At 42.8% G+C, this 142,212-nt stretch overlaps 4 protein-coding genes and 1 pseudogene across 4 annotated transcripts; 3 read left to right on the top strand and 2 right to left on the bottom strand.

Moving 5' to 3' along the window:
* Positions 1-21,829: 21,829 nt before the first annotated feature.
* Positions 21,830-27,537, bottom strand: qrsl1 (glutaminyl-tRNA amidotransferase subunit QRSL1). The gene is made up of 10 exons (XM_064954036.1): positions 27,414-27,537; positions 26,887-27,046; positions 26,674-26,772; positions 26,485-26,581; positions 26,200-26,361; positions 25,799-26,090; positions 25,496-25,688; positions 23,187-23,304; positions 22,791-22,996; positions 21,830-22,495 (listed from the first exon to the last, which is right to left on the bottom strand). The coding sequence occupies exons 1-10, from the start codon at positions 27,435-27,437 to the stop codon at positions 22,278-22,280; spliced, it is 1,569 nt and encodes a 522-aa protein (XP_064810108.1). The 5' UTR covers positions 27,438-27,537; the 3' UTR covers positions 21,830-22,277.
* A 56-nt stretch (positions 27,538-27,593) lies between these two features.
* rtn4ip1 (reticulon 4 interacting protein 1) lies at positions 27,594-54,304 on the top strand. Its single transcript, XM_064954037.1, has 9 exons — positions 27,594-28,114; positions 28,856-29,013; positions 31,741-31,809; positions 34,607-34,731; positions 35,666-35,714; positions 36,199-36,335; positions 36,641-36,824; positions 40,762-40,854; positions 54,067-54,304. The coding sequence occupies exons 1-9, from the start codon at positions 27,835-27,837 to the stop codon at positions 54,193-54,195; spliced, it is 1,224 nt and encodes a 407-aa protein (XP_064810109.1). The 5' UTR covers positions 27,594-27,834; the 3' UTR covers positions 54,196-54,304.
* LOC135526013 (beta/gamma crystallin domain-containing protein 1-like) lies at positions 52,125-75,799 on the bottom strand. The gene is made up of 19 exons (XM_064954031.1): positions 74,988-75,799; positions 72,042-74,728; positions 69,183-69,221; positions 67,943-68,061; positions 67,399-67,713; positions 65,036-65,162; positions 64,887-64,922; positions 63,880-64,058; positions 63,556-63,682; positions 63,213-63,358; positions 59,588-59,714; positions 59,389-59,418; positions 57,712-57,824; positions 57,413-57,545; positions 57,100-57,239; positions 56,548-56,671; positions 56,091-56,249; positions 55,673-55,838; positions 52,125-55,255 (listed from the first exon to the last, which is right to left on the bottom strand). The coding sequence occupies exons 1-19, from the start codon at positions 75,706-75,708 to the stop codon at positions 55,167-55,169; spliced, it is 5,577 nt and encodes a 1,858-aa protein (XP_064810103.1). The 5' UTR covers positions 75,709-75,799; the 3' UTR covers positions 52,125-55,166.
* Positions 75,800-111,749: 35,950 nt separating this feature from the next.
* LOC135526017 (C-C chemokine receptor type 6-like) lies at positions 111,750-119,106 on the top strand. Its single transcript, XM_064954038.1, has 4 exons — positions 111,750-112,064; positions 116,770-117,126; positions 117,251-117,661; positions 117,777-119,106. The coding sequence occupies exons 2-4, from the start codon at positions 116,779-116,781 to the stop codon at positions 118,149-118,151; spliced, it is 1,134 nt and encodes a 377-aa protein (XP_064810110.1). The 5' UTR covers positions 111,750-112,064; positions 116,770-116,778; the 3' UTR covers positions 118,152-119,106.
* Positions 119,107-126,946: 7,840 nt separating this feature from the next.
* The window catches only part of LOC135527200 (C-C chemokine receptor type 7-like), a 27,026-nt pseudogene continuing 11,760 nt past the window's right edge, over positions 126,947-142,212 (top strand).

Here is a 142,212-nt window from a genome sequence, read left to right as displayed (position 1 = left end):
GGAATGGCATAGATCCTCTTCCCGACGTTGTCAATGGAACAAAAGAACGTTAGTAGAGTGCAGGATGCACCTGCCAGGCAGACTCCGACAGGATAGGACAAGGTGGAAGCAAACGAGACGATAGCTTGCTTCTGGCATGAAAAACACAAACAAGAATCTGACACCGAAAGTAGCAGGAACAGAGAGAGAAATAGAGACCTAATCAGAGGGAAAAGAGGGAACAGGTGGGGAAAGGGTGAATGAGCTAGTTAGGGGAGATGTGGAACAGCTGGAGAAGGAGAGAAAGAGAAGGTAACCTAATAAGACCAGCAGAGAGAGACAGAGTGAAGAGAAAGGACAGGAACAGACATAATAAGACATGACAGTACCCCCCCACCACCGAGCACCTCCTGGCGCACTCGAGGAGGAAACCTGGCGGCAACGGAGGAAATCATTGATCAGCGAACGGTCCAGCACGTCCCGAGAGGGAACCCAACTCCTCTCCTCAGGACCGTACCCCTCCCAATCCACTAGGTACTGATGACCACGGCCCCGAGGACGCATGTCCAAAATCTTACGAACCCTGTAGATAGGTGCGCCTCGACAAGGATGGGGGGAGGGACGAGCGGGGCGCGAAGAACGGGCTTAACACAGGAGACATGGAAGACCGGGTGAACGCGATGAAGATAGCGCTGGAGAAGAAGTCGCACTGCGACAGGATTAATGACTTGAGAAATACGGAACGGACCAATGAACCACGGGGTCAACTTGCGAGAAGCTGTCTTAAGGGGAAGGTTCTGAGTGGAGAGCCATACTCTCTGACCGCAACAATATCTAGGACTCTTGGTCCTACGCTTATTAGCGGCCCTCACAGTCTGCGCCCTATTACGGGGCAAAGTGCCGACCTGACCCCTTCCAGGTGCGCTCGCAACGCTGGACAAAAGCCTGAGCGGAGGGGACGCAGGACTCGGCGAGCTGAGATGAGAACAGCGGAGGCTGGTACCCGAGGCTACTCTGAAAAGGAGATAGACCGGTAGCAGACGAAGGAAGCGAGTTGTGGGCGTACTCTGCCCAGGGAGCTGTTCTGACCAAGACGCAGGGTTACGAAAAGAAAGACTGCGTAAATGCGACCAACAGTCTGATTGGCCCGTTCGGCTTGACCGTTAGACTGGGGATGAAAGCCGGACGAGAGACTGACGGAAGCCCCAATCAAACGGCAAAACTCCCTCCAAAATTGAGACGTGGAACTGCGGGCCTCTGTCTGAAACGACGTCTGACGGAAGGCCATGAATTCGGAAAACATTCTCGATAATGATCTGAGCCGTCTCCTTAGCAGAAGGGAGCTTAGCGAGAGGAATGAAATGAGCCGCCTTAGAGAATCTATCGATAACCGTAAGAATAACTGTCTTCCCGCTGATGAAGGCAGTCCGGTGATAAAATCTAAAGCGATGTGAGACCACGGTCGAGAGGGAATGGGAAGCGGTCTGAGACGGCCGGCAGGAGGAGAGTTCCCAGATTTAGTCTGCGCGCAGACCGAACAAGCAGCGACAAATCGACGCGTCACGTTCCCGAGTGGGCCACCAGAAACGCTGGCGAATGGAAGCGAGCGCACCCCGAACGCCGGGGTGGCCGGCTAACTTGGCAGAGTGGGCCCACTGAAGAACGGCCGGACGAGTAGGAACGGGAACGAACAGAAGGTTCCTAGGACAAGCTCGCGGCGACGGAGTGTGAGCGAGTGCTTGCTTTACCTGCCTCTCAATTCCCAGACAGTCAACTCGACAACACGCCCCTCAGGGAGAATCCCCTCGGGGTCGGTGGAGACCTCAGAAGAACTGAAGAGACGAGATAAAGCATCAGGCTTGGTGTTTTTTGAGCCCGGACGATAAGAAATAACAAACTCGAAACGAGCGAAAAACAGAGCCCAACGAGCCTGACGCGCATTAAGTCGCTTGGCTGAACGGATGTACTCAAGGTTCCTATGGTCAGTCCAAACGACAAAAGGAACGGTCGCCCTCCAACCACTGTCCCCATTCGCCTAGGGCTAAGCGGATGGCGAGCAGTTCGCGATTACCAACATCATAATTACGTTCTGACGGCGATAAGCGATGAGAGAAAAACGCGCAAGGATGGACCTTGCCGTCAGAGAGGGAGCGCTGAGAAAGAATGGCTCCCACGCCCACCTCTGACGCGTCAACCTCAACAACAAACTGTCTAGAGATGTCAGGTGTAACAAGAATAGGTGCGGATGTAAAACGATTCTTGAGAAGATCAAAAGCTCCCTGGGCGGAAACGGACCACTTAAAGCACGTCTTAACAGAAGTAAGGGCTGTGAGAGGAGCTGCCACCTGACCGAAATTACGGATGAAACGACGATAGAAATTCGCGAAGCCAAGAAAGCGCTGCAGCTCGACGCGTGACTTAGGAACGGGCCAATCAATGACAGCCTGGACCTTAGCGGGATCCATCTTAATGCCCTCAGCGGAAATAACGGAACCGAGAAAAGGGACAGAGGAGGCATGAAAAGTGCACTTCTCAGCCTTCACATAAAGACAGTTCTCCAAAAGGCGCTGGAGGACGCGCCGCACGTGCTGAACATGAATCGGGAGAGACGGTGAAAAAATCAGGATATCGTCCATGTAAACGAAAACAAAAATGTTCAGCATGTCTCTCAGGACGTCGTTAACTAGTGCCTGAAAGACAGCTGGAGCGTTAACGAGGCCGAAAGGAAGAACCCGGTATTCAAAGTGCCCTAACGGAGTGTTAAACGCCGTCTTCCACTCGTCCCCTCCCTGATGCGCACGAGATGGTAGGCGTTACGAAGGTCCAATTTGGTGAAAAACCTGGCTCCCTGCAGGATCTCGAAGGCTGAAGACATAAGAGGAAGCGGATAACGATTCTTAACTGTTATGTCATTCAGCCCTCGATAATCCACGCATGGGCGCAGGGACCCGTCCTTCTTCTGAACAAAAAACCCCGCTCCGGCGGGAGAGGAGGAGGAGACTATGGTACCGGCGTCGAGCGATACAGACAAATAATCCTCGAGAGCCTTACGTTCGGGAGCCGACAGAGAGTATAATCTACCCCGGGGGAGTAGTTCCCGGAAGGAGATCAATACTACAGTCATACGACCGGTGTGGAGGGAGAGAAGTGGCCTTGGAACGACTGAACACCGTGCGCAGATCGTGATACTCCTCCGGCACCCCTGTCAAATCACCAGGCTCCTCCTGTGAAGAAGAGACAGAGGAAACAGGAGGGATAGCAGACATTAAACAGGTCACATGACAAGAAACATTCCAGGATAGGATAGTATTACTAGACCAATTAATAGAAGGGTTATGGCGCACTAGCCAGGGATGACCCAAAACAACAGGTGTAAAAGGTGAACGAAAAATTAAAAAAGAAATGGTTTCGCTATGATTACCAGAGACAGTGAGGGTTAAAGGCAGCGTCTCACGCTGAATCTTGGGGAGAGAACTACCATCTAAAGCGAACAAGGCCGTGGGATCCCTTAACTGTCTGAGAGGAATGTCATGTTCCCGAGCCCAGGTCTCGTCCATAAAACAGCCCTCCGCCCCAGAGTCTATCAAGGCACTGCAGGAAGCAGATGAACCGGGCCAGCGGAGATGGACCGGAAAGGTAGTGCAGGATCTTGAAGGAGAGACCTGAGTAGTTGCGCTCACCAGTAGCCCTCCTCTTACTGATGAGCTCTGGCTTTTACTGGGCATGAGGTGACAAAATGACCAGCGGAGCCGCAGTAGAGACAGAGGCGGTTGGTGATTCTCCGTTCCTTCTCCTTGGCCGAGATGCGGATACCCCCAGCTGCATAGGCTCAGCATCCGAGCCGGCGGAGGAGGGTGGCAGTGATGCGGCAGGTGGCAGTGATGTGGAGAGGGGGCAACGGAGAACGCGAACTCCTTTCCACGAGCTCGGCGACGAAGATCAAACCGTCGCTCTATGCGAATAGCGAGAGCTATTAAGGAGTCCAGACTGGAAGGAACCTCCCGGGAGAGGATCTCATCCTTAACCTCGGCGAGGAGACCCTCCAGAAAACGAGCGAGCAAAGCCGGCTCGTTCCAGTCACTAGAGGCAGCGAGAGTGCGAAACTCAATAGAATAATCCGTTATGGATCGATTCCCTGACATAGGGAAGACAGGGCCCTGGAAGCCTCCTCCCCAAAAACAGAACGGTCAAAAACCCGTATCATCTCCTCCTTAAAGTCCTGATACTGGTTAATACACTCAGCCCTCGCCTCCCAGATTGCCGTGCCCCACTCACGCGCCCGTCCGGTAAGGAGAGAAATGACGTAGGCGATGCGGGCTGTGCTCCTGGAGTAAGTGTTGGGCTGGAGAGAGAACACCACATCACACTGAGTGAGGAATGAGCGGCACTCAGTGGGCTCCCCAGAGTAACACGGCGGGTTATTGATCCTGGGCTCCGGAGACTCGGAAACCCTGGAAGTGGGCGGTGGATCGAGGTGGAGTTGGTGAACCTGTCTTGTGAGGTCGGAGACTTGGACGGCCAGGGTCTCAACGGCATGTCGAGCAGCAGACAATTCCTCCTCGTGTCTGCCTAGCATCGCTCCCTGGATCTCGACGGCGGAGTGAAAAGGGTCCGGAGCCGCTGGGTCCATTCTTGGTCAGATTCTTCTGTTATGTACTTGAGTGAAGACCCAAAAGCGGTTTTAACAGAAAACAGAGTTCTTTTAATGAAAAAACAGGAATGGCATAGATCCTCTTCCGACGTTGTCAATGGAACAAAAGAACGTTAGTAGAGTGCAGGATGCACCTGCCAGGCAGACTCCGACAGGATAGGACAAGGTGGAAGCAAACGAGACGATAGCTTGCTTCTGGCATGAAAAACACAAACAAGAATCTGACACCGAAAGTAGCAGGAACAGAGAGAGAAATAGAGACCTAATCAGAGGGAAAAGAGGGAACAGGTGGGGAAAGGGTGAATGAGCTAGTTAGGGGAGATGTGGAACAGCTGGAGAAGGAGAAAGAGAAGGTAACCTAATAAGACCAGCAGAGAGAGACAGAGTGAAGAGAAAGGACAGGAACAGACATAATAAGACATGACAAGAATACTGTAAGGCCCATGTTCTGAATTCTGGGAAACCCAGACGCGAGCTGCCCAGTGACTCGAGCCTACCAGATGAGCTAAATGCCTTTTATGCTCGCTTCGAGGCAAGCAACCCTAAAGAATGCATGCGAGCACCAGCTGTTCTGGATGACTGTGTGATAACACTCTCTGTAGCCAATGTGAACAAAACCTTTAAGCAGGTCAACATTCACAAAGCCGCTGGGCCAGACAGATTACCAGGACGTGTACTCAAAGCATGCGCGGACCAACTGTCAAGTGTCCTCACTGACATTTTCAACCTCTCCCTGACCGAGTTGGGAATATCTACATATTTCAAGCAGACCACCATAGTCCCTGTGCCCAAGGAAGCAAAGGTAACCTGCCTAAATGATTACAGCCCCATGGCACTCACATTGGTAGCCAAGAAGTGCTTTGAAAGGCTGGGCATGGCTCACATCAACAGCATCCTCCGGACACCCTAGACCCACTCCAATTTGCATACCGCCCCAACAGATCCACAGACGATGCAATCTCTATTGCAATCCACACTGCCCTTTCTCACCTGGACAAAAGGAACACCTATGTGAGAATGCTGTTCATTGACTACAGCTCAGCGTTCAACACCATAGTGCCCATGAAGCTCATCACTAAGCTAAGGACCCTGGGACTAAACACCTCCCTATGCTACTGGATCCTGGACTTCCTGACGGGCGCCCCCAGATGGTAAGAGTAGGCAATAACACTTCTGCCACACAAAAGGGAGGAGGTCAGAGATCTGGCATTGCAGTGCCCGGGCAACAACCTCTCCCTCAATGTGAGCCAGAGAGAGGAGCTGATCGTGGACCACAAGAAAAGGAGGGCCAAACAGGCCCCCATTAACATCGACGGGGCTGTAGTGGTGCGGGTCGAGAGTTTCAAGTTCCTTGGTCACCACATCACCAACAAACTATCATGGTCCAAATATACCAAGACAGTCATAAAGAAGGCACGACAAAACCTTTTCCCCCTTAGGAGACTGAATAGATTTGGTATGGGTCCCCAGATCCTCAAATGGTTCTACAGCTGCACCATCGAGAGCATCCTGACTGGTTGCATCACTGCCTGGTATGGCAACTGCTCGCCATCTGACCATAATGCGCTACAGAGGGTAGTGCCGAACGACCAAGTAAATCACTGGGGCCAAGCTTTCTGCCATCCAGGACCTATTTAATAGGCGGTGTCAGAGGAAAGCCCAGAAAATGATCAGAGACACCAGTCACCCAAGTTATAGACTGCTTTCTCTGCTACCGCACGGCAAGTGGTCCCGGAGCGCCAAGTCCAACCAAAAGGCTCCTCAGTCGCTTCTACCCCCGAGCCATTAGACTGATGAACAATTCATAAAAATCGTCACCGGACAATTTACATTGATCCCCCTTGTACACTGCTGCTACTCCTGTTTGTTTGTTACCACTGCATAGTCACTTTGCCCACACTTACATGTACAGATTACCTCAACTATCCTGTACCCCTGCACACTGACTCGGTACAGGTGCCCCCTTTATATAGCCTCGTTATTGTGTTACTTTTTATAACTTTTTAATTTAGCCTACTTAGTAAATATTTTCTTATTGAACTGCACTGTTAAGGGCTTGTAGGTAAGCATTTCATGGTAAAGTCTACACTTGTTGTATTCGGCACATGGGGCAAATAAAGTTTGATTTGATTTTACTTGGTGGTGCACATGTAGTCTTTAGCCTGTTCTAGAGAAAACCATAATTGAATATTGTAAGAACTTTCATTGTCTGCTTATATGCCCCCTTTATTTATCCCACGGTTCTGACTTGGTGTACAGGGATAATACTGTAAGAACAACCCATGTTCAGAATTCTGTCGCTGCACATTTAAAAAGTGCTGAACAAATAGTTATATTGACAACTTCCGTCTTAGGTTGCTCATGAATTGCTTAATTGAAATGATGGATTGCCTCTTATCCGCTTGTCGTCCCCTTATGCCATAGTTTGTACATCTCAATTATCATTAGAAACCACATTTGTTTAAGCAAGTCAGCCATATCAGTTACATTTTTACATTAAAGGTTACATTAAAGGCAGTAAACATTACATTAAAGGCAGTAAATGAGGCAGAATGCACTGTTTTGCTGCCAGGCAAGGTTCCACTGCTAGCCAGGTGTAGTAGTGGTAAGGTGTTGGGACTACTGTTCGGACTCTGCTGTTGGGACAGCTTTATGTAGGCCCTAACAGTTTTACATGCTTAACTCTCCACTGGTCATTATTAAATCAGGCAAAAAAACAAACATTTTAGAGCTTTAAACACATACTTTAGGCACAACGTCAGTGTGTTGCTGTGCACAGAGACCGCTCAGAGCCAATGTCAGCTGTTTTTCCCTTATGTTTTCCTGTTCTCATTCAATCCAGCTTCTACAAGGACAGAGACGACATTGAGGAGAGTTTTTAACTGATTAATGAGTGTTTAGGCCAATAACATGAAGGCCAGTGACATACAATACCTGTCAAGCAAAAGGGAGAGGTCATTTGTTTCTCAAATGCGCAGAGACTAGGGGTGTGGATATTCCCTTCTTAATAATTAACATCTCAATGAATTTTACATGATAGAATAACTAAACGATACACAGTAGGCATGTATTAGTCTGAATACAATCTGTGCCTTATCTTCTCCCAGTGTTCATTGTGTGTTTACTCATTAAACAGAGAGACAGCCGAAACTGAGATCAATCCTCCTAGAGACAACTTGTTGCTGGAGAGAGAGGGATGGGGGAGGGACAGCAGAGGAGAAAGGGAGAGAGAGATCAGAGAGTTTGAGAGAGAGATCGGAGGGGAGTATTCAAGGGGAACACCAGAACAATAGAGGTTTGTTATAGCTGAGCTGAAGTGGGCATTGACTAGAGTCAGCATACCTGAGCCACCTTGTTGATATATTGTACGTGGGACCATACAGTTGGCCTTCTCACAGTCCCTGGCTGAGAGAGGGTATCTGGTTTCAAAGCTTGCTGAGAGCTCCTCATGGCAGCATCAGTGCAAAAGGAACAGGGACATTATTCAAAGAGTATCCAAAGGTGTACTTTGTATTTGTTTTAAGCAGGTGTGGAATTCACATCAGTGGTGGATCAGGAATAGGAGAGCTTGGGTGCAGTCAAGTGATTTAGGCATAGATGTGTGCTTTATGAATGCCATCTGTTGTTGTGTGTATACTTTTCCTTTTATGATGGTGATTAGCAAGTTTATGATGTCTCTACTTTCGTTGATCTACTGCTTTCAGAAATGAACATAAGTATGTTGGCATACAGTACATTGAGTTTGAATAACACATTGACATAAGGTATTTTTATGGTTTTAAAATAGCATGTTTGCATGCATAGGTTATTTAATTATGGTGACATCTCTCCATGCATCACTGTGGAGAGATGATGCACAGATGTCAGCTGAGAACACATGATGTTTGTCATGCATGACATAACAAAAGTGTCCCATGTGAGATTTCCTATTCTTCCTCTTGAGTATGTTTCATATGATGTACTGTATGCACAGTACTCGTTCTTAACCCAGTGGTGGTTCTGCACAACTTTCTATTTAACACTCAGGATCCAAAGCGCGCAAGGGGTCAAATCAAGTCTTCCACTTTTGATTGGGTTCCCTGCTGGTAATGACAGAGAAATCATCCAATCGTCTGTACCTGAGCCTGTTTGTCAACGGCAACCATCTATGAGTCACCAAGGTGATCTAATAACGTCAGACATACCAGCCCTTTCTGTAATCCATCTATCTGACACAGTGGGCCTACTGCATCTCACCCTGATACGGGAAGGCGATAGTCTCAGAATTACCAGACTGATTACCGCTGCGCTATCATACGATATCCATGCAGCGGACATTCATGTAAACTCAGGAGATCAGGCGGCTTACGAGGCTAGGAAGGAGATAGGAGAATGTTATTGGATAATGATATGGCCATGTTATGTGTAGAATGACTATCAGGCACAGGTAAAGTTGTGTGTGTTCCAAATCTGTCTTGAAAGAGGACAGCAGCCTATAAACGAAGCTCCTACCCACGTCGTGTGTACAATCTCAGACACAGGCAATCGGAATCCATCTCGAAATGGGAAACTAAACCACCTCTCACCATACGATAGCAAAGCAGATACACTGCCTTCAGAAAGGATTCTGTTACATTGTTTGTTGATCATTGCTAGACAGCCATTTTCAAGTCTTGACATTAGATTTTCAAGTCGATTTAAGTCAAAACTGTAACTAGGCCATTCATTCAACATTTAATGTAATGTTGGTGAACAACTCCAGTGTAGATTTGGCCTTGTGTTTTTAGGTTATTGTCCTGCTGAAAGGTAAATTTGTCTCCTAGTTTCTGTTGGAAAGCAGACTGAGGCAGGTTTTTCTCTAGGATTTTGCCTGTGCTTAGCTCAAAAAAAAATCCCCAGTCCTTGCCTATGACATCTACCAATAGGTGCCCTTCTTTGCGAGGCATTGGAAAACCTCCCTGGTCTTTGTGCTTGAATCTGTGTTTGAAATTCACTGCTTGACTGAGGAACCTTACATATAATTGTATGTGTGGGGTACAGAGATGAGTTAGTCATTCCAAAAATCAAGTTAAACACTATTATTGCACAGTTACTCCATGCAACTTTTATGTGACTTATTATGTGAAACATTTTTACTCCTGAAGTTATTTAGGCTTGCCATAACAAATGGGTTGAATATTTATTGACACAAGACATTTCAGCTTTCATTTTTAATGAATGTGTAAAAAAACAAAATCATTTTAAATTCAGGCTGTAACACAACAAAATGTGGAAAAAGACAAGGCAGTGAATCCTTTCTGAAGGCATTGTATACAGAAAATCCCTCGGGACAATGGAGAGATCAAATGTCTGTCCAGCTATTGGCTAATTGCTGTAAGATAACCCAGCCTGCGCCCTTGCCATTTCTTGGCAAGGCTGTGTTGCATCACCACCACTCTAATAACACACACTATGTTGGTGTGTGTGTCCGTGTTTGTTTGTATGTACAGTACTAGTCAAAAGTTTGGACACACCTACTCATTCAAGGGTTTTTCTATATTTTTCCTATTTTCTACATTGTAGAATAATAGTGAAGACATCAAAACTATAAAATAACACATATGGAATCATGTAGTAACCAAAACAGTGTTAAACAAATCAAAATATATTTGATATTCTGCAAAGTAGCCAACCTATGCCTTGATGACAGCTTTGCACACTCTTGGCATTCTCTCAACCAGCTTAAGCAGGAATGCTTTTCCAACAGTCTTGAAGGAGTTCCCACATATGGTGAGCACCTGTTGGTTGCTTTTCCTTCACTCTGCAGTCCAACTCATCCCAAACTATCTCAATTGGGTTGAGGTCGGGTGATTGTGGAGGTCAGGTCATCTGATGCAGCACTCCATCACTCTCCTTGGTCAAATAGTAAAAATAAAGAAAAACCTTGAATGAGTAGGTGTCCAAGTGTCCAAACTTTTGACTGGTACTGGTACTATGTTAACATGGTTAAAATTGCAACAACTAAATTAATTTGCATTTGGGGAGCATCAGATATGCTCCTTGGAGATAGGCCTAACTGTGTATGCAACCCAAATGTATGTTTGTATTAAGAGTAGGAGAACCACATTCAGCATCCCATCACGTGGACAGTGCCCCACTGTGTCACTAATCCCCAGTTTAAACAGGACACACACACACACTTCCCTGCTCTGGTAATCATCCTCACTTGTTTTCCACTTGGATGAGCTGGAAGGAGACTAGTTCATCAGTTATTTTTGCAATGTAAAGTCCCCAACTTCACCATGTAGAGAGTGAGATTTGTTATATACATATGGGACTAAGTGGTCATTGTTTTTGTCCCTCCGTTCTCCTTGCAGTAAAAGTAGTCACCTCCCAGAACAGTCTAATGGCTATCATCTCATTTACTCAAACAATCAGGAATGTAATACAGTCAATAATGTTTTGTGGACAATGTAGACTCATTTATTGTGGTGTGTGGTCAATGATTCTAACATTAACAATCAAGTATCTTGCATGTGTGAGACTGAATGGGATTCGATTGTCCATGTGGGCTTTGAATCATGAGTGTGAGTGCTGTCAATCAAAATACCACATCTGAGAATGAAGAATGAATGTCAGAGAATGAAGTATGCATGTTATTGGGACCATTGTATGGTGACTGCGTTCACATAATTGGAATTCTGCGTTGAGCCAATGGTCACCCATTCTAATCTTTGGACAAGTGCAGAGTGGAGACTGCTCATTCGCAGTAGTTGTTGAAGAGGGCCCCTTGCTTGCTTGTCCCTCTCCCACCAGACCAGTAATGTCTGCCTTGCACACTTACGCCTTATTGTATCAGCTTACTGTGAGATACGTAGGTCCATTCTTCTCTTTCCCACAAAATTGTGCCATTTCCTCTCACCTTTTGGAAATGACTTTGTTCATCAATATCTAATTTGTGAGAATTCAAGACTTGGTTTCATTGCAGGATATAAAGTGAAAGCTGTTTTCTATCTATTCAAGTACATTGTGTCATAAACTCAGCAAAATAAGAAAGGTCCTCTCACTGTCAACTGCGTTTATTGACAGCAAACTTAACATGTGTAAATATTTGTATGAATGTAACAAGATTCAACAACTGAGACATACACTGAACAAGTTCCATAGACATGTGACTAACATAAATGGAATAATTTGTCCCTGAACAAAGGGGGAGTCTAAATCAAAAGTAACAGTCAGTATATGGTGAGGCCACCAGCTGCATTAAGTACTGCAGTGCATCTCCTCCTCATAGACTGCACCAGATTTCCCAGTTCTTGCTGTGAGATGTTACCCCACTCTTCCACCAAGGCTCCTGCAAGTTCCCGGACATTTCTGGGTGAATGGCCCTAGCCTTCACCTTCCGATCCAACAGGTCCCAGACGTGCTCAATGGGATTGAGATCCGGGCTCTTCGCTGGCCATGGCAGAACACTGGCATTCCTGTCTTGCAGGAAATCACGCAAAAGAATGAGCAGTATGGCTGGAGGCATTATCATGCTGGAGGGTCATGTCAGGATGAGCCTGCAGGAAGGGTACCACATGAGGGAGGAGGATGTCTTCCCTGTAGCGCGCAGCGTTGAGATTGCTTGCAATGACGACAAGCTCAGTCCGATAATGCTGTCACACACCGCCCCAGACCATGATGGTCCCTGCTCCTCCAAATCGATCCCGTTCCAGAGTACAGGCCTCGGTGTAACACTCATTCCTTCAATGATAAACGGGAATCCGACCATCACCCCTGGTGAGACAAAACCGCGACTTGTCAGCGAAGAGCACTTTTTGCCAATCCTGTCTGGTCCAGGCGACGGTGGGTTTGTGCCCATAAGCGACGTTGCTGCTAGTGATGTCTGGTGAGACCTGCCTTACAACAGGCCTACAAGCCCCTCAGTCCAGCCTCTCTCAGCCTATTGCGGACAGTCTGAACACTGATGGAGGGATTGTGCGTTCCTGGTGTAACTCAGGCAGTTGTTGTTGCCATCCTGTACCTGTCTCACAGGTGTGATGTTCGGATGTACCGATCCTGTGCAGGTGTTGTTACATGTGGTCAGCCACTGCGAAGATGATCAGCTGTCCGTCCTGTCTCCCTGTAGCGCTGTCTTAGACATCTCACAGTACGGATATTGCAATTTATTGCCCTGGCCACATCTGCAGTCCTCATGCCTCCTTGCAGCATGCCTAAGGCACATTCACGCAGATGAGCAGGGACCCTGGGCATCTTTCTTTTTGTGTTTTTCAGAGTCAGTAGAAAGGCCTCTTTAGTGTCCTAAGTTTTCAAAACTGTGACCTTAATTGCCTACAGTCTGTAAGCTGTGTCTTAATGACCGTTCCACAGGTGCATGTTCATTAATTGTTTATGGTTCATTGAACAAGCGTGGGAAACAGTGTTTATACCCTTTACAATGAAGATCTGTGAAGTTATTTGGATTTTTACGAATTATCTTTAAAAGACAGGGTCCTGAAAAAGGGACGTTTCTTTTTTTGCTGAGTTTATATTGTCTGTCATAGCATGCAAATCACATGGACAGGAGTGTTGGCAGGTCATTTGCACATGTAAAGTACATGATATTGAACAATCACTGTGGAAACAAGCCATAACATTGTGTCTACTGTTACGGAATAAATGTACCAATACAAACAGAACTTGGATATAATTAAATTATATGTCTTTGGATTGTCCTGGAGTACAAAGATGAGGGGATGTGATGGGGGAGTAGGTGTAGCCATCATTGTAAATAAGAATGTGTTCTTAACTGATTTGCCTAGTTAAATAAAGTTTAAATAAAAATATATAATAATCATTAATAAATAGGTGGATGTGTGTGTGTATTCATGTGTTTTCATGCCTGTCCTGTGGTGTGGGAGGGTTGTAGTGGTATTATTTTGTGTGGGAGGGTTGTAGTGATATTATTTTGTGTGGGAGGGTTGTAGTTGTATTATTTTGTGTGGGAGGGTTGTAGTGGTATTATTTTGTGTGGGAGGGTTGTAGTGGTATTATTTTGTGTGGGAGGGTTGTAGTGGTATTATTTTGTGTGGGAGGGTTGTAGTGGTATTATCCTTTGCACAGCGGTCTAAGGCAATGCATCTGTGTGACCCAAATCAAATCAAATCAAAATCAAAAATCAAATTTGTCACATACACATGGTTGATGTGTGTGTGTGTGTGTGACAATGTGTGTGTAAGGGGTGTGTGTGGTGCGAGCAGCATAGGCAAGATACAGTAGATGGTGTACAGTGTGTGTATTGTGTGTGTCAGGTGATATAAAACTGTATTTTTTTGTGTGGGAGAAGAAGACATTTATTGGATATTTCAAACTTTTTTAACAAATCAAAAACTGAAAAATTGGGAGCAAAATTAGAGTTAATAGAGAGATGGTATGTGCAGAAGAAGAGTCCTAGCTTTGTTGATATTTTGTCAGTCTGTCACTGCGGCAGAGTGCGAGTGACATTTGTGTAACGAGTAGTTATCCTCCCTAGTGGCACAGCGGTCTAAGGCAATGCATCTCAGCTCCTTGAGGCATCACTACAGACCCAAATCAAATCAAATCAAAATCAAAAATCAAATTTGTCACATACACATGGTTAGCAGATGTTAATGCGAGTGTAGCGAAATGCTTGTGCTTCCAGTTCCGACAATGCAGTAATAACCAACAAGTAATCTAACTAACAATTTCCAAAACTAATTTCTTATACACAGTGTAAGGGGATAAAGAATATGTACATAAAGATATGAATGAGTGATGGTACAGAGCAGCATAGGTTAAAAAAGATACAGTAGATGGTCTTCACAAAAAATACAGTTTTATATCTTTATGTTTGAACAGTATATACATATCGCAAGGCAGTACATATGAGATGAGTATGTAAACAAAGTGCCATAGTTAAAGTGGCTAGTGATACATGTATTACATAAGGATGCAGTCGATGATAGAGTACAGTATATACGTATGCATATGAGATGAATATGTAGGGTAAGTAACATTATATAAGGCAGCATTGTTTAAAGTGGCTAGTGATATATTTACATCATTTCCCATCAATTCCCATTATTAAAGTGGCTGGAGTTGAGTCAGTGTGTTGGCAGCAGCCACTCAATGTTAGTGGTTGCTGTTTAACAGTCTGATGGCCTTGAGATAGAAGCTGTTTTTCTGTCTCTTGGTCCCAGCTTTGATGCACCTGTACTGACCTCGCCTTCTGGATGATAGCGGGGTGATAGCGGGGTGAACAGGCAGTGGCTCGGGTGGGTGTTGTCCTTGATGATCTTTGTGGCCTTCCTGTAACATCGGGTGGTGTAGGTGTCCTGGAGGGCAGGTAGTTTGCCCCCGGTGATACGTTGTGCAGACCTCACTACCCTCTGGAAAGCCTTACGGTTGTGGGCCGAGCAGTTGCCGTACCAGGCGGTGATACAGCCCGCCAGGATGCTCTCGATTGTGCATCTGTAGAAGATTGTGAGTGCTTTTGGTGACCCTGGTTCGATTCCAGGCTGTATCACAACCAGCCGTGATTTGGAGTCCCGTAGTGTGGCGCACAATTGGCCCAGTGTCGTCCGGGTTAGGGTTGGCCGGGTTAGGCCGTCATTGTAAATAAGAATTTGTTCTTAACTGACTTGTCTAGTTAAATAAAGGTTAAATAAGAATAATAAATCCTCTGTGTGTGTTATGTGGATGTCGATTAAGGCCGCCCTCTGCACCTCTCTGATTCAAAGGGGTTGGGTTAAATGCTGAAGACACATTTCAGTTGAATGCATTCAGTTGTACAACTGACTAGGTATCCCCCATTCCCTTTTCTTTATGTGTCAGTGTGTGTGTGGGTGTCCTGCAGTGCAAAAACATCTACACAATGAAATGAGACTGATTTCATGTCACTAGTGATTTGACACTACAGCTCTGTAACTTCGAAGAAATGGGGGGAAATTCCGACCTCAATTATGTAATTCCCTTTTCATGCACTTTTCTCTTCATGTGTATTCTGACCGTGAATTTGTGCATGAGAATAGCATGCTATTCACCGGTTTTCTTTTGGTTTGAAGAAATAAGGTGTGTGGTAGAGGTGTGTCTACAGATACGCCATACTCTGAACTTGACTTAATTCCCTCATCATTTCACAACCTTTACGAGCAATGAAACAATGAATAAGGTTGAGCAAGCTGTGGAACAATATCTACTTTATTTTTTCCAATATAAATAAATAACACCATTCCTTGATTTTTTAACCTCTTTTTCTCCCCAATTTTGTGGTATCCAATTGGTAGTTAGTCTTGTCCCATCGCTGCAACTTCCGTACAGACTCGGGAGAAGCCCCTGGTGTTAAACCCCGTCAAACACCTTTGGGATGAATTGGAACACCAAATGCGAGCCAGGCCCTACATTAGTGCCCAACCTCACTAATGTTCTTGTGGCTGAATGGAAGCAAGTCCCTGCAGCAGTGTTTCAACATCTAGTAGACAGCATTCCCAGAATTGGGGAGGCTAATATAGCAGCAAAGGGGGGTCCAACTCCATATTAATGCCCATGATTTTGGGATGAGATGTTCAACGAGTATCCACATATGTCCACATACTTTTGATAATGTAGTGTATCACCTTTTCCACAGTGAAGTTTATTAAATGCAGGCCATAGAATTTGGGATGAAATTTGGAGGCCCAAGCTACAGTATAGGCTTCTCTAGCCATACGCAAAGGACAGTATAGCGCCAAACCTACAGAGTTAGGATTTATATAATGTTTATATAATGTTTTAATCATTTCCCAGGACTTTTCCCAGTATTTTATTAACTATTTGTATTGTGTTAAACATGGGCCACTATCGGTATCTAGGTCAGTTAAACCCACATACATTTAGAACTGTCACTGACTTTGTTTCCTTATATTTTGCATCATTCCGTTACGTCGCAAGTGTACCTTACCTCTGTCACGTTTGTGTGGTTGTTCCTGAGGATCGCTAGCAATAGTGGATCATATTATGCTAATTATTACAAATTGTGCAATAATTTGGGACATGTAGCCGCATGGACCATTGTTGAGTAAAACTCAATCCAAGGATCAGGGAGAGCTCATTATCCAGTTAATAATAGTTTATTCAAGAATTCCAAGGAAGATCCCATTCAAGATGAATCTGAGAGCAAACAAAACATTTCAGAGTCACACACAGTCACACAGAGGCAATTTTACATGAGAGAGAAGGGGTATTTTGCTCCACTTCCTTTTAAAGCATTGTACACCAGTCCTCACAGCCCACATGTCTAAGAGAGGGGAGTGGTGAGTTCTTTAAAGCCTGTGCAGCTGCAAGAAGATTTCAACCTTGAGCTAGGCCTCTGGTGCCCAGAGTGATAAGGAGTCAGCAGCACATCACTCCTTTGTGCGCTATGAGAAGAGGAACACAAGACAGTAATGGACAATTACCGGTTTGATGGCACTATACAACTAAAGCATATTCATAGCATTTTAGACTGTAACAAAACATTTTTTTGCACCCACACCATACATGCAGTTTAAACCTGTAGCCTGGCAAAGGTTTCACAACAACTGAACTGTAGTCATCACAGTTCCATGATTAGTGAGGGTTATTAGGATAGATTTATAGGACTATTGTTCAACCCCTATTGTACACTTTTCTCACCTTCCAATATTTCATGGATTGAAGAATGGAATACGCCAACTTTCAGGATGACTAAAACCAACCATTGTATTTTTTATTCACCAATATATTTTGTGCGTAAAGGCTCTCCAAACCTGTTTATTCAGAACTGCTCTCTCCATATATTCAGAACTTCTCTCCCCCATATATTCAGAACTACTCTCCCCCATATATTCAGAACTGCTCTCCCCATAACTTGTAATACGTTAGCCTAATATGATCCACTATTGCTAGAGATCCTCGGGAATATCCACACGGATGTGACAGAGGTAAGATAGGTAAATCAAATCAAATTTTATTTGTCACATAACACATGGTTAGCAGATGTTAATGCGAGTGTAGTGAAATGCTTGTGCTTCTAGTTCCGACAATGCAGTAATAACCAACGAGTAATCTAACCTAACAATTCCACAACTACTACCTTATACACACAAGTGTAAAGGGATAAAGAATATGTACATAAAGATATATGAATGAGTGACGGTACAGAACGGCATAGGAAAGATGCAGTAGATGGTATCGAGTACAGTATATACATATGAGATGAGTAATGTAGGGTATGTAAACATTATTTTAAGTGTCATTGTTTAAAGTGGCTAGTTTACATCAATTTCCATTATTGAAGTGAGCTGGAGTTGAGTCAGTCTGCACTTGACACCATCTAATTGACATCATTTGAGTCAACTGGAGGTGTACCTGTGGATGTATTTCAAACTCAGTCCCTCTTTGCTTGACATCATGGGAAAATCAAAAGAAATCAGCCAAGACCAGCAAAAATATTGTAGACGTCCACAAGTCTGGTTCATCCTTGAGAGCAATTCCCAAATGCCTGAAGGTTCATCTGTTCAAACAATAGTATGCAAGTATAAACACCATGGGACCACGCAGCCGTCATACTGCTAAAGGAGGAGATGCGTTCTGTCTCCTAGAGATGAACGTACTTTGGTGCGAAAAGTGTAAATCAATCCCAGAACAACAGCAAAGGACCTTGTGAAGATGCTGGAGGAAACAGGTACAAAAGTATCTATATCCACAGTAAACAAGTCCTATATCGACAAAACCTCGCTCAGCAAGGAAAAAGCCACCGCTCCAAAACTGCCATAAAAAAGCCAGACTATGGTTTACAACTGCACATGGGGACAAAGATCGTACTTTTTGTAGAAATGTCCTCTGGTCTGATGAAACAAAAAAATAAAAATAGAACTGCTTGTCCATAATGACCTTCATCATGTTTGGAAGAAAGAAGGGGATGCTTGCCAGCCGAAGAACACCATCCCAACCGTGAAGCACAGGGGTGGCAGCATCATGTTGTGGGGGTGCTTTGCTGCAGGAGTGACTGGTGCACTTCACAAAATAGATGGTATCATGAGGTAGGAAAAGTATGTGGACATATTGAAGAAACATCTGAAGACATCAGTCAGGAAGTTAAAGCTTGGTCACAAATGGGTTTTCCAAATGGACAATGACCCCAATCATACTTCCAAAGTTGTGGCAAAATGGCTTAAGGACAACAAAGTCAAGGTATTGGAGTGGCCATCACAAAGCCCTGACCTCAATCCTATAGAAAATGTGTGTGCAGAACTGAAAAAGTGTGTGCAAGCAAGGAGGCCTACAAACCCGACTTACACCAGCTTTTGTCAGGAGGAATGGGCCAAAATTCACCCAACTTATTGTGGGAAGCTTGTGAAAGACTACCCAAAACGTTTGACCCAAGTTAAACAATTTAACCAAATTAGAGGTCGACCGACTATGACGCCGATACCAATTATTGGAGACCATAAAAAGTTGATACCGATTAATTGCCCTATTTTTGTATTTTTAATTTATTTATTTGTAATAATGACAATTACAACAATACTGAAGAAACACTTATTTTAACCTAATATAATACATCAATCAAATCAATTTAGCCTCAAATAAATAATGAAACATGTTCAATTTGGTTTAAATAATGCAAAAACAAAGTGTTGGAGAAGAAAGTAAAAGTGCAATATGTGCCATGTAAAAAAGCTAACGTTTAAGTTCCTTGCTCAGAACATATGAAAGCTGGCTGTTCCTTTTAACATGAGTCTTCAATATTCCCAGGTAAGAAGTCTTAGGTTGAGGTTATTATAGGAATTATAGGACTATTTCTCTCTATACCATTTGTATTTCATATACCTTTGACTATTGGATGTTCTTATAGGCACTTTAGTATTGCCAGTGTAACAGTATAGCTTCCGTCCCTCTCCTCGCCCCTACCTGGGCTCGAGCCAGGTACACATCGACAACAGCCACCCTCGAAGCATCGTTACCCATGTAGAGCAAGGGGAACAACTACTCCAAGTCTCAGAGCGAGTGACGTTTGAAACGCTATAAGCACGCACCCCACTAACTAGCTAGTCATTTCACATTGGTTACACCAGCCTCATCTCAGTTGTTAGGCTTGAAGTCATAAACAGCTCAATGCCTGAAGCATTGCGAAGAGCTGCTGGCAAACGCATGAAATTGCTGTTTGAATGAATGCTTACGAGCCTGCTGCTGCCTACCACTGCTCAGTCAGACTGCTCTATCAAATATCAAATCATAGACTTAATTATAACATAATAACACACAGAAATATGAGCCGTAGGTCATTAATATGGCCAAATCCGGAAACTATCATTTCAAAAACAAAACGTTTATTCTTTCAGTGAAATACGGAACCGTTCCTTATTTTACGGGTGGCATCCCCAAGTCTAAATATTCCTGTTACATTGCACAACCTTCAATGTTATGTCATAATTATGTAAAATTCTGGCAAATTAGTTTGCAACGAGCCAGGCGGCCCAAACTGTTGCATATACCCTGACTCTGCCTGCAACTAACACAAGAGAAGTGACAGTTACCCCAGTTTAATATTGCCTGCTAACATTAATTTATTTTAACTAAGTATACAGGTTTAAAAATATATACTTCTGTGTATTATGTGTATTGATTTGAAGAAAGGCATTGATGTTTACGGTTAGGTACATTCTTGCAACGATTATGATTTTTTTTCTCGCAAATGCGTTTTTGTTAGATCATCCCCCTTTGACGAAGTTGGCTGTCTTTGTTTGGAAGAAATAGTCTTCACAGTTCGCAACGAGCCAGGCGGCCCAAACTGCTGTATATACACTGACTCTGTTGCACAGAACGCAAGAGAAGTGACAATTTCCCTAGTTAAAACAAATTCATGTTCGCAGGCAATTTTAACTAAATATGCAGGTTTAAAAATATATACTTTGGTATTGATTTTAAGAAAGGCATTGATGTTTATGGTTAGGTACACATTGGTGCAACGACAGTGCTTTTTTCGCGAATGCTCTTGTTAAATCACCCGTTTGTCGAAGTAGGATATGATTCAATGATAAATTAACAGGAACCGCATCGATTATATGCAAAGCAGGACAAGCTAGATAAACTAGTAATATCATCAACCATGTGTAATTTTAACTAGTGATTATGTTAAGATTGTTTTTATAAGATATGTTTAATGCTAGCTAGCACCTTACCTTGGCTCCTTGCTGCATTCGCATAATAGGTAGTCAGCCTGCCACGCAGTCTCCTAGTGGAGTGCAATGTAATCGGGCCATAATCGGTGTCCAAAATGCTGATTGTTAGGAAAACTTGAAATCTGCCCTATTTAAATCGGCCATTCCGATTAATCGGTAGACCTCTATACCAAATACTAATTAAGTGTATGTAAAACTTCTGATGCACTGGGAATGTGATGAAAGAAATAAAAGCTGAAATAAATCATTCTCTGCTATTATTCTGACATTTCACATTCTTAAAATAAAGTGGTGACCCTGACTGACCTAAGACAGGGAATTTTTACTAGGTTTAAATTTCAGGAATTGTGAAAAACTGAGTTTAAATGTTTATGGCTAAGGTGCATGTAAACTTCTGACTTCAACTGTTCCTACTCATCAATTAGTTAATTACAGTGCATGGAGAATTGTGTTATTTAAATGTTTTTCCACTAGAACGTAAAGGTGGTGGAATTATGAGGGAATTAAGTCAAGGTCAGAATTCAGAGTATCTGTAGACACATCTTCAAACGCAAACCTTGCTGCCACTGGCTTTTCCCCAAGCGTACATTCAAGGCCAGATACACTTAAAGAAAAGTGCATAAAAAGGAATACAGTTCAGGTCTGAATTCCCCCTAAAGATCTAATAGGCAAAACCAATCCTATATCATCACTCCTACACTGAGACTTGGTGAATACGGGCCTAGATTATCCTACACCCAATCCTAAACGTAACCTTTAGGGGATGAAATTAGCTATACCAGACTTTCTACTCCGTGTTTGTTGTGCCATGTGACTCACCGTGCCTCAGGATATGGTAAATCTAACTGAAGGCAAACTAGTGTCCTCACAACCCTCTCATGAGTGTTGCTTGGAACTGCACACATTAACAACCATTCTCAAAGTTATCAAAACATATTCTGATAAGGTAAACAGTATATAAGATTAAATTGCCTTGTAAAGTTTTACTATCTGCACTGTGTATGGAAAGTGGTTTGTGTTCTTTTGTTCCAAGTACAAATATTGACAAAAGCCTGAAAACTCTGCAGACACACAGTAGTTGCTTTTAAGTACACATTTCACAAGATAAAGTCTCATGTATAATGGCCATTATGATCAGACAGACGTGTAAACATGCTCCTAATGCAACATGTGAAAGGGTTCTCTGTACAAATCAAATACTACTGAAACAGTTTATCTTCAAACACAAGGGAGCAACATTTCAAGGTGTTCCTTTACTAAGATTACAAATTGAACTGTACTGTACGTGATGCAATGGATAGATTTTCCTTCAGGCTCGTAAGCGCTTTTGAAAAACTACTGGCTGAAATTATACAAAAGTTCTGGAGCATCACTTTAAGTGGGTTCATTCGGTGGTAGTACCCTGGAAAAGTAACCAGAAAAGGCCTTTTTCTGTGTATGTCCTTTCCTTGACCATCATACATCTGAGTAGGTCTGTATCATTAGTTTAGCGTCCATTTTTCTCCTCATACAACGGAGGTCTGCTCTCTCTCATGGACCTCCTCACCCATCTCCCCCTCTCCGGCATCTCCATGGTAACGGATGGGGGGAAAGCCCACCTTCTGCTCTATCCACTGGGCTACCGTCAGCAGCTTCCTGTCCTGGAGGGCGGGGCCTATCAGCTGCAGGCCAATGGGAAGGCCTCTGTTTGATAATGCTGTTGGCACGGAAACAGCAGGGAGCCCTGGGGAAGAAATAGAGAGTTGAAGGGGTAAATGTGAGAAGGGAGAAAGGTTTGGAGGGTAAAGTTGTCTGAAGATCAGTGGCTGCTGGTATAAAAGACGGGTGAAACTTTAACTGTCCTCAAAGTGATCTGTTTCCTTTTGGAGATGAACTGCTGGAGATAGACCTTAATCTGATATCTAAATCAATGGGTTGACCGAACTATGAATTCCAACCCAATTCCTTTGAAAAGGGAGAGTTAAAAGATTAACATTATTTCCCTTGAAGTGTTGGGGGAGTTTGTGTTTCCTCAGTACCTGCCATATTGACAGGCTGTGTAAAAACGTCCTCCTGGGCACTGCGTGTGCGGTTGTCTTCCTGCATGAAGTCCGTGTATCGCATGGCGTCACTCAGTGTGGTGGGCGTGAGCAGCACATCAACACCAGAGCTGAACACTCGCTTGAAATCCTCCGCTATTAGCCGCCGCACCTGCTGGGCCTTCACAAAGTAGTGCTCGTAGTTCCTGAGGGAGGCAACCTGTGAGAGATCTTAACTTTTGTCCAAAAACTCTAATTTCTGCTTCCATCCCCAACATGATCACAATCTTACAGTAGTAGAAATGTGAAGTCTTTAAAAAAAAGAGAGCTATAAATAAGCTATTGAAATTAAAATGTGTTTTTGTTTTGTTACTGAAAATGTGTGATGTATCCTACTGTCTGAGCAGGAAGTAGTTCCCGGAGAGGATTCTTCCTCGTACAACATCATTGAATCCCTCGTGGCGAGTGGTGCTATACATTGCCTCTGTTGAACTGTCGATCCCACTACGGTGGCCTGTGGAGAACAATTCACAAATAATATCATATCAATCTTGCTTTACAATGACAAATCCCTTGTAAATAAATATTATGTTGTTGTTTTTTGTGTAGGTTTTATTGTCACATATGCCGGATAGGTGCAATGAAATGTGTTGTTTTACAGGGTCAGCCATAGTGGTACGTCGTTTCTGTGCAAATTAGGGTCAAGTGCCTTGCTACAGGGCACATCAACCGATGTTTCACCTTGTCGTCTCAGGTATTCGATCCAGCAAGCTATTGGTTACTGCCCAAACGTTGTAACAGCTAGGCTACCTGCCTCCCTACACACACAGCAATAATGAAAATAAACAGAGGTGGCCATCATGGGCTTTGCTGGCTATAGGGCATTTACATTGGGGCAAAAAAGTATTTAGTCAGCCACCAATTGTGCAAGTTCTCCCACTTAAAAAGATGAGAGAGGTCTGTAATATTCATCATAGGTACACTTCAACTATGACAGACAAAATGATTTTAAAAAATCCAGAAAATCACATTGTAGGATTTTTATGAATTTATTTGCAAATTATGGTGGAAAATAAGTATTTGGTCAATAACAAAAGTTTCTCAATACTTTGTTATATACACTTGGTTGGCAATGACAGAGGTCAAACGTTTTCTGTAAGTCTTCACAAGGTTTTCACACACTGTTGCTGGTATTTTGGCCCATTCCTCCATGCAGATCTCATCTAGAGCAGTTTTGGGGCTGTTGCTGGGCAACACGGACTTTCAACTCCCTCCAAAGATTTTCTATGGGGTTGAGATCTGGAGACTGGCTAGGCCACTCCAGGACCTTGAAATGCTTCTTACGAAGCCACTCCTTCGTTGCCCGGGCGGTGTGTTTGGGATCATTGCCATGCTGAAAGACCCAGCCACGTTTCATATTCAATGCCCTTGCTGATGGAAGGTTTTCACTCAAAATCTCACAATACATGGCCCCATTCATTCTTTCCTTTACACGGATCAGTCGTCCTGGTCCCTTTGCAGAGAAACAGGCCCAAAGCATGATGTTTCCACCCCTATGCTTCACAGTAGGTATGGTAGCTTTGGATGCAACTCCTCCAAACACGACGAGTTGAGTTTTTACCAAAAAGTTATATTTTGGTTTCATCTGACATTCTCCCAATCTACTTCTGGATCATTCAAATGCTCTCTAGCAAACTTCAGACGGGCCTGGACATGTACTGGCTTAAGCAGGGGGACACGTCTGGCACTGCAGGATTTGAGTCCCTGGCGGCGTAGTGTGTTACTGATTGATGGTAGGCTTTGTTACTTTGGTCCCAGCTCTCTGCAGGTCATTCATTAGGTCCCCCCGTGTGGTTCTGGGATTTTTGCTCACCGTTCTTGTGATCATTTTGACCCCACGGGCTCAGATCTTGCGTGGAGGCACAGACCGGGGGAGATTATCAGTGGTGTTGTATGTCTTCCATTTCCTAATAATTGCTCCCACAGTTGATTTCTTCAAACCAAGCTGCTTACCTATATTGCAGATTCAGTCTTCCCAGCCTGGTGCAGGTCTACAATTAAGTTTCTGGTGTCCTTTGACAGCTCTTTGGTCTTGGCCATAGTGGAGTTTGGAGTGTGACTGTTTGAGGTTGTGGACAGGTGTCTTTTATACTGATAACAAGTTCAAACAGGTGCCATTAATACAGGTAACGAGTGGAGGACAGAGGAGCCTCTTAAAGAAGAAGTTACAGGTCTGTGAGAGCCAGAAATCTTGCTTGTTTGTAGGTGACCAAATACTTATTTTCCACCATCATTTGCAAATAAATTCATTAAAAATCCTACAATGTGATTTTCTGGATTTTCTTCCCTCATTTTGTCTGTCATAGTTGAAGTGTACCTATGATGAAAATTACAGGCCTCTCTCATCTTTATAAGTGGGAGAACTTGCACAATTGGTGGCTGACTAAATACTTTTTTGCCCCACTGTACAATAAATGTAACGTTAAGGAAAACTTCACTTTGTTGGGCTTTCAAATCAAATTACCTTTGTCTTGCATTTACTGAGCTATATAAATGAACACCATAGATCATCAAACAATGGCATAGCCAGACAGACAAACAGGCAGATAGATCAAACCACTCAATTCAATACAACTTAATCCGTAAGTGGCAATTAGAAAAACATTTTCAGCACAGGGCATTAAATATTGAAACCTGGTTTGTACCATATTCCAGGCCGTCAAAGCGTGCCATGTTGGATGCCACCTCGGTGTGGCATAGGACGTGGTAGCAGACGATGGAGTGCTGGGTGTGGGGGAGGGACACCTGCTCCACCCGTGCCCCCGCCCGCTCAAACATGTCCGCCACACGGTTCCACTGGGCCAGGGTTTCCTGGGACAGACCTGGGGCGTGGTACTCCTGACGATGAGGGAAAGGACACACAACACAACCAGAACAACAATCTCCACGTTAAACCACGGGGATGAGCGGAGAAGCCTGATCCTACTGGGAGAATACTGAAAGCTCACCTTGGGAATGCCAACACAGATGTTCCTGACATCAAAGTCATCAAATAGGTGTGTCAGTGTGGAGGGGTTATGGGTTATGGTGGTAGAGTCTTTGACATCATGTCCTTGAAGAATATCCAGGACTGTAGCTGCGTCATAGACACTCCTGGTTATGATGCCTGGGACGTCCATGGAGTTGACCAGGGGGATGAGGCCATGTCTGGACACTAGGCCGTAGGTGGGCTTCAGGGCCACAACACCACACAATGCCCCTGGGTTACGGGTGGAGCCACCTGTATCAGATCCTAAAGAGCTGCAAGTACCAGAACAAGGAAACAATAAATAATGTGTGTGTTTAAATTGTCATTTCAGTTTGGAACAGTCCAAAGCTCTTGAACGCAGCCCTGGGTCTGCAGACTCACAGGAAGCTGGTGAGAGAGGCCACGGCTGCAGCACTTCCTCCAGAACTGCCTCCAGTGATGACCCAGTCAGAGTCCGGTTCAGCCCCAGTCTGCTCTCTGTAAGGGGCGGCGTAGCTCCAGGGGTTCCGGACAGGTCCAAAAGCACTGTCAGTACTGCCTGCACTGGAGAAGGATGGAGGGAGGGATGTAAATGAAGGCCAGAAGATGATAATACTCTAGTAATTCTGCAAATAAATATAGTTCTTAGTGTGTGTATAGTTCTTGAAATGTGTTTAAGAGGCTTACCCCATTGCAAACTCATCCAGGTTAGTTTTCCCCATGAGAACAGCACCCTGATCAAGGAGCTTCTGAACCACTGTTGCACTGTATGGAGGAATGTAGTCTACAAAACAGACAGCAGGGGATTAGGATTATCAATTCACCCAACTCAAATGAGGAGCAATGAATCCCTGTTTTAGATATTAGGGGACATACCTTTCAGCATTTTGGAGGCACAAGTTGTCTTGATGTTCTCTGTGCAGAAGTTGTCCTTCACAGCAAAAGGGATCCCATCCAGTGGACCTTTGGGTGCACCTGTAGGAAAGAAAGATAATAAGGCAAGACCTGATCATAATCTGCACTGTACAAAACATGCATACAACACACGGGAAACAAACAGATACAGACAGAAAGACAGGAAACACACACCTTTGAGGAGCCTAATCTCAGCCTCCTGTGCCTGTTTCAATGCAAGCTCCTCTGTCACAGTGATGTAAGCATTGAGATAGTGAGTTTTCTTGATGCGGTCCAGGCATTTTCGACACAGTTCCGTGGGGGAGATCCTACCTTCCCGCAGAGCCAAGGACACCTGTCAAATAATGTGAAATGTGTATGATTCTATAATAATCACAATCATTTCCATTTTGTGAACATGGTTGCTGAATCAACATTACCAATTTGTACACTGCTGAAATGGTTGGAAATCTGTGCCATTCAACTTTAACCATGTCTCTGTGGGAATGTGGGCTAATACATTGATGTTTTAGATGTGATACTGGAGCTAGCCAACTAACTCCCAGAGTTTAAGGCTTTGCATCAGTTGACATGTGTAACTAGGTAGCTAACGTTAGCTAGCTACATTACATTGCGACTAGCAGACTAATCGTTATGCCAATAAAGTACGCCAAATACAAACTAGCTCATGTTACTGGTAACGAGTTTATTACTACACGTACCTCTCTTATAGACAAGCTCAGCATACTTTCTATGTCATGAGCCAAATCAACCTGGGAAATTTTCAGCAACCTTCAGCGACTGGAGGCTGCCATGTTTGTTTCGCGTCTGGAATCCCAACATCGTGCTCTGTGATTGGATGTGCGATGAGTAAGCCGCACTACCATTGGTTGAGTAGAAGCTGTCAGACGCTGCCAGCAGTTGACGAGGAAGCAGTATTAAGTGCAGAGCTAAGTGAACACTGTCTTTCCAGACTGTAAAAACTATAGTATCTGCAACTTTTCCCATTGTATTGTCTAATGAATGGAAAGATTAGATATCAGTCATTGAGCTAATTGTAGTCGCGTCCATGGCTTGATAAATAATGTGCAGAGTACACGATTGAAGAGCAAGTGTATTGACAATTGATATCTGTAGATAATCATGCTTCCTTTGAGACAGTCTGCTTGCAGTTGGTGGTCGTGTCTCCTTAACAGTAGAGCACCATGTGTGAAAACATTGGTCCACGGAGATCAGAGGAGACTGTTCAACACCTCAAACAGCCGTATGACAATAATGCCTGCTTGGGTTATCGATAGATACGGCAGCAATGATGTCCTACGGTTCACTAAAAACGCCGGCTTCCCAATCATCAACTATCCGAATGAAGTCGTCGTTCAAGTCCATGCTGCAGGTCTAAACCCCATTGACGTCAGCATGAGAGGTTGGTGACTGATAAAGATGTGTGGTCTTCTAGCTCGTTTGGTTTCCGTGATAGGATACCTCTTCATTGTTCATGTCAGTGGTTTTCCTATAACCTTCAGTTCTCAGTGAACATAGACTTTCAGAATTTTTACATATAGCCTGTGCTTGACTTGGGCAGGAGCTCACCAGAGCTGAGTACCGGCACCTCAAATGTTCTACTGCTTGAGCTCCTGTTCCTCTTATAGAATATCAGCTCAACCATATTGTGGAGCTCCTGCACCTATATGAAGACAGATGCAAGACATTTTCACATTTGTGCACACACCACTAGTGAAAAGGAAATTCAACATCCCTCAGTCTAAACTGCTCTCATTCAGTGTGAGAGAGAGAGCTGTGTGGGCATAATGGATCACACCAGGTAACGAGTAAAGCTCTTCTGACGCAAAGGGAAAGTAGACTGATGAAACGTGTGGTTTGGGTGTTGAATTGTGAATCACCAAACTCCTTACCCACTCCCACCTCTCAACGACTGACTTGTAAACCACAGCTAGGCCTATATGTGCTCTTTGAGGAGGTAGGGTGCCTGGAGTTCTTCATGGTTACCTCTCGGCATATTCAGTGATGATCTTCCCAGTTAATCTGTGTTCTCATCATTGTGGCCTCTGTTCGTATCTGAATCCACATGTCTCCACGTGGACTGTTTATGTGGTTATTTCTAACTTGGTTCGGCCTCATTTCTGTGTTGTTTCTGCCCTCTCAGGTGGGTATGGGGCTGCCACTATGGCCATGAAGAGAGACCCCCTGAACATCAACCAGTCGGGCAGTGAGTTCCCCCTCATTCTGGGCCGAGATATGTCCGGAGTCATCATGGAGTGTGGTCTGGATGTGGCACCAGCCTACTTTAAAGAGGGAGATGAGGTAACACAAACACAGGCCCCAGGATGGAGTAGAATAGGGTGACACTTTCTCGTGTGTGTGTGTGTATTTATACTATAAGCCTATGTGGCTCCACAGTGCCTCATGAAGTCATGTCATTGTGGCATGTTATGACAATGAGGGGCTGTCTGTTTTTTGCTGTTCTGTTTGTGCTTTGTTTACTTAATCCAAGTGCAGCTGAGATGGGGAGTACCTCATTGTATAATGTTACATTTAATTGCACCACCTTGGGCCAGTAGTGTAGCCATTAATTGGTTGATGGGTGAGTCAAAAAATATACATTTACCTTCCTGCATTTCTACACAATTTTATATGAGGCTGAGAGAAAATGTTACTGTTTTAAAGTTAATTTCCTTCAATTCTACAGATTTTGCCTTGGGGCAGAGAGGAACATGCAGTTTCATTGATAATCTCATGCTATTCTACAAATCAAATCAAATCAAATTTATTTATATAGCCCTTCCTACATCAGCTGATATCTCAAAGTGCTGTACAGAAACCCAGCCTAAAACCCCAAACAGCAAGCAATGCAGGTGTAGAAGCACAAAGTTTGGCTGAGCGAAAATGATGCGTTTTTAAAGCTAATTAAAGCTAAACTATAAGTGTGTTGACTGATAAAAGCACTGGATTATGAGCTGTCTTGTTTGCTAAATTAATAAATGAAGTAGGCAGTGGCATGGTGCATATAGCCATAGAATCACAGTGACACACTGTATGCATCAATACAGTCATATTTGTGGTTTAATGGGGGTGTGGCTTACAGTTACTTATATTCGCCCACCCATCCCAAGAGAGTGAATGTTATTCCAGTGCACTGCACTGCTTGCTATGAATTCTATCTGATGGTGTTTGCATGTTTAGGTAAAAAGAAAAATAATGTCCTGTTTGGAACATTGGGCGGATTCGATTATGCTGAGTACCGGTCTATGGCTCGTGACGTGAATGAGCAAAAGCCGTGATGGAGGAGCGCCCTTCTCAAATGGAACAGTAATCTGCACCGCTCGGTCATGTTGTCTACAAGGTAGCATGGTGTTTAGTTTCAAACTAGTTTTCATTGTTAAGGCAGATAAAGCGTTTTTATCCAAAGCAATCACCTTTTCATGTGAAAACACAGAATGCTACTCATTAATCCTCGTGCTTAATGACGTCACTTTGGTTTTGAGCCAACCTTGCCGTGGGCAATCATCTGTCACCTGGTGCAAAACATACCTACCTGGGCACCCGGGCCAGATTAATAGAATCCCCTCACTGTCAAGTAGAGCATCATTTTACAATAAAATAAAAAAATCTGATTGGGTGGGCCTGGTTCCCCAGTAGGTGGGCCTGTGGCCTGCAGTGAAACACTATCCCATAAAATGGATGTAAACATAACATACACTACATGACCGAGAGTATGTGCACACCTGCTCGTTGAACATCTTATTCCAAAATCATAGGCATTGATATGGAGTTGGTCCTCCCTTTGCTGCTATAACAGCCTCCACTCTTCTGGGAAGGCTGTCCACTAGATGTTGGCACATCGCTGCGGGGAGTTGCTTCCATTCAGCCGCAAGCTTTAGTGAGGTTGGGCACTGATGTTGGGCGATTAGACCTGGCTCGCAGTCAGCTTTCCAATTCATCTCAAAGGTGTTCGATGGGGTTGAGGTCAGGGCTCTGTGCAGGTCAGTCAAGTTCTTCCACACCGATCTCAACAAACCATTTCTGTATGGACCTTGCTTTGTGCATGGGGCGTTGTCAGGATGACACAGGAAAGGGCCTTCCCCAAACTGTTGCCACAAAGTTGGAAGCACAGAATCGTCTAGAATGTTATTGTATGCTGTAGCGTTAATATTTTCTTCCACTTGAACTAAGTGGCCTAGCCTGAACCATGAAAAACAGCCCCAGACCATTATTCCTCCTCCACCAAACTTTACAGTTGGCACTCTGCATTGGGGCAGGCAGTGTTCTCCTGGGCATCCGCCAGAACAAGATTAGTCCGTCGGACTGCCAGATGGTGAAGCGTGATTCAACACTTCAGAGAATGCTTTCCACTGCTTCAGAATCCAATGGTGGCGAGCATTACACCACTCCAGCCGAGGCTTGGCATTGCTTATGGTGATCTTAGGCTTGTGTGTGGCTGCTCAGCCATGGAAACCCATTTGATTAAGCTCCCGACGAACAGTTCTTGTGCTGACGTTGCTTCCAGAGGCAGTTTGGAAATCTGTAGTGTGTGTTGCAACCGAGGACAGATGATTTTTACGCACTAAGCACTTCAGCACTTGGTGGTCCCTTTCTGTGAGCTTGTGTGGCCTACCACTTCACGGCTGAGCTGTTATTGCTTCTAAATGATTCCAATTCACAATAACAACACTTACAGTTGACCGGGGCAGCTCTCGCAGGGCAGAAATTTGACGAACTGACTTGTTAGAAAATTGCCATCCTATGACGGTGCCATGTTGAAAGTCACTGAGTTCTTAAGTAAGGCCATTCTACTGCCAATGTTTGTCTATGGAGATTGCTTGGCTATGTGCTCGATTTTAAACAACTGTCAGCAACGGGTGTGGCTGAAATAGGCGAAACCACTAATTTGAAGGGGTGTCCACATACGTTTGTGTATATAGTGTATATCCAAACAGAGAATACAAAATGTCACAATATTTGTATCTGTGCCACCCATGCAGGGTCATTCTAGTGCATGGTTGGTTAAGCCATTGTTGTTTTTATTCTCAGGTGTGGGCGGCCATTCCCCCATGGAAACAAGGCAGCCTGGCTGAGTTTGTGGTGTTGAGTGCAAATGAGGTACTGTTTTGTGTCTGACCCGTTTATGTTTTATGTTGTAGTTTTGTTTGTTTTCCAAAACCACTGTTTGTTTATTTCTACATTGTACATGCAAATATGTGCACGAGTAGTTAACATTTCAGTTGAACTACTATATGTTTTTTTTTAAATCTCACTTTCTTTACCACTACCAGGGATACTCTGCTTTCTCTAGCATGCTCAAGAGACAATGCACAGTAGCGTTTGGATACCTTGGTATAGGCAATACTAGGTATCTCTTGTGAGCTAAATTATGTTGCTAGGCTGGATTGGACTTTTGGGATAGACTACTATTGGTCTCAGATTTGAGAAGAAAAGCTGCAGGCAGTGTGGCTCCATGCTGCTGCTCATTGAGGCATGGTCATTAATGGCTTCAGTGTTTACCCTTTGATTAGCATGGGTGTGGCCAATGGAGTAGTTTTAGAGGCCCTCTTAAACATTTCAAAATGATAAAGCTAATTTCCTGCAATTCTAAACATTTTTCCATGGGGCAGAGACAGCATTTCATAGTTTCAAAGATAGTTTCCTGAAATTCTATTTATTTATGTGGCTGAGAGAAAATGTGCAGTTTTAAAGCTAATTTCCTGCAGTTCAACACATTTTCCCATGGCTTATTCCGTGTTCTTATGCTATCTAAGTGAGTCAAACCTGACATTTTATATTCCCCCCTGACTGTCTAGTTTTTACTTAGGTGATTGCTAGTTCTCAACGATTCTCTTATTTAAAAAAAATATTGCTCCATTATCTTTTCTATCTGCTTTGTATCTGGTTTTAGTCGTTTTAAGTTTACACTGAAAACGTTTTACCATCCCCAAAATGATATACAGTACCAGTCAAAAGTTTGGACACACCTACTCAGGGTTTTTCTTTATTTTTACTATTTTCTACATTGTAGAATAACAGTGAAGACGTCAAAACTATGGAGTCATGTAGTAACCAAAAGCGTGAAACAAATCAAAATATATTTAAGATTCTTCAAAGTAGCCACCCTTTGCCTTGATGACAGCTTTGCACACTTTTGGAATTCTCTCCACCAGCTTCATGAGGTAGTCACCTGGAATGCATTTCAATTAACAGGTGTGCCTTGTTAAAAGTTCATTTGTGTAATTTCTTTCCGTAATGTTTTTGAGCCAATCAGTTGTGTTGTGACAAGGTAATGGTGGTATAGAGAATAAGACGTCCATATTATGGCATGAACAGCTCAAATAAGCAAAGAGAAATGACAGTCCATCATTACTTTAAGACATGAAGGTCAGTCAATACGGAACATTTCAATCACAAAAACATTTCAATCATAAAAACCATCAAGCACTATGATGAAACTGGCCCTCATGAGGACCGCCAACAAGAAAGGAAGATCCAGAGTTACCTCTACTGCAGAGGTTAAGTTCATTAGACTTTCCAGCCTCAGAAATTGCAGCCCAAATAAATGCTTCAGAGTTCAAGTAACAGACACATCTCAACATCAACTGTTCAGAGGAGAATGCATGAATTTGATTTGACCTTTGACATTTATTTAACTAGCCAGTTAAGAACAAATTCTTATTTTCAATGACGGCTTAGGAACAGTGAGTTAACTGCCTTGTTCAGGGGCAGAACGACCAATTTGTACCTTGTCAGCTCGGGGATTCAAACTTGCAACCTTTCGGTTACTAGCCCAACGCTCTAACCACTCGGCTACCCTGCCGCCCCATGGTCAAATTGCTGCAAAGCAACCACTACTAAAGGACACCAATAATAAGAAGAGACTTGCTTGGGCCAAAAAACACAAGCAATGGACATTACAGGTGGAAATCTGTCCTTTGGTCTGATGAGTCCAAATGTGAGATTTTTGGTTCCAAACGCCGTGTCTTTGTGAGACACAGAGTAGGTGAACGGATGATCTCCGCATGTGTTGTTTTCCCCGTGAAGCATGGAGCAGGAGGTGTGATGGTGTGGATGTGCTTTTCTGGTGACACTGTCAGTGATTTATTTAGATTTCAAGGCACACTTAACCAGCATGACTACAACAAGCCATTTGTTTTTCAACAATGACCCAACACACCTCCAGACTGTGTAAGGGCTATTTGACCAAGAAGGAGATTGATGGAGTGCTCCATCAGATGACCTGGCCTCTACAATCACCCGACCTCAACCCAATTTAATGAAAAGCAGCCAACTGCTCAGCATATGTGGGAACTCCTTCAAGACTGTTGGAAAAACATTCCAGGTGAAGTTGGTTGAGAGAATGCCAGGTGTGTGTAAAGCTTTCATCAAGGCAAAGGGTGGCTGTTTGAAGAAACTCAAATATCAATATATTTTCATTTGTTTAACACTTTTTTGGTTACTACATGATTCCATATATTTTATTTCATAGTTTTGATATCTTCACTATTATTCTACAATGTAGAAAATAGTAAAAATAAAGAAAAAGCCTTGAACGAGTTCTGTAAGTGTTTCCAAACTTTTGACTGCTACTGTATGTATAAATAATGTGGCGGTGTGCCCCTGCTAAATGCATTTAGGGGAAACACTGACCTTTCTATGGGAACAGGGGGAGAAATTAGGACTGCAGACTGATTAGTCAGCTCTTACGTGGCATCATAAATGCATAACTTTTAATGGATGATTACTGATCCGTTTCAGATAGTGACAGGTTTGGTTGGAGTTTTGTCAGGCTCAAGGTGGAAGTTGATCTAGGATCAGATTCCTCTTTCCCCTAATCCTTACCTCAACCTTTTGACATATGGACAGATATTTGTGACCTACTTCTGAGTGCGCCATTTTGTGTCCGAGCCAGGTGTCCAAAAAGCCCAAATGTCTGAGTCACATAGAGGCGGCGGCTGTTCCTTACGTGGCTGCCACAGCCTGGTCTGCCCTAGTCAACACAGGAGGCCTCAACAAGGACAACTGTGCCAAGAAACGGTACACACATGCACACACTCTCTCTCACACACTCACACACACTTTGAGTTCAAGTTGTCACTTTGAGTTCCTGCCACTTTGAGTTCCTGTTGTCTCTTTCCCCTTCTAACCTATGCTGTTGTCCATATTCATCTAAAATACTTCTTGTGTCTTTGCTCTAGTTGAGTATTCAACTTGGTTATTTCATAAAAATCCAGTCTCTGAGGCCTGTGGGTAATGAGCAAAGTTGGTTCTTTGGAAATGGGCTTCATCTGTGGCTGGCATGGCACTGGACTCTGAAGCACCTGGTTCACATGCAACATATAGATCAATGGAACACATTTTTTTGTGTATAACTTTGATAAACACTGGGTGTACAAAACATTAGGAACACCTGCTCTTTCCATGACAGACTGGTCAGGTGAATCCAGGGGAAAGCTATGATCCATTATTGATGTCAGTTGTTAAATCGACTTTAATCAGTATAGATGAAGGGGAGGAGATAGGTTAAAGAATGATTTTTAAGCCTTGAGACATGGATTGTGTATGTGTGCCATTCAGAGGGTGAATGGGCAAGACAAAATATTTAAATGCCTTTGAACAGCGTTTTGTAAGGGTGCCTAGGGCACTGGTTTGAGTGTGACAAGAACTGCAACATTGCCATGTTTTTCACAGTCAACTTGACAAAACTGTGTGAAGCATGGGCCAGCATCCCTGTGGAACGCTTTCGACACCTTGTAGAGTCCATCCCTCAACGAATTGAAGCTGTTCTGAGGGCAAAAGGGGATCAGCTCAATATTAGGAAGGTGCTCCTAATGTTTTGTACACTCAGTTAAGTGTGTGTGTTTTGTACACACGTTAAATGTACATCAAAAAACAGGTTTAGTGAAGGACATACTTAGACTCTGTGTTTACTTCTCTGTGTTTTAATCCGGTGTTTTCCGTCCTCATACAGCATTCTGATCCTGGGAGGTTCAGGAGGAGTCGGAACATTTTCCATACAGGTGATCATGCTGCTGATGATAACCATGATGCCCTCATTCTGTAGATTCATGACTTAATCTTCAATGTGACTCTGTTTACTTTCAAACCACATCGCAGTGACAATAGCTGCATGGTCCTAATACAAAACAATGATGGAAAAGAAAGATCCTTGATCATAAACAAACAATTATGCTATCTAAATCCTGTCAATTCTGTTCCATGGACAGCTGTTTATAATTATGTCAGTGATGTTATACACTCGTCTTGGATTGGGTGTCCTGGTGTGCCACTTCAGCCTTTTGCTGTGACCTCAATCTGCACATGTATCTTACATCAGGGATTCAGTGCTGGTTCATCTGATCTCTCCTGTTATAAGAGATGATATGTGCACCGGCTGCACCCTCGCTCACTTCTATTACACAAGTCTTACTGATTTTATCAACATCAATCCAGGTACCTGCAAAGAGTGTGTTTGATGATGTAGATCCCGTTTTCTCGTCTCAGATGCTCAAGGCCTGGGGAGCCCATGTTACAGTAACCTGCTCCCAGAATGCCGAGCGGCTGGTGAGGGGTCTAGGGGTGGATCACGTGGTGGACTACACAGCTGGGCCTGTTGAGGTGCCCCTGAGGGCACTGGAAAAGTGAGCTCGTCCACAAACACACACACCTTTTCCCTTGTCACACAGAAGCACATGCAGACACACAGAAGCACATGCAGACACACAGAAGCACATGCAGACACACTTTAAAACCTCCATGGTGGCATTTATCTGAATAGGATGAGGAGTGTTCCCCAGTGGTCAGTTTGCTGTAATCAACGCTTAGGCACATCTCTCTCATAGCCACAGTCAACTCATTTGTGTGTGGGAGAATGACTCTCCGTGTAACAAAATGAACTCTCTCTGTCTCTCTCCATCTCTCTCTACCTCTCCTCCCCCCGTCCTAGGTTTGATCTGGTTCTGGATAATGTGGGTGGGGACACAGAGAGCTGGGCTCTGGGCCTGCTGAAGCCATGGTGCGGTGCCAAGTACGTAACACTGGTAACGCCCTTCCTCCGTAACACTGACCGGCTGGGTATCGCTGATGGAATGCTCCAGACCGGGGTCACCGTGGCATCCAAGGCCCTCAAGGTAACTGTGGCAGCGTTTCTGTATTGAATTTTCCGTGTCCTTTATTTATACAGGTGATCACAGAACCATACAGTACCTGTCAAAAGTTTGGACACACCTACTCATTTAAGAGTTTTTCTTAATATATATTAGATTTATATTCATATTTTATATATTGTAGTATAATAGTGAATACATCAAATATGAAATAACACATGGAATCATGTAGTAACCAAAAACGTCAAAACAAATCAAAATATATTTTTGATTATAGATTCTTCAAAGTAGCCACCCTTTGCCCTGATGACAGCTGTGCACACTATTGGCATTCTCTCAACCAGCTTCATGAGGTAGTCACCTGAAATGCATTTCAATTAACTGGTGTGCCTTGTTAAAGGTTCATTTGTGGAATTTCTTTCTTTCTTAATGTTTTTAAGCCAATCAGTTGTGTCTTTTAAGAAAGAAAGAAATTCCACAAATGAACTTTTAACAAGTCACACCTGTTAATTGAAATGCATTTCAGGTGACTACCTCATGAAGCTGGTGGAGAGAATGCCAAGAGTGTACAAAGCTGTCATCAAGGCAAAGGGTGGCTACTTTGAAGAATCTCAAATATAAAATATATTTTGACTAGTTTATTATCACTTTTTTGGTTACTACATGATTCCATATGTGTTATGTCATAGTTGTGATGTCTTCACTGTTATTCTACAATGTAGAAAATAGTACACAATGAGCACTAAGAGTTTCTTTACAAATAAAGAAAAACCCTTGAATGAGTGTGTCGAATCTTTTGACTGGTACTGTATAAGACCTCTGCCTTGAACATGTGCAATAAAGCACTTACAAGACATCTGTAGTATCCCCTTATAAAGCAAAACCTCCTCTCGCTCCCCTTGCTTGCCATCTCACCCCAACAGAGTGCCACTGGCATCCTGTTGGCATTTTGTAGTGTACAGACCGCAATATGTGCAGTGCATTTGAGGCTTTGTGTGAGCCAAGTTTCTTCTTCTTACTCCCACTCACCACAGCACCAAGAACTACAGATAACTGTATGTTTAAGTGAGTATTATCAGGGAGAACCAGAACTGTGATGTGCGGATTGCATTCATTGAGTACAGCACTGCTGGAATACTGTAGAACTTCTAGGCTGAAGTAGGACTTGGAACATATTGTGTTTCCAGTGCCATAAGGTTCTCACTTTATCAGTACTGCAATAGTATCTAGAAAACAGAAATGGAAAAACATTGACTCTGGGAAATAGAAACTGAAGACAAGGTGGGTGAAGACATGGTTTGGGGGAACCCCATTGAAACATGCACCGTTATTCTCCCCCACTATAGGTAGAGTGGCATGGTGGATTTGTATTATGGGGTTTGTCCCGGGACCGTGTTGACAGTAGAACGTGTCAGAACTAGGCTAGAATATAGAAGATATGGGGGAAGTTAAATCAACACACCTTATCAACAGCCCATACTGCCTATCACTTTTTGAACACCCGCTGGTCACCCCCTCTTTCTCCCCTCTATCCCTTAATATCTCTCTCCGCTCTCTACAACATATGATCTCTCATTTCCAAGACATAGCCTACAAAGTGATTAATGGAGCATGGTCTCTAAGGTCTGGGGCCAACGATGGGAAAATATTGCCCTTAGGCTTGGGGGAAACAAAGCTGGATGCAATGATGTGGGAGTGTTGAGCTGATTTCGCGCCCAGCACAGCATTAGTGGGCCTTGGGTAGTTTGGGTAGAAAGAAGGCCTCTGTCCCCAAAGAGGGAGCATGTCACAACGGGGTACAATTTGCTCCTCAAACTACTGGCCTAGCGTCTCCATGGAAACAGCCCTCAGACAGGACTGAAAGAAGCATACTTAACAGATTTGGTTCATGTTTAAATGTTTACCTTTGGTTTGGTGGTTAGATACTTTGGAGGCATATTTTGTTTGACTATTACTAATACAGACAGTGTATGTTCACCTGGTTTGTTAGGTGTCAAAATGAGTTCCAAAGGAACCGAGGTGATCTTATTCACACACACACAGTGGCTCTCTCTTTCTCCATCCAACCATTGCAACTCTGTTAACTGTGTGTGTCACAGGTTTGTATGTGGCCATGGGGCAGAAGATTGGGCATCGGTAGAATAAAGCACTGAATGCAAAAACTCACAAGTGGAAAATAATTAATGACGGATGTAGTCTGTGGGTTAAGACAGGAAATAACCCAACCTCTCAGTTCCAACCTTTCTTTCTCCGCAAACTCTTAGTGCTCATTGTGCACGCACAGTGTAATAAGAAGTAAAGTGCAGACAACCGGTTTGCCAGTCGAAGTTGTCATTTAAAAACCCTATAATCTCCCTAGATGCTTTATGTTGAGGAACCTTCCCCTGGACCTTGCCCCCCCTGAGACACCACCCACAAACCCTAGCACTCAGCCATCTCCTTTTTCCATTTGGAATGGAGCCGGGAATCCCATCTCGATGCTGGGAAAAAATAACGGATAGGGAATGCCTTCATGAAAGAGGGGCGCTCCACGCCCTGTTTGCCTGACATACTTCGACAATTAGACAGTCCTCTTTGGGTTAAAATGTCAGCTCATACAAAATAAAGTGCTTTGTGTGTATGGTGTCTGGGATAGAAGGCAGTTGACACAGCCAGGGATGCCGTTGTCTGTGTGGGTTGGTGTCTTGCCTTGTGTGTGCCAACACTGCCTCACAATGGTATAGTGAGTGATCGACGGCAGAATAATAAAACCAATGCATTTGTAAAGAAGAGCATTATAAACCACAGATATACCACATGCAAAGAAGGCAAATGTAACCAGAGATTCAGACAAAGGTGCTCATCTACATATGCATGTTTCTATTTTACAGGCCACTAGTTAGGAGTGATTTATAAACGGGTAATAATCTCAACCTAATTATGGACTGATAATTTTGTATGTGAAGTTTGTAGTTTGTATACGTTTAAGTTTATATATAGTACATCTGAGGCATATATCTGTACTTAAGCATCTGCATTTAAGTCTGTATAGGTGGACAACCACACCAACAGTCTGTATGTGTGGACAACACCACCAACAGTCTGTGTATGGGTGGACAACACCACCAACAGTCTGTATATGTGGACAACACCACCAACAGTCTGTGTATGGGTGGACAACACCACCAACAGTCTGTATAGGTGGACAACACCACCAACAGTCTGTGTATGGGTGGACAACACCACCAACAGTCTGTGTATGGGTGGACAACACCACCAACAGTCTGTGTATGGGTGGACAACACCACCAACAGTCTGTGTATGGGTGGACAACACCACCAACAGTCTGTGTATGGGTGGACAACACCACCAACAGTCTGTGTATGGGTGGACAACACCACCAACAGTCTGTCTGTGTATGGGTGGACAACACCACCAACAGTCTGTGTATGGGTGGACAACACCACCAACAGTCTGTGTATGGGTGGACAACACCACCAACAGTCTGTGTATGGGTGGACAACACCACCAACAGTCTGTGTATGGGTGGACAACACCACCAACAGTCTGTGTATGGGTGGACAACACCACCAACAGTCTGTGTATGGGTGGACAACACCACCAACAGTCACCAACAGTCTGTGTATGGGTGGACAACACCACCAACAGTCTGTGTATGGGTGGACAACACCACCAACAGTCTGTGTATGGGTGGACAACACCACCAACAGTCTGTGTATGGGTGGACAACACCACCAACAGTCTGTGTATGGGTGGACAACACCACCAACAGTCTGTGTATGGGTGGACAACACCACCAACAGTCTGTGTATGGGTGGACAACACCACCAACAGTCTGTGTATGGGTGGACAACACCACCAACAGTCTGTGTATGGGTGGACAACACCAACATCAATGTCTTATTTCATTTGAGTGTACAAAACCTTGTTCATCTCCCTTTTTCTCCTTTGTCGCTCCTAGCATTTATCCAAGGGAGTGCACTATCGCTGGGGGATGTTTGCACCCAACGGACTTGCCCTGGATGACATCAGCGAGATGGTGGATGCAGGAAAGGTACTGTTCAATCTTAGCGTTCACTTTCTCAGTTGAGCCACCAGCTGTTTTCCCTTTTATAATAGTAATCAAGCTGAATAACAGGTGCTGAAAGCATCCTGACGGAATGGTTGTTGGTATAATAATAAACGATGCAACCGTCCAAGAAATGTTGAATACTTACAAAGACTAACAGAGAATGTGACGGTTCATGGTCTTTGGATTTGATGAAAACCTCTGTTCCACTTGACTTGTAACCTGACTTTTGTAATCTGAATCAAACTAAGAGAAATGTAAATGTTGAAGGAATTAACAGAAGCGAACCACGTTCTTTATATGCCAGTTTTGGCCTTGGCAAAACACTTACTGCCAAATACGGTCTCTCACAACAAAGAAGTTGATTTGTAAGAATGCTAATGACTAAACACAATATGAAGTCAAATTATCAAATTTGACTGTAGAATGTACATTATGTACATTATTTATAGTCCATGAAATCAAAGTCCAGTAGGCTGCCAGAAACATATAGTTTGATGACGACGCCCTTCTGTGGCTGAAGCTTTAGTGTTTCCGTGGAGTTGGGGCCCAGGCAGTCCAAACTCGAGCTGGTCACAATCCAGGAAGTGAACACAGCCCCAGGAGCATAGGAATGCCAGGATGGGGGTGATGGCAGGGCTGGGTAAAAGGTGGAGAAGGGGATAGAGGAAGTGTTGGAAGTTGAAGCTGCCAAAAAGGAGGGTTTCCTCTCTAGACCGGGAGTGACTGAGGGAGCGGAAGAGATCCAAGCTGGAGCTTTTGAGTTTCCCCTTTTCCCCCTGTGGATCCCCCTGTCCATTTGGTCTGGTCTGATCATGTGCCCTGCCCTCTACAGACATGCTCTGTGAAGGGCTGAGTTCTTTGCTGTATTTGACAACAGGTGTTCCAGGTAGTGCCATCACCAGAAACATGAGCAGCCTCTGCAATGCTTCACTACCAGGGACTGCAGTGATGCCTCTTGCACTGAGATGCAGTGCCTTAGACCGCTGCGCCACTCGGGAGCCCCCTGGTCTGGCGCTCTCTATGTCCATGAAGGAGGCTGGCTGCAGGGCGGAAGAACAGTGTCCTCTTGTCACCAAAGAAGATGTGGCAGAACTGGCCGAGGGCTCCTATGATGACTATCGTGGCGCTATAGTCTGGTTTGGGCTTCAGCATCAACAGTGGGTCTCAGAACCATCAAGACTGATTAAGAGCCTGGGGCCTGCGCTTGCCACCATGCTGCTGTAACCAGGATCACTATTCCCATACGAAGGCATTCTGAATGACGGATAGGTGAAGGCTATTGACTTGGTGAGGAGTGCATCTATGTGTAACTCCGAATGTAGCAGTTTTCTCTCAAAGAGGGTAAGAAATTCATCTGTAAAACTTGCCCCGCTTCAGAACACTTATTTGTGTTATCGCACAGTGCCATATCATAGCCTGGCTCTATACTATTGTATTTAAAAAAAAATCTTTAAATTTAACCTTCATTTAACTAGGCAAGTCAGTTCAGAACAAATTCTTATTTACAATGACGGCCCACACCGGCCAAACCCAGATGAAGCTGGGCCAATTGTGCGCCTTCCTATGGGACTCCCAATCATGGTCAGTTGTGATACAACCCGGGATCGAGCCAGGGTCTGTAGTGACGACTCTAGCACTGAGATGCATTGCCTTAAACTGCTACGCTATTCGGGAGCCCTCGTAGCATCAGTTTTACTGCATTTTTAGGCTTTAAAGTATATCCGCTATACAACGAAAGTGGGGCCAGTACTCCAGGTCAAGGCATAGCATCATATTGTAGGTCTATTTCATGTGCCGCAAGAAAGCATGTGTGAATACCTTTCAAATGTTGTTGTGATATAGTGTTGTATAATTGAAAATGGAACAAATAGTGTTTTCTCATTGCACTTTTATTCCGCAAAAGGGAAGTACAAATCATGGCAAAAGGTCAAACAGGAATAGTCAATTCAGTAGGAGTTGCCAGTTGAGCATCTGGCCAAGACATAGGGGTTAACACCCCCTAGTCCCAACTCTTGGTGAATGTTCCATGGGATCCTCAGTGGCCATTGTCAAGACTCTGGCCAGTATCATTTACAGCATCTGAAAGAGAAAGCATCCAATAGATTTGGTTTGGAAAAATACGCAACACCAACATTTATAGCTGTATATAAAACATTGAATAGTACCAACCTGGCCTCTGGAAATTCTAAAGAATTGGTACATAAATCTGTTCCCCTCTATTTAGTATGATACATTACTTTACGACCAACTCAGTGGCCTCGTGTTTAGTGTCCGCCCTGAGATTGGAAGGTTGGGAGTTCGATGCCCGGCCGAGTCATACCAAAGACAGTAAAAATGTGAACCAATCCGTCTTTGCTTGGCACTCAGCGTTAAGGATATAGATTGGGGGAAAGGCCCTATGATAGACTAGTGTCCTGTAGGGGCTGTACTTGTACTTCAAGCTACCTCACGCTAAAGAATTAAAAGATAGGCTTCTCCTACGCTGCTGCAAAATTGTATTTATTTTAATTTTATTTTACCTTTATTTAACCAGGCAAGTCAGTTAAGAACAAATTCTTATTTTCAATGACGGCCTAGGAACAGTGGGTTAACTGCCTGTTCAGGGGCAGAACGACAGATTTGTACCTTGTCAGCTCGGGGGTTTGAACTTGCAACCTTCCGGTTACTAGTCCAACGCTCTAACCACTTATTGATTCGATTTATTACTACCACTATGCTGCTGATCATTGATTATTGATTGCCATTAACATTAGTATCTATCGACACTGAACAAAAAATATAAACGCAACATGTAAAGTGTTGGTCCCATGTTTCATGAGCTGAAATGAAAATGCTTTCAAATTGCGTGCACAAATTTGTTTAAATCCCTGTTAGTGAGCATTTCTCCTTTGCCAAGATAATCCATCCACCTGACAGGTGTGGCATATCAAGAAGCTAATTAAATGGCATGATCATTACACAGGTGCAGCTTGTGCTGGGGACAATAAAAGGCTACTCTAAAATGTGCAGTTTTGTCACACAACACAATGCCACAGATGTCTCAAGTTTTGAGGGAGTGTGCAATTGGCATGCTGACTGCAGGAATGTCCACCAAAGCTGTTGCCAGAGAATTTCATGTTCATTTCTCTACCATAAGCCGCCTCCAATGTTGTTTTTAGAGGATTTGGCAGTACGTCCAACCAGCCTCACAAGACCTGGCGTTGTATGGCGTTGTGTGGGCGAGCGGTTTGCTGATGTCAACGTTGTGAACAGAGTGTCCCATGGTGGTGTTGGGGTTATGGTATGGGCACACATAAGCTACAGACAACCAACACAATTGTATTTTTATCAATAGAAATTTGAATGCACAGAAATACCATAATGAGATCCTCAGGCCCATTTTTTTTAAAGGTATCTTTGACCAACCGATTCATATCTGTATTCCCAGTCATTTGAAATCCATAGATTAGGGCCAAACAAATGTATTTTAATTGACAGATTTCCTAATTTGAACTGTAATTCAGTAAAATCTTTGAAATTGTTGCATGTTTCATTTATATTTTTGTTCACTATATTTATCCTGCTACTGGTCACTATTACTCCTGTTTATATTACTGTTTACTCCAGTTTACAAAAGTATGTGAACCCTTTGGAATTACCTGGATTTCTGCATAATTTGGTCATGAAATTTCATTTGATCTTCATCTAAGTCACAACAATAGACAAACACAGTCTGCTTAAACTAACACTCAAACAATTATACGTTTTCATGTCTTTATTGAACACATAGTGTAAACATTCAAAGTGCAGGCTGTAGAAAGTATGTGAACCCTTGGATTTAATAACTGGTTGGACCTCCTTTGGCAGCAATAACCTCAACCAAATGTTTTCTGTAGTTGCGGATCAGAATTGCACAACGGTCAGGGGGAATTTTGGACTGTTCCGCTTTACAAATTTGTTTCAGCTGGTGTGAACCGCTCTCGAGGTCATGCCACAGCATCTCAATCGGGTTGAGGTCAGGACTCCAGAAGGCCTATTTTCTTCTGTTGAAGTCATTCAGTTGTTGATTTACTTCTATGTTTTGGGTTGTTGTCCTGTTGTGCTTCAACTGGTGGAAAGATCGGGAAGGGGGATACCTAGTCACTTGTACTACTGAATGCATTCAACTGAAACATGTCTTCCGCATTTAACCCAACCTCTCTGAGTCAGAGAGGTGCGGAGGGCTGCCTTAATCGACATCCACGTCTTCGGCGCCCGGGGAACAGTGGGTTAAATGCCTTGATCAGGGTAAGAACGACCAATTTTTTTTAATCTATTTACCTTGCCAGCTTGGGGATTCGATCCAGCAACCTTTCGGTTACTGGCCCAATGCTCCTACTCGCCAGTCTACCTGCCGCCCCAGATAGCCTTACATTCTCCTGCAAAATGTCTTGATAAACTTGGGAATTAAGTTTTCCGTCGACGATAGCAAGCTGTCCAGGCCCTGAGGCAGCAAAGCAGCCCCAAACCATGATGCTCCCTTCACCATACTTTACAGTTGGGATGAGGATTTGACGTTGGTGTGCTGTGCCTTTTTTTCCTCCACACATAGTGTTGGGTGTTCCTTCCAAACAACTCAAATTTAGTTTAATCTGTCCAAGTAATATTTTGCCAGTAGCCCTGTGGAACATCCAGGTGCTCTTTTGTGAACTTCAGACGTGCAGCAATGTTTTTTTTAGGACAGCAGTGGCTTCTTCCGTGGTGTCCTCCAATTTTACACCATTCTTGTTTAGTGTTTACATATCGTAGACTCATCAACAGGGATGTTAGCATGTTCCAGAGATTTCTGTAAGTCTTTAGCTGACACTCTAGGATCCTTCTTAACCTCAATGAGCATTCTGCGTTGTGCTCTTGCAATCATCTTTGCAGGATGGCCACTCCTAGGGAGAGTAGCAACAGTGCTGAACTTTCTGCATTTGTAGACAATTTCTTACCGTGGACTGATGAACATCAAGGCTTTTAGAGATACTTTTCTAACCCTTTCCAGCTTTATGCAAGTCAACAATTCTTAATATTAAGGTCTTCTGAGATCTCTTTTGTTTGAGGCATGGTTCACATCAGGCAATGCTTCTTATGAATAGCAAACACAAATTTTGTGAGTGTTTTGTATAGGGCTGGGCAGCTCTAGCCAACATCTCCAGTCTCGTCTCTTTGATTGGACTCCAGGTTAGCTTTTGGAGAAGTCATTAGCCCAGGGGTTCACATACTTTTCCCAACCTACACTGTGAATGTTTAAATTATGTATTGAATACAGACAAGAAAAATACAATCTGTGTGTTATTAGTTTAAGTGTTTGTTTATTTTATGACCAATTTATGCAGAAATCCAGGTCTTTCCAAATGGTTCACATACTGTTTATTGCCACTGTATATATTACCATTAGTATATTACCTTAAGTATTTATGTATTCCTGCTACTAGTCACTTTTCATCCATGTTTACATGTAAATCTGCCTATCATGCCTACACTGACACTCTTGCACGATACACACACCCAGCACCTATGCTGCTGCCATACAGTTTACTCTTATTAATATAATTTCTCCTGCTACCAGTTACTTTCTCCTACACTATATATCTACATATCTACACTATATACATGTACATATACATATCTACACTATATACAAAAATATGTGGACACCCCTTCAAATGAGTGGATTTGGCTATTTCAGCCACACCCGTTGCTGACAGGTGTATAAAATCGAGCACATAGTCATGCAAACGCCATAGACAAACATTGGCAGTAGAATGGCCTTACTGAAGAGCTCAGTGACTTTCAACGTGGCACCGTCATAGGATGCCACCTTTCCAACAAGTGAGTTTGTCAAATGTCTGCCCTGCTAGAGCTGCCCCGGTCAACTGTAAGTGGTGCTATTTTGAAGTGGAAATGTCTAGGAGCAACAACGGCTCCGCTGCGAATCGGTAGGCCACACAAGCTCACAGAATGGCACCGCGTGCTGAAGTGCGTATCATGTAACAATCGTCCAAGCTGCCCCTGGAAGGAACTAGAACTGTTTGTCGGGAGCTTCATGAAATGGTTCTCCATGGCCGAGCAGCTGCACACAAGCCTAAGATCACCATGCTCAATGCCAAGTGTCGGCTGGAGTGGTGTAAAGCTCGCCGCCGTTAGACTCTGGAGCAGTGGAAACGCATTCTCTGGAGTGATGAATCACGCTTCACCATCTGGCAGTCCAACGAACAAATCTGGGTTTGGCGGATGCTAGGAGAACACTACTAGCCCAAATGCATAGTGCCAACTGTAAAGTTTGGTGGAGGAGGAATAATGGTCTCTGGCTATTTTTCATGGTTCGGGCTAGGCCCCTTAGTTCCAGTGAAGGGAAATCTTAACGCCACAACAATTACTTCACTTGTCTCATCGCGCTCTAGCGTCTCCTTGTGGCGGGCCTGGCGCCTGCAGGCTGACCTTGGTCGTCAGGTGAGCGGTGTTTCCTTTGACCCATTGGTGCCACTGGCTTCCGGGTTAAGCAGGCAGGTGTTAAGAAGCGCGGTTTGGCGTGTCATGTTTTGGAGGACGCCTGACTCAACCTTTGCCTCCCGGGCCCGTTGGGGTTTGCAACGATGAGACAAGATCGAAATTGGGGAGAAAAGGGGGATAAAATACAACAAAAAAGAAATGGTTTGTCGAGATCGGTGTGGAAGAACTTGACTGGCCTGAACAGATCCCTGACCTCAAATCCATCTGACACCTTTGGAAAGAATTGGAATGCCGACTGCGAGGCAGGCCTAAAACTCAACATCAGTGACCGACCTCACCAATGTTCTTATGGCTGAATGGAAGCAAGTCCCTTTTCCAACATCTAGTGGAAAGCCTTCCCAGAATAGTAGAGGCTGTTATAGCAGCCAAGGGGGGACAAACTCCATATTAATGCCATGATTTTGGAATGAGATGTTCAATTAGCAGGTGTCCACATACTGTTGGTCTTGTACTGTACCTCAAATACACCAATCCCTTTTTATTTAACCTTTATTTAACTAGGCAAGTCGGTTAAGAACAAATTCTTATTTACAATGACGGCCTACTGGGGAACAGTGGGTTTAACTGCCTTGTTCAGGGGTAGAACAACATTTTTCCCTTGTTGCTGGATTGAATCACCGAGCTGACCTTTCGGTAACTGGCCCAACGCCCTAACCAACGCTCTAACCACCTGCCGTGCCAAATTTACCCTGAGCTTCCTCTCTTATTTCTTGTGTATTTGTCAGTGGATGAAAAAGTACCCAATTGTCGTACTTGAGTAAAAGTATAGATACCTTAATAGAACATTACTCAAGTAAAATTGAAAGTCAGCCAGTAAAATACTACATGAGTAACAGTCTAAAAGTATTTTGTTTTAAGTATACTTAAGTATCAAAAGTACAGGTATATATCATTCAAAATTCCTTATATTAGCAGACAACACCATTTTCTTGTTTTTAGCCAGGGTCACACTCCAACTCAGACATTATTTACAAAATATTAATTTGTGTGGCAATAGGCATGACCACGTGTTCTCTTGATAATTGCTTGAATTTGACAATTTTCTTGTCCTGCTAAGCATTCAAAATGTAAAAACTACTTTTGGTTGTCAGGGAAAATGTATGAAGTAAAACATCTAGGAGTGTACTAAAGTATAAATAGTAAAGTACAGATACCCAAAAAAACTACATAAGTAGTACTTTAAAGTATTTTTTTACTTAAGTACTTATCTTTTCCTCATTAGTTATACTTTAAAAAATATTAAATACGGCACTGTTGGTTACTGCTTGCAAGTTAAGCATTTCACTGTACTTGAGCATGTGACAAATAAAACGTGCCCCTGTGAGATGTTCCGGCTTGCACAAACCAAGGCTCGTGCAATGCTATTTACGTTACGTTACGTTATGAATGGAATAGTGGTCAATGCAATATACAATAGCATTCGAATTGGATGGTGTATCTTATCATACGTCTTGGGAGGACCAATAGCAATATCTCCGAGACCAAATTGCTGGTTGCGTCTAACAAAGAAGAATTACGGTGAGAATGTACGTAAAACGTAAGAACGAAAACGACAAAAGGTTAGAAGAATTTAATAAAAGGTGAATTGGGTCAAGGTTAGAGGAAGGGTTAGCGAAAATGCTACACTTGTCCTGGACGCACATCGAACACGTTGCTACTCGGTCGCAGTATACGCCTCCCACCCCCACCAGTCACCCCCCAGTCATCCTCCCCCACCAGTCATCCTCCCCCACCCACCCCCACCAGTCATCCACCCCCACCAGTCATCCACCCCAACCAACCTCCACTAAGTAATCTTCTGTTTTTAGTTTTTAGTAACGATACAAAACGTTCCATATACTTATTTGAGGAGCAAGATGCACGTAAAATAGCAAACGTGAGTCCCGTCTGATATTACTGCTATGGATACAGTAATTGGAATGTATTTGAAATTCATAATGGGACGCTGCATTTCTGATTTATCAAGTCAGTTTGGGTCATTGATCAACTTACACATTCGGCCATGTACATCCCATTTTTCCAATGTTAGTACCACCAGAAGCAAGGCACAAACGAAGGTTTCTGCACCCGCCCCCACTAATGAAACATAAGTGTAGAGATGCAGATGACTCTTGTATTCCACCTGGAATTACCAGAAAAATGTCAATCTCATTATCTCCTACCATTATAGCACATTTTATCAATTAAAAAAAAATAGTTTTTACAGTTTTTACATTTGACAAAAACAGTTAAATATTTTATTTTGCTGTTCAACTGTATAAGCATAGCTGAGTTAGAAGAGCTGTTGCACATATACTGCCTTTTAAAGAATTAATTTGATTTGACTTACAAGCAATGACTAAAAGAGCCACTAGCATGAAGATCATCAGGCAGTTCATGGTCTTTGATTTGATGAATATGACCCTCCGTTTAGAAGAATGCAACGAAGCTGAATTGCAAATGTATTTTCCAATCTCTGTTGTCCTTTCATGACCTAATTTTAGTGCCATCCCTATTTAGGGGTGGAGATGATTGTGGTCCAATTGAATGAAAGAGTCTTATCTGATCAGTCAATAAACAGTAGTTGTAATATTTAACATTTCTTTCATGTTAAATATTAGCCACTGTCAGTATCGACCGTCAGTAGGCCTAATAACCACATATTCAACTCTCAATTGACTGTTTCCTTCAGTTGGTATAGCCTACATTATAATTCCATTTATTTCCATTGTTTAATTTACTTTCATTTGCTGCCTCTATTAACACGTCACTGCTGTGTGGTTGTAGCTGAGGAGCATTATAAAAAAATATATTTAAAAAATAATAATAATAAAATACATGTAGGCTAATTTCGATCTTAATGGCCAAGTCATAGACCAAGTCATAACAGTTTGAACACCATGGTTAGTGCAGGCAATAGACAAGGTTATTCTACACTATTCTGCCTATTATAATTCTATGCTCACTAACCTTCCAACATTACCATGGGTTGAAGAACTGAATGTGGACATTTTCAGGGTGACAAATATGCATATTTAGATGGCTTTCTTTTATTCCCTAATATTCTGAACCATACATGTAGCGGCGGGAAGTAGGGGTGCCCTTCAAAAATTATTTACCAGAAACCCATGAGGGGAATGTCTATTAAAATACTTACACCTCATGGAAGACTATTAAAGGCCTAGTGCATTATTTTGTTCTCTCCAAAAAAAAAATATATATATATATATACACTGCTCAAAAAATGTATGGAACACTTTGTAACTCCAAGTCAATCACACTTCTGTGAAATCAAACTGTCCACGTAGGAAGCAACACTGATTGACAAATTTCACATGCTGTTGTGCAAATGGAATAGACAACAGGTGGAAATTATAGGCAATTAGCAAGACACCCCCAATAAAGGAGTGGTTCTGCAAGTGGAGACCACCTCTCAGTTCCTATGCTTCCTGGCTGATGTTTTGGTCACTTTTGAATGCTGGCGGTGCTTTCACTCTAGTGGTAGCATGAGACGGAGTCTACAACCCACACAAGTGGCTCAGGTAGTGCAGCTCATCCAGGATGGCACATCAATGCAAGCTGTGGCAAGAAGGTTTGCTGTGTCTGTCAGCGTAGTGTCCAGAGCATGGAGGCGCTACCCGGAGACAGGCCAGTACATCAGGAGACGTGGAGGAGGCCGTAGGAGGGCAACAACCCAGCAGCAGGACCGCTACCTCCGCCTTTGCAAGGAGGAGAAGGAGGAGCACTGCCAGAGCCCAGCAAAATGACCTCCAGCCGGCCATAAATGTGCATGTGCCTGCTCAAACGGTCAGGAACAGACTCCATGAGGGTGGTATGAGGGCCCGACGTCCACAGGTCGGGGTTGTGCTTACAGCCCAACACCGTGCAGGACGTTTGGTATTTGCCAGCGAACACCAAGATTGACAAATTCGCCACTGGCGCCCTGTGCTCTTCACAGATTAAAGCAGGTTCACACTGAGCACATGTGACAGATGTGACAGTCTGGAGACGCCGTGGAGAACGTTCTGCTGCCTGCAACATCCTCCAGCATGACCGGTTTGGCGGTGGGTCAGTCGTGGGGTGGCATTTCTTTGGGGGGCCGCACAGCCATCCATGTGCTCGCCAGAGGTAGCCTGACTGCCATTAGGTACCGAGATGAGATCCTCAGACCCCTTGTGAGACCAAATGCTGGTGCGGTTGGCCCTAGGTTCCTCCTAATGCAAGACAATGCTAGACCTCATGTGGCTGGAGTGTTGTCAGCAGTTCTTGCAAGCGGAAGGCATTGATGCTATGGACTGGCCCGCCCGTTCCCCAGACCTGAATCCAATTGAGCACATCTGGGTCATCATGTCTCGCTCCATCCACCAACGCCACGTTGCACCACAGACTGTCCAGGAGTTGGCGGATGCTTTAGTCCAGGTCTGGGAGGAGGTCCCTCAGGAGACCATCTGCCACCTCATCAGGAGCAAGCCCAGGCGTTGTAGGGAGGTCATACAGGCACGTGGTGGCAACACAAACTAATGAGCCTCATTTTGACTTACATCAAAGTTGGATCAGCCTGTAGTGTGGTTTTCCAATTTAATTTTGAGTGTGACTCCAAATTCAGACCTCCATGGGTTGATAAATTTGATTTCCATTGATAATTTGTGTGATTTTGTTGTCAGCACATTCAACTACGTGTGTGTGTGTGTATATATATTAAATAAATAATTTTTATTTGTTATGTTTTGGAGAGAAAACAATAATTATTACAAAAGTAGTGCACTACGCCTTTAATATACTTCCATGAGGGGTAAGTCTTTTAATAGACATTCCCTCATGGGTTTCTGGTTGTGCCATTTAAAATGGTATAGTAACAGAAGGGAATAGATAGTCAACAACATGCCATAATAATATTGCGTACATTTGTGAGTCTGACATCTCTTTAGGTTTATATGGCTTTTGTCTAAGTGTACTTTTTAAAATGATTTTTTTAAACACAGGCTGCCTTAGAAACCTCACCTTATTACTCTTGTGACCACAGAGAATTAGACACAGGTGAACACTCACTCTCTCAGAGACCGACAGTAGGTAACTAAGCCATAGTCTTATCTAGCACCTATAGTGGATCAGATGGTTGTGACTTGGTCATCTCTGCCTGTGTTGACATAAAAGGGTGAGTGAGATGTACAAAATACCTGGATGGGTCTTTGCCCAAAGGGGGGATGTGACACACTTCACTGAGTGTATGTGTGTCTCCCATGCCAGCGGGTCAGTGGGCACCCACTTCATCACTCTATACAGAGTTTTTGTAAAGCTGAAGATTTCTAGCATGCTAGCAGATACCCATAGAATTTGTCATTGCGCTAATGCTAGTTAGCGTTGGCTCACGAAATACCTCTGCCTTCCTTAATACTTTACACAGAGACATGAAAATGGTTTCCACGATTTCATCTGACACTGGGGAAGTAGATAATCCTGAAATATTCCTTTGATATGGTTAGCAAATATCATATTGCCCTTATTGATTCAAGGGTGAAATTATATTGGTCAATAGTGGCACCATTACATCTGAGTGCCACATTATATTGGTCAATAGTGGGGTTTTTATGACCCCCTTGGCCAAGTGGAGGAACTAATCGGAACGCTTCAGCCATCAATTGGCTGAAGCCACACTACACACACCTCCCCTTCTCTTTTGTCAGACAGACAGTGAGGCAGGCTGGGTTTGGTATGGTCAGACCAGATAATCACCTGCTATGTCGGGGCTGTCCTGACCGGTCAAGATGGAATGCCAGTGTAATCTTGGCGCTAGGCCCTTAATCCGGGCCCTTTGTTAGCCCCCGGGCCCACTCCCCAGCCTGGAAGCGGAACAGATTCCTGTCTCTTCATGGCCTGCCTGGGTATTATGGAAGCGTTCCACCATGACATCACGGTTCCATTCTGTTCTGATGAAACGGCTACGGCTAGTTTCAGCTTGGCCTGGTCACCAGATCCTCTACAGTTGGTTGTCCTACCATGCTGTTGGTATGTTTGCCATGACAACAAACACAACAGGATGCAAAGGTGTGTGTTGACTCATTACAATGTTAGGTTAGCAACAGAATATGCGGTATACTGTTTCAATTATGTAATTTCTTTTCATTTTTTTAATACTCATTTTCAAATATACAATACACCTACATGATGAGAGCCTCTTAGGCTGAACAGGATGCTGTTGTGTACAGTGTTGGTGTACGTCGTAGTTTTGTGAAAGATGTCAGTACATCCTCACCACTTCAATTCTAGGTTATCTTCAATCCACACAGAGGTAAGGATCAGGTCATTCTGTGTAGAAGAGGAACTCTCCATTTTTCAATGTAGGCTACTGTGCCGACAGATGCACCATATGACTCAACTTTCTCTGTTATTCATTTTCTTTTTTGGAAGATCAATTTGGCCAGGATTCATTCAAAGGCCCGTTGCAGAACTGTGCACTGCACAACCAACAATGCACCTTTTAAAGGCAATTTCTCAGATGTTTGTGGAGATCAATTCATGCTAAGTTCTGCAGAGATTTTGGCTCAAGTATACATTTTATTTTGAAGGTAAGTGCAATGCACTTGTCAATAACAAGCCTTTGAGTGAATCCCGACCTTTGCCCCTTCACACATGTCTAAAGTCAGGTTTGTTTTTGATTTTTTTTTTAACTTCGTGTGACCACACTTCCTGTTCCTGCAGATCCGTGCGGTGGTGGAGGAGGAGTTTACCTTCTCCCAGGTGCCCCAGGCCATGCTGAAGGTAGAGAAGGGACACGCTCGGGGGAAGACTGTGGTCAAGATCAGCAGCGGAGAGGACTCATCCGAGTAACCAGCGAAATGATCCTTTATGATCGTCTGTGCTAAGGCTATGTGTGTCTGTCTGAGAAGAGGCTGCCTGTTGTAGCTATGTGATAAGTAAAACCTATTCAAGTCCTTGACCTTGTGATCTTCATTGAAAGGGTAATTGAGATTCTTCGCCATAGTAACACCAATCAAGGAAACCATTTTTTGTTGTAGATGTAACAGCATTTTGTTGACATATTTACAAGTAAGACAGTGGTTAGTATGATATTGTAGCACAGTGTTGAAGTTGCTATTTAGTCATTCAACAAAATCTATACACCTGCAGAAGCTAATGTACTGTGCAGTGATGTCTGTAGAAAAATATTAAGTTGACTTCAAAAGTCTTGAAAGAACATTTACACAAAACATTATTTGGAGAATTTAAGGAGTGTTCATCTATGACATTAAGAATATGTGACCATAGAACAATAAGTGTGCTAAAAGACCAATTTACAACATTGTTGTAAGAAAACATCTCAGTAATTGACTGGTAAAGTACCATAGAAAAGAGATTTGTGGATAAAATCAGCATTAACACAGGGCTTAAGTCATTGTAAATGATATGAATACAGGAGAGACACATTCCCATACAGTTATTCTTTGGTATGCTCAATGAGAGTGAACAAATGAATTGTGGTATTTGTACAGCATCAGTCAAGTCCTCAAAGTAAAATGCTGTGCTCCTTGCTCGATAGATAGTTCTATAGCCGGGTGTAGTTTTGTCTTCAGAGTGTAGATCACTGGTTTACGGTTGTATTTCACAAAGACAGTTTGGAATTTCTGCTCTCAAGCTCAACAAATGTTGCAGAATGTCTGGAGGCCCACTGCAGACCAGCATCACAGAGCACTAAGGCCCATGGAGAAACTTCATCAAGAAGCAAGAGTATGGGCCCCACGGTGGAGCTGCATCACAGAGCTGAGCTGCTGTGGAAGGGCAAGGGCCAGATTGACATTCCATTACAGGATCTCCAAAGACCATCTTTGGGTGTGTTTTCTCTCATCAAATGTATTGAGAATCACTTGAGTTTTGTCATAACTTTGTCCACCTGTGAAAAGAATACAATACAGTTAAAGGTGTACTCCAGGATCTTAAGCACAACAAATTTGTAACATATTATATGATTTGCAAACAAAATTGGTCAGGACGTAAAATATCATATGAAATGGATGACGTAGTACACAAAACGGGAACCACTTGTCTCGTGAGCACCACTTTCAAAACTACTGGCTAAAATTATATACAAGTTTGAGTGTGTATCTTTCGGTTTGGTGGAGGCTCCCTATTCAATAGCTTGAGGACGTGGCAACATATGGATAATACAAACCACTTCCTAAACCTACCACCAGATGGAGCCAGACTATAACTATGGGGACTGAGCTGAATGCCAGAGCTCCTATCTTTGTAGCTCTTAGCTAATGATAGTAAGGCTAGCTGAGAGAGAGAGCAGAATAACTGATCTGACCTTTAATCTCCAGCACCAGGTCAGGTTTGAGGTAGCATCGGACTAGGCCGTCTGGGGTAATGCTCCACAGCTGGTTGTCTATCCCTGGCTCCGGAGGGGAGACACTCAGCCTGCTGCCTGCCATGATAATGCTCCCTGATGTCTGCAGGCAACAGTCCTCCACCAGCTATAGAGACAGAGAATATGGGTTCAGATGTGGGTGGATTCTGTATGAATACAAACTGACAAGCATGGTACAGATAAAGTTTCATTTGATTTTATATGAGAGATAATTGACAATTGTACTGGGATATGCTCAACACGTGACATGAAACTATGTTGAAAGAACGAGGAAGCCAGTTCTGCAACACTTGAAGTTGGTGGCGATGGAATGAGTGGAAGTGATGATTCAGTGCAAAAGCTTGAGCCCATGAGGTACCTTGCAGCGTAGGACTCCGTCATGGTAGATCCAGGTCTGGTCCACTCCCCCTGACTCCTCCAGGGCCTGGACCCGCAAAAGCTTGACTTCATCCAGAGGCCCTGACAGGGACATCACATCGCCCGTCTCTCTGCTCCGCAAACGGAAGTACACCTGCTTCTGTAGAGGTCAATAGGCAAACAACACACTTAACATTAGCTTGACTAGGCGAGATAAGAGTTCTTCTCACCCGACAGTGGTCATTATCCAAATCCTAACTTGAGGTGACTGCATATTATTTGCATTATGGGGTAATTCATGCAGTGATGACAAAATGAGATTAGTGCAAAAGTTGAGTTGTGTACACAGATCTCATGTTAGGATACAGTCCATGGACTGTTGTTTAGTTATAGGGAAAACTGTATTGGATAGACAGCAATATGTGAATCTAAAATGGAACCGTTCCCTGCTTCCATACCTGCAATAGTGGTCTCAGGGATCCGATTCGCGGCCAGCTGCTGAACTTACACCAATCATTCAGTTCGCTTGGCGGTAGCAGGATCTGACGGCCCCGGTGGTTACTATCCTCATACAACACCCAACTGTAGGGCAGGAGAAATCAATCCAACACAGTCAGTTGGTCTTCTTTATACAAAATCTCTGACACACCTCAAATGTAAACAATCAACCTTCCTACACCGTTTCAGTTTACAATAGCCCAGCAAAACTATGGGCTCTATTCAATCCGTATCGCGGAAGTTCAGCTTTACAGCGCGATTGAAATTTAAAGGCAATGTTCCCGCGTCAGCGGAGACTGCGTTCTGGAAATTACCTTTACATTTATATTGCGCAATCTGCATCCCTTCAGGGATACAGATTAAATAGAGGCCTGGTTGATGGTGTATTAGTTGCTTAGACAGTGCTTCAACCAACCAAGATGAATTGTAAATGAAACTCTCTCTTTAAAATGTCAATGTTTGTTTTTAATCGCCTAATAAAAACGGTCAAATCCTATCCAGGTGTGACTTACATTCCTCCGTGGATCACCAGGGAGCGTATGCGTCTATCAACCCCAGCCAGCTGCAGGTTCACCGTCTCTCCCGTCAGCACCACCCTACGGCCTCTACAGCCAACCTTACTGAACAGCGTTATGGACGGGAGGGAGAACTCCTGGAGAGACAAGAGGGAAGGGGAGGGTGGGTAAAAACGTGAGATTATACATTATGGTGTTGTAGGTACAGGACATCTCTAAGACATACAGTCACTTTACACAGACACGACTTAGGTTCACAAATACTGTACGCGTGCATCCCATGCCAACACACATAATCCACTCTACTCACATGGCTGACGGTCTGTATGGAGCGGATGGTAGAGTCAGGACCCAGACAGCCCATTGACTCAGTGTTGGGGTAATCTCCCTCCTCCAGGACAAACATGTGCTGTGTGAACTGGGATCCCTCATATGCCACCCAGCTGGAACATAACATAGAGGCACACAGTCAACATAGCGCTCTCTGAGTGTTCAGAGGGCTCTTGGACAACAGAAAAGGAAAGCCTACACTTTCAGTGTTTTTTTTCCTATCAAAAGGCACAGTATTGATGTTTACATGCTGCATTTAAAGCAGATTTTTTTGCTCACCTCCCAGCCAGTACTCTACAGGAGCGAGGGGAGAAGTCTTCCTCCAGGGATACCACACTGTCCTCCAGTACCACCACTCTGCCCTGGAACCCAGGCTCTGAGAACAGCTGGACCTACAGTACATACACCGGAGACTGACATGAGACAGGGCCGCCTAAATGTACAGTGGATTACAGTTAGGTAGTGGTGGCTGGACATGTGGGTATACTCTAAATTTGCGCAACATTTCCTCGGCGGCCCAACTGGCTAAGCAAAGGTGTCCTGTGAGAAGAATTCTATGAGAAACAGTGGCATACAGTCTGAATGACCTAAAATGATAAATCCATATTGGTCTTTCACAGCTCAACCCAAGCTGTACTGTGCAGTAGTCTAATAGTAGGCCGACTTTTTAAACAGATAAATGATGCTGTCAACTAAGTCTGAAATTCACACGTTTAATAGTAAAACTACAAAATTGGATGTTCTAAGACCACAACAATGCTTAAACCACATCAGCACACCACTTTTGAGGTCTGAGAAAAATAGAATACATTTTTTATTTTTTATTGTGTAGTTACACTTTAATTCAAGTGCTCGGGCACCGAGCACTGTTGTTTGGTTAGTAGTGTTTTTTTGTAGCACATGAGATGGAGTTTGCAAAACAAATGTCCACAGGATTGACGCAAATAATAGAATTCTGCCAGGTAGGCAACAGGCTACTTTGTAGCGAGTTAACTTTTCATTGAGAAGATTTTTGGGGAAAGACTTTCCCATCTACCACAGGGGTGTCAAACTCATTCCATGGATGGCCGAGTATCTGCGTTTTTTCTTCTTCTTTCAATTAAGACCTAGACAACCAGGCAACCAGGTTAGGGAAGTTCCTTACTAATTAGTGACCTTAAATCATCAATCAAGTACAAGGGTGGAACAAAAACCCGCAGACACTCGGCCCCTGTGGAATGAGTTTGACACCTGATCTACCAGAAGACGGTTAGGCCTATCATTAGCATTGCTATATTTTTTCCATGTTCCTTAATTTTTTTTAAACCTGGATGTTTTACTTCATATTATGAGGCATGCTTCAAAGTAGCCTATAGCTAAAATCCCATCATAGAAACTTGGAGGCAATTATTTTATAAAGACCTCCTCATATGCTTGCTCATGTTCTATTGGTTTTCTTTGAACTTTCTTTCATTGTTTAGCAGCTAAAGTAAAGGCATTATCCTAGTCATTTTAGTAACCCATGGTAGTTGTTGCATCTTTAGATCTCCCCTCTCTAAGTTTCTAACAGATATTTCCAACTCTGTCCATGAAACCGCTCACACATGTGGTATGGATTTTAGAACAGTGTTTTCCCTCAAATTGCATTCTGGAACATTTGCACCATTCTAAGTCTACAGCCATGTGCACATTGCTGTGCTGAAAATGTGAAGAAAGACATTTTAAGCTAAACATTCTGATCTGGTCCACTAGCCGGGGTATATCTCCACTCCACTACTTTCATAAGCATCATGGGAATTTAGAAGTGAGTACACGCAATGCCCACTGAAAAAGAAGTGGGTATATGGTGTAAACCTGCTTATACCCTCCACTACACGTAGGCTACTCTTCATGCAAACTGATGGTATAATCACTCCCATACACTAATGACTATGTTAAGATTGTTAATACTATTTGTTTATCACTATCTGACTTTACCTTGAACTTGCTTGATCCACCCAGGTTATCCTGAAAGTTATAAAGAAGGAAATTATGGATTACATTCTTTATCGTCACTGGATAAACAATTTCAAAGTATCCTCACCAACCTCAAAACTTATCACTGTCATGCAAGTCAAATCTTAGTATGATACTATAAATGTGATACTACTGTGAGTATTACTTTACAACGGATTACCTGGAAAACGGGCTGCAGCGAGGAGATCTTGAGGTTCTGTCCTCCCCAGTCCTCTGGGCTTCCGTAGAGGCCTTTCTCTAGAACGTAGAGCTCCCCGGAGAACATTGGGTTCTCAAAGGCAACCCACCTGTTCAGAGCACACAACAGGTTGGAACTGGCAAATGAACACTTACAGTAGGACACCCCATAAAACGGTACAATTTTACAATATAACATGTTGTAAATAGCATCATTCCGTCCCGTGTTACATAACCTTTAAACAGGTGGTCTGAATATGATCATTATAGGCCTTATCATTTGACTGTAGTCTCTAGTCCTCTAACTTCACTGACATTTTCAACCTCTCCCTGACCGAGTCTGTAATACCTACATGTTTCAAGCAGACCACCATAGTCCCTGTACCCAAGGAAGCAAAGGTAACCTAAATGATTACCGCCCTGTAGTTGATCGTGGACTACAGGAAAGGGCGGGCTGAACAGGCCCCCAATAACATTGACGGGGCTGTAGTGAAGCTGGTCGGGAGTTTCAAATTCGTTGGTGTCCGCATCACCAACGAACTATCATGGTCTAAACACACCAAGACGGTCATGAAGAGGGCACAACAAATCCTTTACCCCCCCCCCAGGAGACTGAAAAGATTTGGCGTGGGTCCCCAGATCCTAAAAAAGTTCTACAGCTGCATCATCAAAAGCATCCTGACCGGCTGCATTACCGCCTGGTATTGCAACTGCTCGGGATATGACCATAAGGCGCTACAGAGGGTAGTGTGTACGGCCCAGTGCATCACTGGGGCCAAGCTTCCTGCCATCCAGGACCTATATAATAGGCGGTGTCAGAGGAAAGCCCATAAAATTGTCAGAGACTCCAGTCACCAAAGTCATAGACTGTTTTCTCTGCTACCGCACGGCAAGCGGTACCGGAGCGCCAAGTCTTGGTCCAAAAGGCTCCTTAACAGCTTCTACCCCCAAGCCATATGAGTGCTGAACAATTAATAAAATGGTCACCGAACTATTTACATTGACCCCCCCTCCATTTGTTTTGTACACTGCTGCTACTCTCTGTTTATTATCTATACATAGTCACTTCACCCCTACCTACATGTACAAATTATCTCGACTAACCTGTACCCCCACACACTGACATGGTACTGGTACCCCCTGTATATAGCCTCGTTATTGTTATTTTATTGTGTTACTTTTTATTTTTATTTTAGTTTATTTGGTAAATATTTTCTTAACTCTTCTTGAACTGCACTGTTGGTTAAGGGCTTGTAAGTAAGCATTTCACAGTAAAGTGTATTCGGCGCATGTGACAAGTAAAGTTTTATTTTATTTTATTTAGAACATTATATTACTACCAAACCAACAACCCTGGCATTAGATGTTTATAACTTAAATCACTAGCTGTAACTCCATTATATTACTACCAAACCAACAGCCCTGGCATTAGATGTTTAGAACTTAAATCAATAGCTGTAGCTCCATACTAGCCAAACAAACCGCCCTGGCATTTTGAAAGGTCATAAAACAATTAGTGAGTAAACAGTAGAAGCATATAAAGAGATTATGTAAGGGTTATCCCCATTCAGTTGTTCAGTCTGAACTACATAAGATGTAGGATGATGCTCGACGAGGCCGATTCCGATTGGAGAATGTACACCTTTCCTACGCACTCCTCAGCATTTGGTACTCAGACTAAACGTATTCAGTCGGGTAATGCGCTCTGCAGGTGTGGCTACCTTGCACGCTCTGAATACATGTCATTCAACCAATTAAAACCCTCCCACTTGCCAACAGTTTTTCTCTGGGAGTTTTCATTCAATAGGGTTTTCAGTATTAAGCTATCCCTTTAAATACGGTGTACCGTACAGTAGTAATTTTGGTGACAGACTCGAGAGAACAGGTTCAGAATAGTAGGATCAATTAAAGAAAGACATTTAAATATATGCATACTCGCCTCCTTTTCAGCACCAATTGGTAGATTTAGAAATACTCTGACCTTGTAGATTATTTAGGTTTAGGAAAGTATTTATGAATCATAGAAACTGGTTTGGGGAGCCTTTATACACAAAATAAAGAAAACTGTGTTTTGATTCATTCTGAAAGTTGCCACATCCAGTTCTTCAACCTATATGGTAATGTTGGAAGGTTAGTGAACATAGAATTATAATAGAGAGAATAGTGTACAATATACACCTGTGTTTTGCCTGCACTAACCATGGAACAGTGTGATGACACGCATTGTGCCATGTGTCGGATTCAAATGGCTACGGCTTGTTCTGCGCTCCGCTCAACAACCTTTTAATTAACCTACATGCCTTTTTTTAATCATCAACTGTTACTAACGATCCTCAGCAACAACCACACATCCGTAACGGCGTTTACAGAGGAAGCAAACTTAGGTAAACAAAACAATGGAATGATAATGTAGGCTATACCAACTGAAGGGAACTAACAGTAAATTGGCAGTTAAATATGTGTGGTTATTAGTCCTACTGACGGTTGTTAATGAAAGTGGCTAATATTTAACATGATATAAATAGGAGACAGAGAAAGTTGAGGTAAGCTATAATTAAGACATTCGAGAGTGCCCATCCCTGGATGTTAAAAGGCCGTACACAAAAAAATTCTGCATAATGGCACAGCATTTCATAAACTTTACTGTGGGATATGCTTGATATACTTCAGTTCGCTGCCATATGACTGGTTTCACATTAGTCTCCAGCGATTATAAGGTAAAATAGATCCAATAAAGTGTTATTTAGGCCTATATTTACAATTTCCTTATCCAAACGAATTACTCATTTACCTGGCTCTTATCAATAACTCTTATGAAGTTGCAAATTACAGTGCATGGAGAATGGTGGTGTAAATGTGGTAGAATTATTAGAGAATTAAGTCAAGTTCAGAATACACCTCTGCCACACCTTGATTTCTTAGATCTAACTATGTGAGAATAGCATGCTATTCTCATGCTTAAGTTCAAGGTCAGAGTACACATAGAAAGAAAAGTGCATAAAAAGGGAATTTTGTTCCATTTAGATGCACTTAACTCAGGTCAAAATCTGGCCCTACATAACTAAATAGTTTGGAAAGATGCATTCAAATGGAAGTGAAAGTTCTAATTTCATTCTAACATAGAGACATTTGTGATAGCTTATGAACCACTGCGACAACTGAATATACCATATACAAAAAAGCACCGGCATCCATCCTGCTAATAGCCAATGAAGCTGAAGGTGATTCAATTCATGTCTGGAACATGGCCACTCCCTTTTCGAAAAACTTAATAATAATATTGACTCCAGCACTGTGCCTTTACACCCTAATCTCATCTTTTAGAATATGTAACCCTAGAGAGCGCTCTCATTCCTCCAGCCATTGTCTAACCTTCAGTATTACTTTACTAAGCGTGACATTCACACACCTCTTTCATGTTTGTGCCCTCCGGTGCTGTGTGTGTGAGTGTGTGTTCTTTAAAAGCTTGCAATAAGAGGAAAGAGGATAGGAGTGACCCACCTATATATCTCTAGCACAGCAAGCCCAAGCGTTGGTGCAGTTGTGACACACCGCGTTTCATTGGATGCCAGGCCTGCTACATAGGACTGTCAGAGAATTTGACTTACACTCCACCCTGGACATTGATGGACTGCGTCTTTGAGCCGCAGCAGGTGTCCTCCATGTTAATGACAGGCCCCAGCAGGTCCATGTGGACCCCTCTCTCCCCAAAGTCCCTCTCACTGAACAGCTTCACATGGGGAGACAGGAAGTCCTACAACACAGGGAATGTACACACAAATTCAAATGGCCCCACTGGATTAACAAGATCAAAGTAGACCCATCTTTTCAACTACCTGACCATTCATACTTTGAATCATCAAAACCCATCAAAGACAGGTCGGAAATAGATGAAACAGATTTAAACCATGGTCATGTTCACATAGCTCTGAATAGAGTTGCAATACTTACAGAGTATACAGGGCGCAGTGACAGGAGCTGGTCTCCGTAGCCTCCCCACTCCCTCCAGTCAGGGTACTCCCCCTCCTCCAGGAGATACTGGTGACCCTCAAAGTCTGGCTCATCATAGCCCACCCAGCTACAGGGACAACCAGGAGGGTGATGTTCGAGTACATACAAGCCAATACAGTACAGAATTAATAGACCATTAATCTGTGTTATGATAGGTTAATATGGGCAGAAGGGGGTCATTACATACTTAGATAAGATACACAATTCTACAATACTATCCCTTACTGTACAGTATGTCAGCTGAGATCAACCACAAGTACGTACAGTCCTCTAAGGATCTTGAGGGATCCCACAGAACACAATGTCTTCCTTTTGACTGGATTCCCTTCTTCCTCCTCCTCCTCCTCCCCATCTTCCTCATCTCCTCCCTCTCTGAAGTCGTACACATCATCGTCAATCTCCACACACTTGCCCTCAAAGCACGGCCTCTCGAACACCAGAGCCTGAGGGGGAGAGAAGGGGTTCAAGTTTAGGCTGATGTGCTGAGGTGGGCAGTGTTCTCCATGCCGTCCCCATGCCAGGGCTGCATGCTCCTCATACCACAGATTCCAGCTCCCTAGGCCCTGTGCCACCTGGCCAAAACATACTGTGTTTCACCACTGCCTGTCTGTCTGTCTGTCTGTGTAATTTAAGCCCAGATGGCTACGTGGTACTTTTTCCTAACCTATAAATCAATCATATGCTTGAAAGGATACACAAATGTTCAGCACATACTGGGCCAGACAACTACATTATCAGCCCCTTGAAAACGCATAAACTGCGCTTGCATATTTCTACATTTTAGATTGACTACTGAAATTGACCTAAACAAACAGCTCTACTGGTAACCACAGGCCTGTCTTCTGGGTTAGACAGCGAGAGTGAGAGCATGCAGAGACAACACAGTGGTGCTATGTGTCCATAGAGCTGCCGGTGCACACATAGTTCTCTCACTAGTCACTGGCCAATTCACCTGCAACAACAGGCCTGTCTGTCTGATTCACAACGGGCAGATTTGATAAGGCAGAGGATTTAGGATGGCAGCGGAGCTATAATAATATGCCATGTCATCATAACACAGCTTGTCTTCAGCCATGTCACAAGAATAACATTTTACAAGCCTTTGGTTATTATGAGTTTTGTGATAAGAGGCTCTTGCAGTTGTTGTTGAAGCTTCCCGCTGTCATTCACTGACTGTATGTTTATTTTTTTCATCCTTAAACATTGATGTAAATATGAATGGCCATGGAAATAGCTATAAAAACAGAAGAATTCACAGAGGGGAAACGTACCTTTACTTCATTAGAATGCTCCACCTTTATGCCACCCTGTAAGACACGGAAAACCACACAGTAGGCTTTTAACATCATAAAGATAAAACAGGGGAAGCTATATGGGGAAAGTGATTTTCAGAAAATAAGTAAGAATGCCATAATGATACCATTTTGAGGGGTTTCAGAGATCCGATGAATGGCTGAGGGAATCCCCAGGCCTCTGGACAGGGATACTCTCCCACCTCCAACACCGCTAGCAGACCCCCAAACCCTGGGTCACTATACACCAGCCAGCTACAGGATGGGGAAAAGGCCCACACACACACACCGCCTACAAAGATTAGACACTAAGTGATGTACATCACACCTTTGGGCAAAAAAGTATTTAGTCAGCCACCAATTATGCAAGTTCTCCCACTTAAAAAGATGAGAGAGGCCTGTAATTTTCATCATAGTTACACAATTTGCAAATAAATTCATAATAAATCCTACAATGTGATTTTCTGGATTTCTTCCCCTCATTTTGTCTGTCATAGTTGAAGTGTACCTATGATGAAAATTACAGGCCTCTCATCTTTTTAAGTGGGAGAACTTGCACAATTGGTGGCTGACTAAATACTTTTTTGCCCCACTGTGTATATATTGCATAGTAGAAATGCATACGTGTTGCTCTCCACTTTCTGGAGGATCGAGTTTTGAAATCAATGGAATTAGAGTATGATAGCTAAGGAGATGGAGAAAACACCTGTCTCCGGATTACATCTTCAAACTACGGGCAACCATGGCATCCGTGAGAGAGGGAGAAGCGTCCATCCATACGGGTAAGATAGTCTAGCTAGCTCCATTTTCAGATATTACACATTTCAAATTAATTTTGTCAGAAAGTTGTTTTCATTTCAAGTTAGTGTACTGTTAGCTAGCTAGCTAACGTTAGCTGACTGGATCGCTAGCTTACGTTACGTGTATGATCTGTGTAGCAATATTATTCATATCTCAGAGCCATTTGTTTTGCTAGTTATAGCCTAATGTTAGCACGCTAACATTGAACCTGGTTGGTTAGCTATCTGCAGAATCATGCAGGGTAGTAACGTTCATGAGTTGGGATTATGGTTCATTGATTAGTTAGTTAGCTAAAAGGCTTAACAAAAGACTCCACTATGCAAGTATCCATTTTAAGTAAAATGGTCAGGGTGAGCTGTTCTCTTATTTGTGTCTGGAAGTAGCTAGCAAGCTAGCCAACCTTAGCCAGTTACTTTGGGTGCCTGATTGCTGTTGTTAGGTCAGCTAACGTTACATGTATGATCTGTGTAGTAATATTATTTGCTTCTCAGAGCCATTTGCTTTGCTAGTTATAGCCTAATGCTAGCTAACATTGAACCTGATTGGTTAGCTACCTGCAGATTCATGCAGGTTAGTAACGTAATAAATTGGGATTGTGGTTCATTGTTTAGCTAGCTAGCTACATTTCTTAACAAAAGACTCCACTATGCAAGTAACAATTTCAATAGAATGGTAATGATGTCATTACAACAACTGTTGATAGATGTAGCTGGTAAATTCGCTCTGGCTATCTACTCCGATTTCAGAGCAATCGCATCTGAGTGTGCCAGAGTGCAGAATAACTGACAAATTTACAAACGCTCAACACTATGCTCTGGATAACATAAAAACAGCCTAACCAGCTCTGCTATGGTGAGTAAAATGGTCAGAGTAAGCTGTTCTCACATTTGTGTCTGGTAGTAGCTAGCAAGCTAACCAACGTTAGCCAGTTAACAACAGCAGTCAAGCACCCGAGCTAAGACAGAACGCTTGGATCAACCCTTAATGAGATGGGTTGGGTTAAAGCTTAAGAGGGTGTGAACGATGCTGAATGGGTGTAGACAAAGAGGTCTCCAGGAGGTGTACCAAAACATTCAAAGGCCATTTTCTCAAAAGTGAGGTTACAAGTTTCTCAACTTTCAAAGCAGTTTCCCATTGTTCCTCAACTGTAGTGTATGAAATACAATTTTCTAGCTCGGAGTCTCTACTTTTTTCCAATGTAAAAAGCACCGTTTCATATTTTGCTGCATAAGACCGAATCGAGCCGGTCGGTCACATATATAAAATCACCAAGGTAACTACTGTATATAGAAAACAACAACAGTTTGTGTGACTGAGTGAAAACATCTAACGGCAGGTTTAAGTCACTCCAACAAACAAACAGGCCAGCCTGCATTCCACTGAGGAAAGAGAAGATGCCAGACCAATACACTCTCAGGTCTTATTCTGTATTTCATATGACACGGTATATCTAAAGTGAAGTAAGCTCTGTCTATGAGAAGAATTGCCAACAATAATGCATACACACAATCATGAATGAACATGCAAAAGGATAGTTTGCAAACTGTTTCATCCATTTCAACATGCTTTTGATCAATAGCAAGCCTGCTGGGGCGATGTAGTCCAGTATACTGGATTCAATTGAATATTATAGCAATATCTGGACTATGATTTGGACCTTCAACCGTGTTGGTATGAGGGTAGAACTTACACTCCAGAGTGGACCTTGATGGAGCCGGTGTTCTGTATGTTCCCATAGGAACAGATCTCAATGGAGTCGTCACAGAATGATGACATCCTCCCCAGACCATTCACCTCCGTGTACAGGTCAATCTGAGGTAAACTGTAGTCCCTCACTGCCAGGCGGATGGATCCGATGATCATGGGTGAAGTTGGGACAGGCTGATCCATCTGGTCCAGTGCCCCTGATGTCACCTCCTCTGCCCACACGTTGACCAGCTCCATGGGGCCCTCCTCCAAGGCGATGGTCCGCCCCTGGAACCCTGGCTTCTCATATAGCAGCCAGCTACACAGACAGGAAGTGATGACACACAGAGGCATGTTCATAACAGTGACAATATGTTTAGAGTTGCTGTCATGCTTCGTTAATATGAGACATTCATCAATTCATAAAGGATTGTGTCAAGTTAATAAGATTTTTATGTGTGTGAGATTTTTATTAATCTAAGCATTTATTGATGGAATAAAGAGTAAGGGAATGAGGGAAGAATGTTGTCCCCAACAAACGGTCTTACCATCCCCTGATGACCCTGACTGAGATGACAGGAGACAGCTTCATCATGGAGGCATCCTCCACGTCACCAAACACCTCGTAGGCCTCTCCTTCAAACTGAGCCTGCTCATGGAGCACTATCTACAACAGGAAGTAGAGATGGACAGTAAGTATATCTCATGGTCATTACATGTGACACTTGGTGGTTGTATCATGGCCACTTGTAACTTCTTAAACACACTTAGAAAAAAGGGTTCCTCAAGGGTTCTTTGGGAAGGGTGATTGTTCTATGTGGAACCATAATAACTCAAAGAACCCTTTGAGCCCTTCAATGTTTTTTTGCAGTTCAGAAAAGGTTTATTTCCTGTTTAAGTGATAATTAAAGTGTAGGGGCGGTGGCTCATTAGAATATTTTGGGGTGTGGTTTGCACCCATATCTTTTCGTGCAACCGTGAGTGAGTGTCATTCCAGTTGATCTAATCTGTTACATATTAAATATGACTATGGCCAGTGTTGGTGCCTTGTGAAAAACCCACGTATGGCCTTGAGTCTATTGAGAACTGTTGTCTAAATTAGTGGTTCTGAATTCTCTCCTCAGGGACACCCAGCCATTCCAGAGCTAGCACCTGATTCATCTTGTCATTAACACAATAAGGACACCTATGGGTTTTTTACAATATAATATGGCTAATAAAAAAAATCCTGATGGTTCTTCAAAAGGTTTTGTAGATTGAGAAAGTTTCTTTATAAAACCATTCTCCATAAAGGTTCTGTAATGAACCATTCATAACGATTCTATATAGCACCAAAAAGGGTTATAATGATAGCAGAACCCTTTTTGGTGCTATATAGAACCTTTATTTAGTGGTTCTTTATAGAACCTTAGGAAATGGTTCTTTAAATCACCATAAAGGTTCCATTTAGAACATTATGAGCATGGTTCCTTATAGAACCTTCAAAAAACGGTTCTATGTAACACCAAAATAGGATCCACTATCGTTACGAGCCAAATAGCCCTTATTTGGCACTATATAGAACCATTTGTTTTCAGTGTGTAAAATATAATTGAATACTGCAGATGTTGTTTTATTAAATATCTATCAGGATTATCACCATGAAATATGAATAATTATATGAGAGTAAATAATTTAGAACTCTCCAAAACACCACGAGGTGTATACCTTGCATCATATTATAATATCAGTGTGTTACTGTAAAACACTGGATATTGGATAGTTAGTTTAATGTAAGGTTAACTGTACCTTCCCAGGCCGTTTATGAAACCCTCTTGCTTCTGGAATCTGCAAAGGAAAAGAGAGCATGCTGTCTTTCATTTTCTTCTGAGGGACTGGGGGGTGGAAAAGCAGAAGTATCCTGTGTATTTCCTGTACTCTCGACAAAACTATGGACCGCCTCCAGATAAAAATAACTCAAAAGACTAGCAGTTAAAAATTTGCCAGCTTAAGAACATCAATAGTTAGTCATCTACATGGTATTTGGTGTGTAAGAAAAAAACGTTGTTGGTCTACACCCACTGCTTGCTGGGAAGGAAGTAAGATGGCAATCGTGGCATCTGGCTCATATAAACAGAACTGCACGAGAGAAGTCGGGCTATTCGCATGTTGATAAAAACTGGTGCACAAAATGAGGTCGTTCTGGACGTATATGAAACATTTATTGTGAAGAATGCCTTTTCTTCTCGTCTTTCCTTGTAAACAATGCATGGCTTGTTTCTAAGAGACATAACTTGTAAAGATCTACAACTTGTGAATGGATTTCAACATTCCAAAAGAAAAAAATGGACCTGAGGTGATTTAGTGATGTGTTGCCCTGGGGATAGATAATACTGTCACTGCCAGGACTTTGTTCAAGGTGAACCGTTTCTGAAGGATCTGCCCAGTCCATAAAATAATGCCTTGCAGGTCAAAACTCATTCAGTTGTTAAAGTGATTTATCAGTTTGAAGCAGTAAAGCAGTGATGGTACTGAGCGAATATAATAGAAGCAGGTGGAGACAACCATAGCTATACTAAATGGTCAAAAGTTTTAGAACATCTACTCATTTTTCTTTATTTTTACTATTTTCTACATTGTAGAATAATAGTGAAGACATCAAAACTATGAAACAACACATATGGAATCATGTAGTAACCAAAATATATTTCATATTTGAGATTCTTCAAATAGCCACCCCTTGCCTTGATGACAGCTTTGCACACGCTTGGCATTCTCTCAACAAGCTTCACGAGGTAGTCATCTGGAACACATTTAAATTAACAGGTGTGCATTGTTAAAAGTTAATTTTGTGGAAATTCTTCCCTTCTTAATCATTTGAGCCAATCAGTTGTGCTGTGTCAAGGTAGGGGTGGTATAGAGAAGATAGCCCTATTTGGTAAAAGACCAAGTCCATATCATGGTAAGAACAGCTCAAATAAGCAAAGAGAAAGACGGTCAGTCGTTTCGGAACATTTCAAGAACTTTGAAAGTTTCTTCAAGTGCAGTCGCAAAAACCATTAAGCGCTATGATGAAAATGGCTTTCATGAGGACCGCCACAGGAATGGAAGACCCAGAGTTACCTCTGCTGCAGAGGACAAGTTCATTAGAGTTACCAGCCTTTTTTGGTTCCAACCACCATGTCTTTGTGAGACGGGGTGTGGGTGAACGGATGATCTTTGCATGTGTATTTCCCACCGTAAAGCATGAAGAAGGAAGTGTTATGGTGTGGGGGTGCTTTGCTGGTGACACGGTCAGTGATTTATTTAGAATTCAAGGCACACTTAACCAGCATGGCTACTACAGCATTCTGCAGCGATACGCCATTGCATCTGGTTTGGGCTTAGTGGGACTATCATTTGGTTTTCAATAGGACAATGACTCAACACACCTCCAGGCTGTGTAAGGGCTATTTGACCAAGAAGGAGAGTGATGGAGTGCTGCATCAGATGACCTGGCTTCCACAATGCCCTGACCTCAACCCAGTTGAGATGGTTCGGGATGAGTCGGACCGCAGAGTGAAGGAAAAGCAGCCAACAAGTGCTCAGCATATGTGGGAACTGCTTCAAGACTGTTGGAAAAGCATTCCAGGTGAAGCTGGTTGAGAGAATGCCAAGAGTGTGCAAAGCTGTCATCAAGGCAAAGGGTGGCTATTTGAAGAAACTCAAATATAAATATATTTTGATTTGTTTAACACTGTTTTGGTTACTACATGATTCCATATGTGCAATTTCATAGTTGTGATGTCTTCACTATTATTCTACAATGTAGAAAATAGTAAAAATAAAGAAAAACCCTTGAATGAGTAGGTGTTCTAAAACTTTTGACCGGTAGTGTGTGTCTTAATCATACACTTCTGTATTGTCTCTATGTAAAATAACTTCTAAATCTAGTCAAAGTAGGGGAGACCGGGGTTGGTGTCACACTTTAGTCTTGTGCGTATTTATCAGCACCAATATATCAAACAATACTATTTTCAATATTAGGAGAAAGACCAAGGACTTGGGTTAAAATGGGATCCCTTTATATCCTAATATCTTACTCCAACATATGTCATCAAATACTCTGACTACTTGTGACAACCAGACCCATCACGGGGTTGGATGTCACACAGTATGCTGGTGGTTGTCACAATGTTTGCTAGTAGCTTCTTCCTTTTGTAACAGCAAATTAAGCAATATAGCATAAATAGTCTTAGAAATAGCCAAGCCTTTCTTTGATTGAACAATATTCCTAACAAAATTCAGCATTTTATGCCATGAGAATAACATTTTGAGTACATTTGCGTGTGTATGCGCCCAACCACCCGCTAATTAAGATGCTAGTTACCACATGGCTTGACCTAGGAACTTCGAAATAAGAACTTTTCAACAAACATAACTGTTGGATACAGGATACGTGGATCTTTTTTAAATATTTCTTTTTACCTATGAAGAAGAACACAAATTCCCGTCACTTGAATGTTTTTTCATCCTGTCATAAATTGACCAACCTGTGAGACAACCAACCCCGGTCTGCCCTACCTGGCTAAAGAGATTTTAGACAGATAAATAAAATAAGGTAGACACAGCAACAATGCAAAACCCCAAACTGTCAGTTGGTTTAATGCAGTCATCTGAGACTCTTACCTTTGTGTTGGCTGTAAGAAGACCATTCAGAGGGGCCTGTGGGAGATGGTTATCGGTTGAAAGATGTCCTAACGTAAGTCCCTTTACGCCCATATTTAGAGGAGGAAGTCCAGCACCCTGACCTAGGTCCATTACAGTACTAACCAAAGCACTCTGTGTAACATTACTCTGTGAAGCTCCTTTGTCTTCCCTGAGACATTTCTCCAGGTGATCTGGTAGCTTTAGCTCAGTGAATGAGGGCAAAGAAGGAGGTGAAGAGGGACTGATTATTGACTCACAAGCTGCACCCACAAGCAGGCCTGGATCTATACCGCTCCCGCCCGCCCTTCCTGGCACTGTGCCCTGGGTTGTAAGAGAAGGAGGAGCACCAATAGAGACTGAGGAGGAAGGATCCCCGTTGCCCTTTCCAGAAGTCTTGGGGGAACTCAACAATTTGGACAGTATGGACATCCTTCCAAGCCGCGACGAGAGCTGCCTGGTTTCTTCTCCTTTCCCTTGCTCCTCTTCCTTCTCTACCTCCCTCTTCACTTCTACCTTCACTTCCACCTCTCCAACTTGCCTGTCTGTTTGATACCCTGGTTTTCTCAGGGCTCTAGATGGAGACTGGAGAGCTTTGTAGAGAAGGCTACCCTCTGCTCTATTCTGTCTTGTCCGTGTCTTGTCCTCCCTGCGAGGCTGTTTTTTTATCAACATGGCCGGGGTTACTTTATCCTTCGTCCTCTTCTTCAGGCCAAACTGAAAGCCCTCAGCATCAAAGGGGTTCTCGAAGCGGTCCTCCTTGATGGCGGGCAGAGCAAAGGGGGGTGAGGGGGTCTTGGGATGACTGTGGTGCCTCTTGGAGGGCAGGGAAAAGGGGGTGCCCAGTTCCTTTATGTTCCTGATGAAGTCCTCCACATCGTCAGACTCAGCCAGACTCTCATCCTCGCTGGCTGAACAGTCCAGCCTCCTCTTGGTCTCCTTCTTCTGCTCACGCTTGGATCTGTGCTCCACATCTAACCAGCTGGAGGGAGAGGCCTGTTTCAAAGGGAGAGGTTTAAGGGGAGAGGGGTGCTTCGGAGAAGTTGGCAGCTGAAGAGGCAGTTCAGTATTGGGGGTTGCTTTTTGAGTTTTAGGGGGTTCTTTGAGGACCAATACCTTCTCATCCTGAGATTTTGTGCTTATGGTTTTTGATTCCTGTTTTGTGTCTAATATCTTAAAGGCTGTGTTTTTAGTCACTCCTTCACTTGGTCTATCTTCTTGTTTTGTCACCTTCTTTTCATTAGCCTTTGTGGTTATGGACTTTGATTCCTCTTTTGCGTCCATCTTAGTTACGGTACTCTTATTGGCTGCCTCATGGGGTTTGTCCTCTTGTTTCTTTCCTTTGTGTGGCTGCCTATGTGCATTTGCCAAATTATGTGTCAGTGAAGGAACCTCTTTGTTCAGTTGGACCTCTCCATTTTCAACTGTTTTCTGAACAATCCCACCCTTTGTTAGAATGTCTGAGACCTTCACTGGCTCTCCCTCCTTCTGTATTTCACTCTCTTTCCTAAAAATTATGGATATATCAGAATCTATGGCATTACCAATAGGTACCATATCTGGGGTTTGAACATTAGCTAGTGCCTGTGATTTTTCCTCCAAGCCAATCAGATTTGTCTGTGTTGCCATATTGAGACTATCTCCACTTTCAACCACAGTGGAGGCATTTTTGGGTGAGCTTTCCTTAGCTTCATCCAGGCCATTTTCCACAGGCTGATTTGTACTACCTATTTCCTCTCCAGCACCAGATATGAGCTTCTCTGATGCTGTAGAGGTATTGTCATTGCTCTCATTACTCTTCTGATTGGTTCGGGTGTCAGTGTCAGCATGAATGCGGTCAGTCAATGCAGGCTTGGTAGATGCATATATTACTTCCTCATGGGTAGGTGTGCCTGAGGCAGACACAATGGGGCTTGGTTCAGATGGGCGTTTCTCCACAATGACACCTGGCTCTACATTACCTGTCAGCAGCTGTGGTGTATCTGTTAAGGCTTCCACATAGTCGCGGTCAATCTCTGATGAGAGATCTGGGGGTGGTTTGGTTTGATGTTTCTGTGTCATAGAGGTAGTTCTGACTGACAGGGATTTTTCTTGTGCAATTTCTGATTTTGCATCCAGTTTGGTTACAGGTGCACTACTACTGCTGCCCTTCAGTGATTCCTTCGTTCCAGTGATTTCTGGTTTATCTGTTTGATATTTTACAAGCTCAGTGCTACAGTCTGCTACTAGTGAGGAGCCTGTTGCTGGTTTGGTTTGTTGATCTTCTATCTGAGAGTTATCTGTGATCAGCGACACATGATCTTGTACTGGTGTAGATTGTGTTTCAGATAGTGTTTCAGAGTTCACAGTTTGCTCAAATTTCTTAAGGGGTTTGCGGCGTTTTCCTTTAGGGGGGGTTTTCTGACGGAACATCGGAAGCTTGCTAGCCACAGTTACAGAATCACTTGGATCTTTCACTGGACTTTTCAAACTCCCAGCATCCTCAGCAGTCTTGTTCATGATGGGAGATGTGATGTTACTCTGCTTCTTCAGTCTAAGGAAGGCAGGTTTCTCTGACTTGGTTGGTACCAGTGCGGGAGAGGTGGGTGTGTCACCATCGTCATGTGGAGTGCTCTTATTGGAGAGCTGTTGGGGCAAGTTTGTTGGCAAAGGGCAAGGCAGCTTGCTTCCTGTTGGTGATACATTAGTTAGTCAGAAAATTCGTATAACGGTGTGTTGGTTCGTTTTTAATCATACAATGCAAAATGAGAGCTATCCCTCCTATACAATATGTGAAATGTACAATACCTCAAGTCCATCAAAGCAATTAAACAATTCTGAAACATTACCACTACTAAAGCTAAAGTGTGTTAGCTAGACAGATGCCATAAGCAAGCAGAGAATCTTATTAATACTGCATGTTTAAAATGCACAACACATTTGTCTTACCCTTCTCAGGTTCAGTTATCAGGGTCTCATCTGTGGGCCTTTCCTCTGGGCTGGGAAGCTCCTGCTGCTTTGGACTGGTTGGTGTGGAAGGCCAACTATTGACACCTGATGCTCTCTCAGTGGTTTTGGTCTTTTTACTGCCTGTGTCGATGGTTTGGGGTTTACCATTTTTCACCTTTCTGACCGAAGAGTTGTCAGGGGCTTTGGGTAACCGACTCTTTGGTATCATGCTGCTATTGTTGCTGTCTGGGTGTGTGGGAGTCTGTTTTTTCACATCTTTGGGTTCACTTGTTTTGGCAGTGGTCGTGTTGTCCTCTGGGTCTTTCTCCAGTCCATTGACCAGGTTAACCTTATCTGAACTATCTTTGCTCTTATCTTTGCTGAACTTCACAGGTGACATGAGTGGTACTTTAGTAGGGGAGACCTCTTCTGACTTAACAGGCCCAGAAGTTTGTTTTTCTCCTGAACCCACTCCCTTCACCTCCTCAACAATAGGCTTTGTGCCTGTTTTCATCATTAAATGTTTAGGTTCAGGAGTTTTCTGTTGTTTGGAACCAGCCACAGGCACAACCTCTGAAACATCAACCACTGAGGTTGTGTCTGGTGATACTGCGGGTTTCAATGCAGTTTCTGATAATGACTTTTTGGGGATTCTCGACTTGGGGCTGTCGGTGACATCGGTTTTTTCTGCAGTGAGTTGACCCTTTGATGTAGACGGCATAACCTCTGTTTTCTCCCCGCCATCTTTAGTTGTCCTCTGCGATGGGGCCCCACTAGAACCCCCCGACTTTCCACCATCTGTGAGAACTTTCCCTTAGCCATGCCCAGGCCAGATTTGGACTTGGGTCCAACAGAAGGAGATGGGCTCTTTAACCGACTGGCAACATGTCCTACTTTATCCCCTGGTTTAGACGGGGTGACCTGGGGCATCCCCTGACCTCTAACCCCTGAACCCCCAGTGTTAGGCTGTGTTTTGCATCCTGGCATGGTTGTGGTTGGAGAGGCCTCATCCAGATCTGGGTTTGGGGAACTGTCTACAGCTTTGGGCTCATGGTGGCTTAGGTCAAAGTCTGTACCCTCAGTTATCTCTCCCACAGAGATGATACAGTCATTGTTTGGTTGCTTGAGATTCACATTCACCTTTTTGAGGCTTGGCAGCCTGGAGAGAAAAGATGGAAAAATAGTGAGTACCCCTTTCCCACAGACAGTGACCAAAAGCTCCCTCTTTCGCCTATTATGTAGAATGTTATTTATATTTTTCTTTAATTAATAATGATTATAAAAATGTATAAAACATTTCTACGTCAAACAGTTTGGTTATATTTTAGTCTTCTGTGATGTATATGAAGTGTAATATTGGGATACAAACTCAAATTGGAACACATTTCACCTCTATATCTGACATGGTACAGGTGTCTTCTATTTTTAAGCCCATAACCATGTGTGTGAGGTGTAGACTTTTGTTTTATAGTAGATTTGTTTAAGACTATCAATAATCACTCTGCGTGATCTTGATTTAGCCCACTGCTGTAAAAGGTTCACTTTGAGGGGAGGAGGGGAAAACAATTTAGTGTGCAGAATAAACTTGTCACCACAAACAGGTGTGCTTGTTAAACTCAGGTAACATGACATTGATGCTACCTGATTTATACATTCAACTTTAAAATATATAAACACATTCTTCAGATAAAGAAAAACAGCCTTTAGCAATACCCAGAAGTGCAAAGTAAAACTGAAATAAATCTTTCTGCTCTGTGTAACTTGACAAAACAGATTTTTCTAAACTGCTCTTAACTAAAACTTTCAGTAATGTAGAACATCCCCTCAGGTATCAGTATAATAGTAGAAATTTGATTCCATTGAGGTACAGTATAACAATAGTTTTAATCTAAAAACAGGCTATTCCACCTGAATATGATACAACTAAATACATATTCCTTGTGACAATAGTACATCTGATAGATGGATATCAGAATGGCATGCCTTACTTTTATCAGCATTGTATTGTTTCTATTCAGCAAACCTTTTAGTCAAACAAAGTGAGTGACTTGTGGTCACCTTCAGAGTAACTTTCCTCATGAGTCACCATTCGGGATGGAAATAACGCCTGAAGTAAACACAGCCCAGTGGTCACAGATGTGTATTCCACATTGGTTTAAAGTAATTTCACTGAAATGACGTGGAAACAATGTTGAATGAACCAATGAGTGCCCAGTTTGAGATGCCCTCCATTTTGATTGAAATATAACAACAGTTCATTTGAACAAACATTTTTTTTTCAGTGATTATAATTAGCAGGTTACATCTCATGCAATATATATATATAAATAATATTTTACATGTCCTATCTTTATCTACTATGAATGTTCTGTTTACAAACTTCTGCTTACTCCAGTAAAGTGGCCTCCAAAATAACTAGTGTGAAATGTTACAGTAAATTGGAAAAACAGTTGTTTTAAAGACAATCTTGGTTGGGCTGAACATCTATGATATTTTCTCTTCAGAATCCCCTGTGCCAGAGGACACAGTTAACAGACTTAACCATATTGTTAAGATAATAAGCATTGCATCAGTGGTATAGATGTAGGCTCTTAACCTGATCACTCTTTTGTTGCTGAGAATGTTCCTGCACAGCAGGGAATGCAAACCTGTAGTGTATTTTAGGTATAAAAATACTTCTAAAGTTTGGAATTTCCACTTTAAAATGTCAGATTTGATTTTCCCTACCAAAAATGTCAATTCATTATAACACACATAATAATTAATATTTCCTGTTGCTGCAGGATTATTTTCCTGCTGCAGCAAACTGGCTCAAATTAAGATCCTACATCTGAAGCTGTCATGGTCGCTGCTAGCATAATTTAACACAATTCTTATTAGCTTGGTAAAAGGAACAGTTGGTCATGAGTTTACTTGTTGCATTATTCAAATAACTGCTGCATCATGATTGATTTGCCACTGAATTACAGTATACTACAATATTGAAATGGTTCCCCTGTATTTTTGTTTTCTTGCTCAACAGCAGACTCGTAACAATTTAGGGTAGCCTATTGACTCGGTTGTAAAGACTGACTGACTGTGCACAGTATTTTGTGACGAATACATAAGAAGATATTGTTGTACTGTATAGTCAATGGCCTTCCGTACATGCAGTAGTTTTGTCAGTATCATTCAGTCAAAGTAAAGTATTAGTACAGTAGGTGAACATTTGAATGACGCAGGAGTTTTTCAGCTATGTAACAAACTGTTCTTATTGTTCTCCTTTGGCACAAATAGACATGGGAAAACACAGGTTAGGTTGCACACCTCTCTCTCTCTCTCTCTCTCTGTCTCGCTCTCCCTCTCAAGGATCAAAGTGCTCATTAAAAAGACTCCCCAAAAAAGTGAAATAAAGACACTTACAGTTTCACCTCAGACTTCTGAGGAATCTTTGAAGCCAAGTCTACGATGTCATTATTTTCCAGCTCTCTCTCTGTCTGCTCATCCCAATCAAAACTGGGCTCAGGGCTCACATACACCTTCTTAGTGAAAAGCTTCTCACTGTGGGACAGTTTCACACTCCTGCGCTTTTCCTCTTTGCTCAGGGCCGTCTGATCCTCTAGAGGGGGGCTGCACTCGGAGTCTGTGGCTGGACTGGTCGCCTCTGGTCGGGGTTTGTTTGTTTCAAAGTCCTTGGAGACTGGTGCTGTGGATACAGCCAGCTCTGGCTCTCTGCCACCGGATACCGCTGAAAGGGTTACAGTGGCCAGGACACCGGCAGTATCAGTGTACACCACAGGGGCCACAGACACAGGTATGGGCTCTTCTCCCAGGTGTGTTTCCACCCACACAGGTTTGTGTAGCTTCGCAGGTGAGTCCCGCCTCGTCCCCTCTCCCCCAGGTAACGTCATCTGGCTGGGGGGAGCAGTTTCAGCCGAGCTGACGCTGGTGGGTTTCAGAGCCCTTCTCCTGTTCTTCTTCCCCATGGCTGGGCTGTTCTCTCCCTCCTCACCCTCTGGCTGTGGGTCTGAGGAGGACGAGGTGTGAGACTGAGAGCCTAGAGTCACTCCCAGCAGGTAACTCCCCTTCCCTCCAACAGATGTTTTCAGAGAGGTCTTTTTAGATTCGATGCCGAGAGAGGTGACATCAGTCTTTAGGTGAGATTGAGAGAGCTCAAACGACCTGAGGGTGGTTTGGACCACTGGGCTGCCCCACTCCGACCCCTCTCCGTCTTTCACAGTGGTTTGTTCCTTCAGATATACCTGCAGCCTCCTGTTCACCTCCTCCACCACGTCCTTAGTGAGGCCGAGCTCTGGGTCTTGCTCCGCTCCAGAGGGGAACACGTTCGTGGGAGTCAGATTCCCAGAATTCCTGTCTGCCTCTCCGTCTGACTCTGCTTCCGCCCGGCTGACCCTGCACACCTGCACCTCCCTCACGCTGCCCCGGCCGCTGCTGTCACTGTCTGCAAACGGCAGGTCCCCTGTGTCCGCCACCAACAGAGAGGCTAGGCTGGATGTACTAGGGCTGGTGCTGCTACTAAACACCGACCCCTTCGCTTGGAGCTCCGACAGACTCTCCAGCACTGGCCCAGCTCCCGCTTCCACTACCTCCCCCTCTTTCTGGGTAGTGGTGGTCCTCAGCCCGTCCTTCTGTTGGGGGGAGAGAGGAGAACCAGGGGACGGGGGAGAGATGGGAGAGCCAGGACCCAGCCAGGATCCATCCTCTGAGCCTACTGAGAGTGAACCACTCCGGCTCTTCTTCTTCTTGGTGGAAAATAAACTGCTGATGCGGTTAAGCATTCCGTCCGAGCTCTGGGAGGAGACAGAGAGACAAAAAAAAGAAAAAGAAAAATAAATACCCAAATGGAGAACAGACACACCTGTTGTTTTTGGCACAGCTATACAAAGAGCCAGAGGTTGGGTCTCATCTCACTTCTTTCAGTCCTTGATATAATTTAGTACATTTACCTTAATATCCTTAACTATAACCTCCGAAGATTAGGTACAGATTCTTGTCAAAATCAAACACCAGCCAAGCTGAATAGTGAAGGTGTCTTTCTATTAACAGCCAGGTTGATCATGATCAGGCTGCTACAGCACCTGGGTAATGACAACATTGGACAGATAGAACATTACAGGAACATTTCTGTGATGCCCACAAGCCAGTAACCACAAGTATTCAAACCCACTGCGGGATAGGTGGAATGAGAACCAACGAGGCCAACTAGGAATGGGAGGGTCATCAAATAAGACTAGTTTGTAATGCGATCTATGCAGTATCATTGGAGTAAATATCATATCTGAAGCAAATACAATATATTTCTGTCTCATTCAACCTATACTTAGTCAGGTAAGTCAATAACGACATGGTCTGCTTGTTTCCTTTAGCCAGGATAGTATATTCAGTAACACTTGCCACTGTTTTCCAGGGAGACCTGGGTTCTATCGAATCAATAAAACATACACATCACATAAAGGTTGACTAGATAAAAACACAGTAGACACAGTAGCATATATACAAAATCACAGGACACTCTTGTCTGTTTCCTAGTACAGGCTGGAACAGGATACAAATCATAACCAAAGATAATACACACTAACACAAGAAAAATGAGACCGCTGCATACCATTTTCGTGACACTTCCTGGAATTTAACCGGTAGATTTCCTTTCTTTAGAATCCCAACATACTGACCATATACTGCACCACTCCAGCTCAGTTGACCACTCCCATATCAGCTGCAAAAAGTTAATGTTGATCAGCTTTGTACTTCCTGCTAAGCTGGGATAAGAGTCATAACGCCGCCAAATCCAACAATGTGGGGGGGAAAAAACGACCTTCACAGAGAGACAGACAGTCTGTGTGTGATGTATGTGTGTATCTGTATATGTCTAGCCTTGAGTAGACTATCAAACAAACTACAGTACATTGCTTCAGGGCATAAATCAATTTGTACTGCCAAGTACAGTGCAGCATATAGGCTATTGTGAAAGAGCGTAGACATAGCAAACAACTCACAGGAATGAATGATCCAATGAGAATATATGGACACGGATATCTGCCTAACAACCCCACCCTTCCTTCCTCAATCAAACTGGAGCAAGTAAGTAGTCTGAAAACCTCTTTATCAATATAATAATACCATGGACAGGAGAGCTACTTTCAGTTGGACTGAGACAAGGAAAGAACACATCTCGTGTGGCTGAACGCAACACAGTATGGACATTTGCATACTTGCAAATCGCAGCATGTTTCGGTTGTGTACAGTATAAATGTTTTGACCAACTCTAACACATGCAAGGACACACATTTTGACCCTTTCCCTTTATATTGACACAAGTTGAATGATTTGCTGGCATTGTTTCATATGGACCTGTGCACATCCTTCATTCAGAAGTAGAAATGGTTTTAACAGAGAAGAGTGTGGATCTCAACAGGACTTTTACCTAATACAAAATCCTGTTGAAACAGAGCTCATTGTTCCTTTGTTTCCAAATGGCATCAGACAGGTCAGGAAACACATGAAAGGAGAAACCACAGACTTTGTGGTTGCAGTACTGTATTCCAGTTTATGTTCCAAATTGTGAGCCTAGCATAGAAATAAAAGTCTACCCCAGTAACCAGGTTTTTTTTCTTCTTGAATGGCTGAATGTGCTCAATTCTGCACTTGTAAAAGTTGGATGAATATTAATAGAACAGAGTGAATCCTACCCCATTAATTACTCCAGGTTGGAGAACAGGTTGGACAAGTCTGTGTCAATGGAGAATAACACAGTAAGGAAATGGAATCCTAAAGAATCATTTCTAGCATGCCATTTCACCGAGGATATCTGTGACATCTTGTCATTTGACCCTTCGCCCTTAATGATTTCTATACAATTTGACAGGATGCTGATAAAGAACTTACAGTCTTACATTGATCTTAAAACCTCTAGGCATGGAATAAATGCCACAATCATGACACAATCAAAATGGATTTCCGTGGGCATTGTAAAGATATTCTGCGGAGGATTTGTGTATTTGGAAGGTATCCTATAACCACACTACCTCTCCTGCAGCTGATACCCTGCAAAGTGAGTCAATACTGCCCTCCTATGCACCCTTTTTACATGACTTATCAGCCAGGCTCAGTGCAAGCAGTAACAATCAGTTGTATGGGGTAAATGTCTCTAAGCTAAGAGACAGATTCTGTCACTCTCAAATGATTTAAAAAAAGTTTCACTTTAAAAAAGTTTTTTTTTTATGAAGTGTAATCAAGTGAGTTGGATATTAATCTAAACACTCTGAAAGTCTTCTATGTTTGATATATACTTTGGACAATTGTAGAATTATGGTAAACATGTACAGTACCGTATGATTAGCCACTATGTATACTATAGTCACATTTCATCATTCATCTCAACATCCCTTCTTAGATGAGTATGTCCTAAGGCTAGCTGGCGCCGTTGGCGTCGGCTAAAGGGGATCCTAATAAATGAAATCAAAAAATCCTAAAGGAGTCCAGATTGTCCTCACAGAAGGTAAAGTGGGGGGTGGTTTGAAAGTACAGCAATTCAGATATAGTAAATAATGGATATTTCCTGATTAGTTCTCCACAACACAAAAGTGGACTCCTATTGTACACTACTATATTGTGACGTACCTTATTTCTGGACTTGGTGGGGCTGAGGCTGTTGAAGGCTGACATGTCGAAGCTGAACATGGAGGTAGCATCCCTGTCTCTCTCTGTCCTGGTGCTGTTGACGCTGTACTCTGTCGACACACTCAGCTGATCAAAACTCCTGTCACAGTGGGAGAAAGATATGTACTGTTAGGCTTAGAGCAGGCAGAGCTTCTCATCCATTACCACTGATAAACATGTAACTATGTTTCTATCCTGCGCCTACTCACTCAGCCTCTCTTTTTCTTTCATATCCTTAACCTTTGACCCACATTCTGTCACACACATTCACAGACCCATGGCATGGCTGATAGTCCCACCCACATGTTGTTGTTATCACATTAATGTTATATGACCTTGTCAAAATGAAAGGTACAAAAGTCCAGTCACCTCCCATGACTGCTTGACGCTCTGAAAATAACATCACCTGTAAAACAGAAAAGTATCGTTTTCTTAAACGTCGACTTATCCAAGAACAAAACGACAACCCTTGTGTTTCCTGTTTCAACTATGTCATCTGTTGTTCTCTTCACACACTGTGTACAAACACGTACTGCAGTACAGGACCAAACACAACCAAAAACATTTCCTCCCTCCAAATGGGGTGAGTTCATTAGAGCATTCATTGTAAGTGTTGACGCCTTAATCATGCTCGGCAGACGACAACAATTATAGCAGAGACAAATGGGACACTGGTCAGACGACATTCACTCCCCACGGCTTAGTCACACCAATGCGTGTGTGCAGCAGTTAGACTACACCGCGTGGATTCTGGGACGTGTGTAAAGAGGCACTGGTCTGTTTTCAGGAGGTTTTGGCTGTCATCACTATACCCAAAGGCTTTCAAGTAGACTCTGTGTTGTCAACAGAAGCAGTTAGTCTAGCTCACCCACTGTGGCATCCCATTATAGTGAGCTATGGTCATCACTCCCCAAATGCAGAATGGTCAACAGCATTCCATTGCAGATACGTGTGCAACATCCGGGGTGTTTTAAGAGGAGTGAAATGTTCAGAAATAATTCAGCAATGTTGAAGATTAATCCAGTACCTAGAGAAACACTTTTCACATCAATCAATACGATAATCGTCTACACTATTCACTTACAAATGTATCTTCTACGTTCGGGAAGTTTCAACCACCTAAACCCCTGCCAAGTGAAAATGGCTGGTCATGTGAATTTTTCACCACAAGAGGACGCTATGTTTGTTCCAAGATAGCTGGTATCACTGACGAGCATCTTCTCGCTTTATTATACCATCTCTGCCCACAAGAGGGTGTATCAGATTACATTTTCCTGACTGATGTTGACTGATGAATCATACAGAATAATAAAACATACTGCCATTCTACAGAATCTATTGTTTCCCCGTGGCATATGTTTAGTTACCCTGGTCATGCCAACTTTGCCAACACTTTGAAGCCCGTCTCTTTAGTAAATGATTTACTGGTACAGTGACGTTGGGTAAACTGTGCAGAAAGGTGTGCTACAACATTCAGTCTATGAGCCATGAATTGGGAAGGAACCGGGGATGTTTTTAGTTCATGGGACAACATGCATGAATGGTGTTGATTTTTGAATTTGTTTTCTGCAAAACTTGCACAGAGGAATCATCCAGCGCAGATGCATTCTCTTCGTGAAGACGTCTGGCAGAACATGACATCTCACATACCACGGCTTGATATGAAAAGATCTGAAAGGATGACAATGCATATGAATGCTAATTGCTTCCATTAGTTAAATAATGGATATTCACTATTACATAGGCCCATCCAATGCAACAACTATGCACTATAAGTTCATTTAAAGACCACAATAATCATTAACAATTTTGCAGTTTGCAGACTCTTGACACAAAGCCAAGGCCCAAACCAACCAGTTCCAACCTGCCTGGAGTCTTTCTCTGTTACATTTACATTTGAGTCATTGAGCAGATGCTCTTATCCAGAGTGACTTACAGTTAGTGCATTCATCTCAAGATAGCTAGGTAGGACAACCACATATCACAGGCATAGAAAGTAAATTTTTCTTCAATAACGTAGCTGTCAGCAGAATTGGAGCTAAGAGGGGGGGGGCAGGGGGTCAAGTGCAAGTGCTGGTTAAGTGTTATTTTTTTGCTTTAAAAAAATTGGGGGGGGGGTCAAGGCAAGGAAGAAGATTATTTAAGATACTGTTTGAGGAGGTAATTTTTCAGATGTTCTCTGAAGATGGGCAGGGACTCTGCTGTCCTAGCTTCAGGAGGAAGCTGATTCCACCATTGGGGTGCCAGGACAGAGGAGAGCTGAGCGGGAGCTGTCTTCCCATAGGGGTGGGAGGGCCAAGAGACCTGAGGTGGCAGAACGGAGTGCTCGGTTTGGAATGTTGGGTTTGAGCATAGCCTGAAGGTAGGGAGGGGCAGTTCCTCTTGTTACGCCATGCCAACTGATGTCACCCACACAGTACAGGGCTGTGGAGATAGCGCGTCTTCAGATCAGGCACAACTTTGCATAACAAGAGGAACCGGGTAGACTCTTAGATAAAAAAGGTGCTTTCTAAAACCGGCTGTCCCATAGGCGAACCCTTTGAAAAACCCTTGTTGGTTCCACAGAGGGTTCTACATGGAACCCAAAATTGTTCTACCTGGAACCAAAAAGGGTTATCCTATGGGAACAGCAGAAGAAGCTGTTTGGAACATTGTTTTCTAAGAGTGTAACATTAACAGTTTGAATAAGCTTTCCTGTAACACTAGCATTAATGTAACTGTTATACAGTGTTTTAGACATATATGAAGTTCAATGAACTGTTGTGCAATAACTATCGTCACTCCCACTAGTTTCCTGGGCATGTTCACACGATACACTTACAATGGCAACACAGCACAGCTCTTTTGTCAAAAAGGCAGTGTATCATGCATGCACACACACACACACACACTGGACAGCTTGGCACAGCTTGCAGCTTGGCACAGTGCGATGCCGCGACAATGCCAACTTGCCTAGGTTTTTCAAAACAGTCACATGAATCGCATCACCCATCACACAGAAACAAACACACAAACATGTTTTAATAAACATACGCATGGAGAAAACATGTGGACCCTGTGGGACTTCATAAAGTCAAACAAGGGATGGAGGAAGTCAAGGCCTGACTCAAACCCTATTCTACAAGTTATGAGTGGGGCTGGCTGGGTGACTCACCAGTGGCTGTTGATGAAAGACATGTTTGTTTTTGCCAGGCCCAATCTAATGCAAACTCTAAAACACACTTAAACGGCTCTGGTTTGGACAGCAGCTTACAATGGTAGCTGAATGATGCATGTGTTTAAGTTTAATAGACAGAGAATATGAACATTAAACATTATATATCACTCTGTGCACATACTGTACATTACGCAACTATGCATAGTTTAGCAGAAAGCTGAAAGACAGAGCTTTTGTCCAGAATAGCAATGAATTATATGAGTTTCAGGGCTCCAGACTAGCATTTTCAGTTGGTTACACCAGCCCATGATTTGGTGACACCAATAATTTTTTTGCTATGCTTAATTAAGAGGTTTAATAGACTTCTGAAGTGGCATTCAATGTCATGATTCAAGATATTTTTAGGTGCAACCTAAAATGCAGGAAATTTTCCTGGGAGGTTTTAATAACGTTCTGACAATGGAAATTGCAGGTTATTTGAAGGTAATTAAATAATGTTCTGAGAACATGTTTCAATAAAACTTTTAACAACACTGCTAGCTTAGTTTGAGTTAACTGTTTTGAACTCAAAGCACAGATAGGACACATAGAAATGTATTTGCTTGGGCATTAATCATGCAAAAACATTTATTTTTTATTGTGGCATGTGAGATTCAAACCTATGATCGTCTTGTGTTCTCTATCCACGGAATAAGTCCACTACACCACCAGGATGGGGCTACCATGCCATGTTTTTATAACTCATACGAAGCTGTTTATTTTAGTCTATTCAAACAGACCCTTTTTCAAAGGAAACAAGCGATCATTAAGACCAGGTGTGGCCAATGTGTGGGCGCGGCAAACACAGCTGAACACACTTAACAACATTGAGGATAGAGAGTTTTGTTGATGCTGAGAACAGTGAACAGTATATGTTTTAAATGTAAACAAATTAGAACTCTGAACATTACGGAAGTTTTCTTAAGAAGCTAAAACAAGAAGCTCCCGCGCTCAGGTCTGTTCAATGCTGGTCCGACCAATCTCATTCCACGCTCCAAGACTGCTTCCATCACGTGGACTGGGATATGTTCCGCACTGCGTCCAACAACAACATTGACGAATACGCTGATTCGGCGAGCGAGTTCATTAGAAAGTGCTTTGAAGATGTCGTTCCCATAGCAACGATTAAAACATTCCAGAAACCGTGGATTGATGGCAGCATTCGCGTGAAACTGAAAGCGCGAACCACTGCTTTTAACCAGGTCAAGGTGACCGGAAATATGACCGAATACAAACAGTGTAGCTATTCCCTCCGCAAGGCAATCAAACAAGCTAAGCGTCAGTATAGAGACAAAGTAGAGTCGCAATTCAACGGCTCAGACGCAAGAGGTAGGTGGCAGGGTCTACAGTCAATCACGGATTACAAAAAGAAAACCAGCCCCGTCGCGGACCAGGATGTCTTGCTCCCAGGCAGACTAAATAACTTTTTTGCCCGCTTTGAGGACAGTACAGTGCCACTCACACGGCCCGCCCCAAAACATGCGGACTCTCCTTCACTGTAGCCGATGTGAGTAAAACATTTAAACATGTTAAACCTCGCAAGGCTGCAGGCCCAGACGGCATCCCCAGCCGCGTCCTCAGAGCATGCGCAGACCAGCTGGCTGGTGTGTTTATGGACATATTCAATCAATCCTTATCCCAGTCTGCTGTTCCCACACGCTTCAAGAGGGCCACCATTGTCCTTGTTCCCAAGAAAGCTAAGGTAAGTGAGCTAAACGACTACCGCCCCATAGCACTCACTTCCGTCATCATGAAGTGCTTTGAGAGACTAGTCAAGGACCATATCACCTCCACCCTACCTGACACCCTAGACCCACTCCAATTTGCTTACCGCCCAAATAGGTCCACAGACGATGCAATCTCAACCACACTGCACACTGCCCTAACCCATCTGGACAAGAGGAATACCTATGTGAGAATGCTGTTCATCAACTACAGCTCAGCATTTAACACCATTGTACCCTCCAAACTCGTCATCAAGCTCAAGACCCTGGGTCTCGACCCCGCCCTGTGCAAATGGGTAGTGGACTTCCTGACGGGCCGCCCCCAGGTGGTGAGGGTAGGTAACAACATCTCCACCCCGCTGATCCTCAACACTGGGGCCCCACAAGGGTGCGTTCTGAGCCCTCACCTGTACTCCCTGTTCACCCACGACTGCGTGGCCATGCACGCCTCCAACTCAATCATCAAGTTTGCGGATGACACTACAGTGGTAGGCTTGATTACCAACAACGACGAGACGGCCTACAGGGAGGAGGTGAGGGCCCTCGGTGTGTGGTGTCAGGAAAATAACCTCACACTCAATGTCAACAAAACAAAGGAGATGATTGTGGACTTCAGGAAACAGCAGAGGGAGCACCCCTCTATCCACATCGATGGGACAGTAGTGGAGAGGGTAGTATGTTTTAAGTTCCTCGGCGTACACATCACAGACAAACTGAATTGGTCCACCCACACAGACTGCATCGTGAAGAAGGCACAGCAGCGCCTCTTCAACCTCTGGAGGCTGAAGGAATTCGGCATGTCACCAAAAGCACTCACAAACTTCTACAGATGCACAATCGAGAGCATCCTGTCGGGCTGTATCACCGCCTGGTACGGCAACTGCTTCTCCCACAGCCGTAAGGCTCGCCAGAGGGTAGTGAGGTCTGCACAACGCATCACCGGGGGCAAACTACCTGCCCTCCAGGACACCCACACCACCCGATGTCACAGGAAGGCCATAAAGATCATCAAGGACAACAACCACCCGAGCCAATGCCTGTTCACCCCGCTATCACCCAGAAGGCGAGGTCAGTACAGGTGCATCAAAGCAGGGACCGAGAGACTGAAAAACAGCTTCTATCTCAAGGCCATCAGACTGTTAAACAGCCACCAATAACATTGAGTGGCTGCTGCCAACACACTGACTCAACTCCAGCCACTTTAATAATGGGAATTGATGGAAATTGATGTAAAATATATCACTAGCCACTTTAAACAATGCTACTTAATATAATGTTTACATACCCTACATTACTCATCTCATATGTATATACTGTACTCGATACCATCTACTGCATCTTGCCTATGCTGTTCTGTACCATCACTCATTCATATATCTTTATGTACATATTCTTTATGCCTTTACACTTGTGTGTATAAGGTAGTAGTTTTGGAATTGTTAGGTTAGATTACTCGTTGGTTATTACTGCATTGTCGGAACTAGAAGCACAAGCATTTCGCTACTCTCACATTAACATCTGCTAACCATGTGTATGTGACAAATACATTTGATTTGATTTTGATTTAATGTTCTCAGAACAATTTGAGAACATTACTTTAAATAGAACCATCAAGAAACCTGTAGGAAACGTACCCACAGAAGAACGTTGTTTCTTAACTTTCTTCGAACAATTTGAGAACATTACTTGAGATAGAACTAAGAGGAAACCTGTAGGAAACGTTGTGCTGAAATATTGAAATTCTCATAGAAGAACATTGTTTCTTTAACTTCTCTGAAATATTTGAGAACATTCCCACTGTCAAAGAAGTTGGAGAACGTTCTTGGAACATTATCAACATTTTATCAAATGTAACCATGTTTGAATGTTTAGGAAACGTAATGAATGAAATAACAAGAAAATGACATTATTTCCTCAAGTTCCTTCAATGTGCTGAGAATGTTCCAAAGCCAAGCAAATATCCTGCAAAATAACCATAGGATAACCACACTCTCACCAAGCTATAAGAAACATATGGTTCTCAGAACATTATGTGCTAGCTGGGTAGCTAGATAATTAACTCTAAACATAATACTCACTGCTGGTAGCCATGTAACAATCTAACAGTAAATGTAATGTCCTAAAAATACTTCTCAAAGCCATATCAAATATCTTAGTTGTAAAATAATTGCTATAGAGCTCAATATTAAATTATACCTACAGAAAGATGAGAATATTCTCTCTTCAACAGTGACAACATCAGTTGCCTCCAAAGCTGTGTTTTACCCGCAGTTGGATTTTGAAATGTTATAGCCTACAATCAGAACAATTTTTGATCATCACAGAAGTAAGCTCCAGTGAGACACAGATACAGGGGCAGCGGAGCGATTTTCATTACAGTAAAGAATGAGGATAATGCACGTTACTGTTTGACCAAATCATAGCCAAATCGTAGCCTAAAATATAGGACATTTGGAGTGAGGTGAGCATGTAGAATGTGCAGCTCAGTCCGATACGACTAATATTTTTTTTTACTGTCACGGCTCTCGTAATGAGGATCGGACAAAAGCGCAGCGTGGTAAGTGTTAATGATTTTATTTGATCACAAAATAAACAAGAGGGAAAACCGAAACAGTTCTGTAAGGTGCAAAAACAATACAGAAAACAACTACCCACAAAACACAGGTGGGGAAAAAAGAGACAACGATAGACAGCTGTCCCTGTTTGAGAACCATACCCGGCCAAAACATAGAAATAAAGAAACTAGAATGCCCACCCTAGTCACACCCTGGCCTAAACAAAATAGAAAATAAAAGCCTCTCTATGGCCAGGGAGTGACAGTAACTTGCACAGTTAAGACTTAATTGTCACAGTTGAGTGATTTCTGACAAAACTGAAGCAATACAACAGTTCTTGGGATAACTGTTGGCAGCAACTGGTTGTTAGTAAAACCAAGGGGGAAGGGCTAGGAAAAACATCTCGTTCAAACAGGCAGGTCTGTATGTTGCAATAAGTCCTGTATTCACTGCAGGACAACAAAGAGAGCTTTATTTCCCCAGAAGATGACTGGTGTCAGCATGATCCCTAGGTCTTTATTGAATACCACTCTGTGGGTCTGTGTGTATACAGTACGTACGGTATGTGATTTTGTCTTTGTATATACAGTGTTCAGGGGGATGAGGTTCAAAGCAGGGTTATGTTTGCATTATAGTCCTCTAGAAAGACTGTGTTTGCCCAAAAGAAGCTAGAATACTTATTGACTTCTAACCAGTCCCCTCAAACAACAGAAGCACTCCCTCCCTCCACACACGCCATCACACATTACATGAATATCCTGCTACTGTGCATGGTTTGCAGAATGATAGGAACTGTATTGACAGGGTCAATAGTCTTTCGAAGGTCACGCGCACACACACACACACACACACACACACACACACACACACACACAGACACACACATGCACAAATAACAGGATGTGCAGCACACACCTATAATACGCTGGCCCAGATCACATTGCATTGGCTTTGTATGTAAAAATAACAAGAGCTACACCTTTAATGTTAAATGCTATATTCCAAAGTCAGATCATTGTCACATGCCACCAGCTAATCTGGCATTTTAACTAGCTAAAGCTGAATTTGGGTCAGTTGTAACAGTTTGTATGTCTAGTCTCAGACTGTACCAGTCATATTCCATTGACTGGACTGAAAACGGACCAATAGACTGTCACAGGTTAACTAAACTTAAACTTTGCAGGTGACAGTCACTTATTCTCGTCTAGTTGAACCTGGAACACCAAATTGCTGCCTACAAACTGTAGAGACAGACTGCATTCACACCCCCTCGCCTTGTTTATAACAGGCACAAACATGCGTCCTCTGTCTTAATGTTGTTCACATTCTGATTGTGCCCACGTTTTCAGAAAAGCGTCTACACATGGTATTAAGATGTGTCTCTTATCTGTCCACTGTATCCGCGTTGTGACCAGATTTCGTAGTCTCCCTAAATGCAAAATATTTGATGGATATCCTTTCAATATTATATTTCTTTATTTTAAGACTTGGTGTCATAAGTCAGTAGTGCGCCGCCACCTGTCAAGGATTTTAGACAATGGGATAATGATGGTTGGTTAAATGGTTTCACTGCCCAACTCTGTCTACACCTGTAAAATATCCAGACACAATGTGTGCCCGACTACTTCCTGGGGAGGCCAGGAAGATCTGATCACAATCAGATCACAATGTGTCTTTTAAATGTCTACAGCTGTCTAAAAATGTGGGGACAATCAGTATGTGGACAAGATCAGGGCAAAGGATACATGTTAGAATCAGGTATAAATGGGGCTCCTGATGTTACTCTAGAATGGAAACAATGAAGCCAGGTGGGATGGAGGATCTTCAGCCTCAGAAGGCCTTCTTTAATTATCATACCAATCAAAGTCCTCCGAACTTCACAGAAAGGCCTGTCTCAAAGTGGATAAAACACTACCTGTCAATAACACCCAGTCACGTATTCACATAAGCCCACGCACACACGTGAGTCACCTGAGTCACAGAAAAGCTGGATACTTTCCATGTTTTTACAATCCCTTATCTAGGCATCAGGAGCAGCAACATTTTTGAGGGCTGGGCTGGTGAAATGTAACCACTCTGAATGAACACACACACACACACACACACACACACACACACACACACACACACACACACACACACACACACACACACACACACACACACACACACACACACACACACACACACACACACACACACACACACACACACACACACATTTGTTTTACTATCTATGTGGGGACCAAATAATTGATTGAAAATCCTATTTTCCCTAACCCCTAAACCTTAACCCTAAATCCTTACCCTAACCAGAACCCTAACTCCTTACCCTAAACCTAACCCTAATTGTAACCCTAAACCTAAAATAGCATTTTGCGAAATGTCCCCACTTCTCAGACTTGTCCATGTTATACTATCCTTGTAAAGGACGTCTGGTCACCACAAGGATAGTAAAACCAAAATCACACACACAATTTGCCACGATGTTCCCAATCCCCTGCGTATGCCAACACCTTGCATAGTATTTTAGAGTGACAGCTAGGTCCAGCTGCCTTTGTGTCAAAACGAAAGTTCAACTTACAAATGTGTGTGTAAAGGCATGGTGATGTACACTTCCAATGAAGTAGTCTCATAGGCGTATGCTTATTATCTTGTGAATATAAGTCACGGATAGCACGGAGAAGGATTGCGCGTCCCTGTCTTGCTCAAGGGCTGCCCCCAAACCCCTGTCATGGAATTTGCATAGCCACGGGGCAGGGAGGCAGTTTAAATCCCCATCTAAGAAAGCAATTTGATGGACCATTATTATAACCTAACAGGTCTAGCCACTAGTTTGTATGAGGTGAACAAGTGGTAGCCTAAGTTAGTGGTATAGCTGAGCCTAATGCATAGCCTACAGCGTAACGGACACTATGCCCCTGTTTTGGGATAACATCCTTGAACATCCTTGAAAACATCCTTGAAAACATCACTGATAGATGGATACGTGTAAGGAGATTTTACGCTAGGCTACCAACCAAGTAATTTCAGATAAGTGAATATTTCTTTATTGATCATTGATCAATTATTATTTCAAGAAAGGGAGAATCCATCCAGTCTGAAGTTGCCAGGGGGAAACTTGGTGTGTGTGTGTGTGTGTGTGTGTGTGTGTGTGTGTGTGTGCATGAGTGCGTGTGCAGCAACGCCTGTTTAAACAAGTGTGTTAGATCATTTGATTGATGACCATTTGTTTGTTTTGCCTCTACGTTTTACCCCCCCCTCCATACACACACAGCCACATACACACACAACCCATCTCTACCTATGTAACTACACATACTCAAAATACCTCATCCAAGTCCGTGTGGTTCCTCCTTCTGAAAAGACCAGGGTTGGGGAGTAATGGATTACAAAATAACGGTAACTGTAATCCGTTATGCTACCAGCAAAAATATGGTCATCAGATTACAGATACTTTTGAAAAACCTAGATGATTACTTTGAGGATTACTTAAAAATTCAGAAAGGATGTTTGCAAAAACAAATCTTTGGCACTTAAGTTTGTGACACCTGAGCGAGTCTGACCACAAGTCAGACCACTATGACGACACACCAAATGTGTTTGATGGGTCGGGGGAAAAGAGCAGGAATAGACTTTTGTAGGCTACAGTCCAAGCTATGTCTTCCAATGGTGCGACTGCTGTCGGCATCCAAAGATTATCCAACTTGAACAAACGCTTGGCGGTAAGGATGACAGCAGTGTCGTCTACGGCGATACGGATAACACTTATTATTTATATCATAGCGCATTGATGTGAATCCCACCTCTGATCTCTCATTTAGCTATTTGATCTTTACAGATTGTGGTTTTTGTGGATGGCTGTTCACAAATCTGAATGTGTATTTGAACCCAATAATGGTTGAATTCAAGAAGTTTAAGATGCCTATCAATCACTGCTTTTGAAACTAGTAGACAGCCGGTGGGTGAAAAATGTGCTTGTGCAACAGCTGCATGGTGCGGATCCAAGCCTATGGAATCAAAGTTGGGCTTTAATTGCTCAATCTAATTCATGCTGATACAAGAAAAAAATCCATAGGTGTAATGGACACATGCTCAAACGTGCACACTTTTGATAAACTTAAAGGGGCAATCAGTAGCTGCTACACCCATATTTGGATTTATAAATGATAAACTGTCGCACTTCATGAGAACCTAAAATATAGTCTTGTTTTAATCCAATGTTTGCAAACATTGTAAATGTAACAAACACGGTATCGCCTCATAACATGGTTAAAACAATCATTGTTATATCATGGATGGTCAGTCCTTGCATCCATAGCTCTGTCTATTAATCTGAGAATGGTGATATTTTTACAGGCCCATTCCTCAGCTTTTTTCCAAAACAGAGGCGGGGCGACCATTTATTAAATGGTTTTATCTGTGGATTTGCCCTTTAAAACAGCTGTATATTATCAAGATATCAAAGTGTCACCGGCAAAAAAGTAAACAACAGGCCTACAGCAAATGCAGCATATGGCATTCATTTTGTAAATAGCACTTTTCAGTAGTTCTCAAAGCATGCCATTCCATGAGCGCAGCATTTATTTTTCAACTCGAATCAGTCCTCCATGACAACAAAATCAGAAACAACAGAGTAGGGTTGGCTAATAAGGCCTTAGTTTTGGGGTCATGCTCAGGTAAAACAATTTGGCTAATCTATACTTCCATATTTCCAAGTCCTAGTCTTGAAGATCAAAGGGTATAACATTTATTGGAATGACTGGAATTCTGATAGGCTTTGGTTTTTAATGTAAAGATATAATAATATGATTATATGTAGTAGAAAGTGATGTGTTAGAAGAAGACTACATAACCAACCCATAAAGTAAAATTTAACATCCATATGACCAGCTAAGTAAAATTTAACATTATTTATCCTACAATAGATGTCATTCAATTGGTAACATACATTTTTGTCTTCTTCTAATGCCACTTAAGGGGAAAGTAATCTAAAAGTAACAGAATGTAATCAGATTACGTTACTGAGTTCTGGTAATCCAAAATTACGCTACTGATTACATAAATCAAATGTCTCTTCACTTGGCCCTAATACGCTTCCTTACATGAAAAATATAAAGTAATACAACCTTTTACTTTGGATGACGATTGATAGGGTAAAACAGGTGTACTAAGCTAAATTTAATTGACCATTGAAAAGCAAAGCCTTGATTCATTGTCTCAAAATCAAGAGTTGGCCTTGACGAGATACAACAACACAACCTACAAAACACCCATCAGTGTCAGTAATAAACTGTAGGCTTCGTCCGGCCTTGTCGGCACTGTGATTGTGTCAGTGATTATGTGTTGGGGATGGAGTGATGCCTAAAGCATCCATTTTACCTGTCAACATAGAGAAGTGTAGGGAGGGACCAACATACTGTCACTCAAAGGGATAGTTGTGATATGGTAACTGTGACCTTGCCATGACGACTCAGTCATTGGGTTTTAGTTTCTGTATGTATTTTTAAGTAAAGCATAAAGGAACTAGGCAAACAACACATTTAATTCAGGTGAGCAAATTCGATAGGATCTCGCAACCTTGGTTCCGGTTCATGCCATGCACATTCTATTTCATTGCAGACAAGTTTTTAAGGTTTCTAGTTCTCTCGACTCCAGAACCAGTCAGCCATGACAGTTAAATTCCAAACACATCTCCCAAACGTATGGAAAGCTTGGGGCGATATGCTTTACACATCTTGAGCTCATGGAGACTGTCCCACTGTCCACTGTCCCACTCCTCGCAACTCCTCCCTCTCACTCACTCACTCACTCACTCACTCACTCCCCCCACCCATCCCTCACTCCAACCTCACCCCATCCCCTTCCTCATTCCATCCCTCTTTTTGCTCCCTCTCTCCGACCTCACCCTCTACTCTGTCTCTACCTGCAGGGCCCTGTCTGATACTCTCTTAATCTACTCAAACTCACACAAGCGCTCAATATGAGAATAGTCAATACCTAGGATAGCACAGATAAGACTCCCCTCAACCTTTGCCATGACCGATCAGAGTTTATAATTGTACTTTTTTATGCTTTTGACAACAGTCCTTCATGCTCTCCACTGACAGGCCTTGTGCCATATGTAAGAGTTTTACAGAACCTCCCCCTGGGAGTGAAGCAGGGATCCAGACAGCAATACTGTCTGTCAGAAGGGGATGATGTCAAAAGGGCTGATATGGACAGAATGGTGAATCAATGTCTTATCTAATGGTCCTAAAGTAGGGAACTATTTGTAAAAGCTTTGCTTGCTAAGTGCATTCCACTGGAGTGACTCTGATGATCCATGGAACACAGAACAGGTAGTGAAATCAATTATGTCACATCGGAGAAGATTTATACAGATTTATCTGGTAAAGAACAGTAATATGAATCATCGAGCAAGGAATGTTTAAATAAGAGACAAATGGATTGGACCTAGAGCAATCGAGTATGTCTATACAGAGAGGATGATAATGCATTTCGCTACACTACAAGCATTTCGCTACACTCGCATTAACATCTGCTAACCATGTGTATGTGACAAATACATGTGAAAAGTGATTTGATTTGGTTCATCTACATATTCTGTTCTATGATTGAAACGTGTCAGCTGTTGAGCTTCGTGACTGTGTCTGCGTGGTGCGTCTTGCCACAATATTACCAGTCAATCATTATGGCATCTTTCCTTTCGCTTTACAAGAAGTTTCATACAAACACTCTCCCCGGGCGAGCTGGGATCAAAGGGAAAGCAGGGAGCCGGTTACAGACCACGAATAGACTGACTCTGCAGTAAGGCTACATCTGTTTATTGTTCTGAGTTCCCATGGCAAACTCCATCAACAGAAATGCAAATAACCCTTTACTACAGATACTGGATGTGTCCGCGTCTACAGGAGACAACTGATTTCATACACTCTGTACCTGAAACTGCCACATTCCCACAAAACCAATAAACAATAACATCAAAACATCCAAACTCATAATGAATTAATACATGAATCATATTATCACAGTCTTAACAATGGAAATCTCCTACAGGTAGAATAACACATAACATTAACTTCAGGGAACTAAACTGGAATGTATCTCCTAGGAAATCTCCAGCAAATACGCAAAACAAAGGTAGTTGAAACCTTGGCAAACATAAACCGGTAGGTCAATTGTACTATGGCCAATGGCCATGTATAGCTAGTTGTCCAGGGGAACAGCCTACTCTTTGCTTAAAACAACTACCCTTTCAGTAGTAGATAATGAAGACACCAGACAAAGACGACCGGTATACACACACCCATAGAAGATCATTTGGGGATTTGAGAGCAGACTACTTTAACCATCCGTAGGAAACAACGATATTAGTGTCACAAAGAGGACCATCCTTCCAGTTGTTACAGTACAAACCCATTGTAAATGAGTCATAACCCATACCATAACCTTGCATGTGTTAATCAGGAGCACAGGTAGGCCTATAAGCTACAGCGTAGGAGTGTAGGAACAATCCTACAGTGTGAAGGGAAACCACAGGTGTTGTGTTAGAATCCACTTCTCATTTATCATACAACCTGCTTGGCCCTGTCTACACCCTCCCCCAGGCACTCACCACAACCTGGCTGTTACGCATCATACTGGAGATCCTGTCAGTACAGAGCCTAGTAAGATTATGGAGCAGTAGTACGCTCAACGATACTGATAGAGACTTGTCTGTGAGGCTCACAGCCAATGTTCCCTGGAAGTTGAGCAGATGTGTGGGAGCACAGCTCCCCAGGGACTGCTGTGCAGAAGAAAGATCAGCCCCGGCAGATGAGCACCAGATTGAACTTTCTAGAGTTTTCCCCCTTAGCTAACACCATTAAGGTGTTCTCTTTACTGTGGGAATTGTGATCGAATCAACGCAATATTAGCCACTTTCAACGCAACATCCCGCTGCGAGAGATGTGGTTGCAGGCAGAACACATCGGAGTAGGATTCTATTGCATTCACAGGCAGGACTCAGTCCTGTTCTCTACACAGACCGTTGCGCCATAACAGCAGTAGGCCTATGCAAATAGACCATTGCCATAATGCATCTGTGCCATTCACTTTGAAATGGGCTGTGTTTACAGCATGAGCGGTCATGAGTAAATGCGCTTGTTTTGAGAACAAAGCGAGAGCTGCATGTAGCCACGTGTGCACATTTGCTCATATCCTTTGCTAGTTGAGAGAGTTTTTAGCTCAGTTATAGATCCTTTGAGGTCAGAAATGGTGGAGGGAATGTTTCCTACAGGAGCACAAAACATGTGCATTTCTAGCCATTTTTGAAAAACAAGTCAGGGAAAGATATTTTTTTTGTCTTAAAGGGGCAGTGTTGTATTTTGAGACAGGCTTGAATAAACTAAATAGCCAACAGCCAGAGGGTAGCATAATTTGTCTGATTCTCTTTTATAATGGTATGGGAATAATAATCCGTTCTATTTTGTAAAGTGGTTTCTTGCATCAAAACACAACAAAGTCACCTCCTTGTCTGAAGGACACGTGGATAAACAGGTTCATGTCAAGCCCTGCATGTTTTTTTTTCTTCAAAAGTCTCATGGAATGTAGGCCTACATTCAACACCACACATTGGCTGCTACTGTAGGCTGAATGATAGAACGGCTCTTTCCATGTTATGGGATGCATTTTCTCCATTGTTTTTGATGCTACTTTAGGCCACTCTGGTAGGCCTACATTATAATCATCCACAGTAGCCTACTTGACCACTGTCTGAAACTGTAACTTAAAGTGGGTACAGCATCAGTGTTCACACTAAACGCACGCTGGAAGTTGCATAGAATATTCACAACGTTCGAGTTTGCGCTCAGAAGACCTGAAATTTGCCAAAACAACTTGAGGGAACATCGCTCATAACCAGAAGCTTTGATATAATGCCATTATGTCAGTGAAGCAAGCATGCTGGGGGAGCATGTTACGTCTGTCCAAAACTTCAACTGGATACACAGTGCAGTACTGGTTCAATTCCAATTAGCCGCAGGCTTGGAAATATAAAAGACAGGGACATAAACAAGATGCCGTAACTCAAAACTCACAAAGCACAGAAAGAAAGAAACTGCACCACAATCAGACTGTCCCCTTTCTGTCACAAGGCACAATTTACAATACATTACTGAAAGCAATCCATCAGTTCTATAGTATGATAAGCAGATCACTTATCTAAGCTGTAAGGCCGTGAATGTTTGGTCAAACTGTGCAAACGGACTATATGGGTCACATCTAAAACGGATACATCCCTTCCCACTATTCAACATTATGAGTGTGTGGCACTCTGTTTTGGATTGGTGTTCGGTCGTATAATTCCTGTATGGGTGGGCAGAAAAATGAAAGGGTGCTTGTTTTGTTGAAGAAATGATAGTGGAACCACTGAAGGACCTGGATTATTAAGTTAATGATGCTAACATTTGGGTGGATGCATGAGGGCCTGTGGCACAGTGCACTGGTATAGTATGTGACATGTCTTTGGTAATCCAAAACCATACATTCAAGCATGCTGGAGCCACGAGCTATACCTTTCTGGCTTTCGGTCTGGCAACTGTGCTACAATCCAAAATCATTACATATCCCGTTCCTATAACTGCCATGTATAGAATTTCAGCTGAGGACCATTTGAAACCTTGCATTGACAACTGTTTTGAGCCCAAGTGCCATTCAAAGTGGAGAAAAAACGATTATGACACTTATACCTGATGATTGAGAATACGGAACAGTACTAGGGTGCTATAAATAGGTTTGTTTGTATAGGGGTGTTGTTGACAGAGTACGGTAGAAGGTTTAGGATTTTTAAAGCATATCTCTGAAAACATATCTGAACAAAGCTATGTTACTGTACGTAAACTGAATGGTCTGTGTTTTCTTTGACCTACGATGAACAAACAAACACAGGACAGAACGTAAGTCCACCTGACAGTCTGTGATGACAGTCACAAACTGGTGATGTCACTGCGGCGTTGCGATGAAAAGTTACAGCAGCTCTCCTCTAACCCCAAGAACAGATAGGATCTGTTAGTGTACATTTACAAGGACTCTGAAAACGTCTTCTGTCTCAAATGTTGCTGAACGAGTGCATGCGTGCCTGCGTTTGTGCGTGTGAGTCATATTCCTCCCCGTCTGGCCTGCAGGGATCACACATCACTGAGCTCAGGTTGATAGGATTGCGCTGCATGGTCCTACGGGTGCAACAGGTTTCTGTTCCACTATTCAAATATGATGTAAGGCTGGTCAGGCCACCTCCTCAGCCTAGTACATGATCCACACTACATCATCATCATCACACCGGATTAGTCACGAGTCAAAGTTCAATGCTAAAACATCAAACGTGTAGATGGAAACAACACTTTCTCTGAATTAACGCATGCACACTTGCCAGGCCAATTACACTGGATAGCACCACGTTCGTGAGAGTCCCACCATAAGGGTTTCTAATGTATCTGTCTGACAGTGGAACCCAGTTAGGTTATGGTTGACTGTCATCATCTAGTAGGGAGAGTTGTTGGGGTGTGCTATGGAGTTGGGTTTATAATGGAAAACATGTGCAGTACACTTGCATAGCCATGAGGAGAGTCTATAGCTTTCTGAAAGTAATAGTATTTACACCACATAGTAACACAGACATCCAGGTTGCATAGATGCAAGTGTGACAGTGACGATCTGCTGTTCGTGTTCAATGGTCATTTCAATGATATACGGTGCCCATTGATTTTTGAATATTATAAACTGGGTGGTTCGAGCCCTGAATGCTGATTCCATGAAAGCTGTGGTATATCAGACCGTATACCACGGGTATGACAAAACATGTATTTGTACTGCTCTAATTACGTTTGTAACAAGTTAATAATAGCAATAAGGCTCCTCTGGGTTTGTGAATATATGGCCGATATACCACGGCTAAAGGCTGTGTCCAGGCACTCCACGTTGTGTCGGTCACACTTTACCCGAAAACATTACCGCCGCCTTAAGGATGGCATAATCATGAAATAACCGCCATGAACAATTAACAGATGTCATGGCTGTTTATGTCACGTGATAAATCATGTATGGCTTCAAAACACGCTGAGACACATTTCCTCAACCCCATCCAGGCTGCTAAAAATGACAGACTGGACACTTCAATCCACACAAACCATTTAAGAGCAAACAAACAATAAAACACAGTTTAACACATGGCTATCCAACCCTGTTCCTTGAGAGCTACTGTCTACTAGGTTTTTCACTCCAACCCTAATCTAGCAGGATGGAGTGAATCTAACTGATTCTCATTAGCTGGAGGATAAACTGAATCCGGATATCTACAACCAGGGTTGGAGCAAAAACCTACAGGAGGGTGGCTCTCCAGGAAGATGGTTGGATAACCCTGGATTAACATAAGCTTCCCATTTAAATGTTCACCTAATTTACCCCGTTACCCTTCTCACACCTTGTTATTGCCTTTCCCATTGTTATACTGCTGCTTGCTGGTAAATTCCCCATTACGTTGCACAGATGGAAGGATGTCGATCACGACCCAAACTTCAGATCAAACTTGTCTCCCTTCAACAGTGACCAAAACCTGAGCAAGACCAGACTAGGTGAGCAGGAACTCGACACCTCACTAGTTTACCTATGCAAACTGCCACAAGGGAAAAGATACACTCTGCTTTGCGTTTAGAACGACATGAATACATCAAAAACGCATTCAGTCGACAAACACCCCCAGAGCAGTAATACATGTGAGACCAGAATTGGAGGAATGAGTTTAACTTGAGAAACATGTGTCTGGTCTAGTGGTGATTTGTCACAGTATTAGCTATAGTGTTACCTGGAATACCATAGAGTTGTTATGTATTGTAGGCCTGACTGAAATACAGGATTAACTGGGACTGTAATCTATTATACTATAATATGCACATACAGTAAGTATTTGAGGAGCTCACTTTATCTTTATGAGAGTACAAATGGGAGAGTGCAGGTGGAGAATTAAACCCTAACTGCATATTACCTGGCCTGATCCCAGATATGCTTGTGCTATCTTGCCAACTCCTCATGACTCATTGTTTTGCGTGAAAATTAAGCAGTTGGCAAGAATTCACACTTTATCCAGCGCATCATATCAGATAGGAGGCCCATTTCTGTTGAAGTCCAGTAGCCAATCCCAACATTGCTAACCAACACACACACACACACACACACACACACACACACACACACACACACACACACACACACACACACACACACACACACACACACACACACACACACACACACACACACACACAAAAGCTGTTGTAACACTGCAGATTATGATGCATTTATACATTAAAGTAGCCAGTTCTTATAATAATTGCACCCCATACAAGACAGTCAGTCAATAGAAGATATGTGACAACTATACAGGGATTTAAAACCTATTGAAAACTGGGTGGTTCGAGCCCTGAATGCTGATTGACTGACAGCTGTGGTATATCAGACCGTATACCAAAGGTATGACAAAACATTTTTTTTTAATTACGTTGTTAACCAGTTTATAATAGCAATACAGCACCTCAGGGGTTTGTGGAATATGGCCATTATACCATGGCTAGGGGCTGTATCCAGGCACTCTACGTTGCGTCGTGCTGAAGAACAGCCCTTAGCCTTGGTATATTGGCCATATACTACACCATCTCAGGCCTTATTGATTAAATATATTCTTAATCACATCTCTTATTGCAAATAGCCTGTTTTTCAATAAAATCCCCTATTATTGAATATGGAGGTGAGCTTTAAGGCAAATAATCATACTGTTAAAATCAGTAAATTTGATTTGTTGTCAGAAGTATAACTCTGCCTGAGGTAGGTCTACCTGTATCATAGCCTAAATTGTGGCCTACATTTGAGCACCAAGCTGGCACTGACAGGTATCATTACAGGTAGCACTGCAGGGTAAGATATGTCATCCATTCTGTCATAATGGCATGACACATTGGTGTAAATTAGGATAGGTTTGCCTATCTATTTTATGTCTTACCTTTTAAGTGCGAGAGCTAGGCTACTTACATAAACAGTGTAGCCTGTTCAACAAATCAAGGTGATAATAGGCCTACCCCAGTCCCCACAAACTTTCATAAAGATTATAATTTACATGTTACTGCTGAAGCTGTCGAGCTCGTCGGCACCGGTACAGAACAATGGGTCGTCGATGCTCCCCGAGTCCTTGGAGCGTTTCTTCTTGAGCTTAAAGGACAGGAACCGTTTCTTCTTCTTTTTCTCCTCGCTCGGCGGGCTTGTAGGTAGAATATCACCGGGAAACGTCCCATCTTTGGGGCTGACAAGTCCGCGACTCGACCGTAAAGGACTTGGAGGCTCTCCATCTACATATGAAGTTGCATCTATACATGTATTCTTTCCTCCGTCCTTGTTTACTTTATCCAGTGACTTTGTTTTATGAAACAAATTATTTATTTTAAATGTTCCAGATTTACTCATGGTTGCCCGAAATTATGCTTTTCAATGAAATCGATAATACATTGAATTGAAAATATTATACAGAAATCGAAATAAGAAACACAAAAAGTTGATTGAACCGATCCATGCAGACTATTTGCAAGCTATAGCAAGATTTTTTTTTAAACGCATGCCAAGTGGCCAAGAGCGCATTTGCAAATGCGCAGGGAGCGCAGGTGATTAAAGTCTGTCTCAGTGGAACTCCTAAATCTCTTAACTGCTTTACTGCGGAGTGTCGTCTTCCGGTTTCGAAAAGGGTTCCAGCACACAGGTAGACTTTCTTTTGTTCACTTTCAGAGCCACCCGCAGCTACAGGTAAAGGGTGCTCATATTTGTCTCATGTATATATACGTCATTGTATACAAAACCAAAAATAATTATGATGATTCATTTTCGTACATGAATCATACATTGCTAAAGCAGAGCTGTATCCACATATCTGACAATATTGCAAATAGTAGGCAAAACTTTTTTTGTCCAAAGCCTTTTGTCCTTTACTTGTAGGCCTATGCCAATACAATACCAACATATTTCAGTTATAAAGGGTGTTTGATTTGGACAATAAAAAAATGGTATACTTTGTGTCTCACATAAAAATGTAGGCTATGCTATATACATCCAAACTGTGTCAAGTGGGCATTTTGTGGCATAATAGCCAAATTACTGGGCAAAACCTTTCTCAATAGTTGCATTTTATGCATGTTGGCCCTCCCTGCTGGCCATATTTTGAATGTTCAAGATCAAATTGATATATTTATTCACATGGCAGAATACAATTGAGGTCTGGAAGAACCAGAGGACCAGTTTCTCATCCACACGAACTACAATGGCATGAAACAATCCAAATCGACCTCTACCCCCAACCCTATAAACTTTAGGGGAGGATTTAAAATGCCATCTCCCTGCCTTGGTTCTGTCGCTCAGAGGCGGAGGAAATCAATTATTTATCTGGATAGGCCAGAAAATGTGACACATCCAGTGGCGATTTTAGCATGTAAATCTTGGTGGGGCAAAGTTCCCATATTTGATTTAGATGCATGCCAGCAAAGACACTACACAACACTAAACAATACATTAATTGCACTATAACGGCGACAAGCGGTGGCCACAAACTGTTAGGGCCTACATAAAACTGTCCCCAACAGCAGAGCTTTCCTTCCAGCACAATGGAGTGAATCCTTACCACTGCTACACCTGGCTATCAGCGGAACCTTGTCTGGCAGGGAAACAATTAATTCAGCCTTGTTTATTGCCTTTTTTTTAAACAAAGCTGACTTGCATAAACAAATGTGGTTTCTACTGACAATTGAGATGTACAAACTATGGCATAAGGGAACGATGAGCAGATAAGAGGCATTCTGTAATTTAGATTAAGACATTAATGAGCGATCTACAGCACTTTTGAAATGTACAGCGACAGAATGCAGAACATGGGCTGCTCTTACATTTTTTTCCCTGTACACCAAGTCAGAACCGTAGGATAAATAAAGGGGTCATATAAGCAGACAGCTTTGTGGGTTGGCGCCCCCCCTTGGGTTGTGCCGTGGCGGAGAACTTTGTGGGCTATACTCGGCCTTGTCTCCGGATGGTAAGTTGGTGGTTGAATATATCCCTCTAGTGGTGTGGGGGCTGTGCTTTGGCAAAGTGGGTGGGGTTATATCCTTCCTGTTTGGCCCTGTCCAGGGGAGTCCTTGGATGGAGCCACAGTGTCTCCTGACCCCTCCTGTCTCAGCCTCCAGTATTTATGCTGCAGTAGTTTATGTGTCGGGGGGCTAGGGTCAGTCTGTTATATCTGGAGTATTTCTCCTGTCTAATCTGGTGTCCTGTGTGAATTTAAGTATGCTCTCTCTAATTCTCTCTCTCTCGCTCTCTTTCTTTCTCTCTTTCTCTTTCTTTCATTATTTCATTCTCTCGGAGGATCTGAGCCCTAGGACCATGCCTCAGGACTACCTGGCCTGATGACTCCTTGCTGTCCCCAGTCCACCTGGCCGTGCTGCTGCTCCAGTTTCAACTGTTCTGCCTGTGATTATTATTATTTGACCATGCTGGTCATTTATGAACATTTGAACATCTTGGCCATGTTCTGTTACAATCTCCACCCAGCACAGCCAGAAGAGGACTGGCCACCCCACATAGCCTGGTTCCTCTCTAGGTTTCTTCCTAGGTTTTGGTCTTTCTAGGGAGTTTTTCTTAGCCACCGTGCTTCTACACCTGCATTGCTTACTGTTTGGGTTTTTAGGCTGGGTTTCTGTACGGCACTTTGAGATATCAGCTGATGTATGAAGGGCTATATAAATACATTTGATTTGAATAAAACCTCTTATAATATTAGATGATGACATTTCTCAAAAACAGGTTATAGACTACAGTACATGTGCAGCACCACAGAGTCAGAACAGTAACATTAGGTGAAATTAGGAGGGGAAAATAGACCAAATTATTAGGGTGAGGCACATGTGCTACAAACAGCTTACTACACAACATACACTTAGTATTACTTTCTTAGCTACAGTATACATATCTCTCTTGCGTATCACATCATGTATGCACCTTGGCTTGTGATATTCTCACTTAAACATGAAGGTGGCGCGGTGGTCCTTTGTGGGCAAATTTTGGCATCAAACTTTAACATCAAAGTCTAGCATTTGTCATGGAAAATTGCAAGATTATGTTTTCATGCTTGTACATACATTTAAGTCATTTAGCAGACGCTCTTATCCAGAGCGACTTACAAATTGGTGAATTCACCTTCTGACATCCAGTGGAACAGCCACTTTACAATAGTGCATCTAAATCATTAAGGGGGAGGGGGTGAGAAGGATTACTTATCCTATCCTAGGTATTCCTTGAAGAGGTGGGGTTTCAGGTGTCTCCGGAAGGTGGTGATTGACTCCGCTGTCCTGGCGTCGTGAGGGAGTTTGTTCCACCATTGGGGGGCCAGAGCAGCGAACAGTTTTGACTGGGCTGAGCGGGAACTGTACTTCCTCAGTGGTAGGGAGGCGAGCAGGCCAGAGGTGGATGAACGCAGTGCCCTTGCTTGGGTGTAGGGCCTGATCAGAGCCTGGAGGTACTGCGGTGCCGTTCCCCTCACAGCTCCGTAGGCAAGCACCATGGTCTTGTAGCGGATGCGAGCTTCAACTGGAAGCCAGTGGAGAGAGCGGAGGAGCGGGGTGACGTGAGAGAACTTGGGAAGGTTGAACACCAGACGGGCTGCGGCGTTCTGGATGAGTTGTAGGGGTTTAATGGCACAGGCAGGGAGCCCAGCCAACAGCGAGTTGCAGTAATCCAGACGGGAGATGACAAGTGCCTGGATTAGGACCTGCGCCGCTTCCTGTGTGAGGCAGGGTCGTACTCTGCGGATGTTGTAGAGCATGAACCTACAGGAACGGGCCACCGCCATGATGTTGGATGTCACCGCCATGATGTTGGATGTCTTTACTAGATGCTGTTCTTCCACTAACCTCACTGCAACTCCCTCCAAGTCTCCGACCACTACCTTGTATCCTTTTCCCTCTCGCTTTCATCCAACACTTCCCACACTGCCCCTACTCGGATGGTATCGCGCCGTCCCAACCTTCGCTCTCTCTCCCCCGCTACTCTCTCCTCTTCCATCCTATCATCTCTTCCCTCTGCTCATACCTTCTCCAACCTATCTCCTGATTCTGCCTCCTCAACCCTCCTCTCTTCCCTTTCTGCATCCTTTGACTCTCTATGTCCCCTATCCTCCAGGCCGGCTCGGTCCTCCCCTCCCGCTCCGTGGCTCGACGACTCACTGCGAGCTCACAGAACAGTGCTCCGGGCAGCCGAGCGGAAATGGAGGAAAACTCGCCTCCCTGCGGACCTGGCATCCTTTCACTCCCTCCTCTCTACATTTTCCTCCTCTGTCTCTGCTGCTAAAGCCACTTTCTTCCACTCTAAATTCCAAGCATCTGCCTCTAACCCTAGGAAGCTCTTTGCCACCTTCTCCTCCCTCCTGAATCCTCCTCCCCCTCCCCCCCCTCCTCCCTCTCTGCAGATGACTTTGTCAACCATTTTGAAAAGAAGGTCGACGACATCCGATCCTCGTTTGCTAAGTCAAACGACACCGCTGGTTCTGCTCACACTGCCCTACCCTGTGCTCTGACCTCCTTCTCCCCTCTCTCTCCAGATGAAATCTCGCTTCTTGTGACGGCCGGCCGCCCAACAACCTGCCCGCTTGACCCTATCCCCTCCTCTTCTCCAGACCATTTCCGGAGACCTTCTCCCTTACCTCACCTCGCTCATCAACTCATCCCTGACCGCTGGCTACGTCCCTTCCGTCTTCAAGAGAGCGAGAGTTGCACCCCTTCTGAAAAAACCTACACTCGATCCCTCCGATGTCAACAACTACAGACCAGTATCCCTTCTTTCTTTTCTCTCCAAAACTCTTGAACGTGCCGTCCTTGGCCAGCTCTCCCGCTATCTCTCTCAGAATGACCTTCTTGATCCAAATCAGTCAGGTTTCAAGACTAGTCATTCAACTGAGACTGCTCTTCTCTGTATCACGGAGGCGCTCCGCACTGCTAAAGCTAACTCTCTCTCCTCTGCTCTCATCCTTCTAGACCTATCGGCTGCCTTCGACACTGTGAACCATCAGATCCTCCTCTCCACCCTCTCCGAGTTGGGCATCTCCGGCGCGGCCCACGCTTGGATTGCGTCCTACCTGACAGGTCGCTCCTACCAGGTGGCGTGGCGAGAATCTGTCTCCTCGCCACGCGCTCTCACCACTGGTGTCCCCCAGGGCTCTGTTCTTGGCCCTCTCCTATTCTCGCTATACACCAAGTCACTTGGCTCTGTCATAACCTCACATGGTCTCTCCTATCATTGCTATGCAGACGACACACAATTAATCTTCTCCTTTCCCCCTTCTGATGACCAGGTGGCGAATCGCATCTCTGCATGTCTGGCAGACATATCAGTGTGGATGACGGATCACCACCTCAAGCTGAACCTCGGCAAGACGGAGCTGCTCTTCCTCCCGGGGAAGGACTGCCCGTTCCATGATCTCGCCATCACGGTTGACAACTCCATTGTTTCCTCCTCCCAGAGCGCTAAGAACCTTGGCGTGATCCTGGACAACACCCTGTCGTTCTCAACTAACATCAAGGCGGTGGCCCGTTCCTGTAGGTTCATGCTCTACAACATCCGCAGAGTACGACCCTGCCTCACACAGGAAGCGGCGCAGGTCCTAATCCAGGCACTTGTCATCTCCCGTCTGGATTACTGCAACTCGCTGTTGGCTGGGCTCCCTGCCTGTGCCATCAAACCCCTACAACTCATCCAGAACGCCGCAGCCCGTCTGGTGTTCAACCTTCCCAAGTTCTCTCACGTCACCCCGCTCCTCCGCTCTCTCCACTGGCTTCCAGTTGAAGCTCGCATCCGCTACAAGACCATGGTGCTTGCCTACGGAGCTGTGAGGGGAACGGCACCACAGTACCTCCAGGCTCTGATCAGGCCCTACACCCAAACAAGGGCACTGCGTTCATCCACCTCTGGCCTGCTCGCCTCCCTACCACTGAGGAAGTACAGTTCCCGCTCAGCCCAGTCAAAACTGTTCGCTGCTCAGGCCCCCCAATGGTGGAACAAACTCCCTCACGACGCCAGGACAGCAGAGTCAATCACCACCTTCCGGAGACACCTGAAACCCCACCTCTTCAAGGAATACCTAGGATAGGATAAGTAATCCTTCTCACCCCCCTCCCCCTTAATGATTTAGATGCACTATTGTAAAGTGGCTGTTCCACTGGATGTCAGAAGGTGAATTCACCAATTTGTAAGTCGCTCTGGATAAGAGCGTCTGCTAAATGACTTAAATGTAAATGTTAAATGTTGGTTGAGAACGACAGGGTGTTGTCCAGGATCACGCCAAGGTTCTTAGCGCTCTGGGAGGAGGACACAATGGAGTTGTCAACCGTATAATAGTTGTTACATTCAACAGAATATAGTATTGTGTGTGTGTGTTCCACTGAGGATGGGCCTCTCTGAGATAGCACTGACAGAGGAGATTTACGATGTCTTTGGGTGATAAAACCTAAAGAGCATTCCAGATAACATGAGGTAATGGTTTTGTGCTATGAAGTACCAGGAACGAGATTAGAACCTCATTTTAGAGACCAAACTGAGCGATAATTTATAGTGAATCTGGCTAAGGGATACTCCTTTATCAAGTAAACATCCCTTTGTGAAGAGTTCCTAAGATCTGTAGTTCGTCATACAAGTTGACAGGGGTGTATCTTGGCTATAAAATATATTTTAAATTTTTCTGTAGTCACTTTTCAATGGTTCATTAGAGATAGCTCATCATTGAAAGTAAAAAAAGGCTAATGCAAAACTCTTATTATTATTAAAGATGTAATTTAAGTATAACTCTGACTGGTGTGTAGTTTGTAACTCTCCTCATTTGGTAAAGCAGAAAAATGCCACCACACATTCCCTGGATTTATGGTGGGAACTCCGAAGAAAAAAAACACAGCCACTCCATTGAATAGCATGCTACTGGTTGCTTTCCAATGCTTGCAGTTAGTCACTGACTCCTTCCAAACGACTCATTGTTGAATTTGCAATTTCCAACTTGTTGTGTAATCTTTATGTCCAATGGCCGATGAGCCAATTCCTCTTTATTATTTCTCTTCATATGACAAGGATTAAAAAGGATTTCCCAGGAGATTGTCAACTTGATTCATGAGGATGACTGCAAGTTAAGACTTTGAAAGTAAGATGTTGACATGATCAGTCCAATCAAAGCTATTGTACGTATAACTTGATTTTACGTCATGTTATCTGTGGTCAATGACCTTGAGCCTTCTTGGAAGGGCACTTGTAATATTACTCTATGGCAGGATCCAAAGGGCGGAAATTTTGGATGCCTACCTTTACTAAGAATGTAAACTTGGTGGCAACTTAGTGTTCCCATGAGTGACAGAACATTGAGCCAATCACGGCGCAATGCTCCTATTTTTTGCTGGCTCGTCCCACCAACATAGAAAGCACTGAGTTGGGCTGAAACACCTGCATTTTGGAGCTGCCTTACTCAATAAAACAAAAAAGAGACCATGTTTGTATGCGGCTTTATTAACTCAATGATATATATATATATTTTTACATTGTCTGCAAACTGATATGTGACACGTAATAATGCCAAAATAACATGCAAAACAGGGAAGCCCCAAAAAATAAATATATTTATATTTATATATTTATTGCTAAAAATGTGGGGCTCAAGACAAGTGGGGCTCTGCCCCACCTGCCCTGAATTACGGGTCGCCACTGGACACATCGCTCCCTATGGCTGTGAAACCTGACACTTCAAGTCTGCTCTGCAGAAAGAGTGGTAGCGGAGTGCAGACATGAGTTCTTCTGGCACTATTAGGCGGTGGTTCTCAAACCTTTACTCAACGACCCCCAGATATTTAATGTATTTGATTTATTCCACAGATAGCTCATAATTCAATTTGTCAAGCCCTTGACTATGTGAATCAGTTGAGCTACTTCAGGGCTACAACAACATTGTGAAACATCTGGGGTTCCCTGAGAAGAGGTTCGAGAACCACTGCTGTAAGGCACTGGACCCTATGAAGTTCCCAGAGTGCATTGTACACGGAAATATCAGTCAGAACCGGTCCAGAACCACTCAAAATCTCCCAAATATATGACTTAACATCTAAGAGGTTAGTACTATTAGTACAAGCAATGTGGTAAAAACTCTATTGAGCCTGTCAGAGGGCAAGTTGGAGCTATTGTCACAGTGCCTATTCCCATCATATCCTTTCAGACCTTATGCCTAGAATGTTGGGCCTAAGGGTTAATGTATGTCAATTCAAATGTCAATTTGAATTGACATTCATGTGCAACTGAAAATGCTCAAACTACCAATTGAAAGTTTGATTTGAATATGAAGATGTCAGTGGGTGTGTGTAGGCATTACATAAACGCCTATGTGTCTTTGAACACAGGCGAGATGTAGATATGCAGGCATGAGATCAAAAAAGAGAGAACAGATAAGCAGAGATAAGATCATCTGTGCAGAAGCTAGTAGCTGTGACACCGTGAGGTTTCCACCTCCCAGGAGAGACACAGCCAACCACACTGAACCACTCGATCCTGACCCCCACACACAGTAACTTATGTCTGCAGAGATCATAAGGTATCCAAACTAGTCTCTGTACACAGACTGTTGCATCAGGTAATATACCAATGCTAGCATACATTGCTCCAATGTCTGGGATATCCGAGACAATAGCCTAACAGGAGTATTCTCAAATCAAGTTAATATATCTGGGCATCCTCGCTTACAAGATTGACCAGGCTTTGCCTGATTTGATTTAGAAGGCTACATTTTGGGCTTAACCTGACCAGAACATTTTTCATCAACTGTTTTGTATCCCAGCAACCTGTCCTCTCAAGGGCTTGTCTACAGGTATGTACTGATAACTTATGAAGAGTATTTGAAATAAACTGGTTCTTAGTTACATCGGAAATAATGTCTAGTAATGAATGAGGCTTGTAAAACCTTTGACGAACCAAAATAGTGTTATTTCTCACACACAACATGCACAACACCTGTTCGCTGACTCATACATTGACACACTACAGGCGTTCCCTTCCTTGAGCCTGCAACCTGGTCTCAGAGCATTTCATATCATTCTGTACGTAAATCCGTGACACCCCATTTAGCATTATATGTTGCGTTTTGTATGGTATATATTAATTTGTGGACTTACATTACCTATTTTATATGATATGTTACAAATTACAATTTGTATTATATGTTCCCAAAATTTGCTAAACGTGCAATATGTTACAAATTTTCAAAATGTATGAAATGTCATGAATTCTAGCTTGGTGGCTAACGTTAGCTGACTTTCCATTACATAGACTGACCAGGGAAATCCAGGTGAAAGCTACTGTATGATCCACTTCAGTCTGTGTAGATGAAGGGGAGGAGACAGGTTAAAGAAGGATTTTTAAGCTTTGAGGCAGACAATTGGAACATGGATTGTGTATGTGTGCCAGAGGGTGGTGAACCATCAAGACAAAAGATTTACATACATATCCCAGAAGAAAGAAATGATCTCACTCCAATACATTTTAATAGAAAGTTAGAAAAAATATATAAGATCTTGCTACCATGGAAAGGAAAATAACTGTCTGTGGAAAAATCACCCTGATTCACTTTTTAGTCATATCACAGTTAACCTATTTGATTAAGGTTTTGCCTACACCTAGTGACCTGCTTTTTAAATTATATGAACAAAAAATATTCAATTTTATTTGAAATGGCAAGCCAGACAAAATTAAAATGGCCTATTTATATAACGAACATGAATTCAGATAGCAGAAAATATTAAATGTTAAAGCATTCGACCTCTCAGTAAAGGCATCAGTCATACAAAATTTATACTTGCATCCAAAATGGTTCTCTAGTAAATTAGTAAGAATATCTCACCCCATGTTCAAGAATGGCCTTTTTCCCTTTATTCAGATAACAACTGCTCACTTTCCATTATTATTTTTTTTAAACAAGCCTTAGAAAGTTGGTTGCAATTTCAGTTTAATACACCTGAAAAGACATAACAAATAAAACAACAAATATACTTCTCCATAAAACTTTTTTTTTACGATCATTTAAAAATATATATATATATATAATTTCTGTAAATGATATCATAAATAGGACTAGTGGAGTTATGTCAGCTAACACAGACATATCGAAATGTTTGCTCTACCCAAAATTGCAACCGACCAATTGCAGCATTACCAAGTGGAAGGGGAAAAAGTAAGGAACTTGTCTGTCGGCCCTGCATTAAAGACCAAAAATGGCTAAAGAAAATTGTGATACATAAAAATATATACCAATTTCATTTAAGGACCAAAAAATTGACAGCTGTGCCATATAAATTGCTAAATAGTTGGGAAGAGATTTTCGACGTACCAATTCCATGGCACATGGTTTAAGAATTGACACGCAAAACAACGCTGGATTCAAAAATTCTTGCAACCAATAGAATGTTATATATATGGGGGATACAATCTTCCCAGCTCTGCAGATTTTGCTGCGAGGAGGTACAGTCATTAGATCATTTATTTTGGTACTGTCCATACGTAGCTCGTTTTTTGGTCACAGCTCCAGGAATGACTGAAGAATTGCAACATTTACCTAGAACTAATGCTGCAGATAGCAATACTGGGTGAATTGAAAAGTCTTAGTCAATCGATCAATAATATAATAATTACTTTAGCAAAAAAATTAATCTTTAATTTACAATCTGTAGAAGCTATGAGAATAGAAAGGTTCAGTACTTTTGTGAAGCACAGTCGAAAAATATATTGAAAATAGAAATCCAAAATGGATGGTGTTGAGAGATAGATGGAAGGGGTTGAATGGAGCTGAAGGGTGGGACTAATAATAACAAGATAACCAATGTAAAACATACGGGGTCTGTAAAATGTATATAGGTTCAGAAATGTTGTGAAATAGCACAGTTACAAATAGAAATCAAACTGGATGGACATCAGAAATAGACGACGGACTAAAAACAAACAAAATATATACATTGTAAAATAGATTGTGTCTGTAAAATGTGTATAGTATGTATAAACTGAAGGTAGAAGCCTAAGTGTTATTGTTTACTAGTTTACACCAATTGGGGGAGGGGTGGTAGGCTTTGCTAGGAATAATAATGGTGGATTCTTTAAAAAAAGTGTCTATGTGTATGTATATATATATGTGTATGAATGTTTATATATATATATAAACATTAATGGGTATGTGTATGTATGTATGTATATTGATATATTTACCCCAAAAATATATTGGGGATTGGAAATGATGCAGACAATTACATTAATGGAACTATCCGCAATGTTAATGCTGAGCCACCCCCTGAAATAAAATATATATAAATAAAAAGACAAAAGATTTAAGTGCCTTTGAACTGGGTTGCACCAGTTTGAGTGTGTCAAGAACTGCAACGCTGCTGGGTTTTTCACGTTCAACAGTTCCCCGTGTGTATCAAGAATGGTCCACCACCCAATGGACATCCAGCCAACCTGACACAACTGTTGGATGCATTGGAATCAACATGGGCCAGAATCCCTGTGGAACGCTTTTGACAGCTTGTACTGTAGAGTCCAAAGGGGAAAGGGGTGCAACTTAATATTAGGACGGTGTTTGTAATGTTTTGAACACTCAGTGTGTGTAGGCTACCTGTTAGAGCTTCTGTTAGACAGAGGCTGTGCGTCTCAAGGGGAGGCTGTGCGGTCTTGCCCTCTAACTGTGTCTGTTCAGATAGGTCAGGTTAAGCCTGACACAGAGGTTATTTATTTTGGGCTATTGCCCGTGTATATCCATGAATATTTGCTAAATCTACTTGTATATTTTGTATAATATGACACTTTCCCCATTGGATCACTGCCGGCGTGAGTGGGGGTGGGCATTCTATGTTGTTTTTCTATGTGTTTGGCCTGGTATGGTTCCCAATCAGAGGCAGCTGTCTTTCGTTGTCTCTGATTGAGAACCATACTTAGGTAGCCTGTTCCCCCCTGGTGTTTGTGGGTAGTTGTTTTCTGTTTTGTGTCTGCATCAGACACAACTGTTTCAGTTTAGTTTGTTCTCTTTGTTGTTTTGTTAATCAGTGTTCAGTTCCATTAATAAGAGTATGAACACGTACCACGCTGCACTTTGGTCCTCTCCAACAGCCGTGACAATCACCAAGACCTGGAAATAAATCTACACTCTGAGCACTTCAACCTGCCATGCCTTCTGCTGATTACAGGCCCTTACCACTGCTACAAGGTCTATATTTTACAATTACATAATCCAAAGGTGTTATAGACAAAATAATGAAAAGGGCTGTCTGGTAGCCTCAATAAATAGACAAAGATTTGTAGTTGAACAAATAATTGCACAAATATGTATTTCAAATTTTTATTTGCACGACTTGGACTTGACCTGTTCTACTTTGGACTTGACTTGAGACTTGGACCTTGTGATTTGCTTGTGACTCGAATAATAGTGACTTGGTCCCACCTCTGGTTTAGAGCTCAGATTATTGTTTTGTTTCTATGGTTGTAAAGCAATTTTGTCCTTGAAAAGCTCTATACTGTATAAGGCCCATGTATTATTTGAAGAGGATCCGCAATGAATCACATCACATTCCAAGGCACGAGCAAATCCTCGAGCACTATGAGCACATTCATTCGTAACCGTTCTTAGATGATTGAGAGATTAATGTCTTCACACTGTGGATCAGCACTATTGTGACACTGAGCACAGAGAATCTTGCAATTAATTGCGTTTAAATGGCTGTCGGTGAGATACAGAGTGTGGTTGGGAAGCTAAATAGGAACAGGAACATGTATTGTGAAAGACGGAAGTGTCTTTTAACATAGCACGTGTGTAACATGTGAGTGGTAGCATGACAATATCTCACCGTAGTCAGATTGTTCCTCATACAGTGTGTCACTGTACATCTCTACAGCTATTATCCATTATAAATAGCTACAGTACTTGGGTAATATAGTGTAGTTACCAAATGCTTTACACAATTTGTCTTTTCGGTCATGTTTATCATTCTTATCAAACAGAAGTCATGAGAGTCATGATAATACCGTGTGGGAGCTGATTTTCGATGTGCTTGCAAGCAGGCTTCACTGGCATCATGTTGACCTGTTTTAGGCACATCAGTGTTGATGTGGGAACAGATGTGAGATGCTGTGTACAAGGTGTCTTAGTATCTCTAGCCTTGGGTCTGATAAGGATTGGATCAGTGCTTTCGATCAGACAAATGCAGTTGTTAAACACCTACACGTGCCTTGATGTACTCTCAGTCACAACAGAAAATGGGGTCATTCACAACCAACGGATGTTCTCAAGCTCTCAGACATGTTGGTTTCTCAGTAAATAGGGTTTGCACTCCTCAGTTTCACTGCTGTATGTGTAAAATAGGACATGTCACATTGAAGCTACAGACAATAGTTCAGTTACTGTGATGTTCATATCTTCTCATATCTTCATATCTTCTCTTTTTGTTATGGACTTGATTGTACATCATGACATTCAATAACTAAATCATGATAGAAGGCCTACTATTTTCGGCAGAAATATATATTTTTCTCCACAGGTGATAAACATGGAGGTGCATAATGCGACGCAAACGGATGAATATGATTATTATGACCCAAAAGACTACACTGAAAGTTATCCTGATGAAAGCGGAACAGAATATATCTGTAACCTGAATCTCAACCACGATATGGAGATAGTCATACAGACCTACATCCATTCCTTCATCTGTGCATTCGGTCTCTGTGGCAATGCGTTGGTGATTGTTACATATGCCTTCTACAAGAAAGCCAAGACCATGACGGACATGTACCTTCTGAACGTGGCTGTGGCAGATCTGCTGTTCATCGTGACCCTGCCACTCATCATCTACAATGAGCAGCATGACTGGAGCATGGGCTCGGTGGTCTGCAAGGTACGGGTTTGGTGTAGTTCCTAATAAAGCTCCTGATGTTTCAATGTCGTTCATGTTACAGTGAAGTCAGAGGCAGATGTCAACATTGCATGGAATTATAAGAATATGTTGTTCATTCTCTAAGGCCCTACGAGGAGCCTACAGCATCAACCTGTACAGTGGCATGCTCCTGTTGGCCTGCATCAGTGGAGACCGATACATCTCCATCGTCCAGGCCAGGCGCTCCTTCGGCCTCCGCTCCCGGACCCTGATCTACAGCCGCCTCATCTGCACAGCCATCTGGGCTCTGGCCATAGCCCTGTCTATCCCCACAGTCATCTACAACGAGCGGGTTGAGGAGACCAACCGGTTGGGAGAGACTATAGCCGTGTGCCAGGCTCAGTTTGAAAGTAACAAGACCGCCCGGCTGATAAAGGTGCTGGTACCCAGTCTGCAGATGACCATGGGGTTCTTCCTGCCCATCCTGGTCATGGTCTTCTGTTATGCCAGCATCATCTGGACCCTCCTGAAGGCCCACAACACCCAGAGGCACAAGGTTCCAGTATCCACCAAAGTTCCAGTCATAGAATTAGAATGTTTAATTATAAGAATACAGTCAATGTTTCTTATAGGGTCAATTAAGTTTCTTGTTGTTTCTTCTCTCACTTAAGGCAGTGCGTGTGGTTCTAGCTGTGGTTGTGGTCTTTATCGTGTGCCACTTGCCCTACAACATGGCCCTGCTCTACCACACAGTGGCTCTGTTTCAGCAGAGGGAGTGTGAGGAGGAGAAGGTCATCCTCACCACCCTCACCACCACCAGGAGCGTGGCCTACCTCCACTGCTGCCTCAACCCCATCCTGTACGCCTTCGTCGGGGTCAAGTTCAGGAACCACTTCAGGAAGATCCTGGTGGATCTGTGGTGCCTGGGCAGGAAGTACATCTACCCCTCGTGTCGCTCCTCACGCATGACCTCTGACCTCTATATCCCAGCTCGCAAGTCCACTGACGGATCCAACAATGAGAATGGCTCCTCGTTCACCATGTGAAGATGGGAGTAGGTTGAGATTGCCTCCAACTACAGGAAGTCCAGTAGTGACTGTTATTATGAGCATTTGATTGATGCTGTAGCTACAGTACATGGTATTTGTAACATGGATGCTGATAATTATGTATTGAAATTGCTCTAATGACCAATATTCCTCTTTGCTTATCAATGCCAATTTGTTTCACAGCATGATACTGCTTTTTGTCAAAATATAGCCAAGAATTACTAAAACATAAAAACAATAGAATAAAAATTTACTGGATGCAATCTAATAGAATACAATGACACTATGTGTCTTTAAAGTAAATGTATTTGTCTAGAAAATATCTCATCTCTCTTAAAAATAACTCTAAAATACAAATAAGCATTCACTAGTTCCATGGGATGTTTTGCATAAACCAGTCTTTCAGTAAAAGTAATTTGGTGCCAAAGGGGAGCTTTCCAAATGAAAGTGTGTGTGGGCTACAGAGAGATACAAAATGGTGCAGTTTGAGGCAATATGGTGGAGAGTGATGCTGGAGATGGCGGTGTGAGCAGGTGTGATGTTGCCATTTGTATGTGTAAGTTTTGTTTTGTATTGTTATTGTTAAAAAATATGTATACAGTACCAGTCAAAGGTTTGGACACAACTACTCATTCAAGGGTTTTTCTTTAGTTGTACTATGTCTACATTGTATAATAAAAGTGAAGACATCCCAATTATGAAATAGCACATATGGAATCATGTAGTAACCAAAAAAGTGTTAAACTAACATATATTTGAGATTTGAGATTTTTCAAAGTAGCCACCCTTTGCCTTGATTTGCTTTGCACAAATCTTTAATTGTACTGGTTACATGAATTTGGGTTATTTCCAGGGATACACAACATCCTGAAATATATGTAGACATCTTTGTTAGAAATAATACTATATTTCCCTTGACGGAGTGTTGCTGAATTTAATAAATACTTCAACTTACCCCACTCTCCCCTGAACCTTGGAATACAGTATACTGTATTTACAAATGCAAGCATAGTACTCTCCCTTCTCTGTGTCCATGATCCTACAAGACACATTAAGACCTTCCACTTTATTTTCTTAACATCCTGTTTTTTGTTATCTTCATAAGCTTTTCAGGTAAGACACTTTTCAACAACAAAGAGAGTTTTGGTTTGAGCAAGATTAGAGGGTAAGAGAAAATAAAACAACTTCAGATTAAGTTTCCACATGAAAGTGTTCGAGGATGAGCAGAGTCAATAGGCATAGATAGAGTGGAGGAAGGGAAGCTAAAAGTGGAGATGACAACGCAGCTGTACAACTGTGGTATAATTGGAATTAATTCATAATAGGAGAAGGTCTACAGTATTTGTGTCACAGACGCCACCTGTAATGCGCTTAAACATCTAATAAACCCTAATGATGACACATTTCAACAAAATCTAATCATATAGACAGTCACAGCATCATTAGGCTGCTTGAGATACGTACTCATTGTGAATTGGGAATTTTTGGCTGATTTCAGGTTTTCATGACAAGTGAAATCATATGGTGTATTATATGAGGTATAGATTCTATCACAGTGTATTATATATTATATATATATGTATTATATATGGAAGCTAGCCAGAAGCTATCCAGAAGTTAGCCAGTTTACAGGCTAACGTTTGTATTCAGCTAACCATGGTTGGTGGTCATCAGCTATCCTTTAGCTCGAAAATTTTTGTACAACGCGACTCAGACCAGAGCATACCTATTTGCTTTCCATATCCCCGGATTTCTATCGCAAGCTCTGGACATTTACACCTGGATCTTGCAGCTACTCGCTCTACAACCCAGAATTTGTAAGGTACTGGTTGAATGAAACAGACAGAGTCCCAGCCAAAATAGTCCAAATGTTTATTCACGAGAGGGCTGGTTCATTGTACAAAACCATTCATTTTATACTAGCTCCTTACGCACATACTTTCGCACACAAACAGACTCCTTACGCACATACTTTCACACACAAACAGACTCCTTACGCACATACTTTCACACACAAACAGAAGGTATCCTACGCACATACTGTCCCACTATCCAGCCGTCAAAGATTAGGGGAGGCCGTAAGAATCACTCCCCATCCTAAATCAAGATAGGGAGACTGTGGGAAGTACTTCCCGTCCTTTCCGCAATCTCTCAGAGGCCACTAGCCAGGTCAGCACCGAATTCTGTTGAGACAGCCTGTGTTTAAGATACTATAAAAACATATTGTACAGATCTATTGCTTTACCCTAAGTCTGACTAAAACTACACATTTATTATAATTTCACTGACCAACATTTATTATAATTTCACTGACTAAAACTACACACATCATTAATAATAATTTTATGATTCTAATCAATTTCATACAAATATATGATTTCAGGGTGGAATATTCTAATCATTCATTTAAACATTTAAATACCATCAACAATATCTCTCTCATCATCACTCAATACCTAGGTTTACTTCCTCTGTATTCACATCTTACCATACCTTTGTCTGTACATTATACCTTGAAGCTATTTTATCACCCTCAGAAACCTTCTTTTACTCTCTGTTCTGGACGTTCTCATAGCTTTTAGCCGTGCCCTTATCCTACTCCTCCTCTGTTCCTCTGGTGATGTAGAGGTGAATCCAGGCCCTGCAGTGCCTAGCTCCATTCCTATTCCCCAGGCGCTCTCTTTTGATGACTTCTGTAACCATAATAGCCTTGGTTGCATGCATGTTAACATTAGAAGCCTCCACCCTAAGTTCGTTTTATTCATTGCTTTAGCACACTCTGCCAACCCGGATGTCCTAGCCGTGTCTGAATCCTGGCTTAGGAAGACCACCAAAAACTCTGAAATCTCCATCCCTAACTACAACATTGTCAGACAAGATAGAACGGCCAAAGGGGGCGTTGTTGCAATCTACTGCAGAGATAGCCTGCAGAGTTCTGTCCTACTATCCAAGTCTGTACCCAAACAATTTGAACTTCTACTTTTAAAAATCAACCTCTTTAAAAACAAGTCTCTCACCGTTGCCGCCTGCTATAGACCACCCTCTGCCCCCAGCTGTGCTCTGGACACCATATGTGAACTGATTGCCCCCCATCTATCTTCAGAGCTCGTGCTGCTAGGTGACCTAAACTGGAACATGCTTAACACCCCAGCCATCCTACAATCTAAGCTTGATGCCCTCAATCTCACACAAATTATCATTAATTATTAATTATTATTAATGAACCTACCAGGTACCACCACAAAGCCGTAAACACGGGCACCCTCATTGATATCATCCTAACCAACTTACCCTCTAAATACACCTCTGCTGTTTTCAACCAAGATCTCAGCGATCACTGCCTCATTGCCTGCATCCGTAATGGGTCAGCGGTCAAGCAAGCTCCACTCATCACTGTCAAATGCTCCCTGAAACACTTCAGCGAGCAGGCCTTTCTAATCGACCTGGCCCGGGTATCCTGGAAGATTATTGACCTCATCCCGTCAGTAGAGGATGCCTGTTTTTTTTGTAAATGCCTTCCTCACCATCTTAAATAAGCATGCCCCATTCAAGAAATTTAGAACCAGGAACAGATATAGCCCTTGGTTCTCTCCAGACCTGACTGCCCTTAACCTGTTGAAACTCCCCATCCCGGATCCGGGATCGTGACTAAAGCCTCAGGCTCATTAGCATAACGCAACGTTAACGATTTCTGAAAATCGCAAATAAAATGAAAATAATGCGTCTGCTCTCAAGCTTAGCCTTTTCTTAACAACACTGTCATCTCAGATTTTCAAAAAATGCTTTTGAACCATAGAAATTGACTAATTTGTGTAAGAGTATGCTAAGCTAGCTTAGCATTTTGAGTAGCATTTAGCACGCAACATTTTCACAAAAACCAGATAACCAAATAAATAAAATCATTTACCTTTGAAGAGCTTCGGATGTTTTCAATGAGGAGACTCTCAGTTACATACCAAATGCTCAGTTTTTCCTGAAAGCGTCTGTGTGTAGGAGAAATCGTTTCGTTTTGTACATCGCATTTGGCTACCGAAACGAACCGAAAATTCAGTCACCTACAACGTCAAACTTTTTCCGAATTAACTCCATAATATCGACCGAAACATGGCAAACGTTGTTTGGAATCAATCCTCAAGGTGTTTTTTCACATATCTCTTCATTGATATATCGTTCGTGGAAGCTTGCATTCTTCTCTAAATTCCATGGAAAAATACTTGCAGCTGACTTTTGCGCACCAATTTCGGCGCAGGACACCGGGCGGACACCTGGTAAATGTGGTCTCTTATGGTCAATCTTCCAATGATATGCCTACAAATACGTCACAATGCTGCAGACACCTTGGGGAAATGACAGAAAGGGCAGACTTACTCCTCTCGCATTCACAGCCATATAAGGAGACAATGGAAAACAGAGCCTCAAAAATCCTGCTCATTTCCTGGATGCCGTCTCATCTTGGTTTTGCCTGTAGCATCAGTTCTGTGGCACTCACAGATAATATCTTTGCAGTTTTGGAAACGTCAGAGTGTTTTCTTTCGAAAGCTATCAATTATATGCATAGTCGAGCATCTTTTTGTGACAAAATATCTTGTTTAAAACGGGAACGTTTTTTATCCAAAAATTAAAAGAGCGCACCTTATATTGAAGAAGTTAATTATGAAAATTATTAATAATCCCCCTTTGGGGCCAAAAAGGGCACTTTTGGTCAGTGACTGCAGGAAAGAGACACTGTTACAGTTGCCCCCCTTTTCTGACCTACATAAGACTGGATTTGAGTTCACAAAGATCAAAATCACAACACCACATGCAAGAATCTTGATCGAGTGTAAAAGACACTGCTGAAACATTGTATGCAACATGTGTTGTTAGGGCCCCTTTGAACACAAAGGTACAATTTTCACATAACTCCCTATGATGATTTACAAGAATTGGAGGGTCTTCACACTAATTAGACTTTTTGCAAAAATAACCTTGACAACACATTTTACTGCAATGTAAACTTGCAAACTAATCACAACTCAAACGCTACATCCGGAGGAAGCACAGGAGAATAACCAGACAGTTGCCCCCTCTAAGCAGGGCAGTGAAAACAGTTGGCTTGTTGCGCCAGCAGTCTTACATGTAAAAATGTAATAGCTGAGCCATGTTTTTGAAACAGCTGAAATGTACAGACATTTTCCTTCTTTTTGAGACTTGCTTTATTGAGTTTTAACCTGATGAAAAAACTGAAGTAAAAGCCTGTTACATTCTGAAATTGTCATCATATCTTTAAATCTCAACGGTGTAGTTTCTGCTTGACTGCACTGAGCCACCGATGTCCAGGAAAGAAGCAACTCACATGCTTCGTAAAGAACAGGTGTAGACTAACAGTGAAATGATTACTTATGCAGAGAGACATTTTTTAAATAATAGAAAAACAATAGCACAAGGAATAAATACACAATGAGTAACGATAGCCTGACTATATACACGAGGTACTAGTGCCAATTCTATGTGCAGGGGTACAATGTAATTGAGGTATGTACAGTTGAAGTCGGAAGTTTACATACACTTAGTCATTAAAACTTGTTTTTCAACCACTCCACAAATTTCTTGTTAACAAACTATAGTTTTGGCAAGTAGGTTAAGACATCTAATTTGTGCATGACACAAGTAATTTTTCCAACAATTGTTTACAGACAGATTATTTCCCTTATAATTCACTGTATCACAATTCCAGTGGGTCAGAAGTTTACAAAGACTAAGTTGACTGTGCCTTTAAACAGCTTGGAAAATTCCAGACAATTATGTCATGGATTTAGAAGTTTCTGATAGGCTAATTAACATCATTTGAGTCTAATTAATCCCATCATTTGAGTCGGCTGGGGCCACTACTTTTCATATGGGTGGCCCCAGTGAACCCACGAGGTGTGCCATGCTCTGTGGATGTATTTCAAGGCCTACCTTCAAACTCAGTGCCTCAATGCTTGACATCATGGGAAAATTTAAAGAAATCAGCCCAAAAATTATAGACCTCCACAAATCTGGTTCATCCTTGGGAGCAATTTCCAAACACCTGAAGGTACCATGTTCATCTGTACAAACAATAGTATGCACATATAAACACCATGGGACCACGCAGCCGTCATACCACTCAGGAAGGAGACGCGTTCTGTCTCCTGGAGATGAACGTACTGGGAGAAAAGTGTAAATCAATCCCAGAACAACAGCAAAGGACCTTGTGAAGATGCTGGAGGAAACAGGTACAAAAGTATCTATATCCACAGTAAAACGAGTCCTATATCGACATAAAAGGAAAGATCGCTTAGCAAGGAAGAAGCCACTGCTCCAAAATCGCCATAAAAAAGCCAGACAATGGTTTGCAACTGCACATGGGGACAAAGATCGTACTTTTTGGAGAAATGTCCTCTGGTCTGATTAAACAAAAATAGAACTGTTTGGCCATAATGACCATCGTTATGTTTGGAGGAAAAAGGGGGATGCTTGCGAGCCGAAGAACTCCATCCCAACTGTCATGTTGTGGGTTGCTTTGCTGCAGGAGGGATTGGTGCACTTCACAAAATAGATGGACAATGATCCCAAGCATACTTCCAAAGTTGTTGAAAAATGGCTTAAGGACAACAAAGTCAAGGTATTGGAGTGGCCATCACAAAGCCCTGACCTCAAACCCATATAAAATTTGTGGGCAGAACTGAAAAAACGTGCGAGCAAGGAGGCCTGCAAACCTGACTCAGTTACACCAGCTCTGTCAGGAGGAATGGGCCAAAATTCACCCAACTTATTGTGGGAAGCTTGTGGAAGGCCACCCGAAATGTTTGACCCAAGTTAAACACTCAAAAGGCAATGCTACCAAAGACTAATTGAGAATATGTAAACTTCTGAACCACTGGTAATGTGATGAAAGAAATAAAAGCTGAAATAAATCATTCTCTCTACTATTATTCTGACATTTCAGATTTTTTAAATAAAGTGGTGATCCTATCTGACCTAAGACAGGGACTTTTTACGAGGATTAAATGTCAGGATTTGTGAAAAACTTTAGTTGTGTTTAATTGTATGTAAAATTCTGACATTTAACTGTACCTTGTTGCTTAATATCTTGGTCCATGTACAAAGATTTCAAACAGATGTTTGCGACTCTATCTAAATGCTGACTCTACCGTGCTACTCACCCTGTACTATTTTTACTAGAATTAAATGTAAGGAATTGTGAAAAACGTATTGGTTTAAATGTATTTGGCTAAGGTTGGATAAACAGTTGCAGCAGCGAGTCAAAATAGTTAGTGCTAAAAGGGTCAATGCAGATAGTTAAATACTTAATAGCTACCCAGACTAACTATTTAGCAGTCTTGTGGCCTGGGGGTAGAAGCTTTTCAGGGTCCTGTGGGTCCCAGACTTGGTGCAATGGTACCACTTGCCGTGTGGTAGCAGAGAGAAAAGTCTATGATTTGGGTGACTGGAGTCGTTGAATATTTTTAGGGCCATCCTTTGACACAGCCTGGTATCAAGGTCCTGGATGGCATGTTGCTCGGCCCCAGTGATGTAATGGGTCTTACGCACTACCCTCTGTAGCACCTTGTGGTGTGATGCTAACCAGTTACCATACTAAGTAGTGATGCACCCAGTCAAGATGCTCTCAATGGTTCAGATGTAGAACTTTTTGGGGATCTGAGGGCCCATGCCAAATATTTTCAGCCCTCTTCACGACTGCGTTGATGTGTGTGGACCATGATAATTCTTTAGTGGCGTGGACACGAGGAACTTGACACTCTCGACCTGCTGCACTACAGCCCTGTCGATGGGGGCATGTCCGGGGATCCGTTTCCTGTAGTCCCTGATCAGCTCCACACTACCAGGTCACTATAGGCTGTCTCATTATCGTTGGTGATCAGGCCAACCACCGTTGTGTCGTCAGCAAACTCAATGATGGTGTTGGAGTAGTGCCCGGCCATGCAGTTGTGGGTGAACAGGGAGTACAGGAGGGGAATAAGCATGCACCCCTGAGGAATTAACGTTTTCATTAGCAATTGTCTTTTACCTCATATGCTTTTTTTCCTCATATAATGACTTCCATGATATTTATAAAATTAAGCCTGGTTTGTTCTACGATAAATGTAATACTCTAACTAGTGTAAGCGGTCCTATCTAGCTATGGTTCAGCTAAACATCAGCATTCAGCTAACAGCCAGCACAGTGACGTGAGGAGGATGCAGAAATAATTTTGCTTAGCTAGCTAACGTTACCTAGCTGTAGAGCCTATATTATAATAGGAATAACACTGTATGATAATGTTTCTGTACTTTTATATTCATAGCTATGGGAGGGGTAAACGTTAATTATTGCCACACTAACATTACTTGATCATGGAGCATGTTGTTAGTTACCTATCTATCTCTCTAGCTTGCAGGAGTTAGCTGTGTATTGTCGACTAATTTATCATTATAATCTTGAATAATCTTGCATTATTCAAGAGTGTAAAATGGTTTAGTTGAATAAATCAATAGTGTAATACGTTTTAGAAGAAAAGTTGCTTGGATTGTTAAATAGTTTGTGCTTATTGTCTATTGGCTATTTTTATATTTATGGTCAATTTGAGCTGAGGACCAGGAATGTTGTCTTGACAGCCACAATGAAAGGTAAGACGAGGCAAGGATGTAAAGTAAAAATCTCTTTCGCCAATCCACTCCTCAGACTCTCCTTTATCTATCGTAGGGGGAATAGGGCCTTAGTATAGAGAGAAAAAGTGATACTGTAGAGACTTGAGGGTCTTCACCCAGACTGAAGTTTCCTGCACCATGAGGAAGGTACACATCCACCAATAGTGGGGGAACTGTTACTATGCATATCGATAGTAAAGCCTATGGATTCCGTACTGATAATGTACGCAGAATTGAGGTTGTATTCTTGACAAGTTCATTGAATAAAGCACTGTGGAGTGTTCAAAGTATTATAGCAATAAAAAACGTTGAGAAAAACACTAAATAATGTTTAAAGTGTAAAGCGTAATACATAAAGCTGCTATATACAACATTGCATACAGCTTCTTGTATAAACCAACCACATAGGTTCTGTATTCTGATTATGTTAAGGAGTGAAGCAAGCAGCAGCAAGACACAGTAACATGACATAGAATCCACTAGATTTACCTCCCAAACTGCTACTATTACCTATTGCTGTTGGGGAGGATACCTCCCAAACCTCTACTATTGCTGGTGGGGAGGATACCTCCCAAACCTCTACTATTACCTATTGCTGGTGGGGAGGATACCTCCCAAACCTCTACTATTACCTATTGCTGGTGGGGAGGATACCTCCCAAACCTCTACTATTACCTATTGCTGGTGGGGAGGATACCTCACAAACCTCTACTATTACTATTTCTGGTGGGGAGGATACCTCCCAAACCTCTACTATTGCTGGTGGGAAGGATACCTCCCAAACCTCTACTATTACCTATTGCTGGTGGGGAGGATACCTCCCAAACCTCTACTATTGCTGGTGGGGAGGATATCTCCCAAACCTCTACTATTGCTGGTGGGGAGGATATCTCCCAAACCTCTACTATTACCTATTGCTGGTGGGGAGGATATCTCCCAAACCTCTCCACTATTGCTGGTGGGGAGGATATCTCCCAAACCTCTACTATTGCTGGTGGGGAGGATATCTCCCAAACCTCTACTATTGCTGGTGGGGAGGATATCTCCCAAACCTCCACTATTGCTGGTGGGGAGGATATCTCCCAAACCTCCACTATTGCTGGTGGGGAGGATATCTCCCAAACCTCTACTATTACCTATTGCTGGTGGGGAGGATATCTCCCAAACCTCTACTATTACCTATTGCTGGTGGGGAGGATATCTCCCAAACCTCCACTATTGCTGGTGGGGAGGATATCTCCCAAACCTCTACTATTACCTATTGCTGGTGGGGAGGATATCTCCCAAACCTCCACTATTGCTGGTGGGGAGGATACCTCCCAAACCTCTACTATTACCTATTGCTGGTGGGGAGGAGTGCATGTACACCTTTTCACCAAAATATTGCACATTATACAAAGCCATGGGATGATTTGCATAAACCAGTCTTTTCAGTAAAAGTTACATTTTGACATTTCCATTTTAGTCCTTTAGCAGACGCTCTTATCCCATGCGACTTACAGTTAGTTAGTTCATCTTAAGATAGCAAGGTGAGACAACCACATATCACAGTAGTAAGTACAAGTTTCCTCAATAAAGAAGTTATCAGAAAGGTCATGTACTAGTAGGAAAAGGCAAGTGCAAGGTTGTTTGTGTGGGGGGGGAATAAGACTGGGATGTATTATTTAAGATACTCTTTGAAGACGTAGGGTTTCAGATGTTACAAATGTTATGATGCCAAAGCTTTCGAACAGAAAGGCCTGACAGGTGCTTACTATGAAGCATGGTCAAATCAAACTTTGTCACATGCGCCAAATACAACAAGTGTAGACCATCTGTGCATTCGGTCTCTGTGGCAATGCGTTGGTGATTGTTACATATGCCTTCTACAAGAAAGCCATGACGGACGTGTACCTTCTGAACGTGGCTGTGGCAGATCTGCTGTTCATCGTGACCCTGCCACTCATCATCTACAATGAGAAGCATGACTGGAGCATGGGCTCGGTGGTCTGGAAGGTACGGGTTTGGTGTAGTTCCTAATAAAGCTCCTGATGTTTCAATGTCGTTCATGTTACAGTGAAGTCAGAGGCAGATTTGTCATGATGTGTCGTGACGTGACTATCATTAATGTGGTTACGATAATTTTATCAAATCAGTTAACTATGTTTAATTATTACATGATTAAATGAATCATGTAACAATTAACTCATTAGCAATCTTGGGGCACCAAGGAAAAAGTTTGTTTAATGAGTTACTGTTTCCCGAATTAACTCAAGAATATATCAGAATATATCGTTATCATATTAGTCATCCATTAATTATTATTACCTCATATCAGTCTCATTCTGAACGTCGTTGACTTCAAATCTGCATGAACTCTAGTCTATTTGATGATTCAACGATACACAATTTGGCTTAATCATTTATTTACTGATGAACTAAATAATCACACAGAATTACAGAAACACACACACACAGCATAGATAATACGTTGATTACTAACATAATGTAATGAAAAGTTCCTAGTGGACTAACCCGATATGACGGTTTGTTACACAATGAAAGGGGTGGAGAAAGAAAGAGTGGGAGAGACAGAGAGGGGACCCATTGTACATACATGTGGAAAATACGCTTAGCGTAAATATGGAAATTTAGCACCCTAACCACCGCTCATTCAGATTTAGAAATGCAACACATATTTACGCATGTATGTCTTTGTCGTCTCTCTTTTGAAATCGCCAGGTCCGTCAGTGGGGAGTCAGTTAGACAGAAGTCTCTGGTTGTGTAAGTCTCTGGTTGTCCACCAGAAGTCACAATGTCCTCAGTTGTAGTAGTAGGCTCTCTTTGTTCATAAGTGTTGTTAGACTGGATACATCAGATGTACCGCACAATGTTATTCTTTTCTCGTCTTCGGTCGAGTTTCCTAGACTACATTACATGCAGAGCTGCAGGCGGTCCATGTCTTAGTCTAGTCTTCTTCTTCTCTGTTGAGTTTCCGAGGGTCTTACCATTTCGTAATGCTCAGCTCACGCTGTCGGTCATGCTGGTGTGTATTTAAATCGCAACCATTTCAACGTGTAGCCACCACTCCATGCTTCCTGGTCTTGTATTTTTAAACCATTTGTCAGCCGTGTAGCCACTGCTCAATGCTGTCTGGCCTCAATGGTTGATTATTCAGGTTACAGCTACAACCACTTTACACACGGCAGCAACCCGGCATGTTTTGGTCTAATATGTTAATTCTTTAGGAGTCCTTTATAAGCACTCTGGCAAAAGGGGCATTCCATCCTTTTGGCATAATGTCTGTGCTCACGTGGGCGTGGTTACTGGCTGGGTAAAACTTTATATGAAAAACAATTATCTCATTTAGAAGGCTAAAATCACATTTAATCTTCTAACAAATTGTTTCATATTTAATCATATAAGTTTTACAACATTTAGATATATATACATTGTGAATGCTCTTAAAGTTACAATGTTTCTGTTATAACATCTTTAAGGATGTCACAAAACAATAAATGATTTGACATTATTATTTTTTAAGGCCCTCCCAACCATTTCCCACATTCTTTGTGTTAGAAATATTGTTTAATTTTCCATTTTTGGATGTTGGAGTTTTAGCGGGAAGTATCTCTTTGTAACAAAGGGTTCTTTCCCCTCAATGCTGCATGGCAAGGGAGAGAAAATTCCTGTAAGGTATTTTATGACCGTCATAAAACTGGCCAACCTGCAGGTTTGGGGTTCTTCCTGCCCATCCTGGTCATGGTCTTCTGTTATGCCAGCATCATCTGGAACCTGCCCAGGGCCCACAGCACCTGGAGGCACAAAGTTCCAGTATCCACCAAAGTTCCAGTCGTAGAATTAGAATGTTTAATTATAAGAATACAGTCAATGTTTCTTATGGGGTCAATTAAGTTTCTTGTTGTTTCTTCTCTCACTTAAGGCAGTGTGTGGTCCTAGCTGTGGTTGTGGTCTTCATCGTGTGTCACCTGCCCTACAATGTGGCCCTGCTCTACCACACAGTGGCACTGTTCCAACAGAGGGAGTGTGAGGTGGGGAAGGTCATCCTCACCATCTTCACCACCACCAGGAGCGTGGCCTACTTCCCCTGCTGCCTCAACCCCATCCTGTACGCCTTCATTGGGGTCAAGATCAGGAACCACTTCAGGAAGATCCTGGAGGACCTGTGATGCCTGGGCAGGAAGTACATATACCCTTTGGTCACTCCAATGGTGGATCCAACAATGAGAATGGCTCATTGTTCACCATGTGGAGATGGGAGTAGGTAGAGATTGCCTCAAACTACTATGGGTGATGATAACATGGTTAGTCAGGGAGCCCAGTATTGACTGTTACATTCAGCATTGAAAATGTGTTTTCGAGATTGCTCTGAATTCCAAAGTGTGTTTACAAGTCTATGGAAATATTATTTTCATATTATGCTCCTCTGTGCATATCATTGGCAATTTGTTTTTACCTCCTTTTTCTCCCCAATTTCATGATATCCAATTGCGATCTTGTCTCATCGCTGCAACTCCCCAACGGGTTCAGGAAAGGTGAAGGTCGAGTCATGCGTCCTCCAAAACATGACCCGCCAAACTACGCTTCTGAACACCCGCCCACACCAATGTGTTGGACGAAACAGTGTTCAACTGACGACTGAGGTCAGCTTGCAGGCGCCCAGCCTGCCACTAGGAGTCGCTAGAGCGCGATGAGCCAAGTAAGGCCCCCTCAGCCAAACCCTCCCCCAACCCAGACAATGCTGGGTCAATTGCCTTTAAATTAAATGTATTTCTTTAGGACACATCTCATCTCTCTTAAAAATCTCTAAAATACAAATAAGCATTCACTTGTTCCATTGGATGATTTGCACTAACCACGCTTTTCAGTAAAATATTATTTGGTGTCAAAGGGGAGCTATCCAAATCAAATTTATTTATATAGCCCTTCGTACATCAGCTGATATCTCAAAGTGCTGTACAGAAACCCAGCCTAAAACCCCAAACAGCAAGCAATGCAGGTGTAGAAGCACTGTGGTTAGGAAAAACTCCCTAGAAAGGCCAAAACCTAGGAAGAAACCTAGAGAGGAACCAGGCTATGTGGGGTGGCCAGTCCTCTTCTGGCTGTGCCGGGTAGAGATTATAACAGAACATGGCCAAGATGTTCAAATGTTCATAAATGACCAGCATGGTCGAATAATAATAAGGCAGAACAGTTGAAACTGGAGCAACAGCACGGCCAGGTGGACTGGGGACAGCAAGGAGTCATCATGTCAGGTAGTCCTGGGGCATGGTCCTAGGGCTCAGGTCCTCCAGAACGCACGCTTAGATTCACACAGGACACCAAATTGGACAGGAGAAGTACTCCAGATATAACAAACTGACCCCAGCCCCCCGACACATAAACGACTGCAGCATAAATACTGGAGGCAGAGACAGGAGGGGTCAGGAGACACTGTGGCCCCATCCAAGGACACCCCCGGGCAGGGCCAAACAGGAAGGATATAACCCCACCCACTTTGCCAAAGCACAGCCCTCACACCACTAAAGGGATATCTTCAACCACCAACTTACCATCCTGAGACAAAGCTGAGTATAGCCCACAAAGATCTCCGCCATGGCACAACCCAAGGGGGGGCGCCAACCCAGACAGGATGACCACATCAGTGAATCAACCCACTCAGGTGACGCACCCCTTCCAGGGACGGCATGAGAGAGCCCCAGTAAGCCAGTGAATCAGACCCTGCAATAGGGTTAGAGGCAGAGAATCCCAGTGGAAAGAGGGGAACCGGCCAGGCAGAGACAGCAAGGGCGGTTCGTTGCTCCAGAGCCTTTCCGTTCACCTTCCCACTCCTGGGCCAGACTACACTCAATCATATCACCCACTGAAGAGATGAGTCTTCAGTAAAGACTTAAAGGTTGAGACCGAGTTTGCGTCTCTGACATGGGTAGGCAGACCGTTCCATAAAAATGGAGCTCTATAGGAGAAAGCCCTGCCTCCTGCTGTTTGCTTAGAAATTCTAGGGACAATCAGGAGGCCTGCCTCTTGTGACCGTATACGTGTAGGTATGTACGGCAGGATCAAATCAGAGAGATAGGTAGGAGCAAGCCCATGTAATGCTTTGTAGGTTAGCAGTAAAACCTTGAAATCAGCCCTTGCTTTGACAGGAAGCCAGTGTAGAGAGGCTAGCACTAGAGTAATATGATCAAATTTTTTGGTTCTAGTCAGGATTCTAGCAGCCGTATTTAGCACTAACTGAAGTTTATTTAGTGTTTTATCCGGGTAGCCGGAAAGTAGAGCATTGCAGTAGTCTAACCTAGAAGTGACAAAAGCATGGATTAATTTTTCTGCATCATTTTTGGACAGAAAGTTTCTGATTTTTGCAATGTTACGCAGATGGAAAAAAAGCTGTCCTTGAAATGGTCTTGATATGTTCTTCAAAAGAGAGATCAGGGTCCAGAGTAACGCCGAGGTCCTTCACAGTTTTATTTGAGACGACTGTACAACCATTAAGATTAATTGTCAGATTCAACAGAAGATCTCTTTGTTTCTTGGGACCTAGAACAAGCATCTCTGTTTTGTCCGAGTTTAAAAATAGAAAGTTTGCAGCCATCCACTTCCTTATGTCTGAAACACATGCTTCTAGCAAGGGCAATGTTGGGGCTTCACCATGTTTCATTGAAATGTATCCAACAGAAAGACCAAACAGCTTACTGCGAAGCAGGGTGTGATCATATTGGGTGATATAGTGAATATTGCTGAATCTCAAATTGACCCCTGACCCACAAGTCAGTACAGCCTTGGAATACAGTGCACTGTACCCACTGGGCACACCAGGTAATTTCCAAGTGGAAATTTGGATAATATTTGGTTGAGACATTGATTAATGAGATTTCAATCTTTATTCACCCGCTTAAAAAGACAGCCAGATGTTTGTTGAATTCCCAATGTGTTATCACTATGCTTTCAACCATCTATACTGAGCAAAAATATAAACAACATGTGAAGTATTGGTCCCATGTTTCATGAGCTGAAATAAAAGATCCCAGAAATGTTCCATAGGCACAAAAAGCTTATTTCTAACAGATGTTGTGCACAAATTTGTTTACAACCCTGTTAGTGAACATTTCTCCTTTGCCAAGATAATCTATCCACCTGACAGGTGTGGCATATTAAGAAGCTGATTAAACAGCATGATCATTACACAGGTGCACCTTGTATTTTTGTTCAGTATATTTTTGGTCAGTATTAAAGCACAACCAATTCCAATGGAAAAACAATGTCCGATTTCTGGTTGTTATCATCTAAATCAAATGTATTTATAAAGCCCTTCTTATATCAGCTGATATCTCAAAGTGCTGTACAGAAACCCAGCCTAAAACCCCAAACAGCAAGCAATGCAGGTGTAGAAGCACGGTGGCTAGGAAAAAATCCCTAGAAAGGCCAGAACCTAGGAAGAAACCTAGAGAGGAACCAGGCTATGAGGGGTGGCCAGTCCTCCTCTGGCTGTGTCGGGTCGAGATTATAACAGAACATGGCCAAGATGTTCAAATGTTCATAGATGAGCAGCAGGGTCAGATAATAATAATCACAGTGGTTGTCGAGGGTGCAACAGGTCAGCACCTCAGGAATAAATGTCAGTTGGCTTTTCATAGCCGATCATCCAGAGTATCTCTACCGCTCCTGCTGTCTCTAGAGAGTTGAAAACAGCAGGTCTGAGACAGGTAGCATGTCCAGTGAACAGGTCAGGGTTCCATAAGCCGCAGGTAGGACAGTTTAAATTGGAGCAGCAGCACGGCCAGGTGGACTGGGGACAGCAAGGAGTCATCAGGCCAGGTAGTCCTGAGGCATGGTCCTAGGGCTCAGATCCTCATAGAGAATGAAATAATGAAAGAAAGAGAAAGAGAGAAAGAGAATTAGAGAGTGCATACTTAAATTCACACAGGACACCGGATAAGACAGGAGAAATACTCCAGATATAACAGACTGACCCTAGCCCCCCGACACATAAACTACTGCAGCATAAATCCTGGAGGCTGAGACAAGAGGGGTTGGGAGACACTATGGCCCTGTCCGACAATACACCCGGACAGGGCCAAACAGGCAGGATATAACCCCACCCACTTTGCAAAAGCATAGCCCCCACACCACTAGAGGGCGTGACTCAGCCCCTGTAATAGGGTTAGAGGCAGAGAATCCCAGTGGAGAGAGGGGAACCTGCCAGGCAGAGACCGCAAGGGCTGTTCGTTGCTCCAGAGCCTTTCCGTTCACCTTCACATTCCTGGGCCAGACGACACTCAATCATATGACCCACTGGAGAGATGAGTCTTCAATAAAGACTTAAAGGTTGAGACCGAGTCTACGTCTCTCACATGGGTAGGCAGACCATTCCATAAAAATGGAGCTATATAGGAGAAAGCCCTGCCTCCAGCTGTTTGCTCAGAAATTCTAGGGACAGTTAGGAGGCCTGCGTCTTGTGACCGTTGCGTACCTGTAGGTATGTACGACAGGACCATGTGTTATCACTGTGTTATCACTGTGCTTTTAACCATTTAAAAACACAACACAGTTCAAATGGGAGTTTACTGTATTGCAAAGGTGATATTGAATTGTGTTTAGTTGTCAAATTCCTGTTTCTCTACAAATGAATGTATAGTTTTTATATAGTTGTCTAATTTTGGTGGGGCATATTAATCTGTCTTAATGATACTCCTGAATCCCTATTATCATTAAATAGGTTTTACTTCCACTTGCTTTCACACTATTGCTTACACCTATCAAAGTTGTTTCGAATCTACACACGTGCGTAGGGAGGAGGGGTTTGGGTTTCTTCTGGACGGGGCCTAACTACACAATGTTGGTTGCATCCATGGCCCAATAAGCACATCCCTTAGAAATAGAACTCATTGGGACATTGATGCTGGTGGCCTGTGTTCAAAACCTGCAAGGGGAGTCTCCCTACTCCCTCACATTCTTGCCATTTTGAATTGCATTTATCAGAAATGTTGATTGTCTGAATGTACATTTCATTAGAACACTGTAAATATTATCTACGCGTCTTTGTACATTTCCATTATGTGTATAGATTTCTCTTTCACGCATTTCTGGATCTTTCGCTACCAGCTTTGTGCATTTGTGGACGACCACCAGATGCTTTTTCAGGTTGGATGTGGTGTTTCTGGACGAAGAGATCAATGCTGCCTTTGCAGAGATTGCATTTGACTAAAATGTTTTTCTCTTCTTCTCGATTAACAAAAAATAATGGGAGCATTTCCACTGAGAAAAGGTTAAGCAGGGTAAGAACACAGTTGCCATCTTTTTTAGATTTTCAGCTTTAAGTTAGCCTACAGCATGAATAAAACTAGCATGAGACAAGGCTTTAAAAAATATATATAACAAGTCGGTAGAGATGTGCACCTGAAAGTAATATATTGGTTACTTGAAAAAGTAACTGTAATAATATTACAACATTTGAGACAGTAATTAATTCATTATTCCATTACTCATAAGGTAATATATACATACAGTCAGTGGTGTAAAGTACCTGTTAAACTCTGAGTGGTTGTTTTGGGCCCAGTACAGGGTCTGAGTTTGGGGGATTGAAAATCCGTTCAGCCATTGTGGCACGGTGACTCACTACCCAAACCAGATGCATCTGATTTCAAGTGGCCAAGAAAAGTCATGTGATCTCCATCTAGTGGACGAAGTGGGAATCAGACAGACGATAGGTAGAGACCTCAACTTTCTCCTCATGTGTATAATTAGTTAAGTTATGATTTATTGTTATTAAATGTTATATTCCATTGTTATTTAATTTTATTCGTTTTATTCCATTCCAATATTATATTCCAATAAAATAAAATAAATGAATTAAAAACAACAATTGAAAACCTTTTGCTCCTGAATGTCATTTTAAAGACTGCTTTAAAATCTTGCATTATTCCAATAATATTTAGTGTAATTGTCATAATGGACTGTACGGAAAAGGAACAACAAAGAAGAACAAAGAAAATGTATGTACAGGTGCGATAAAAAAGAGGGACTTTACATCAAGTCTCCTCATACAGTGCCTTGCGAAAGTATTCGGCCCCCTTGAACTTTGCAACCTTTTGCCACATTTCAGGCTACAAACATAAAGATATAAAATTGTATTTTTTTGTGAAGAATCAACAACAAGTGGGACACAATCATGAAGTGGAATGACATTTATTGGATATTCCAAACTTTTTTAACAAATCAAAAACTGAACAATTGGGCGTGCAAAATTATTCAGACCCCTTAAGTTAATACTTTGTAGCGCCACCTTTTGCTGCGATTACAGCTGTAAGTCGTTTGGTTGTATGTCTCTATCAGTTTTGCACATCGAGAGACTGAAATTTTTTCCCATTCCTCCTTGCAAAACAGCTCAAGCTCAGTGAGGTTGGATGGAGAGCATTTGTGAACAGCAGTTTTCAGTTCTTTCCACAGATTCTCGATTGGATTCAGGTCTGGACTTTGACTTGGCCATTCTAACACCTGGATATGTTTATTTTTTAACCATTTCATTGTAGATTTTGCTTTATGTTTTGGATCATTGTCTTGTTGGAAGACAAATCTCCGTCCCAGTCTCAGGTCTTTTGCAGACTCCATCAGGTTTTCTTCCAGAATGGTCCTGTATTTGGCTCCATCCATCTTCCCATCAATTTTAACCATCTTTCCTGTCCCTGCTGAAGAAAAGCAAGCCCAAACCATGATGCTGCCACCACCATGTTTGACAGTGGGTATGGTGTGTTCAGGGTGATGAGCTGTGTTGCTTTTACGCCAAACATAACGTTTTGCATTGTTGCCAAAAAGTTCAATTTTGGTTTCATCTAACCAGAGCACCTTCTTCCACGTTTGGTGTGTCTCCCAGGTGGCTTGTGGCAAACTTTAAACAACACTTTTTATGGATATCTTTAAGAAATGGCTTTCTTCTTGCCACTCTTCCATAAAGGCCAGATTTGTGCAATGTACAACTGATTGTTGTCCTATGGACAGAGTCTCCCACCTCAGCTGTAGATCTCTGCAGTTCTTCCAGAGTGATCATGGGCCTCTTGGCTGCATCTCTGATCAGTCTTCTCCTTGTATGAGCTGAAAGTTTAGAGGGACGGCCAGGTCTTGGTAGATTTGCAATGGTCTGATACTCCTTCCATTTCAATATTATCGCTTGCACAGTGCTCCTTGGGATGTTTAAAGCTTGGGAAATCTTTTTGTATCCAAATCCGCTTTAAACTTCTTCACAACAGTATCTCGGACCTGCCTGGTGTGTTCCTTGTTCTTCATGATGCTCTCTGCGCTTTTAATGGACCTCTGAGACTATCACAGTGCAGGTGCATTTATACGGAGACTTGATTACACACAGGTGGATTGTATTTATCATCATTCGTCATTTAGGTCAACATTGGATCATTCAGAGATCCTCACTGAACTTCTGGAGAGAGTGTCCTGCACTGAAAGTAAAGGGGCTGAATAATTTTGCATGCCCAATTTTTCAGTTTTTGATTTGTTAAAAACATTTGAAATATCCAATAAATGTCGTTCCACTTCATGATTGTGTCCCACTTGTTGTTGATTCTTCACAAAAAAATACAATTTTATATCTTTATGTTTGTAGCCTGAAATGTGGCAAAAGGTTGCAAAGTTCAAGGGGGCCGAATACTTTCGCAAGGCACTGTAGTGCGGATACTAATAGTGACATGTGCAACACCATTACCCCCATATAATTAAACTAGACTTAGCAACTAGACTTAGCTTTTAAGTATTACATACTAAATAATTTCTAAATAAAACTGATTAAATTGATTTTAACACACTTCTGGGAAACCGTATGCCATAATCCTCTACCGGGGAAAATGGTCCCCGCGTACTTACCCCGGTACTTAAAAAAAAAAACTTTTCTAAAAACAACATTTCATGAAAGTGTAAAAAAAAGTGTGAAGTGCAGCCATTTATTTCCCTTTATAGTGTATTCGCCTAAGCGTGACCTTCCTCCACATACCATTTCCCCCCCAAACATTGCTTTTTTGTGTCAGCAATTAGACATTGTTCTCAGGGGGAGCTAGTTACCCCCTAGTAAATCAAAACAATAACATTGCTGAATACAACAGGTGTAGTAGACTTTACGGTGAAATGCTTACTTACAAGCCCTTAACCAACAATGAAGTTTTCAGAAAATAATGTTAGGAAAATATTTACAAAAAAAAAAATGAAGCAAAAAGTCTGTGTGGTCATTTTATGAATTTTCTTTTGCATTTTTCTGGGGGACGGCACACTGAAAGAGGTTACAGAAGATGGAAATGCAAAAAGTGTCCCACTTCTTCCGAATTAACGGGCAAAAAAAAGCGAACGAGCAAATAAATGAGGACATGGGCTCTGTTTTGAAATACATCCTTTTTTGTTAGGCCTTGGCCTATATGAGAGCAGTTCCACACTTTTGAAACTCAAATTGTGTGGAGTTGTGTATTTTATTCTGTTATATTCCATTATATTAATTCTTAAATAGGCCCAACGTATGTTGACTGTGATCAGGGCAGGGTAATGTAGTCTAACATGCTGACCAGACCGGACACGTCACGTACGTTGCTAAATAAACATACACATACATGTTATTCAGTCATTCCCCCCAACTGCTGCTAGCATCTGCGTGGCCAGGCGCTAAAATAGAACTTGGTTCTATTTGTGACGCTCAACCGGCTGCAAGTCCTGCCTCTCAAATCTCCTCATTGGTTTTTAGGAATATATACCCTTGTGGGTGATTGAAAGATGAGCTGACGTCCACACTTCAGTCGGTTGTAGTAATGCACCTTAAAGTTAGTTGCCAATTGCCATATAAAGTCAAAAGAAGAAAAAGAAGCCTGAAGGAAGGAGGAGAGATGATGAGAAACAAATTTGGTTTACCGTTTTATCTGTGGATTAATTGCGGGAGTAGAGGACCTTGTGCATTTCAGGTAAAATAACAAACCAATGTTTATATCCCAGGACAAATTATCTAGTAACAACAAGCTAGCTAGCTAAATTGCCAAAAATGTTTAATGCTTTTCAACCTGTCCTCAAATGAATAGAATCGGTTCAGTCTTTGTTTTGATATTTCAACCTGTGTTTCCTGATCTTGTCTGGTGTGGGGGTACAAAATCAACATGAGCGCAAAGGCAGCAAGCGGTTTGGTTAGCGAGTAAGTGTGTATCCTGCCAGACCCAGTAAGTCTCATTTACGTATTTGTGATTATTTGTGACGAATATGTAATTAGTTTTTATCTTGTTATGTCTGTCACTGATAGTCACTCAATTAGCCATGTCAGCTAACAACTGTTAGATTTGTAGTTAGTCTAGCCAGCTATCTAAACTTGTCGTAATCATGACTGAATACCAACCGGGCACACAGGGCATGTGACCAAGGGCCTTGACCTCCAGGGGGCCCACATTGATTTTGTTGGTCATTCTTACTCAGATCATATCAACATGACATAAATCAGTAGAATGGCAGGAAATTAGCAATACAACTGCAAAAGGTTTCTATCCACTGTCAAGAGGGAGGCCACTAAAATGTTTTGCCACGAGGTGGTAAAAACTTTTAAGTGCACTACTTTTGACCAGAGCCCTATAGGCGGCAGGTAGCCTAGTGGTTAAGAGCACTAGGTGAATAATCTGTTGATGTGCCCTTGATCAAGGCACTTAACTTTAATTGCTCCCAAAAGCATTGTGAATATCTGATGAATTCCTGGTGGTACTGATTTACCTCAAGAACGGGAAAAAGGAAGGATGCACTTTTAAAGAATTCAAACATTGCCCTAGGCTGGAGTTGTGTCTGGAAGGGGCCAGTGTAATGGCACTGAAGAGCAGTTCCTAAACCCGCCACCGGTAGTCACTAGACATCAAAATACGACAGGGTATTTATTTACCCAGCAATTGAAATAGATATTTTTACATACTACCGGTGAGAGAAGGGAGAGGTTCTCTGTCGGCCTTTGTCAGCTGAGAGAGGGAGAGACCACCACTCAATATGCCCAGTAACAATTAGCCCCAACCAAAGAAGCGGTTCAACGCTTCAACTTGCTTAAACTACATACTTCCGTCTGCATGTCTGATGTCAGGATATGCCATCCATTAACTGATACCTCAGAATGCTATCTGGAAAAGGAGACCCTGCTCTTTCTCTTTTGTGGTACCCCTTGGCACGGCTAGGTCAAATACACACAAATCCACACCCCCTTATCAGCTGTGGTATTCCATGATCCTAATAGCCCCTAAACAGTCAACGGGCTGTAACTCAGTCGTCTGTCATACTGATTTTAGCCTTTGTGCAAAGAACAGCATATACTGTGTGTGTGTGTGTGTGTGTGTGTGTGTGTGTGTGTGTGTGTGTGTGTGTGTGTGTGTGTGTGTGTGTGTGTGTGTGTGTGTGTGTGTGTGTGTGTGTGTGTGTGTGTGTTCCTGCTGTCACTTTCCACCTGGCTTCCTGGCTTTAGGTCTGAAGTGTGATATATGACCCGCCACTTATATTCACCTAAATGACACACTGTAAGAGGCTATTCTCCTGGATGATTCAGGGACCCTCTCCCCTCCAGCTAGATTCTTCATAGCACTCTCACTCTTATGGTATGGGCTGGCTAAAATTGTGTAGTATTAGGTGCCACTGTGGCTACAGCCTCTTCTGTAGCAAAGTACTCAACACTGATCCTGTAACAAGACCCGGCTTGTTTTATAAAACTGTCAAGCCAATAGCTGTTCAAAGGATGACCGAAGGTGACCAGCGATCTAGATAAACAGAAAAGCAGACATATGACTTTCCTCACATTTCTAGGATGTGCCATAACAACACGTGGGCTGGAAAGTGGAGAAAACAGACATGTTTGGGGATGTTTACTAACAGTAGAACACTGTATACAGTTAGTCACTGCCTTATCAGGGGCTACTCCTCTCTTTACCACTCTCTACTTTAAGACACACATCTGGCATTTCATGACATAATCATTCCTCTGACTCCACAACTCTGGCGCCCCAGATTCAGGCCTGTACAGTCACTCATCTATATTCCCCAGGATGCCTCAGTGACAGACTGCACTGGTGGGCCTGTGGGTTTTTACTGCTACAGCAACCCCCAGTGTTCACCGCTGCTCTCAAACCCCCTTTGTGTGACTGCTAAGGCATACATATGAGGAGGGGCCCACCAGTGTGTGTGAGAAAGAGAGAGAGGGTGTGTATCATGTATGTGAATGTGTTTATCTACTGTATGTGCTATACAGATGTGATTGAGTATGTGTGCGTTTGTGAGTTTGTGAAGCATGTGTCTGACCGACGGAGGAAGGGTAGGGGGGTCTTCCTCAGACACACAACCAGCCCACCAGACCAGATGGTCAGGAACTGCATGGCCTAATTGTTAGACTTGGCTCGGGTCCCAGACCAATCCTG

Source organism: Oncorhynchus masou, chromosome 32 (assembly GCF_036934945.1).
Source record: "Oncorhynchus masou masou isolate Uvic2021 chromosome 32, UVic_Omas_1.1, whole genome shotgun sequence".
Taxonomy (NCBI): Eukaryota; Metazoa; Chordata; class Actinopteri; order Salmoniformes; family Salmonidae; genus Oncorhynchus; species Oncorhynchus masou.
This window is presented reverse-complemented; position numbering and strand designations above follow the sequence as displayed.

Bases quoted from the DNA above. Each gene is read 5' to 3' on its own strand.
- qrsl1 (XM_064954036.1), bottom strand. From the start codon at position 27,437: ATGCTGAGCTTGTCTATAAGAGAG. The intron at 26,091-26,199 runs GTGAGTCTGCAG...TGGTACTTGCAG, and splicing joins GCCTCTCTCACCAGCTTCCT to CTCTTTAGGATCTGATACAG. The intron at 23,305-25,495 runs GTACAAACCAGG...TGTTCTCCACAG, and splicing joins CTTTGACGGCCTGGAATATG to GCCACCGTAGTGGGATCGAC.
- rtn4ip1 (XM_064954037.1), top strand. From the start codon at position 27,835: ATGCTTCCTTTGAGACAGTCTGCTTGCAGTTGGTGGTCGTGTCTCCTT. The intron at 29,014-31,740 runs GTAACACAAACA...TTTTATTCTCAG, and splicing joins ACTTTAAAGAGGGAGATGAG to GTGTGGGCGGCCATTCCCCC. The intron at 36,825-40,761 runs GTAACTGTGGCA...TGTCGCTCCTAG, and splicing joins TGGCATCCAAGGCCCTCAAG to CATTTATCCAAGGGAGTGCA.
- LOC135526013 (XM_064954031.1), bottom strand. From the start codon at position 75,708: ATGCCGTCTACATCAAAGGGTCAACTCACTGCAGAAAAAACCGATGTC. The intron at 69,222-72,041 runs GTAAGAGTCTCA...TTTCCTTTGCAG, and splicing joins TTCTTACAGCCAACACAAAG to ATTCCAGAAGCAAGAGGGTT. The intron at 59,715-63,212 runs GTAAGTCAAATT...TGCTCTGAACAG, and splicing joins ATCAATGTCCAGGGTGGAGT to GTGGGTTGCCTTTGAGAACC.
- LOC135526017 (XM_064954038.1), top strand. From the start codon at position 116,779: ATGGAGGTGCATAATGCGACGCAAACGGATGAATATGATTATTATGAC. The intron at 117,127-117,250 runs GTACGGGTTTGG...TCATTCTCTAAG, and splicing joins TGGGCTCGGTGGTCTGCAAG to GCCCTACGAGGAGCCTACAG. The intron at 117,662-117,776 runs GTTCCAGTATCC...CTCTCACTTAAG, and splicing joins ACAACACCCAGAGGCACAAG to GCAGTGCGTGTGGTTCTAGC.